This window comes from Aptenodytes patagonicus, chromosome 1, assembly GCF_965638725.1.
Source record: "Aptenodytes patagonicus chromosome 1, bAptPat1.pri.cur, whole genome shotgun sequence".
Lineage (NCBI taxonomy): Eukaryota > Metazoa > Chordata > Aves > Sphenisciformes > Spheniscidae > Aptenodytes > Aptenodytes patagonicus.
Genome location: NC_134949.1, coordinates 78,505,461 through 78,649,639, shown reverse-complemented (window position 1 = coordinate 78,649,639; position 144,179 = coordinate 78,505,461). Strand labels below are relative to the sequence as shown.

The window sequence follows — 144,179 nt, the reverse complement described above, 5'->3', positions numbered from 1 at the left end:
TAGTAGGAACTAGGACAAACCAGGCCAGTAACAAAAAATTAAGAAAAACATTGGGTCCCTACAAATTTCACCAGAGATTCTGGCAGAGGCCCAAGTGGAAATGCTTTTACAGCCAGGGAATAATCTGACTGTGTGACAAAAATTCCTACTACATGACGTTGAGTGAGGACCTAGAGACTGTTAAAAAGGTAAAATCTGATCTCTAGCTGTGGAGAGAACATCAATTAGAGCAACAAGATGGACTCTAATACACAACTTAGTCTGGAAAAAAATACATATTCTAAATGGATTTATGAAAGAAGACATGTCAAAACTAAATCTGGTAATGCTTAAGAGGCAAACGTTAATTTGGACACAGCAGAGCCTGTGTGGGACTTGACTTGGTACCCTGGGCTAGAGGTCAGAAAACACGTTCTGATCCCAGCTTGATCTCTGACCCTTGAGGGATCACACATGTCAAACCTCTGCTCTTTGTCTTGTTTCATTTATTCCCCAGCAAACTCTTTGGGATCAGTGCTGTTCCTCACACACCACAGACAGCACACCGCCATTATGGATCCAGAACAGAACTCACTCAGTTGTGTCACATAAAAGCAATGAAATCCAAAGACAATAAGGCATAAAATAAAGCAGTAGATGACTTAGTGACTAGAGGAAAATCCTAGAAACACTTTTTATTGAAGAGCAAGAACAGGAATAAGCGCTGCAGAAGGAGAACCATGGGAGAAAGTAACAAAGGCTGTAGATGTTATCACAGCACATACTGTCTTGACAGTGAGCTGTAGTAAATGACTGGGACAGTGTAGAAGACAGAAGAGAGAAATCAAATGCAGAAGAGCATAGGAAGACTAGCAACACCGGCAGATACAGGCTGTGTAATGTGCAGCTTGATGCACATGAATATTCACAGGTCCCTGTTGGGGGAAATGCCAGACATGTTTTAGGCTATCTATTTGCTTTCAGAAGAAATTCTCTGAATCTTTCTTGATCTGGGTAAGCATTTCATGCAAACTTTCCACACTGTTGTACCAGTGGGTGCAAAGTTCTTATACAGTGTGTTTTCTTTTCTGGCCAGATAAACATAGCCCTTAACCAGGTTTCCTCTGTCGACAGGTATTCCCCAATCTTTTCTTTTAATTATGCACTTTCAATTATTTTCCTTCTAGTAATCTTCTTAGAAAAGAACATGAATATAGCTTAGGCAAACAAAGCAGAACAAATGCACTTTAAAACACGTGAGTATTAGCAAACTAATTTTCAATTAGGTAGGGGGAAAAAAGACAGGTAGATGACATATTTTATGTATTTATGCTGTAAGCTGCAGCACTGTGTAGAGTGACGCAAGCTCACTTTAAAGGAGCTACCTTGGGTCTTGCAAGCTCTCCGCAAGCCTAGTGTGCAGCGTGGAGTAATTCCCCTGCCGGCAGCAGAAGTGGAACCAGTCTGCTTTGAGATTCCCGTTACTTCAGTCAGGTTGTGAGCCTATAAACTGTTTTAGCTGCCAGTGGTCTCAGTTGACACCGGGTTAAACTCAGTGGTCACAGGATTTTTTTTTTTCTTTTTGTGTGAACAATGATAGGTGAGCAGTTGAGCGAGTGATGAGATAATCCACTGAGTCGGTGGAAGCAAGAGGTTGGTAATCCCCACTGGTGTTGAGGAGGAGTTTCCTTGCTGCTTACAAGCAGTGGGAAAAGTTTTCTCCCAGCCCAGCATCAGCTGGAGCCCTCCTGACCCTGCTCTCAATGAAAGCTTGTCATCTCTGGGTTACATCGCACAGGACACGACAGACATGCCCCAACTCTCCATTGTGCAAAACCTTATGTACTTCCAAAAGCAAGAGGTAGCTTGCAATATTTCTTGAGCATTAATGTTAGTTAAAATAGAGCCTTTAACCTAAACCTGTGTTTTTCCTTTCAGGTCAGTGCTAAGGCCTCATGGGAGTGGCGATCTCGTGCTCCCTTTCGTCTCCGGTGGGCTGGGTGCTCACCAGGGTTCACCCTTTCATGGCCCCGGTGACACAGACCGAAGCAGGCACTCAGCCCACGCAGGAGGGAGAGTTCACACATCAGACCGCGCTTCCTCTATCAAACCCGCACAAAATCTCTGTTTCGGGCTGAACTACTGAAGTGTTCTTGTTTCTTACAGAAAATTTGTGAAATTGTTTTCCCAGTAGCTTTAAAAGCTCTGTGTTCCTTAGGAGGGCTCAAAGCATATTCAGACATCCCTGGCATACTTTAACCAGTATATCCACATTAGAATAGCATCCTATTTAAAATAAAAAATGTCCATAACCTGCAGATACAGCTCAGAAAAAATAAGAATAGTGCTGAAACCATCGTTACAGGATAGCATGTTGGCTAATGTTATAAAATGGTGTTGTGACTTTTGAAGTGTTTGATCATCCCTGGCTGTCCTGTTAAGGATGAGAAATTAAGAAGTTGGAGAAAAATCTAGTGAAAGCTGCTGATTTAGAAAGCTTAGCTGTACAGAAAGTCCTAACAGCTCTAGCCCCCATATCATCTCCTCATGAGGGAGCAAAAAGTTGACCTTGTAGTGACATGCAGTGTTCTGAAAAGAGTAAAAAAGGTCCTTACAGACAAGAATTTATGTCACGGACCAGAGACAAAATACGGAAAGGGTCAGGTTGTCAAGGAAGTTCAGTAAAATATCCTTTTGCGGAGACCAGCTAATCTCCTGTGCTAGTAAATTTGGAAGGGCTGATAGATAATTTTGGTAAGCAAGGATGAAGTGGGTACACTATTGCCAAGCTGAAGACCAGAGGCCTTACCTAGTGTTCAGAAGTTTTCTACCTTTTCTAGTTATTATGATTTTAGATCTCATGTCTCTAGCTCACAGAAGCCAAGGGATGTCTCTCTTCTTTTTTTTTTTTCTTCCTTTTAAAAAAAATGTATTTCTACCTAGCTGCAACCAGTTTTAATACCATGATCAGATGTTAAGTCCTTCAGGGGGAGGTTTCTATATTAAACAAGCTAGTCTAATGCTCAAATGAATGAGCACAGAGAATCAATCTGAGGAGTCAATATTTAAGAGGCTTGATGGACTGCACTTTTGGTTATTAACTCTGCCTGACTGTGGAACAAGATGTTTTTGTTTAAGAAATTAACACACAGCCTTCAGCATCTCACACATTTCAGTACCTTTTCTTTTTTCCCAAAAAGGTTTCCTTTCTATACTGACCATGTGGAAATTCCCCCTCATACCTCCCATACATCTCTGCAATTATGACAATATTGTAGTACAATGGCATGTAGAAATCACAGCTTCAGCCAGGGCCTCATTGTAACAATGCCAGCGTATTCACAAAGTAAAAAATATTCCCTGTTATAGTGTAAGTATCGGAAAGAAGGAAAAAGGAGAAATAAATCATCTAATTTTGTAGCCAAGGAACCAAAGCTCCAGGACATTCAGAAACAGCCTCCTGGAGCTGGTTAACAGTTTTAACAGTCTTCAAACAAGACTCAGTCTTATGTGACAGAATATCCAAAAACTGCAGTTTAATTTTTACACATTTCTGCCCCACCTAAACCAAAACCACTCACAGAGTCCCTGAGCTGAGCACCACATTATACACCTTTTCCCTCCCTCAACCCTATCTAGTATATTAACTTCAAAGTGTTTTCCCCAATATTTGGCATAGCTGATATCATTGGGATCATGCAAAGAAGAATAGATCTCATGTCCTACAATGGCCTCCAGTGTGCCATGAGAAACTAGTAGAAGACATAATAAAATTTAAAAAAAAAATCTCTACCTTAAAAATTTTTCCCTTCTGGTTTTCCCTTCTCATTTTCAACAGGTCTGTTAACATGCCCAGGTCCATCTATCAGTCCTTCAATCTTCAAATCAGCAAAAAGTCCAAGTTTGTATCTATCCCTATTCAACCAGGCAGAGAGGTATACATTTCACATTAATGTTTTGCTTGAATCCTGTAGGTCTCAATATCTTCAGAATGTGTTAGACAAGCAATAGGAGCTTAACTTTTTTCCTTATTAATGACAGATAGTTCATAAAAGATGGTGACTAGTAAATAAATACATGACAAAAATTCCTCCTCTTTTTATCAATAGTAGAGGCGATGATGCCTGACTCTCCTTATTAAAACGCTTTCCCTGACACACAAATTCATTGAATGTAAGGCACTGGAGAGTAAGCTTCTGGACTGCTTTTTGAATGCAACGAGAATAATGATGTTCTTTAGCATAAGTCTGGGGTGGGGGGGAAACATTGCTTTGCCATTTAAAGTTTTGAAAAACTGTTTTACTGAGAAATCACTGAGATTCCATGACATCACGCATAGTTTGAAGGGTGATATTATGAATTTTCAGAGGTTATTCCAGTATTTGGCCACACCTTTGCCACTCTGGCAAAACATTATATTAACTTGGCTAATAACACATCTCTGAATACAATAACTTAGACATGTTGTATAGAGAGAGTTTGGCAGTTACATTCCCTAAGTATATTCTTTACTCTTGGCTTACTCTGTTATAGACTTGCAAAGGAAAATCCAGCTTTCCTACCTGCATTTCTTCTCCAAAGCTCAAAGTGTTGCACAGGGAGCTGAGACGGGGTGACTAGGAACGCAGGCATGTAAGGATGCTGGAGGGGTCTCCAGCATCATCAAGGCTGTTGCTGCCAGGCAACGGTATAAATAATTTTGTAGCTGACCAACCTCTATCTCAAGAATAGTTTTTCCTCCACTACCCTTCCAGGAAGGTTACTTCAAAATCTTATTTTTCTGGTAGCTAGATAGCTTCTAATTTTCAGCCTAAGTACATGTATAGCTAACAAACACCTATTACTTTTTGCATTACTCCTCTATTAGCGCAAACAGCTCTTTTCCATCCTGCTGCCTGCTACTCCTCCATCCCCAGACAGATAAATGCTCCCAACTTTGTGCCAGCAGCAAATTCCATTAATGCATTCTTACTTTTTCTGCCTATATCACTAAATAAAATGTTAAATAAAAAATATTACACAAGCAACAAATGAAGTCCAACTAGCACATTTTCTTCCAAAACACCGTTACCTCCCCACTCCTGTTCTCTCCAGGACAACACAAGAACATACCCAGATTGCCTTCCCCCTTGTGCACCAATCTTTAAGGCCCATTTGCATCCTGGGGCTTCCTCCCCAAGAGTGAAATTACACAACATTGCTCAGTGTTATACAAGTATTTTGAGCAACCGCTGACTCCATTGCACAATTTTGCTGATAAACTGTAATGGCTTTGGAAAGGAATGTACCTTTGGGATCACAAGACATCTTTTCTCAAGTCCAAACCATTCCTTAGAGATAAACAGTTGTGTGTGCCTGCATACATTCCTTCCACAGGCCAGGAAATCAGAGTCTTTTCCAAGTGTCACTGATTACGTACACATCCATCAGTCAGAGATTTATTCATCATATTATACCTATAGTTTCAGGAATGTCATCAACTAGCTACCCAGCAACCATGAAAATCACAGGGTCAGATAATTTGTGCTGATCAGACACCCAATCAGTTGATTAGCTCCAATTAATTTGGAGTTTGATTTCTTAATTTTTTAGCCACCTGTTCTCAAGGCGATTTCAACACTGCTCATGTTCCTCAACAAGAAATAGCTCAGCTAATACCACTGAATTTTGCATAAATCTCTTCCTTTCAGGAATTAAGATCTGTACTGCTTGTTACATATACAGGAGGAAGAAAAAATAAGAAAATCCATGTGCAAGAGTCCCTGGACACAGGAAACCCTCTTGGAGAAACTGCAATATAGTGAATGCTGCAGCAGCACATGAAGTTCCTGTGCACGCTGAGTAGAAAATATTCAACGGTATATTTTTTTAATCAGTGATTTTTCATCCTCTGCACTTGACCAGCTAGAAAAAACAAAGCACTGTATTTATGAATTTGCCCAAATGCTGTTTTGCCATGCTTTGCATTCAGAAACAAACTCTGTTTTAGTTTTGTTGGAACTTTCCTTATCCTCGCCAGTCTTTCTAGTGGAAACAATACATGATTTCTGCAGGCAAAGTTTCAAAGCTACAGCAGAGAAGTAAAAATGTGCAAAGAAGCCAGAGAAGCATTAGAAGGTTGACATTCTTTGTCCTCTTCTTCAAACACTTCAAAATAAGCGTGATCAATTCGAACTCTGCATGGTTAATGCGACCAGCTTGCTGTCTTTGTAACAGCAACCCTCTGCTAACACCTAAGCTTTCCACATCACACCATCCACTGCCTTCCAGTTTGTCACCCCGCATGGAAGCACTGAGACCCTTCAACTTTCCACTTGCTGTCAGAGAAGTCAAAAGGTGGCTGCAGATCCCACAAGAAGAAAAACAAAAAGAGGAATAGGAAAAATTAGACATATTACTGTCAACATTGCCCCTGCCTTGTGAGGAGACAGCACGCAAAATGCCTGCTACTTGCAATCAACAAAAGTTGTTTTTAAAAGTTATATGGGAAAATGGACGGACATTTATTTCATTCTCAGAGTGGCAGAAGAGATACATGATGCCCTGTAAAAGGTATGGGTATTAAGGGAATCTAAAGGTATGAAGACCATACTCACATAGAAGATAAATGTTTAGGTACCTATATAAAAATCATTCATTTATATGATTTTGCTTCAGGTCATGGTAAATTCAGAGTTTGGCAGAGGCTGGGGTCTGGCAGCTACCATCTCTCACAGCTGTGAGATGCCACCAGTTTCCTTCCTGGCTGCATCTTGCTTCATGTCTCTTGCTACGTTCCCAAAAAACAGCCCTCAATCTTTTTCTTTTTTACCTGAAACAATTAGGAGTATTCCGATGTTCACAGCATACCTCCATGGAGCATCCTGTTTTCAGCTGCGCATACATACAGATGCAGATAAAAATAATTCAGGAGGCAGAGTAAGGAATTGTTTCCTTAAAGAGATTCCACTAGAACTTTGTTTTTGTTAAAATGACTCAGCATACAAGTTTACCACACAATGTAGGCGCCTTAGTCATAAATACATGCATACGCCAAAACACTACCTACACATGAAGACCACCAGCTGCATGCTGTTAACAGACCCTTGACAATATATACATCTGAAAACAGAGGACTTGTTCCTGCTAGCTCAGGGACAAAAAAAGGCTTTCATCATCAGTGAGAGCCCTGGCTGTGCCTACTGCTCAGGCAAGTGCATGCCAGAGCACCTTTGTGGAGCTGACCCCCTGTTATTCCCATCATATTGACTCTTCCCCGCCTGTTCCTGATCAGAGATGTGATGATGTCCCTACCATATAACGTGTTCAGTTATGCCATGTGTAATAAGGGTTATGCACTAACTGTCCTCTGCAATAAATACTGTCCTAATTAATGTGTAAACCCTATAATAATTTTAAATAATGTTCTTGATTTTTAAAATTCATGAATGCATTATGCAAAATACATTATCTCTAAGCACTGACTTCTCCCAATAAATAATGAGCACACATGAAAAAAGTCCATATTTATGACACCTTTAGGACCAAAGTACCCTGGACCTTGAAATAGCTGTGATATTTGCATGGAAAAGAAAAAAAAAAGCATATACAGTTTTAAAAGGGTCTGTCATTTGACCCAGAAAGAAATTATGCACTCTGAGAAAAACACACGATAAGAGCTCCCAACTCTAAGGGCTTCTGTATGAAAAAATAATGAGACCCCAATTCTTTCTTCAAATACCCCATCAAGCTGTACAGCCGCACAGTGACAGGAGCTGCTTTCGTGCCATAGTCACGGGCAGTGTGTGTGCAGTGGCTTGTGCAAACAGAAGGCCGAGTCGGGACTTTAGAGAAACCACTCACACTTAAAACCCCCATTCACGGTGCTAGCTGGAAGGAAGAAGCATCCCTCTCCCCTCTAACACCACATATACCCTCCAGACACAAACCAAAGCTCGTGGGCAGAGTCCCTCTTGGGAGTCCCCTCACCTTCAGCCCTCCAAAGTCCCGGAGCAATGCCGTGAAAGAAGCAGACAGTTCCCAAGGTTACGACAGCATAAAATTGAACATAACCGTTCGTGAAGTGCTTTTAGGTGTCTGAGGGCATCATCCCCCCGATGTTGCATTATCTCTAAGATGGAGGTACCACCACTACCCCAGGCAACCTCCTGCCTATTTGCACTTCCATTAGAAAGGAATTTAGGAAAGGGATATAGAAATAGAAATATTTTCGGACTTGCTGCCGGTTAAACGCATGAGGATGTTTCAAATAAATTTTTGGAAAAGAATTCCTGCAATATTGTGGGAGTACTTGAAGGAAGATGACTGCTAGCCTTTATTTCGTTTCAGGAAAAACATATGCTAAATTGGTGGAATTAATTTTCCCAGCTAATATTTTGACATTTCTACAATATGGTCAAATGAAAATGATAATAACTGTGTTTGGCTTGTTTATCCTGCATGATGTCTGAATGTATACTGGCGGAGGGAGTGTGTGTATGTTAATTAGTGCTAATTTGCATGAGATGAAAGCATCGGTTGTGTAGAAGCCATGAGATGATACAATTTAGAATCTTCTTACCAGCCTGATTTTTAATTCATCCAGATTATCTAATAGTTGTGTGTGTCACTAAGACACTGACTGAAAGTATAATAACTCCATCCGCGTCCAGAGTTACATGAACTCCCTTTGGTGTTGATGCATACAAACACGCATCTGATGCGGAAACACGGACCCCCACCCTGACAGCATCTAGAGCTCAATAAAGGGAGCTAACCCTTAAAGGGAGGCTCTGCTCCGAAGACGTGGCCATTTCACCCCCTTGTGCAGCAAGATCCACATCACTTCACCAAAGGAAGCGTATTTTCTTCTAATTACCAGCCCTGCGCATGCAGACGTGGGTATGAAAATCAAACAGATTTAGAGGCTATTTTATGCCTGTGCACAACCACCAGTCTAAATCTCCAGCTTTGACCCAAGTGGAACTGTGCAACGGCTCCAGGCCCGGGTTCAGGCTGGTGCTAACGCTGGTCTTCCTACAGGATTGTTTCAAATTATTGCTCCTGCTGTTTTCCCCTCCTTGATTTATTGATTTAGCAGGTGTTGTCTCTGCTAAGATTATACTCTGTCATCTCTACTCAGGCAAATAACATGTGATTCCAGTGGTTTAATTAAAAATAAGATCACAGATTAGAAAAGAAAAATCCTAACAGGACAAAACAACTGCCAAAAATACTGTCATAAGCACTGATCCTGTTGCTTCTGAAGCCTACAGAAATGCTGACACGTATACTCACAGCTAATTCAGACGTTCCAGAACAACAGTATTTCAGTCATGTACCCTAATTTGAGAGAAGCTGCTCGGCTTCTCTAGAGGACTGCTGAAGTGGCATGACTGAAGTGGCATGCTTTTGACTTTACATTCTACAAATCTGACTGGCATGTTGTCTCCCACACAGAAATCTGTACAATGTCTTGAAGTGATTATCACCCTTTCTTAGGAAACTTTCAGGCCTGGCTGCCCAGGTTCACTTTGGATTTTTCTTTATTGGACACATTTATAAAGTTATTTTAAAAAAGCCCATACATAACTGAGGCCCATCCCAACATTTTCCAAAATAGCAACCCTACCCCTGACCATGACAGTCTATTTTCTATCTAGTCTTACCCGATAGCCAAAATTTTGTGTATTAGCACTGCTGGATAAAGGTTATAACCTGATGCCCACTCAGTTTGCTTTTAAAGATTAAACCACTTATAAAACTAATTCTACCCTATATCCACAAATAATTAGGTCGAGATTGAAACTCATACATATATCATATAACTCACTTTCTTCAATTGGTCTGGTCCCACAAGGCCCAAAGAAATTAGCAGCAGTAACAAAAATGAGTTTCCATCATTGACACTAGAAGACATGCCTCCGACAACACAAAATCCGTTGACAAAGGGAATGTCATATTCTACCATGCCGTCTGTAGACCTTTTAAATAGTATGCAGTTGCCAGACCAAAAGAAGCAGCAGAAATTAAATTCTGCAAGTATTGAATTACGTCTCCTGACAGCCAGCCAGCTGCTGCTTATTTTCAGATTAATAGGCAGTATGGCAATGCTCAGGCATCCAGCTGTGTGCAAAAACCAAAGGAAACAAAGTTTTTCCAGCAAGTGACTGAAGGAAAGATGCATGTTTTGAGTTCTAATTCATTTTTTTGCAAGTGACTTAAAGATATTATACTCTTCGCTCATGAATTTAGGCAATGCATACATTTTCAGCCATCATCCCACACCCTTTCAAACCATACAAACAGCTGCAGCATGTTATAACCACTCTTTAAGTTAAACATACACTGAGAAACAAAGGATAGTTCAGATCATCGCAGCACACTGCAAATATTCTAAACTGGCAACTGGCAATTAACAATTCATATAATACATGTTAATATACAATCTGGTCGACCTAAATGATCCACAAGGACCTGGAAGTGTACTAATTGCAATGTTTCATCTCATGTGATTTAAAATATGCCCTATTTTTTCTAATTGAGGCCCAACCCTTTTCTAAAAATTACCAAAATACCACATGAGGGCATGAACATTGATGGGTGCATGTCCAGGTTTACTCTTTCTAAAACTTCTGGCAAGAGTATTTCTTGTGAATGGCAAACATTTCATTCTTTCGCGGATCATTTAGCAACATTCTAGCACAGAACTAACTATACCCAAGACAGTAAATTATCATATTTTGCATCCCATAAAGTTAAATGCAAGTATTAAATCTAGGTCACTCCTTTAAAAAATGTTCTTTAAGTTCACTATCACCTCTGATTCGATGTCTCAGGTAGCTTCTGCCTGATTGCACACAGCCTAAGTTCATTTTCATTAAAAAATTGCTTTAAATATTTTCCATATTTCCTCGAGCTAACACTTTCCTACCTTAACGATAGTCTTATGTCTAGTGCATAAAAGAATTATCAGGAGATACGCTCCTTATCCTTAGCTGTGTCTGGGCAGTGTGACTTTTAAGTGACTCCAACCCATTTTAAAAGCTGCGCCACTTACAGACAGCTGGGGTGAAGGAGGCTTTTAAACGTGGTCAGAGCCTTCTAAAAGTCATTATCTCAAATCGGTGAAGAGCTGGCTGAGGCACGTTTTAGGTCAGCATCTTAACGCTTTGACTCCTGCCAGAATTCATTAAAAACTTACTTAAACTCTGATATTTTAAATCGCACCAAACCAGTGCCCTGTCCCAGCCCCAGGGCGGGCTGATGGGCAGAGAGCCCGCTTTGCTCCCTGGCACTGTGCTGTCTGGGGCTCCCATTTATCAGGGGGGTGCAGTCCCATCCCTGAGCTCACCAGCTCCTGGCACCAAAGGAACGGCCAGGCAGGGACCAAGGAGTAGCTGGCACGAAGCCAGCCAGGGTCTGAGCGGCCAGGCACAGGATTTATGTGAGAGGTGTTAGCGTTAGGATCAGAAAGAGCAGAGGCAAAAGAAACGAAAGACCCATCACGCAACTCTCCGAGAGGTAATGAAACAAACTGATTCCTCTGGGAAAGCGGCTGAGCGTTTGTGCCAGCACGTAATCCTCTAAAGCTGCCAGACCCAAAGGCTCCCGAGATGGGGGAGAGATGCTGTGCAGCAGGCTCACAGCATCCGAAGGAAGGCAGTGCTAATAGGGGATCATCCACCGTCCCAGGTAAGCCTGGCCACAGATAGCAGAACAGGTAGAAAAATGTTCAAAGGAAAATATCAGAGCTGAGGAAAATGTGCTAACATCTAAAGCATATTTTTTTTCTTATGAGATGCGGTATGAGCAGCAGCTAACTAATATTATTTGTTTTAAAACTGGTAGCATAAGGAAGCAGATTCTGCTACCCTCAACTTGGTTGAGTAGTCCTTATGCCTATGTAGTCCCAGTGAAATTAATTATTCTTTTCAGAGAGCAAGATATTTCTTTACATAGGAAAGCCAGAATCAAAACCTCGGTAATTTTCAAACACTGTATGTCGACACACACTATCTACTCTGGCATTAAAAGAAAAAAAAAATGGATTAACAGTGAGATTAATGAGAAAATGTGTGTGTTTACCATGGACAACACAATCAGAGGAGAGGGAAGAAGGCAACTGCTGACGCTTCTTAGCTGCATTACAAGGTAAAAAATGCCTGGCAGCAAAATACTGCATTGTGACAGTCAAAGCAGTAATTCTCTATCTATCCCCCAGAAAAAAATCCATTTGCCGTAAGGAATGCAGCAAACAGAAAATGATGATATGATAATGATAAGGGGAGAATTACTGAAAAGGCAGACCAACCTGCAGGAAAAGTTAATACTTTGTCTCTAATTGAAAAGCTAAAGAATACTAGATAGTCACGAAGCTCTGCAATTTAAATAAAGCTGCACGTTGTGAATGTTATCTGATACCAATTGTTGACAAAGGGGCAGCAGAGGTTCATAGAAGCAAAAACTTTCTTTGCATTAGATGCATTTCAGCATGGAAAATTAGATGAGTCAATATCTAATTTGGTATTTAATATACCATTTGAACATTATAAATGTAAGCGAACGCTAGCATTCAGGGATGATAGTGGCAAATGAAAGCAAAAATTACTTGTAGCAGAATGCTGCTAATTTGCACATCATTAATCTTCATGCCCCATAATTCAAATGCATAATAACAGTATTCTCTCCCCATGTCTCAGCAGCAGCTGAATAATGGTGCTGTACTGTAATCTCACATTATGCATTCAATTCTCTTGGAGGCAGGGCGGATAATACCAACTATTATTGAAATTGCTTAGTATTGCCTGCATAGAGCCATGCTTGCAGTTGCTTATAGAACTGTGCCTCGTCTTAGCCATCTAGATGGAGGTTGGGTGTCTTCCTTAAGGAGTTTGTTAGGGGGTTTTTTTCAGATTAAAAGCTTGAGAAAAGGTAATTTACTTGCTTCTGAAAACGTGGGCTTGTGAATGGGAGATGTGTTTTTCTCCGATGATCTTTTTGGAAAACTGCTACTTTCTGCTTTAGGGTGGCAGCTTGAACAGGGCAGTAGGTGCTTCTTCATGACCCCATATTGTTCTTGCCATCAGTAGAACAGCTACAATGTGAGAGGTAAAAAATTGCCAAAGGCTCTGCCTCATCGTGTCTCACGGAGTTTCCAGGGCTGAGCAGCCAAAACATGCACCGTCTGCTTGGTGCCACCAAGCACGTTCCCACCTCGGGAAGGCTTTACGCCTGTTGGCGGAGGACAGCTGGGCCCAAATGTGAAGTTTGAGATCTGGAGCCTAGGGTGGGCTAGGTAGGAATGAGATCATCAGCGGGAAGGCAGAGATGGACCAAAACAGGGACGAGTGAGAGGCAACAGCAGAGAGGAGTCAACCACTGGTGAAGGCCAAAGCGTGGGTGCATGTTAGACCGTGATTCCCTCCAGCATGAGGGGTGGAAGCGTAAGTCTCAAGCTTGCTGTTTTCCAGTGAGCATATCTCACCCCTTACTGGTTTTGCTTCACATAAAGCGTAACCACCCACCACTGCCACTGTTTGTTACCACTGCATTGTTAGCCCTAAAGCTGTCTGTGGTGGACCCGCAGCCCTGCTGGTGGTCTGCATCAGCATCACACTGTGGCTGCATGAAGGAAACAGCTTCATTTTCTTTTCCACAACTTCAGATAATACATATTGTCCTAGTTCAGCTGGGATAGAGTTAATTTTCTTCCTAGTAGCTGGTACAGTGCTGTGTTTTGGATTTAGGATGAGAATAATGTTGATAACACACCGATGTTTTAGTTGTTGCTAAGTAGCAACACTAGCCAAGGACTTCTCAGCTTCTTACGTCCTGCCAGTGAGAAGCTGGGAGGGGGCACAGCCAGGACAGCTGACCCAAACTGGCCACAGGGACATTCCATACCATGTGATGTCATGCTCACATATATAAACTGGGGAAAGCTGGCTGGGGGGGCTGCTGCTCGGGGACTGGCTGGGCATTGGTCGGTGGGTGGTGAGCAATTGCATTGTGCATCGCTTCTTTTGTATATTCTTTTATCATTATCATTATTATTTTCCCTTCCTTTTCTGCCCTATTAAACTGTCTTTAGCTCAACCCACAAATTTTACCTTTTTTTTTTTCCCCCCCAATTCTCTCCCCCATCCCACTGTGGGGGGGGCAGGGGGAGTGCGCGAACGGCTGTGTGGTGTTGAGCCGCCTGCCGGGTTAAACCACAACACACACTAACTTACTAAAAAGAATGTTATAAAAGTCGAAGGAGAAGGCAGCCAGCAGTTGGGATGTATAAAATTGAAGGCATAGAGGGGGATCTGAATTCAAGTCCCTTACACGTATACATGAAGACGCAGTCTTTAAATATCTGATCACACGCAGGTGTTCCACAGGGCGCCTCTGAAGGCCTCTGCATGCAGGAGACCCCGCACGGGCAGCCCTCCTGCTTCCCCTGCCACTGCCCCCAGCTCTATTTACTACCCGCTGCTCACAGTTTCTTCTGAAACCAGAGCAATTAGCTTTCATATGGGGTCTCTGTGACATTATTGCCAACGGTACTGTATCTATTTTTAAATAAACAGCCTCTACCCGGTGAACAAATACAAAATTTAATATACGCACAGAGTAGCCTGACTCCAGCTGTGCTCAGCATATCCGCAAATCCAGATACCAGGATCTCAAATGAGGGCACAATTAGTGATCACCCCTGAAAAGCCAGCTTTACATGACCAAGTATCAGATAGGAACAGACCTGGGCAAGGACCAGATGTTTATTTATTATTATTATCATTGTTACTACTACTACCACTATTATTATTATACCTTAGTGGCCAGAGCTAGGTTTTCTATATATAAATCAACATTATTTGGTTTATCTGAAAAAGATATACAATTTTTTTCAACAAGAAAACCTGAATTTCCAGTCAACCTGCACTATTTCTTTCCTATAGAAACAACCTATTTAATTTTCTATCAGTATAATTATTTTACAGACCTTTTTAATGTCTTTTAGTATATGTCAATTTTTAAATGAAAATACCATTTCATACTAAGAAGTCAGTAAGTTTCGTTTCAAAAATCATGGAAACCAAGCTCTTACAGAGTTTTGCCATGGAAAAGGCCAGAATCCATATCTCCAGGGCAGAAATACACTGTCCTGATTAGGCAATCATCTGTTCATTCACTACCCAACAAATGCACCAGGGACACATGCACAGTAACTTCTGTTGCTGAAGTTCTACAGCAGGGGGAAAAAATGCTTATGTGATGGTGATAGCCTTTCTGTAGTTTGTATGCAAAGGCCAGCATGTTAATTGAGCAAGCTTTCTAAACAGCAGCACTCCCTGACTTTGAAGCTTTAAGAGCTTTTGTTCTTAAACCCAGTTTGGTGCATATGTTGCTCTCCCCATAAGTTGCAGCTTTCTGATGAACTCTGCTCTTTCTCATGAAGAGCCTTGACTAGTTCTATTTTGAAGCAATTTTTGATTTTATGGATAACATTTAAATATTAAACTCTCAGAACAGAAGAAAAAAAAATATTATCACAGTTCCCAACAAAGCCACAACACAAGAAGGCAGCATATCTTGATGTCTCCATCAAAGGATGCTCCACAACCTTCAGCACAGGTTTCTGATATTCAGACTCTCTTCTGTGCCTCAGCTGACCACAGACTCAATGTGAAGACAGCCAGGGAAAAGAACAATTAGATGCAACTATAAAAACTGAAGTGAAAAGACTGTTACATTCCTACTGAGCTGAACATCACTGCCTCTTTTTGAACCTCTGTAACCTAACACACGTGTTCCAAAATTTCACTACTTTCACAGATTTTTTTTTCAGTAAAAATCACATTGATTTTGTATATAAAACATCAATTCTATGTATTTATACACAAGTATGTATAAAATAGATATGTATAAAATACAAGCATGCATGCATGCATAAATAAATACAAATCCATATTTGGTCACACACAAATGGCATAAATGGTATGCCATGGATTAGGTGTCACATTCACCCCTAACCTCTAGATTAGGAACGTGGTCATCTGAATGACTGTCAGGATTCACCGAACAGACTGTCATGCTGACCACGAGTGCCTGAGATTTCTACTGATCATTACAGTGGTGAGGAGACCCTGACAATTCAGGGGGGAGAAAAGACCCCAGAGCCATCTTCTGATGCCTGGGGCTCCCAGTTTAGAGTTTGTGAGATTATAATGACATTTGTCAGCATTCAAAAACTTCATTCCTCCTTCCAAGCCATTTCTACACAAAATTGAGTCAGAATAGAGAGCTAAACCAAGATATTATTTCTGCGGCACATTTATAAATACTCAATTCCATAAGACAGGAGATTCATAAAGCACTCCAAAGGATTGTCCTCATTAAGACATAAGACATCATCGTGGAAATATGCCTTTTGCTGTTGAAGTGATTTCCCTGGATTACAACTGAGCGTACGCCAATGAGTTGGAAGAGTTCCCATAACATGGGAGTGAAGTGTTTGAGGCATGCAAAGTTATGCTTTAGCACATGTTCCTGCTTAAATATACTCAAAAGGGAGTCCTTCTGGAGATGGAGAGCAAGCATTATTGATAGTGCTACAGTGATAGTAAGTAATCATCATTTGTTGAATAACAGCAATACCTTTCACTCTTACCCAAGTTACATGAAAATTAGAAACCTACAGACAAAAAGTGAGTTGAATGTAAATAGTTTCTGATGTTACCTGAAAAATCTCAAAAAAAAGGTCAGAGGTAGCAACTCAAACTGCTAACACCGTCCTGAAGGTCTATCAGTTCATCTGTTTTACAAGATAAGCAAACTGAAGTATCTGGGGTTTTTTCCCACTAATTTAATGCAAATTAGCAAAGGAACTGGACAGAATTCACTCCCTAAGTCCTTAAGAGTGAACAGGTGTGGAGAAAATCCTTTTATTATATCTTTCTCACTATAGAGACTGAGCACCAGAGAAAACAGGACCAGACAGGCAGAATTCCCAGGTAATCAGCTTTGATTACATTTGGATCCTTTTTACTTTCGCCTGTGCTAATGCTGTAGTCAATAAGCGTAGAAGTCTGTTTTAAACAGATATTGGGGAAAATATCTATTTGCATGAGAAATTTGATGGGGTATCATGATTAGCTCAGCTGTAATAAGTGATTGCGATTCCAGGCACATTTCAGCCTCACTGCCAGGGTGATTTCTCTCTATAGAACAGATTTATTCTTCTGTTGCACTAACAAAAAAACCCAGAATAGAAATGAGTAAAGGATTAAGCCACTGTAAGGCCTTAAGGTGTCTTATAGCAATCCACTTCAAAATCCCATTTCCAACTTAATTAGCTGTAATTTCATAATTAAATAGTCAATCACAGAATTTCATTAAAAAGAAATATTCCCCTAAAACCTTATTTTTTTCTTTCTTTTTAACACTCCCAGTCATTTCTTTTTCATTTATGGGTTCTTCTCCATCAGTTGGAAGGTGACAGTAACACATGCAGAATTCAAATTTCTTTCCCGCTGTCCAAAGTCTTTAGCACCACGTCCATGTGCAAATTCGACGCACCGAACCAGCTTGTGTACCACAAGGCGCTGTTTGTCTTCCATTAGACAACCCAAACCCCTCTCACGGGTATCAGTGGGTGCAACACATGAATATTCAACATGGTGCTTGCAGCTACCTCGGATCTGTATTGCAACATAAAATCATAGAATCATAGAATCATTGAGGTTGGAAAAGAACTCTAAGATCATCGAGTCCAACCATCAACCCAACACCACCATGCCCACTAAACCGTGTCCCTAAGCGCCTCATCTACACGTCTTTTAAATACCTCCAGGGATGGGGACTCCACCACTTCCCTGGGCAGCCTGTTCCAATGTTTAACTACTCTTTCAGTACAGAAATTTTTCCTCATGTCCAATCTAAACCTCCCCTGGCACAACTTGAGGCCATTTCCTCTTGTGCTATCGCTTGTTACTTGGGAGAAGAGACCGACACCCACCTCACTACAACCTCCTTTCAGGTAGTTGTAGAGAGCGATGAGGTCTCCCCTCAGCCTCCTTTTCTGCAGGCTAAACAACCCCAGTTCCCTCAGCCGCTCCTCAGAAGACTTGTGCTCCAGAACCCTCACCAGCCTTGTTGCCCTTCTCTGGACACGTTCCAGCACCTCAACGTCCTTCTTGTAGTGAGGGGCCCAAAACTGATCACAGTATTTGAGGTGCGGCCTCACCAGTGCCGAGTAGAGGGACACGATCACTTCCCTACTCCTGCTGGCCACACTTTTTCTGATACAGGCCAGGATGCCATTGGCCTTCTTGGCCACCTGGGCACACTGCCGGCTCATGTTCAGCCGGCTGTCAACCAGCACCCCCAGGTCCTTTTCCTCTGGGCAGCTTTCCAGCCACTCTTCCCCAAGCCTGTAGCGCTGCATGGGGTTGTTGTGGCCGAAGTGCAGGACCCGGCACTTGGCCTTGTTGAATCTCATACAGTTGGCCTCAGCCCATCGATCCAGCCTGTCCAGGTCCCTCTGCAGAGCCTTCCTACCCTCGAGCAGATCAACGCTCCCGCCCAACTTGGTGTCATCTGCAAACTTACTGAGGGTGCACTCGATCCCCTCATCCAGATCATCGATAAAGATATTGAACAAGACCGGCCTCAAAACTGAGCCCTGGGGAACACCACTCGTGACCGGCCACCAACTGGATGTAACTCCATTCACCACAACTCTCTGGGCCCGGCCATCCAGCCAGTTTTTTACCCAGCGCAGAGTCCACCTGTCTAAGCCGTGAGCCGCCAGCTTCTCTAGGAGAATGCTGTGGGAGACGGTGTCAAAGGCCTTACTGAAGTCCAGGTAGACCACATCCACATCCAACATGCCACCGATAACCTTTCTATCAGGTGTTCAGAGCAATTCTTGTCCCACGATGTAATTTAGTATTTCCAGTTACCCTTCACTATTCTGAGAATACACGTTTTATAGCTCCTCTTAGACGTCTCACTTGAAGTATGAAGTCTCCTGTGAAGTATCAGTGAAATCACAGCAATGAAGTTTTGGAGAAAGGGGCAATAGCAAGTTAAAGTCCTGATGGGACTGGTTTCTTAAGAAAAATTAAGGTAGCTAAATGTGTTGGTCTTGGCCCAAGAAAAATGAAAAAGCATGTAAAGTAACATTAAAGATAAACAGTGGAGAACTGCAAAGAGGAATATCGCTAGACGAAGCGTAATGGAAAAGAAAATTTTGATAAAATACCAAATTAAAACCAGAACAATGGTGCAAGTTTCCCCACGGAACGGCTCTGCCCCCTTGCCTCAAACATCTAGCACAGAGCAGCTCAACATACACTGTCGGGGAACAATTCTGTCCTGGTAGGGTATAATATATATACATATGCGTACATACATATTGGGGGAGGGGTGTGTATAAATTTAATCTATGATGAAGTCCTCTAAGCAGGCCACAGTCAGAGGTGAAAAGCTCTGAAATAAGCTCAGTGAGTAGAAGGTAGGTGTTCTAAGCATCTCTACTTAAAAAAAGTTGGGTAGGGTACAAAAGCAGTGTAACTTGAATAAAAGGTAGAGGGAAAAGTAGGTACAATAATACTCTGTCTTCAACAGGTTGCTAATAAATACCATGGACATAATATTCATGACCTACCTTACAGAAAAACTGTGCAGATCAGTTAACCGGCATTTCTGAAGCACTTTAGGGGCCTCAGAAAAATGGGATTTATTATGTAAAATGCTTGTGTTTGGGAATTACTAAACAAATATAAATGATAACAGGGAGCTTGGCAGCAGTTAGCCACTCCAGGGAGTCCTCCATCCTTGCCATTTGGATACTGAAAACAAGGACTGTAAATGGGAGCAAATGAACACACTTGTAATAGAAGAGGAAAATGCATACGGTAATGAGCCAGCAAAGCCTCAGCAAAGCCAAGGGGAGCAGTGGTGTGCGGCTCCGTGACTGCCACAGCACGGCAGAGACTCATTGGAAAAACTGGCCTTGTACTATGCCAGGAGGAACCAACTCTCCAGAGCTGCCATGGGCCCTAGAAAAAGAGGAGTACTGCTGAGTAATTAACAGAGGTAGCTCTCATTCCACATGGAGGGTTTGGGCTGGTGGAGGAAGCTCTTTGAATCCCCAGCAGTCTTCTGGCAGTAAAATGTGCCAAAAGAAGAGCTTCTGCAATCTCTTGCTGGAGGTAACTCGTTCTCTGGGATTTTTTCTCTGTCCAGCAAGGTAGTAGGCCATATTCCATGTCCTTTGTCCACGTGGGCTTGGGAACTTGATTCTGAAATAGGTATGCAGAGTGAAATTGCCTTTTCTGTTGCTTTTTAACAAGGTAAGCCAAGCAAACATAAGAAAGGCTAACACAAACAAACAGAGCAACCAGACTGCACCTCCCTTGCACTTCATTATCACCGTGTTCACTTGATGCGGCCATTCCTCAGCATCATCTGTCCCTCAGCCCCACAGACAAACTGTGGCCCACCGCTTTATTGTGACTTGCCTGGGCAGGCTGTCCTCGCTGACCACCCTCGCTCTGGTGGGGATGCTCCAGCAGCCGTGGAAGCATCACCTTTCCCAGGACACGTTGCAGACCGTTCTGATGATTCACTTGTTGATAAAAAACACATTTGCTCAGAAAAGTCCCTAAAGTACAGCTTTAGCAAGCTGTGAGTAAAAACAACAGTTTGCAGCATACAGTCATTTGTCTTCCAGCCCAGGAGATCTGGGCTGCCAGCACACCACTCACCAGATAGCAGAAGGTCATCTCCCATGTTTCTGCCCGCTTGTTTCCACTCTGTGCTACACAGGTATATCAGCAGTTGGCTTAACCATGGTGACGGAGAGTGACACTGGTGCAGATGAGGTGGCCCTAATTCGCTGCGTGGTGCCGTTAGCTTTTATGCCTCAGTCCTATATAAGAATAAGGAAATAAAGAGGAACACTGATAGGCACTAGCTATAATCCCTTGTCCAAACTATAGTCTTTCAGGAGCATTAATCCATCTAGAAAGCAGTTCACCTTCCAGGCTGCGGGGGAGGCTTAGAACAAGTGCCCCAGCTTCAACACCAAACGGTCAATCTGGGGACTGTGGAAACATGTGAGGGAAAATCAGAACTTCGTGTACTACCTGGCTTTTCTGTACTCCCTGTGTTACCGCAGGGCCTGCCCTTCACAAGCATGCAGTGTGAAGGAAGTTGGCCTCTCCACCACACAGCTGTTTTTCACTAGAAGCTTCTGGTTTTTTAATGAAGAACAGTCACACCGAGCCATGTTCTTCCTGCCTGTCCTTCTCCTAACACCCTTCTCTTCTGGAGTACTAGGTTTTTATATTCCCAAGCTGCAAAAGCCTGAAAGTCTAGTAGAAACAAGAAGAACCACACACACCTAAACTTCTGCCTCCTTTCCCTGCTTTGAAGCCTCATTCTGCAATGCCACGCTCCACCATTCTGGACCGCTCAGTTCAGATATGTGCATCCCGACAAGACCCTTGCTCTTGTCTCCTCAGAGCTACAGCCCTCTTTCCCTCTCCTATTTTTTTGCTTCATCAGTAAAGAACAACTATGTGTTTACTGGCTGTCTGCATCATTTTTTCCAGGAGCAGCAGCCTCCCAGCCCCTTCCTCAGGCACCACCAGCCATCACTGATGTTTCTACTCCACCTCAATACTTCTCAGCTGCCAAGTCCCTTCAGAGATGCTGAGAAAGCAAATGTGCCCCCTCCACATGGCCCTTTTGCTACTGGAATTGGCCCAGAAATTTTATTTTCCCCAGAAAAATCCCCTTTAGAAAAATTTTTGACCAAGAGTTTAAGAGCACCTTAAAAAGAAATATTTTACTTTCTTTAGACCTCCTTCTTTCATGGAGGAGAGGGGGTTGCAAATGAAAAACTTCAGTTCCCTTTATTGAACACCTGGCTCATGAAGGGAACGGGCAGTGAGAGAAGGGGTTTTTATTTGTCTTCAGGGAAAGAAAGTGGAGGTGCAGGAGGATGGAGACAAGTAAGCAAAGGTAAAAATAAAGCTATTTTGCAGGATTTTACATTAATTTTCTTCTAATAGGCAAACACAGCATTTCAAAGTAAGTTTTCCTTCAGAAGCCTTTCATTAAGAACAGTCACATTTCTGTGACACTACCTGTAAACAGTTTTTTTTCTTTTCCAATGATTTATAGCAAGTTTGTTTATTTGTGATATAGCAGTTTAGTTTGCTATGCTCAATTAAACCAGCTTATGACTTCATTCTTTTGGTTTTTATAGCTCTAGCATCAACTGACCTAGAAAGCAATTTGCAACGGGAGGGCAAAAGAAGCAAGTTACAGCCTAAAAAGAAGCCACATAAACCATTTAATATCCACCCATAAATACAAGAATATCCTTCCTTTCCACATCCTGCTATAAAATGGAAATATTCTTTACTACCAGCTATTGACCATAAAAGCTGCACTTTGGGTTCAGGTTTCTTACTTTTCCTAAGTATCCACATGACAGCATCCTTTTGCTTTACCACATCCACTTGTGTACCAGACCTCTGGCAGAGCACTCATTTTTCTGATTCAGAAACAATTTTCCAGTGTAATGACAAGATGTTCTCCATTAGAAAGATATATGTATATGACCAGTTCCAGATATACTGGCTTTTCTTTTTATGTGTAAACAAGCATGGCTATACAAATTCCAGTGACAAGTCGCCTTGTGGCTAGCCATCCTCTGAAGCTGGCTGCACAAAGCATTACTCACCACTACTCTCTAAAGAGACACAGGCAGATGTTTTAGACTTGAAGAAAACCGAAGGCACATGGGAAGAGGGCCGCTAGATCAATGCGTGCTAGGCTGCTTCTGTTGCGGTTGAAATTTGTATATCTACTTCTTTGCAGAGAAACTCTGGCACTTTCCTGTCATGAAACGCTAATCCCATGTTGATCTACCTCTTGTAGAGTTTTTATTCTGCGGGGCAATGCTGCAATCCACATGCCTCCCAGAAAGAAATCAGTAGCAATAAGCAAGGCCTCTGGTGCGGTCTGTGAAATGTCGGGCACTGCCCTCGTGTCTGTGTGTGGTCAGGACTGGGGCAAAGGAAATAACCTTAATATGCATTTCCTTCTTGAAAAGACTGCTTCATCATAAGATGTCTTTGCCTATTTTGATTTATTACAGTTTTGCTGAAGAAAGGGATATCAACACTGATGTCATTTTGACCTCATGGCAAAGAGGTCAGGAAGTAGAATCAGACATCCCATGTATTTAATGCAGTAGAAATATTCCTGTAGGATGTGAACCGCACCAGAAAAAAACATTGTGCTTTGGCAACACCTGGCTAACATGGTTAAATTATTTTTTTACTAAATAGTTGGTTACTGGAAAGAAAACAGTGTCCAGCTCCAGGCAGTGAGTACCTTTAGAAGTCTTTAAATAAGGCAATAACTCCATTAAATTACAAGTGCTTCTATCCTTCGTGGGTAACCTCTTCTAGCTGAATCTTCTCTCTCCTCTAGATCTTGGGAAGAAAAGTTGCAGAACATCTTCCAGCAGTCTGAAGAAGAAAAATATTTGTGGAAAAATAATAATTAGACACATCCCTGCCCTAAAACTAGGGATAAGTCTAAAAAAGGCCAATTCTAGTCAAACCACCTGTTGCTGACCTGAGGCACAAATTGACAGGTAGCAAAATCTTGGGCCTTTTATGAGGTTGGTACCGGCACACAACCAGCCAGTACAGAACAGCCATGTAATGTACTTGTGATGAGACACTCAGCTGAAGCTGTAGGCTGTCCTGTTCCTCACGCTGTGTAAGCAGTGCCAGAGGCCAGGGTGAGTTCATTTGGAGGATGTACACCAGACAGGTACAACTTTGGTCGCTGTGCTCTTGCAAAGACCGGTCTACACACCGTTCCAGGGCTAAACTCAAGCACCTGGGACTGGATCCTGTGCCCAATATGGATACCAATACAACTACATCCTTCCACCAAGTTGTTTTATGTATCACTACCAGAGGATTGTTGCTTAAAAAAATAAAGGCAGAAATTCTCAGGAAGTCCTTTCACATCTTCTCATCATGTTCGAGCACTTGGAGCACCTATAGCGGTTTCCAATACCGGGATGTTTGAATTATCATACTGAGACTAAACCTAGCATCCGTAACTTGCACAGAGCGTATCAAGCTGGGTTGTTGGACTACAAAAAACTAACTAAGCCCTCACTGATGCTCTTCTTGATTCATGGAATATTTCTATGTTACTTCACAGTGTGAAGTACCCCAGTGTGAGTGCTAAAACACGGTGTTTTGTTTCAGTGTTTTAAATCTTGGCTGCTCAGTACCAACAAGACAAAAAACCTTCAGCCTTTCATCTGTAAAGACTGCAAGCTACAAAGCTACCATTGTCCATCTTAACCATTCTTTTGCATGATTTTTTGATGATTAACTATCTTCAGATTATTTATAAAGCCGTTTCATTTACCAGGTCTGCTTCACCCAAGCAAAGAAATATTAAGAGAGAGCCAGGATGAAAGCAGAGGAACAGGAACCCTTTTTCTAGTGGCTCGACAGCACCTGGGGTTGAAACAGCTCTGAGGGAGGGACAATTCTCCCTCTAAAATACTGACAGAGGCACGAAGGAGGCAAGGTGCCTCTCTTCGGCCCCACAAAAGTTCTGTGAGAAGTTCAGGATGACAACGGCAATGGCATCCCCACTACTCTTTCTTTCCCTGCCCCCAGCCCCCCCATAGCACCAGAGAGGGAAGGACAAGGCAAAGCCAGGCAAAATTAAAAAATCTGTAGCCAAAATCTGCATCTTAGTGTATTTATTGACGTGATCTAGGATTAGGTACAAAGCTTAAAGGGCGGGGGGGGGGGAGGGGGGGGGGAACACAAAAAAGGGGAAAAAACCACACACAAATACCTTTATAATGGCAATAGACACTGAGTGGGAAAGAAAGGTTAGCAGCTTTTGTCCCCTCCACACTTTTTTTAAATAGCAAGCCAGTGGAGTATCCTTTGAAAGCAGATAAGCCTGGATATTTCTATTGGGAATTACTGGGAGCAAGTTGCTAATGTTATTATTTTTTTAGACCCATTATCTGAGACTTACTCTCACTTGCCCCCCCACCTACTTGAGGTAATCGTTGAATAATTTTATTGAAAGAAATAAAATTCAATCACCACTTCAAAGGCTTTTTCTTGGCTTTTTTTTTTTTTTAAGAGACTACAAAGGTTCCACTATCACAATGGCTCTCCCCATGGTAATTATCAGGAATATACCTCAGACACCGGAATCTGGAAAACACAAGAAAGGCTGTAATTGTGACCACTGTGCCATAAAAAAAAATAATCTTCATATAGTAACTGTCTCAGTCGGCTTGCTTAGACTTCACAGTATTTCCAGCCTTATGAATTTCCCAGGCTTGAAAACATTTATCTCAGCAGGTTGCAGAGCTTTCTGCTTCCGTCTTTATTACGTGTAGTTGGACTGTCTTCATTTCTTGTTTGCAGGGGGTTGTTTTCATAGGCAACCACTGTTTATTTTGAAAGATTCATGATCTTTCATGTGCCAGTGCACAAGCCATTGCATCACTGAAAGGCAGGAGGAGATTTTACCCAAATATAGCTGTCCTCCAAGTGTCTAATACAGAATCACTTTAAAGCAACTCTGTTAAACATATTGTTTTACATCAGTACTTTTTTCTTTTTCTTTGCAAATAAAAAGGGTATCTCTGCCTTGACTTGTAATCATGGAGAGATGTGGATTTGCAACTAAATATAATCTTTATGGTAATCTTGCTATCTCTCCTCCACCCTCAAGAAATAGTCTTTAATTTAGTATGCATTTGTTCAGAGTCTTACTTCACATATCAGAAAATGATTACTGAAATTTCTTACTTGCTGGATTATTCATAATTTAGTCATTATTTTCATTTAGGCTCTTTGAAATGGAATTTTGTACAGAATTTAGCATGCAGAAAGCCAGATGAGTGTGCGCACACACACCCTCCATACACAGCATCAGACACTCAGATACCCAATGAAAGAGCATTTAAAATGAAAAATAGCAGAGCCTAAAAAATTCTGAAAAGGAAGTTATTTGACCTGTTTCTGTGTGTACCCATGAAAACTCCCAAGCTGGTGGATGTCCCCCACCCCGTGTACCAGGAAAACTCATGTCCCACCTGGATAAACCCCCCAGGCCGGCTCGCCAGGAGCATGCTCTACATGCAGACCCATGACGGCTCTGTCTAGGAGAGCTAGTTATGTTTTGAAACCGCTTCACATTCAGTGCGCTCCGGTGGCTTTATAATAGATGCCTTCACCCTGGCTGAGCCTCGGGAAACATCCCTGCCTCAGCGGCAACTCACTGCAGAGCAAAACAAAGTACACTGGCTTGTGTGCCGAAGGTAGAGACTTTTGGAAAAGCCAGAATTACCAAAAAAACCAAAACCAAACACCATGGAGAAAACAAGAAGCAATAACTTTAGGAACGGTTTCAGCAGAGCTGGAGGGGGAGGGAGTTGCAGGGGTTTTATTCCAGGTCTCTGAAGCAGCGGAGCTGCTTCCCCGGTGTAGGCGGGTGTCGTGGAGTGGTGGGCTGAGCCTGGCATCTTCCCTACGAGCAGACCCAACAACGTTAATCACACGCCTCCGTGAACATGCGCTCCCAGTTAGAAATGAGCCTGCTTACACGACAAAGATGTCGAAGGCCACTCGGGGAGGTGGCTGGTCGTGGCAGGGGGGTGGGAGGGCTGCTCCCCAGGGCTGCCTCCACCCATCCCCCACGAACACCACCATTAATCGGTTCCTGAGCCAGGAAGACACACCGGGTTGTCCTGGCCAAAACTGAGTAAGGATTTGGGCAGCACAATGCCCAAGGGACACGCTAACCATGCTCACACCTCTCCAGCTGCTCTCGCCCCAGCGCCCCTCCTCTTCCCCCGTCCCCTTGCACAGCCAGGCCCACAGGGACCCTCATAGCGGCAGCATCTCCCCGGAGTCACCTTCCTCCCCGCAGGAGCAGTGCCTGGCCCCCACTGTAGGGCTGTGAGGGCATGCTTTCCTGCAGAGACCACCGCTGGCCATACACGCTTGCAGCACGTGGCAGCTCCTTGCCACCTCCGCTTGGCAGGGCATGAGGATCACCTCGTCCAGAAACAGCGGGTTTCCTTGCTATGAAATCAATCTAGTTTGCAAAGCACCTTCTTTTTTTAAAAAAAAAAAAAATCTTCATTAGAGGGCAGCAAGCCAAAGCAACTGTTAAAACACATCCTCATAGAAAGATAAATATGAAATTAAACTTGCAGCAATTGGTTTACTAGAGCTGTCAAATCACAGAAAGAATAATTTCAGAGAGGAGCATACTTCCAGCTATTAGATAATTTTCCAGTACACTAAGTCAGGCTCTTTGCTGATGGATTTTGCCATGTTTAATTATCAATCAGTTAAAAACCATTCCCATTCCTTGGGAAGTACTGGTTGTCCACAGTCATTTCTCCAAAGTTAATGCGAGCAGGATTTCCATAAATGTTTGCTTCAGCTTCCTGATAGACAATTAATTCTTAAGCCACTAATACTGGATTTGCTTCTGCGCTCGGATGAGAGGAAATCCGAGATATCGGAAAGTAATAAGGAGATATCCTTGTTCGTGCCCAAATACCCTTTGCTACATGCAAATATGACTAAGGATGTGAAGAGGCTGCCGCTGAAAAGTCAGCACAAATGTCTGCAGTTAATCAAAAATAGCTTATGAGCAAAATTGAAGTGAACATTTCATGCTGCTACTAGGATTGCAAATGAGGGTTTCTTGATTTGACTGGCTCCAGGCCAGCAACAAATGGATTTTCTAGAGCCACCAAGTTTATAATAGATTTTGTTCCAGGGGAAAGTTGTGAGCGGGAGGTGGGATCACCTCCAACACGCATGTCCGTAGCTCTCCCCGTAGCAGGTCAGCACCCAGGTGCCCACAATCATCCCACACTTGCTTCCATTTGCATCTCATGGGTGGAGTCTGTCACCCTCACAAGCGCTCAGCGACGATCCCGCCAGGCCTGGGAGCTGCTCTGGAAGGCGTCCAGGCAACATCCCTGTGAACGGCAGACTGCGTATTTTGAAAAGGATTTTCCGAAATGCTCTGAAATTTGGCTTAACTCCCACTGTATTCACAGTTAAGTCAATGGTGGGCATCTTGAAAAAAACCATCCACGGGACCCAGAAAGTACAAATTTTGGACAGTGTCAATGCTTCCTCTGGGCAGAGGGGGGAGGAGGGAAGGCATTGTCTACTCCAGCACCCGCTCCACCTCTCCTCGCACACGGTCGCCTCTGAGAGACCTTCTTCTCTTCTGCCCTCAATACTGTATGGTCACATTCCTGCTCAAAGCTGCCCGTGTAGTACCACCGTTATGTGCTGGCAGCACTTCATACCCATTTTCTGTCGGAATAAACTCACAAGGAGGAAGGCAGTGAGAAGTCAGAGAATAGATAATTTTCCAGTACGCTCAGTAAGGTTATTTGCTGATGGATTTTGACATGCTTGATTACCAATCCGTTAAAAAATTTCTTTGGAAGTACTGGTTGCCCGCCATCATTTCCCCAAATGACATTGTCGTCAGGACATTATGTAAGTGCCAGCTTACATACAGTAGGACCCCGGCAAAGTCTCAGGTCTGAGATCACCTTTCTTGGGCTCTGCAGCAGCAGAAGCAGTACAAGATTAGGACCTTAGTAGCTGGCATAAATTGCCAGTAGCCTGCTGGTCACTAAACCAGCTTTAAGGGACCCAAACTTGAAGGTTCCCAAGCACCCAGCTTCCTTCTGCTGTGTCAAGGTTTGGGCGGGTTTCTTGCCTGTACTAGTGTCCTCCTGCAATCACCATCTCCTTTGAAGGTACGACATGGAGAACTGTGACACTGCTGAGAAAATACGAATCTTGCCTGTGCACCTTCCACCTTCCCCCTTCAGTCCCAGCCGAGTGTCTTCCTCCTCCAGGCTACCCGTGCCCCCTTACTCCCCTCCTCCAGGTAACACGTTCCCCTGCGATGTCTTGCAGCCCTTAAGTCCACTTCCCCCATTGCCCTGCCACGACTCACGTCTGTCACAGGGTCTTTGCTGCTCCTCACAGGTCGTGTCCTCACAGAGATGCTGATCACCTCTCCTCATCCACAGAGTTGTAGACTCCGGGCAGGTTTCACTCTCCCTGGAAACCCTAAGAGATGGCAATGACCGTGGCAAAGAGGTACAGAAAATGGCAGCCCCCTTGCCCCACTGGGGGCACCGGCAGCTCCACTGGTGATAACGAGAAACAGCACTCAGGCTGAGCTAGAGAAAACTGGCAAATCATGATTAATAACAAAATCATAATAAAACCATGCCAGCTGGCAACATAATCGTCTGTCGGTGGGCTGGATCTGCAGGGAGGGAACCTGCTGTCGTCTTGAAAAAATCAGAGGCCTGTAGGAATTGTGCATAGTGAGAACACCAGCGCACCTCCTCCTTTCCCCACCCTTGTCCTTGCCAACACAAGTCTTACCTTTCACCTACAGGCAAGCCACAGCATCTGACAGGGTGCTGGTCACCACTTTGGCCAAGGTAGTAACTGGACTAGTGGTCTGCAGAAGACAAAATAGGAGTTCCTAGGGCTCAAACTGAAGAACTCAGTAATATTACTGGCTCTCATCTTCTGAGAGTTTGGCACAGATGGGTACACAGAAGACACACCTTGGCAAATGGATTTCACATGCAAGATGTGCAACAAGGGAATGAAATGTGGAACATGCATAGTGATTCACAGCTACAGATACAATATTTTTTAAAGAAAAAGTCCATTTTAAAGACATTACCACCACCTGGAGTCAACCACAATCTGCAGGACTTTAAGCTCCTCAGATATCATCTGTAAACACTATACTGTGACTTGTCTTTGGGATACTCAATATATTAGCTCAGCTTAATAGCAAGCAGGTAACTTGACAGTAGTTTCAGATTGTCACCCATCTGACAAAACTAGAAGAGCGTTGCAAAAGTAAGTCACTTTGAAGTAAAGCCTCGAACGGCTTGCTTGAGCATACCAGACCAGTCCAGGTGACAGCCAGCTCAACTAAGTACTTTTGCCTGGATTACACTATGGTGTTTTCGATAAACTGTTTCAGAGAAGAGAAAAACATGCAATGACACACAGAGAGAGACCTGAAGAAGACAGTCCTTCCTAGGATCCCTTTGCAATATGATCATGCTCAATATGATCAAGCTGTACACAGATTTCCTTATTACTATGGACGTTCAACGTCCATGTTTGTGTTTGCTTAGTTCTTATTGTTACGGTTAAACAATGCTTTGGTTTTTTGAATCTGTCTGATCATAGCTGGTACTGAATCTAATAGACTATTCTCTGTAGGTGTTAAAAGTTTGTAGAAACTGTATTTTTTGCAATAACTTCTGAGATTTTTGTGTTTCTCCCATTCCAAAATAAAGGGAGGAATTATTTCAGAAAGTATATAAAAAGAGAATGAAAATATAATGTTGTACCAACTAGAGGAAGATTGTGGCTTTGGAACATGAATCAATTCCATGGATTTCAGATTGCTTTTTCTACTCACACACTCAAGACTTCTTTCCCCACCTCCGCACAAGAGAACAAGTAGGGACGCAACTTCTAACATTTTTTTTATTATTTAAGAAACTTCTGGTATAGCAGATGACATAAAATGCGTTAGCTGCCTACTTCTGCAGAGATGCGCAGTGAACTTCAGTAACGTACTATGAGCTGAATTAAATTGTCTGCCAAAAGCAAGCAAACTTTTCTAGACAATCTGTTATTTGACACACCGCAACCAGTAAAGCCTGTTGTACCATCTGCTCTGCATAAAGTGCATGGTACGTGTTTTACATGGTTTCTAAACTTAGCAGTGAGCCAGAGCCAACATTTCTGCAGCGGGGATCCCCTATAAGAAATTCTATCAACAGCTCTTGCCCTTTTGGCCTCATGTCCAAGATCCTAGAAAATCTCTTTCCTTATAGATTTCATTGCTCTTCCAGACAGACTTTACACCATCAGGAGAACGAAAAGTCTTTTCAAAGCGTATCTTGCTGGTTATCTCATGAGTAACTTTAAGGACAAAGAAAGCACTAGGATCAAACCTGTGGCTCTTCCAGTTCTGTAACACTACTAGGATGCAAGCTTTACAGGTATTTGCGCATAGAAATTACATGCTTAAATTTCTCTTACCTAAGATACACTAATTTGGAAGAGTCTTGGTGTGAGGGCTGTATTCGTCTTGTGCTGTAATTGTCCCAAAAAACAACCTCCGAGCTTCACCTTAGGAGATGTCTAGCCTTCTGTCACTGTTTGCTGTTGATGAAGACCATCATCATGACAAGACTTCTTATACACAAGTATGCACACAAAATCTGCAGAATGCACAGACAGCAAACCTGAGGTGTCACAACTATGAGGTATGTCCTACACCTACCTAATTCTGCTTGCGCACTGCAAACCTCGCACTTCTAGGAGAAGTTACACTGCTACACATGACAACACAGCAGAGGGTACGTTCCAACCAGTGCCAACTGGGAGACCGGTATCCAGAAATCCCACGCACGACCACAAAAAATCCTGGCGTACAACAACTGCGTTAGAGGATTCTGATCTGCTGGAGTTCTCAAACATCCAGAAATGTTCAAAACCTCCCTATTCAACATTTTCCTGCCAAAAAGGGAACACATCCAGGAAAACTACACACACACACACATATATCCCAGCTGCGTTGCATCAAAAGGTAAAATGGGGATGGAAAATTAGCTCATTAGCGTGATTTGGAGGTACTTCTGCATCCCTAACATACTGGGTCAGTCAAAATGCTATCTTCTATCTTTGATATTTTTTTTAAATTGGAGGAAGGACAAAGGAATTCTTCTCGCATACCACTGAGAAACATTTTAAATTCTTATACACAGCAGCCAGCTGGTGTTTCCAGATTTTTTTCACAGCTTTTTTGCATTGCATATATGACTTCTCTAGAAGATACCTTCCCAGCGACACGCCGGCAGCTCTGAGCACGAAGAGGGGAAGGAGCAGGCGCTGCGGAAAGGCCCACCACCTGGGCCAGCAGCATGAGAGGGGCACAAGAGCAAGGAAAACTGGGGGGGCAAGGAGTCAGAATGCCAAAGTACTGAAATATGCAGGGGGAAGAACACATAGAAAAGTTGGATGCTAGAAGGAGGCTGTAAATTGAGGTTGATTCATTTTTTGCATAATTTTAGTTGGTGTGTCTGTAGAATAACTTGACAAAGTACATAGATCTGATTCCACTAAGACTTCTTTATATTACTATGACAATATCATAACTTAATGTGGTCCAAACTATCTAAACTCTTTTCTATTTCATAACAGAATTGCATTCTTTAGCTGCATTTAGGGTCATATCATATGTTTGCAATAGTATTTCTAGTAAAAACATCCACAACAAGAACTACTTTGAAACTTGTGGCTTTTTTACTCTATACATTTTATTTTTCCTGTCTTTTGGTCCCTAAAAGCCTGACTAGCGCTGTGCTTACAGACTTTAAAATATTTATTATGTTCTCTGGCCTGGGGCTGGCAACTGGATTATGTGACAGGTGGTCCTGAAAGACATCCAAGCCGAGGGACAAACCGGCCCCCATCACCCCTCTGGACATTTCACTGAAAGTATGCTCTGCAGTTGAGGATCCTGAGACACAGACTGCCCTGATATGAAAGTGATGATGGATTGTGACGGTTGACATATTTCATTAAAATAAAATGCTTCCCCAATGGGAAAACTGGGCTTTAGATGGAAAAAAGGGGGGGGGGGGGGGGAGCTAAGTGGAGAAAAGATGAAAAAAGATGGAAAAAGAACATATTTGCATTATCATCGAATCATAGAATAGTTTGGGTTGGAAGGGACCTCTAAAGATCATCGTTACACCACAGGCATTTCAGTCTGTACCTGTCAACTTTGCATTTACCATCATGGACACAACTCTGCAGTCGGGCTCCGTTTCCCAAAAGAAACTAAACCACCCAACTGCCGTGGAGCACGTGCTCCCTACAGCGTAAGGAAGAGCCCAGCGCAGACTGCAGCTCTCTACAGGAGATAAAGCCTGATGGTCACCTGGAATAGAGGTGAAGGGGACAGCATGAGGTACCTGAACTGCAATTCCCCAGCATTTCATGACAGCAAGATTTTAGGACCTAAATTTAGACAGTTCTTATCCAAGTGGCAAGGCAGTGTTCTACAGATAAAATTAATCAGTTTTTGACCAAGCTCCTCCCTTCTTCTCTAACATTTATTTGTTATTTCATATTATTTTATTGACTTTGTGCCAAGGAGCGTGAAATTCGCTAAGTACAGCCTGAGAAAGGACATCAGTGGATAAAGTCCTTAAAAACTTTAATTCTAGCCAGTGGCTGGAGCAGAATGGCTTAGGGGACTCCAGTTGTAATGGATCGACATGGGGGGGAAAGGCTTAGAAATCTGGAGGCGCTAAGGGGAAAAGTCAATGGCAAAGGTACCCTGACGCACTTTGTTCAAATCAAAATGCCAAAGAAATAGAGGTGGTTTGTTGTGGGTTTTTTCATTGTAATATTCCAGAAAGTACACCTGCCTGATGGAGAGGACAGGGGGGACAGGGACGTTCCAGTCTACAGTACTGCTTTCTTGATTTCATTATCTCTAGACTCAAAACTCACCTCTCCATATATTGCTCTTTGTGTCCTGCTCACCTTGTCACCATCCTAGAAAATTTCAAGTAGCGCAGGAAACCCATCCATCCCCACAGCAAGTAGAAGGGCTCATATACACTATTTTGTTTCCTCCAAAGTAACACTTTCATCTATTCTTTATTACATTAATTGACTAGAAAAAAAAAAATCACTTGTGTAAAAACTGACAATGGTTTTTATTCTTTGGGGAAATTTTAGAAGCCTGAAAGAGAAAGAACAGTGAGATCCCTTCACACAGACACAAACACACACATGCCCTTCGCGCTCATGGAGAGAAAGAATTTGAATTAGCTGTTTTCATGATTTGAAAGCCTAATTGCCAAAGAGACTTTTGGAAGCAACTGTGGGGATGTCTCCCTGCAAGAAGCAACACAACAGAAACCATAGGAAAAGAAGAAGAGAAGGGAAAAAAGAAGAAAGAAAGAAAAGGATAGGCACTAAGAATAAGCTCTACCTCAGAGGAGTATGGGTGCTGCTCCCACCCGTCAAGCGCATTTGGGGGCTGCCAATGTTTTCCCTCTGGAGTTTAACTGGCCAGTTCCCAGAGAGGCACACCAGCAAGGTCCCGGTTAGAGGGCTGTAGCCAAATGAGGGCATGAAAAAATGGCAACGTAATCCTCCTCCCAAGGAGAAGGGGTTTTGACAGCAGGGACAGATCCCCAGTTTGCTTTCCCAGGCTTTACAGCCAGTACCTGTCTCGGTCCCTTGAGCCCATTAACAAAAACTTTTGTGCATCTGCTGCTTCCCTTAAAGTCATCGTGGGAACTCTGCCCCTTCCACCTGCGCTTCTCTCCACAGGCCCTTGCCACTCTGCCTCTGGAAAGACATCTTTATAGTTATGAGGCTGTGTATTTTGGAAAGACAGGACAACAGAAAGACGACAGCAAGCAGGAGTTAGAAACACTCCAGATCTGTTCCACGTCCCAGTTGTTGCCTTGCCGCGAAGCCACCGCGCCACTTATCTTTGAGACAAGGATAACAACAGAAGCTCCTGTAGGGCTCTTCTCTGGCTTAGAAATTCTTGGGCCATTTACCGGTTATTTAAAAGATAAACAGACTGCATGTTCTTCCTTGGAAACAGAGTAAGACACAGTCAGTCAATGACTCGGTTGGAAAACTGAACAGTCATCGCAGTTAAACTTGCATCCCTAGCTACACAGCATGATAAAAAAACCTAACCACACTTAATAGTCCACCATGCTTTTCCATCACAAACAGCTTACTATCTAGGATTTAAACATGAAAATTGTAAACTTAATTACGTGTCAATGAACAGGCTCGCATAGAGAGAGCTTAGTTTATTCAAAATATCATAGTTAATTTGCCAGCTTAAACAGTAAGTGGCTTTGTTTTTCATTAACTTATATTTATAAGAGAAAAGGGAAACAGGTTATCTTGATGGAAGGCAAAAGTAACAGCTGAGAACAATAATATATATTTCTTTTTTCCCCACTTTCATACTGTCGGAATATTCTTTTTAGCTCTGTCACTTTACATTTACTATTAAAACTATGCCAAGTCTGTGACTACATCTCAAATGTAAATAGTGTACTTGTATATTCTACACCAATTTATGGAGTGGGTGCCTGTATGATGGATTAGTAAAATTCTGTAGTGTGTTTTAGGAATCAAACACAGACTCTTTATCAAAGGGTTCAGAGACATCAAGCATGTTATAAATTGGCTCGCAGCATAAAAAACAAATTAAAACATTCATTTTTGGTCTCGCTATATTTTTGATTCAAGCACATTAGCTGTCATTTTTTCCCCTGTATGTTTTCAAAAGAATGACTTGTTCATAACAGGTTTAGGCAAGCTGGTGTTGGGAAGGGAATATGATCCTTTCGTTTATTAAAATACCAAGAACTAGACTTCCCCTGCCAGGAGTCTGCAGAAGTACAAGCACCGGATTTACTTATGCCGGAGGAGTGGACCACAAAACTCAGAACACGCAGAGAAAAATCTGTTTCCTTGAGCAGCAATAACCATCTGACCAGGGGAGCACCAGCTAATCCCACCACAACTAACTTTTTCATAGCCTCTGGGTTATGCCTAAAGTCATGCACTGGAAATTACTTCTGGTCACCAGCACCAGGGAAGAGATCCAGGTTGGCTTCCTTGGTGGAAAAGGCCACGCTGCCACCATATTACCACCAAATGCCCTCCTGCCCCCTTGCCCTTGCTCTCCACAAGCCACATCCCAGTTTTATCTGCTCAATAATGATTTATTCTACAATCCGCTTGCCATGTTACAGCAACGGCAGCAGGGATCTGTGAAGGAAGAACAAACTTCTGAGGTCTCCCAGTCGATTGTTTGAAGCCCATTAAAGAATAAAGCAAGATACCTATGGAGACTTGCACATGAAAAAACAAGTATTTTTTACTTAAATTGTTCAAAACAGCATACACAACTAATTTGCTAGGGAAGCAAGTTGATCTTCTTGTAGCTCATTGGCACCACACATTGGATTTTTCTCTGTAAAAACATAACAAGGTAATTATTGGTGCAAAAAGGATTAGGCTCAGGGCAGTTTGCAGAACTCTTTCCTCCAGCAGCTGTGCAGTATTACCATTTTCAAAGGCAGGACTCGAAGACTTATCAGCATTGCTATCTAAGGATATTTCTTAGGCTGTGTGATCCAGAACTAGACACAACAAATTCTCATCTGTAAATGTCAGCACTCGCACTAGGCGAGCTTTGGTTTCCCATTAACACACAGATGGAGGATCAGATCAGAGATCAAATGTCAGTCATTGACGACAGCAAATTAAATCAGTTTAGAAGGAAGCCAAAATAATACCAAAACATCTTTTTTTTTTTTTTTTTAATTAGATCTCCAGCTTTATGCAACATAAACATGTCATAATTTTAAGGTCAAGGGAGTAAGATGGAGGTTTTGAAGGAATTCTGATTTAAGACCCCCGAGAAGGATTGAGGGTGACAGCTAACATAAATTGCAGCTAGCCTTGCTGCATCCAGAGGGGGTTGCTGGGATGCTTGGGGACGGTCGCTGGACAAACTCAGCTAAGAGAGTCTCAGAGTGGTTTGAGAGTCCTTGCAGCACGAGTATGCTGTCAGAAGTGGCAGAAGGTGAGAGTTTCGCTACTCCCGTCCATCATAGCCTCTACTTCTGCGGGCTGCAGAGGAAGCCAACATCTATCAACCTCCTACTGGAGAGAAAGCGCGGTCGTGTTGGTCGCTCCTATAACCTGCTAGACACAGGAATCGGCATTCCCACTAGCCAGATATAACGTTAGGGCTGCAACAGGCTGGAGCTGGACACAGTTTGGCATTAGCTTAGCAAGGAAATAAGGGCAACTTTCCACAGCTGTGCAGTAGACCCCTCTGTTACTGCACAGTCTCACGCCAGCATGTTATTCTGGGTCCCTTTTCCATATTCAAACAGACAAAATGGTGAAAGTTTTATCAAACACTTGGTGAGTTCAGATTTCATTTCAGCTACCTATTCATTTGGTGCCCAATCCACATCCTCTTGTGTAACAACAGCTGGCCACCTGTGTAAAGAAGGTTTTGAACTTGAGCTTCAAGCATGTCTGCAGTCTTCCCAGAGATGCCATGGTGGGTCTTTCACCTCCCTAGTTTCCAGAGTGAATCAGAAGCGGGGAAGTGGGGAGGTTGCAATAACAGCTTCCAAATTCATCTCCAGAAGCAAAGAATGCACAGTCCAGAATAAACACACATTGCACTTCTTTGCAGCATTAGGCGGGCTCAGAAAGAACAAGAGACAGGGCTGGAGCAAGAGCTACAGCCACAGGATTACACACTACACTGGCCCTGGACACACACATACTTACAGCTATTCAGGCGGTATAGGTGAAACCTTGCACGAATACATACTTGCATATACAATGTTAATACGTTAAGTGTCAAACACAAGTGCATGCACATAAACAGTGGCAAACAGAGATGGGAATCCAAAAATCAGACCATGACATGCCAGGGAAAAAAAAAAAGAAGACAAAAAAAAGAGCCCAAGCTCTTGGCCTTGCTCTTCATGTTTCTTTGGCCTTGTATTTGGAATACAAGCAATACAGAATCCGCATTATAGTCTTCATATCTCCGTTCACAATATCTGTGGATACACAAGAAACAACAAAACCAGATGGGAAGTATTAGCAATCCCTGGAATAGAAAGAGACTGCAACTGCCAAAGACAATCTTCTACCTTTCCCCAATTATAACGTGAACTTGGGCACTCTAATTGCAACAAGAAGCAACACAGGAACTGCAGAGCTGGCAAATTATTTATTTATTAAATGCGCTTAAGGAAAAGGGACCTTCACTGCACTCTCTTCCTGGAAGACAGGATAAATAATGCATAGTAAGAAATAATTCTTCACTAGCAGAGAACAGAGTAGATAATTTAATAGGACTTTACAGCTTTAGTTTTTTATGATTCTTCTATAGCAGGAATCATGTTGGGAATTACCTGACACTTTATTTTTTGGTTGTAATGTTTCCATCATGTTTTGCTGCTGTTGGCTGTTTTCTTTTTTCCATTTAGTTTTCAGCTTCAGTGTTCTGGGCTAAACAAACTGCACTTGTATTTAATAATTGCAATGGAAGAGGCTAACTGATTTAGAGGGTTTACTGTTCTTCTTACGGCGCTGTAAATCACCAGGAGAAAGACTAACAATGAAACACTAGTAAATGAGATTCTTGAACAGTCTAAATAGTGCAGCTGTAGTAAGTACCCCTAAATCATATTAAATTCAATCACTAGCTGAGGATTTTCCCAGTGAAGCTAAAGGACCTGCAGATGTTGGCACCAATATTTCTTATACTGATCAACTCTGTATTTGAGGCAGTGCAGAACAGCCAGAGGGAAGGAAAGAAAGCATGGGTTTAACTCCTTTCATACAAAAGGTGGATCTCAGCATGGAGACCGGAGCTCACACAGATTACTCTTTTCAAAGTTAACATAAATAGCTTTCCAAACTCCTCGCTCTATGCAATACGGCAAAAAGCCCACAATTCATGCATGCCTGTCATGCAAACTGCCAACATCACCAAAGCATTCGTGGAAAAAGAAAACAAAAGAAAAACCAGAGAAAGTCCTAAATTCTATCCTTCCCTCTCCATGATGCCATGGGTTACATACTAAACCCATGCGCCCGCTTGCTTATGAATAACTAATAGGGGAAGTGATAATGCTTTCTATTTTTAATAAAGATTTGATTTCCTTATTCAACAACAAGCTCTTGCGCTTGATGGAAGAATGATGGGGTGAGGTTACATGCCCTGCAAGAGGTCAGGCTAAGCAGTCACAGCACCAGCCATTAATGTAGCCACATCCCTCATCCCACCAGGAGCTGGTCAAAAATTTTTCTGTGGAGCATTTTTTTAATTGGAAAATTTGACTCATCCAAAGGAAACTTTTTCTTTGTGGTGGGAACATGCATGTACATTGACTCGGCAATGAAAGCACCCACTTGGATGTAGGAGATCAAGATTCAGCTCCCGGGTCTGAACTAGGCAGAATAGCAACTTAAAACCTATGAATGTCACTTTCAGGAGACTGAACCAACAGCTCTTCTGGGTTTGAACAGAGCGGTCAGTGTTTCTGATTTTCAGGACATATTCCACAAAGTGTCCTCCCATATGAAACAAGCTTGTTTTTAACGCACCAAAACTTTTTACGAGATAAGAAAATAGCTTTGCCTCTAGCTCAGCTGCTGTAATTTCCCTAGGAGCTGCCACTGGTTTAAATCTTTAACAAATACTGACTTATTAAACAGTTTAACCTTAGTGTAAAGTTACTAAACTTATAAAAATCCAACATTTTTAGTACAGAAGTACAGATTGTTCAAAACGATCCTCAGCATTATTATTATTCATTCTGCATGAGGAGTTATGAGGCAGCCATATAACGGAATGTGTCAGTGTCAGACTGCAGAACCTACTTTCTTCAATTACCCTAACTTTTGCTAAGCCAGAATATTAGCAATTCTATTCCAGACGAGTTTGCGTGCCATGACTCACCTTCAGAGTTCACAGAAAAATTCAGAAGACCTCCATCTGTCAGCAAGTCCAATGCAAGGTTAACATTGTGGAGCTGTTGAAGAGAGAGAGAGAGATCAATGTAACAGAAAATATTTTCCACGCAATGGTGCAGCGGCCAGGAGGTTTTAAAAAGTGTTTCTCTAGTAGCTGAAGTAAGATACTGATTCACAAATATGCACTCATATTCATCTCCTTAGTTATGATGGAGTGCTCTTCAGAATTATCATATAAAATCGGATGTAAAATCCATCTCCGACAAAATGTATCCCATGAGGTGGGCAGAAGAATCCATTTATTTAAAAATAGACCCTACATGTGAAAGTCTTGTGTTAATGGATGGTTCCACGGGGAAAACAGGCTAGATTCATGACTGGATCTAATAGATGCATGGAATTTACTTCTATTTTTTTAACAATGCCCATACGCTTACCACATTTGGAACAAACAACAAATACATAAGGAAAAAGTTCTCTATATTTCACTCAGAATTACGAAGATTGGAAATCTTCTGTTCCACTATATTTGTGAGCTAGAAGTTTATGCTTTAACATATAAAGATGCCTATACACAATAACATTAGTGATTATATCCTTAATATTACTCATGAGAAATTAAGCACTATGAATGAAGGCTAGGAGGTTTTTTCTGATTTTTCCTCACTTGTTTTTCTCTCCCTTCCCCACATAATAGCAGCGTCACATGCATATGCAGTAGTCATGAATGATTTTTAAAATAATATAACATCCCATTACTAGCTTCTTACAGCTTAAGGGCAGTTGTTTATTTGGCTGGTAACTAGCAAGCTTCCTTCCTGACCTGAACGAACTTCAGATTGTCTCTTCATACACTCCTTAGGCTACTGAGCAATTTATCCTTCAGGACGCACATCACAGATGCTGCCACGCTGACAATAAGCACAGGGGTCCCCCATGCATAAGCCAAGAAAAAACTGTGTGCTCTGAAGTGCAGCAATAGATTTATGTTTTACCTGGTTCTCTGATTTACAAGTAACTGAGACTGACAGTTTGGATTCGGGCTTGTTTTCTTCCTCTGATAGTCAGCAGCCAGGAGAGCTTAAGCCTACACAGATCTACACAATTTTCTGGTCAGAATGAATAAATCAAATGTTTTCTTAATGAACCAGCATAGGTAATTCCCCCTCTGTAATGCGTATGAGATTTGCAAGGAACGATAACATGCAGATTTCAAAATAAATCTTCAGATGGAAATACTGATAATTACCAAAGAAAGGCAACATAGAAAAATAAGTCGTTTCATCCAGCTATGCTTCCAGACTCAAAAGAGCTGGACATTTCTCTAGGATTTACAACTGGACAGAGGTCAGGACATGTGAGGTATTTCATCTCTGGGCCTGTTTTGGCAAAAGTACCGAGTTCACACAGTTTTTATAAGCACCGGGGCCCTCCATCTGCTTCTTCTTCATCTCCTGCTTGCACAAAGTTCACCCCTAATTTCAGCCTATTTTGTGATTATATTCTTTGTCTCAGAATACACACCTTTCTATTCACAAGAGTGCCCAGAGCTGGACTTTCTTTACAGTTACCTGTAAACCTCATTTTTTGGTAATAAACACCCAAAACCCCTGCAACAAACCTACCCACGTGCAGTGCGGTCTTCTTGCACCGGCAGGCAGGTCACCTCCCAAACTTCTGCTCCCACTTTCCTCACCCCTCCCGACCCTCTAACATGGGCTCCTGCCCTCCCTGCCTCTTATATTTTGTTTCTATTTCCTCCTCACTATCACTGCTTCCATCCCAATTTCCTCTCCTTGTGATTCACGAGGTGTACATACCAGCTTCAAACCTCAAGCTTTCAGCTTGAATGAAAGTCAATGCACCGCATCGTTCATAACAGTGCATGTGGTTGTCACCACTTTTATAACACAAATGACATGTTTTAAATCTCAGCAAAGGTTACATTTTCATACTTTACTGTACCAATTAACGTCTAAAATGACAGTGAGTTAGAAAGCACGGGGGAATTGAAAGACGTATTTTATGTACAAATGACAGTTGAACTATGGTCGCTCAATATTTTTAGCTATATTGTCATCCTGCTTTTCATCTTGTAATGAACATCAGAGGAGAAACAAATAGTAAATACCACTTTGGCAAACTGTTCAACAATAAGTCCAGTACTTGGAAGTAACTTTGTTAAAATGAAGTTACTAGGATGTAGAGAATTGTACTGAAGCAGGACCAAACCCCATTATATTCTTCTCTGAGGCCAGTGACCAGCATGTGCAGGGTAAGAACTAGGAAGTCTGAGCTCTGATTTGTACCTAAAATGCAGGGGCATCTCACTTCTTGAAAGAGATCTGTGAGGCTTGAATAGGGCTGATCCAAAAAGAAAAAGGTTACCTATGAAATTTTAAATAAAAAAAATATTCATTGACTTCCTCTGAATAAAGTTACTGGAAATGTTAAAAATTTATTTCCAAGCCAATGGACTGGAGCAAACAATTCTGAAAACTGAGTGGAGGAGGAGAAAGGGAAGAAAAACAACTGCGAGGAAATGCTTTGGTTTTGTTTGATTCAACCCTTCAAAATATATTTTCCAGTTGTCGTGGTTTAATCTCAGTCGGCAACTAAGCACCACGCAGCCGCTCGCTCACTCTCCCCACCTGGTGGGATGGGGGAGAGAATTGGAAGAGCACAAGTGAGAAAAAAATTGTGGGTTGAGATAAAAACAGTTTAATAATTCAAATAAAATGATAATAATAATATGATGATAATAATAATAATACACAAAGCAAGTGATGCACAGCACAATTGCTCACCACCCACCGACCGATGCCCAGCCAGTCCCCGAGCAGCGGCCCCCCCGGCCAGCTTTCCCCAGTTTATGTACTGAGCATGACGTCACATGGTATGGAATGTCCCTTGGGCCCGTTTGGCTGTGCCCCCTCCCAGCTTCTTGTGCCCCTCCAGCCTTCTCAGTCGGTAGAGCATGGAAAACTAAAAAGTCCTTGGCTAGTGCAAGCACTACCAAGCAACAACTAAAACATCGGTGCGTTATCAACTTTGTTCTCATCCTAAATCCAAAACACTGTACCAGCTATTAGAAAGGAAATTAACTCTATCCCTGCCAAAACCAGGACACCCGTTCAAAATCATCTTAGGTAAAAAAATCTGAATTTTCCTAATACTTTTAACAGTTGTCAATTGATAGCAATGGATTTTTGACAAAATTTGAACCTAGGTCTCTGATAATGTGCTTTTAAATGTTTTGATGAAAAGCTCCACAGGAGTATTTATTAATTAATACGGGACCTCTGAGATCTTCATTACAAATAAATACTGCCCAGGGAGGTTAACCGTGGTGAGGTCAGGAATCGGACGAAAGCCTCGTCTGTGCGGGGAAGCTGGAATGCAAACCACACCAGAGGAGAGAGTCCCTTCTCAGGCAGCTTTCAAGCAAAAAGGATCTGCCACATCTCACCTTCAGAGATCTAACTGAATATAACCCAGGAAAAATAGCTACACTTTCAAGATTTTCAGAGCTATTCAGTGACCCAAATGAAAAATCTCTACCCACACCACAGACAATCTGAAAATATCTCAAATTACCTTAAAATATTTCAACATCCTAGCTCTGTGGAGGAGGCATTTACACCGGCAGCCCAGCACGTGCTACCTTTTGGCTGACGCCACCTTTTTCTTTTAAAACACTGATGAAATCTGCCTGGTAGAGGTTGAGAAAGGAGTCAGGCAAGTCTGGCTGGGTAGGTTACAGCTCCCTGCCTTGGGGGAGGAAAAAATGTAAATTCTCAAGAGCTTCCTAAGCACAGAGGGGGCCTTCAAAATGTTCTGGTCATGTCTTGATTAAGGTATATTTTTAGGACAGCGTAAGGAAACCTATAGGGATCCAGTTCTGCTATGCAAGAGGTGTCATCCACTTAAAAATGTTGTTTGCAGGACAGATTTGCAGGAGATAGATAGATAGCATATCAATGCCCCGCCACACAGAGCCTCTGTATTTCACTGGAAGGCTTCAGAAGTATGTATATGCCTAACAAATGCAAGTAACATAGTGTGCCTCCCATGAGATGATAATTAATTTTGAAGAAGACACCAACCTGTTCCAAGGTATTTTTACAGCACCAAGCGCGTGCATTTGTACTGTCCCAAACCACCATCCTGCAAACACTGTGCATGCACGTGACTTCACACGCAGCAGCAGCAGCAGTTAAAGCAAGAGGCAGAGCTCTTCACTGACATATGGAAGCATTAAATACACAAGATGTTTGAAGCCTCAAGCTCTAAGTAATTAAATAACAACCTACCATCTCCATGGTGCTGGCTGGAGTCAGGAAGAAATCCCTTAAATTCAGAAAGTAACCCTCCAGTTGTCCAATTAACAGAAGTAAGATAACTCCATCTGCAAACTGGATGAAGAATGATCTGAATATTATTTATTACGTTGGCGTTTAGTAAATTACTCCGATAAATGCCATTCTAGCGATAAAGGAATTTAAATGATACTCTGGCAAGCAGACAGCCTAATGACTCAGCTCCCTCAACCCCTTCTACAGTGAACTTCGTATTTCGTTACATAAGGCTCGCAAGTTCATATTAGTAAAAATACGACCTTGTAAAAGGACAGCTATTAAAACAAACTGTTCCAGATGTGAAGAGACTTCAGACGACCACAAGTGACAAATGCGTAAGTATAAATAAAAGAAAACTGTGCCTAGTGCCTGACATTTACGACAAAACACTTGCAAAACTTCCTTTCTCACAGTTGCCCACCAGGAAAACCCAAAAGAGCACTGGAGCACGGCTCCGCTTTTCATCCGTGCAGCATAAATTGCAGGAACCGCCACTGCGCTGAGGTTTTGAATGCCTGGAGCAAAGCAAGAGCTGTGGGCTGATTTCTCCCACAGTTATTGCGTGCGCATCTGCAGAAGCAGGGAAAGAGAAAGCCATGAGGGACGTCCCCGAGCTCATTTGCCATCACTCGCTCGCTCCCCGGAGAGGCGCGGGGGGGATGCTGCACCTCCCTGGCTCTGCATGAGCCGCCGTCCACCCTCCCCAGAGGCAGCGGCAGCAGAGGAGGACAGCGGAGGTGCGGTTGTGCCTCTCTTCACCGGCGCCCACGGAGGTGATCCCAAGGTGCCTAATGAGCACTTCTCTTCCAATTTCATGGACTCTAAAGAAGCTTGACGTTCAAAGGATGGGACTTTGAAATCTAATGAAAATCAGGCCTTCTTACCATGAAGCAAATCCAGCATTAAAAATCACTAAGCACCAGCAATCAACCTGGCTTTCAGTTTAATTGTCAGAGCACCTTTATTTCCATCCCGACAGAAAGAGCATCTATAGGAGTTGGGCAGACTCCCTGTAGCATTACAAGGGCAGCATTCGATACAAAGCTGTATTTTTTCATGACTTATTAGCTTCAGAAACTTCAGAGACTGAAGCCTGATATCTTAACCTGAAGCTAGAAATATTTGTTATGTTGCCAAGTTTCAAATTACTACAACAAAAAGGAGGAATCCTAATGGTGAAACACCCAAATGGCTGACAAAACACAGTTAACATGCAGCGTAGAGCAGGCTACCTGAGATTCGATGTCTTTCACATTTAATCCTAATTTTCCAACATGCTGGTTGACAAATTGCAAAAATACCTAAATAAAACAGAAGGGGAGGAGAGGGTGGAAGAAAAGATAACTTTCTTCAGTGAAGTCATGAATTATGTTTTAACTTACAAATTTTGATGTCTATTAAAAAAGTAAATTACCTTTTTTACAGCATCCAGTTTTTCTGGAGCACGGCTAAATAATTCATCAAAGGCATCATCTTCTGTATCAAAACAACATTAATTGGTATTATTTGGAATAACTGTCAGATCAGAGGTTTAAAGTGGCTCCAGAAGGAGAAAGGTGTTCACACCTTATAAGCCAAGGAGGAAAAGAGTCGAAGGGAGATGGGGAAAAATCCTGCTTTTGTATTTGTCAAAGGACAGGGCAATAGGCTTCCCTTCAGCCTGACTACATCAGAGAAAACAATTTACTTCATTCAGCTCTGCAATTTTTGCCTGCAGAGGTTCTCAAGATTTGTGCTGCCACCAGTCTGAGCAATGGCTAAGTTTTGCATCTCTACAGTTTATCTCTTTTCAGTTATGTTTTTTTAACCCTGAACCTCTGGGATAAAATACTGTAAGCAGAGAAGAAGAGCTATACATTTTACTGCTCTCCCCAACAGAAACATCAGTTACATCAAATTTGCAGAAAAACAGCCCCCTTCCTTCAAAAAACCACAAACTAGATATTGGGTTTGGAGACACTGCCCTTCCTCTGAAAATTCACGGACCTCAAAAATGACCGGCGCTGCCATCCAGTTTAAAGGCAGGCACTGAGACGGTGCCAGCAGTGCTGCGCCAGAGAACTAGCACAAGTTTAAAGATTTTCAAGGAAATGAGATTCATCGAAGTCCCCATGAACGCCCACCCTCACCTCCATTTTCTGCCCAGCTTTAGCGAGAGCAGGATACATCTTCTCATGGTAACCTGGCCACAAGACTGCTCTGCTTCAAGCATGAACAAAGCCTTTGAAACACCCTTAAAAATCAAGGGCACTCTGGCAGCATAACTAAATGAGGAACCAGTTTCTACGGTGCAGGAAAGCAAAGGCAGCTTTGATTAAGGAGGATTCCTCCCAAAAGCCAGCGGCAGAGAAGCCTCTGCTGCAAAAGGGTTTCCTCGGGTTTCTCCGTTCTGGTAGGGGGTTGCTGCACGAGCAATGTCAGTGAATCCATCAAACAAATCATTGAGCAACAGTCTAAAACCTGCAACAGTCTTGCAAACTAGAGAGCCCTCTTCTGGAGCCACGCTTTGGGATATCTCTCTTTGTTAAGCAAGCTGTGCTAAAAATAGACAGAGGCAGCATTTTGAAGAGTGAATTGCCAATTTCTCTTTCCAACAGAATCAGCCCACTGGAAGAAATACCTAATTACAGGTTTTTTTCACAATTTCAGCCCACACTAGAGGCCACTCAGTGGAATAAGTCATAAATATGTATTAAATGATATAGTTTGCACCTCTGCAGAGGATGAAAATGCTAACATAAAGGGCACAGCAGAGAATTAAAACGGTTGCCTCGATTCACTGGGGGTGCAACGCGCTCCTTTGCAGCAAGGAAGAGCAGCTCACGCTGAAACCTGAGCAGTACCCAGGCCTTCTGCAGGCTCTGTGCCCATGGACATTTTTCACCTCAAGTGTTTCACAGCCCTCAAAAGCCCTAAGGGTAAAGTCTCGGGGGACACTGGTTTTACTGAGCTGCCGTCCATAATCGAGAACCAGTAGATTTCAAAATCTCATTTGTAAACTGCAGAAAGGAAACTACATTGAAACTGGTAGCAACAAGAAGCGCAATTCTCAAGTCTTTATGCTTATAAATAGTTCCAACAGTGAATGAGGTCAAGGCATAAATCCAAGACATACTTCGTCCCCCAGCCAGATCTCCTCTGTTGGGTTATCAACCCACTGTATCATTTCTTGTCTTATCTCCCATCTGTTGCCTGTAGTCCATGGGCAAAGTGACCACCCAATTTCCAAACTATATTGTGTTGATATGAACACACATTAACAGAAGACAGGGGAAATTCATGAATCTCCATTAACTCTAGTGGGAGCATACTGATTTTATCATGAGGTAAAAATGGATCAGAACGTGGTGTATAACAGCACATAATAGCGAAACACTGAACTTGGCAATGCCAGTACTTACTTGACTGCGCTTCTAAATTCTCTCTAAAAGTGCAATAAAAAAAAAGAATTAGAAAAAGCATTCAGCAGAACTAATCTTATTCATAAGCAAAGCTTATCTGGGCCATCAGCTGTCTTGTAAAGCAGGAGATACAGTACAAAGTGCCATTAACTTTATGTCAGAGTAACTTTCCAACAGACATTTTTAAGTACACTGTATATCTGTATAGGCTTTTGGAAGTATATGAGTATATTTTAACTGGCCCACAGACCAATGAACATTTATTTTACAAGCACAATCCATAATACCCTCTTCCAATAAGCTGCTCGTGATATTAGAATTTGAAGATGTTCTAGCCTATAAAAGATGATAGTAGGAAAATCTGTTTCTAGTGCTTGGGATGATGTCTATATTTTCTCAGTTTATAAATGGTATCCTACTGCTTAACTCCTTTAATAATGACAGCACCTCACAAATTCAGCTAGCTCAAACTGAAGAACTGCCTCCTTTCTCTTTATTTAATGACACAAGAGCAATAAATTAACAGTAAATTTAAACCACTATGGCTTTACAAAATTTCCAGTTTAGTCTGGGACAGGTAAATTTACAGTACTGGATTTTTATTATTATATTTGTTATTATATTTCATGGCAATGAGAAACACTAAGCCTCAGAAATAGTCATACACATTATTTTAGAGAAGTTTATATAAAGAATAAAGCAGAAGGGTATTATACCATAATATCCAATCTGGAGAAGGGGGAAAAAAAGGAAAAAAAAAAGGAAAGAAGTCAGAGACACAGTTCACATGCATATGCATGCCTGGGTTTACGCTTTTTATCATCATCATGATCCCAGCTATTTTTTCTAAGGGGGAAAACACCCACAATATTTTCTTTCTGACTGACAGTGTAAAAACCAGATATATCCCCTCTTACTTGTTTTCTGTGATATATTCCACCCCACTTGCTGTCTTTAATCCTCTGGAGGTGTTCTGTTAAAAAGACAATAAGTATTTTTGGTTTTGTTACACAAAAAAAAATAACCTGAAAGCATTAATGAGGCTTTCATGAACTGTTTGCTGCCTTAAATGATTACCAGAGGGCATTTATTCAAGAAGTCCAGTACAATTAGTACAGGCACTTTGAGAGCTTGCTGCTCCCTTCTGCTCTCTTCACTCTTCAACCAGAAATTACCTACTTCCCCATCAGAGGAAGCCAAAGGAGAAGCACATGGTCCCTCAGCTGGTGAAGTTCAGAGGCTGGCATGTTTGCCTGCAGACTTGATGAATGCATCAAGCTGCTTTGGGCAGGCAGCGATTTCCTTGCGCACCTCACTTGCATTAAGGACTCTTCAGTTTTACAGCACTGGAGGTGGTTACCTCTGCCTCATAATAACCTCACGGCATGCCCTGCCACCCATCGATGAATCCTCCCTGCAGAGGACTTAGGTTTGGTAGGTTGCTTAGATTTAGTCTCCACATAGCATCAGAAAAACACTGCTTCAACTCAACTGACAGTCTAAGAGACAGGAGAGGATGGGCATGCCTGCTGCTTTATTCAGGCACCTGGCAAACATCTCTTATCCCAGAGAAGTCTTTGATGTTTGCTGCTCTCCCCTTTTATGCAGTGAAAACACCCTCGGTTTACATACAGAGTCAACTCCTTCGGGCCGACTCATGGCTGAAGAGGAGCACACCCAGCCCCACCGGGCAAAGGCAGGTCCTTCCTGCAGGCGTGCGTTGCAGAAAGGCCAGGCCTTCTCTGCTCTCCTTTGGGCTTCTTCAACATTTCCCCCTTCCTGCTCTCGGCCCCTCTTCTGAGCCTGTGCCTTCACGGGCTTTCCTCACTTTTGGCCTTACGACTGCCGTTCCCATTGGGGCATTAATTTCTCCTACGGGGAATCAGCTCGCTACCACAACCCCATTATCTCCATTGCCGCTCCTCTCTCTCAGGGTTAACAGCCCTTTCCGACGCTGCGGTTTCACAGATAATCCCTGCAATTTCTGCGCAGCTGAGGCACTCGCAGCCCCATAAGGCACTAGACGGAGGGCTGCTTTACTCGGAGTCTGGGTTGTCACTGGTGAGACCCACACGACAGAAGCATCTGGCTGTGGGCAGCAATGCGCAATTTGGACTCCCATTAGATACCAGAGGGACCACTCCTCTGCTGAAGCGCTCGGCTGGGACGGGGCCACAACGGCTACCTTTGCGGGACCAAGCCCCAGAAGAAGCTGTCCCTCCAGGACAGTTTTAAACCTCCTAAAGTGACATACATAGCTCAAGGGCATGCTTCGTTTCAGTTCCAGTTATGATCCTTCAAAGAGGGAAGAGCGCTAGGTCATGTCACACAGACTGTGTGCTGGGCTCCCAACACCGCTGAATTGCAACCCCTCTGTTAAAACTGTAACACAGTGGTGCTAATTTTTGCAGTTGTATCCCAAATTGTTGGATATTTGATGTTCTCCTGAAGTCCCAGAGTTGACTTTAAGAAACAAAATAGAGGAAGAAAGCATGCGGACCTCAGCTTGTAGAGAAAAATACCAAGATGTGACCTCAATGGAGGGGGAGCAAAAACTCCCTTTCCCTAAAGAAATAAATCCTCAGCATTAAACCAGTGTCACGATTTATGAGTGCAGGCTTCTATTTAAAAACATTTAGAGATAGTAACAGCAGAATTTCTTCTTTTTCTTCTTTACAGAGATCAACAGCTGTTTTCAGTTTGGACTACTCCTTTTTTTTTGATCAAGGAGAAAAAACAGCATAGTGTTTCTACCCTTTTAAAGATACAGCATCTGAACTGAGTCCAGCAAACTCAGAAATTAAAAGGCATGGTTCACACAAAATACAAGTATCTCATTCACAGCTGCACACACATTTCTCCCTAATTCTAACCAAACTAAGTCTTGTGAAAGGTCTCTAGGATCTACTGTAAGAAATATTAAAACTATAATTACCTCAATGGTGATTGTTTCCACTTGAACATTTGGAGGCATGGCCAGGTTGGGTTGGAAGTGCTTTGCTATTGCAACCAGAAGATGGAGTGTGCTCAGTAAGTCCTTTGTCAAGATAGCTATTTTGTGTAAAGAAAGAAAACAATGTTTAGTGTGCAAAACAAGTAAATCTCACTCTAATATCCTAAATTCTGCCTGTGCAGAGGATCCCGAAGGCATGGAGGACCACAACACAGGTGGGACATCAGATTGGGGTTTATATAATATGACAATCCAGCAATACCACACCTTAGAAGTCCTTTTTGTGAGACATACACACAAATGCTGAGGGCTGCTAAGTGGTCCATAAGCCACACACTTAGAGGATGCAGCTTGCATGGCCCAGTCAGGGTCAGATATTCTTGTCTCACTTGTGATTCAACTAGTAATTGAAAAAAGGTTGTTTAATTACTGCTCTGGCACCCCTTTGCCTCATAGCAGCCTTACAGCAGAGGAAGCCCTGTGATGGATAATTTTCTCCAGTTTCACTTCTGCACCTACATTCCACACTCCATTTCAGCTGACTTTCTTCCAGTTGCAAACGCTTAGCCACAGCTTCCAGAATCACAGAGAGTTTCTGACGCTGTTTTTTTTCTGTTAATGCAATCTTGTCAACATCCAGCTTGAGAGATCCTAGGTTTTCTTTGACAGAGAGTCCATATGAAGGAGAAGGATGTATTTTAACACCACCGCAGGAAAAAAATAAAAATAAATCAGAAACATAAAATGACAGCAAAGCACACAAAGTCTTGTTTTAAATGCTTGATACCACTTAACAGCTTCCACAGACCCACATCTCACAGCTGTATGCCTTGTTAAACTCCTGCACTCTCTGAAAGCCTCAGTAAAATCAGTGAAGCTCTGCAAAAGGGAGAGGACTCAAGTCATTCCTTGCAGCATCATCCCCCAACCCTAGCACTCCATGTTCCTCCTTTTCCACTGGAAGCTACAGGAATCCAACGAGTGAATCTTTCCTGTAGACAGTGCACAAAGGTGATATCAACTCACATATATAGAAGAAATCCCAGCTCATTACTCAGGCAAGTAAACTATGAAAATAAGCCAATCCTATTCACGCTGCTGTCCTCAGCCTTGGTAAAAAGGAGATACGATTTGAAAGACATCCCCCAAAGAGAGTGAAAGGGGAAAGAAAAATGAAGTAGGGACAGGAGAGATGGAGAAATAGAAATGGACCAACAGGCTGTTCCAAGAGGTCACATCTTTATACAAGCAACTTGTAGTGTAGAAAGCCTCTCAGATTTTCATCAGTTCCAGTTCCAGCCCAATGTTTTAGGTCTAGAACTTTTTCGTTTGTTTTTTTTTTGTTGTTGGGTTTTTTTTTAAAGCAGGAAAACATATAAATTATAGTGCTGATTCCCTCCAATGTTTCTGGTAGCATCACAAGTCACCTTTGTGCTCCTGGCTTATGAAGCCCTCCCTCCCTTCAGAGGCACTGTAATTTCACACTTCAAAGTTAACCTTTTCATTATGTTAACTAGCAGCTAAAAAGGCTTTCTTAGAAGAAAAATAATTATATAAAAACAATAGCGGATCATCAGGCATTTGTTCAGAATTGCAGTTATCACAGATGGTTCACAGTGCCCTGCTTTCTGCATTAGTGAGAAGCAAGACTCCAGCAGATCACTGCTATTGTGATTTGTGAGGTTTATTCTTTGACCTGGAAGTTCCTCCATGACGTGTTTGGGAGCTAAACTCAAAGCAGCAGCTTACCCAAAAGATGATGAAGTACCAGCCCATCATACAGATCTTCTTCCAGACTTTTAACTACTATGTGTTCCTCTTTCAGAGTTGTGTTAATCCAGTCAATCAATAACTGCGGAGGAAAACAAAGCAGCTGGCAATTATATTCTTGTTGTTTAGACAGTATAGCACTCAGTGCTATATTATGTTTCACCTTTCTCTTTAGTCCCTTATCTCACATCTTGGTTTGCTTTCAACCTCCACTTCCTTTGTGCTTTTTGGTTGTTTTTTTAAAGGGAAGTTAGTTCTGTATCAGTTAGTTCTGTATCAGTTAGTTCAGTATCAGTTAGTATCAGTTAGTTCTCTCTAATAATACAGGGCTCATTGGCCAATTTGGGGTAAATCTGCAAGTGAGACAGACGTCTCACAAGTCATATTCCTATGAATTTTGTAGAAACAGTTATACAGGTGGAGAGACAGACCCTATTCCCACTTCCATCAGGGAAAAGTCTGCAGAGTACACTTCCCAAGCCCTGCCTTTATTAGACATCGGAGAATTCACACACACATTCAACCATCGGACAAGCATTTATAAGAAAAGAGACTTCACTCATTCTGTTGGCTGTTTCTTGCAGTCATCCATGTTACTAGAACTCCTCCCTTTCCTCTCCTATTTTTGTTTTCTTTTTCTTTCTGCAACTTTATACTAATCTGTCTCCAAATACCATTTTTGGGGCGGAAAAAAGCATTTTGTTTATTTTGCTTTCCTATGTGGCAGTCCTTTCATCGCCCTTTCCAATATCCTTCCTGCCTTTGCAAGGGGACGCTGACCAGGAAGCCAAGGGCTGGCTACAACTGGAAAGGAACCACATTCCCAGTTGCATCCCTTGGGCCCTGCAGCCCCTTCCTTGAGCACTGAGCTCCTACAGGGGAGACCAAAGGAGTTCTGCAGCGTTTCCCCAAGCATGTGTTTTATCCACATATGTTAATAAAAAGGGAAGACAACCTGCTGAAGCAGAACTGAAGAGCAGTAGCCCCAGCTGCCTGCTCATGAGAACCTCTCGAAAGAGGGATGGGTATTGCTCGTATTGCTATAATTGCTACAAGTGAGTGTCTGGAGGTTGCTGTGTGGATAATATCCTTCTCACTCACTGTAAACAGAGGAGAAAATTCATAGCAGATCCCTGTATGTTAGCCAACATTAACAAAAATGTGAAAAGCAGTTTGAAAAAAAAATAATAATCTCTGAGATGCTTGAAACCGCACACAAAACAAAAATGCCTGGCTCCGGCACTTGCCTGAATTGAGAGGCTGTCAAAGTGTTTGTAATATACTTACTTCCTCAGCTAAGAATTAACAATAATTTTCTAGAGCAGAAAGCTGTGCTCCTCAGCTAATGCTTGCCCGTTAAGACCTGGCAATGCTTTAGATGTGCAAGAGAGAAAGTGGTACCTCAAACGTAAAGGTACAACCAGATGGAGGTCAGAAAAGCATAAAGTACTGCTGAGTACAGATATGTGAGATCCCTCATTTGCTGTCTCGGCTCTGAACAGCCACCTCCACAGCCTGCACCTCACACAACTCTGCTTTCAGTCCAGTTGTGGGGGCCCCACTCAGCTGCAGAGCAGAGTGTTGTGTCTAAAAATGAATAAATAGGGAAAGGAGAAAAGGAATACTTAAAGAAGTCTGCTCCTGGCTTCCAAATGTAACCATCTTCTATTTTACATGCAGTTCGATATTTATAGTAACTACAGTGAGCTGTTTCACATTCCCTAGTTCCCCAAAGCCACCTCAAAATGAAAACGCAGTGGAACAGAGTCTTTCTCCCAAGCAAGTTTCTTTGCCTCCCTTATTCTTCCCTTGAAGATACCTCCCTGTCCCCCTCCCCACCCCAATCTCTTCTCTAGAGGAGCCATGAACTCTTTTGATCAAGAAGGCAATCAGTGGCACCGACAGGCACCCAGAGAATTGCCTCCCTTGGGACCCAATTTCCAGCTCCTCGTCATCCAAAGAAAAGAAATTAGGCAGTGAAGAACATTGTTCCAGGAGTCTCTGACGGGAAATGGATTAAGCACTGAAGCTCACAGAAATCTTCATAAACTGAGGAAAGCTCTTCATTTTTGGCAGTCTGGAAAGAACAAATTCAGTGTCTCTGTAGACAGCATAATTGCATTTTGCAGCACCACCTTTCAGATTTTCTCTTTTGTATAAAAACATTATTAAAGCCTGACACAAAAATTAAATCTTTTTGATCAAATGTGCACAAAGGTTTAAGAAAACGTAATATAGAAACACACATATTTATGGATCTATGAATGCCATATAATACGCACATCAACACATAGCTTAAGCTGGTTTTCATAATATTTATAACAATTTTAGTATCTCTGGAACGCAAGAAGTGCTGGTCTCAAAAGAGACACGCCACTTTTCTTCCAGGAAATTCCAGTATGCTAGCCTTCCCCTGGGCTGCGCCATTAGAGAAACACGGTGATTGAATGCACAGGGGAGATTTTCAAAATTACTTGGAAATAAAGTGCTTTCCCATGAAATAGGATTCATCCTTCACAGTTACCTCAAGCAGACAATGTACCATGCAACAACTTGAAAGTTTTTCTCCTGACTTCCAGTGGTGACTTGCATACCCTTCATCCCTTCTCCCTCTGCTCTATGCTGTACTCGGCAGGCTGCATCGCAGCAGAGCCAGCTGCCACTGATGACGGGCAGACAGGACGTAGAAGACAAGACAGAAGACTTGCAAATCAGCACAGCAATACTAGAACTTGTTATCATGGGATCAGGAAGCAAACCTGCATGTATCCCAACATCTCTTTTTAGCCACAGCAAATGCTGATGTGGGTTTGCTTTCAGTCATGGTCCGCTGTTCCAGGTGGGATTCTCTTTGCTATTACAAATGAAGTAGCGACTGGGTACTTCTGATGTGACTCATCCACACGTCCCAAGTTAGGAGAGGTATCATACAAGAAGAAACTCAGTTTTTAAATTGACGCTCCACTTTACAGGCAGCAGTGACCACTCTTAGGTGGGGCAGGCATTTGAAGCTTGGTCTTGTACAGCCCCAGCCACTCTGGCACTGTGCTTAAGCAAAAGCTTTCGTTTACTTGTGTGGAGCCCAAGTGCCAAAAGCAGAGCTCACCCCCATCTGTAGAGAGTGGGGGACTGGGACCAAAGAGCTGGGTAATTTACAGGGCTGAGCATTAACACAACAGGTTGAAACAACTTGAGGTGAGGGTTAAACAATATAGTAAAAGAAATGGTACCAGTTTTAATTCTTCCAATTTGGGATTGTTGCTTGAGGTCGGTTTTATGAGTTTCTTCTTCTCACCTATGAAAGGAAGCAAACAAGATCCATTACAATTACCAGATATGACTAATGCAAGTTTGCTGTAAAATCTGCTATTAGTTTAATGTTACCCAATATCACTAATAGTCTGTCCTGGTTTCGGCAGGGATAGAGTTAATTTCCTTCCTAGTAGCTGGTACAGTGCTGTGTTTTGGATTTAGGATGAGAACAAAGTTGATAACGCACCGATGTTTTAGTTGTTGCTAGGTAATGCTTACACTAGCCAAGGACTTTTCAGCTTCCCATGCTCTACCGACTGAGAAGGCTGGAGGTGCACAAGAAGCTGGGAGGGGGCACAGCCAAACTGGCCCAAGGGACATTCCATACCATGTGACGTCATGCTCAGTACATAAACTGGGGAAAGCTGGCCAGGGGGGCCGCTGCTCGGGGACTGGCTGGGCATTGGTCGGCAGGTGGTGAGGAATTGCACTGTGCATCACTTGCTTTGTGTATTATTATTATTACATTATTATTATTATTATTATTAGTATTGTTATTGTTATTGTTATTGTTATTTTATTTCAATTATTAAACTGTTTTTATCTCAACCCACGAGTTTTTCTCACTTGTGCTCTTCCAATTCTCTCCCCCATCCCACCGGGGGGGGGCGGGGGGGGGGGGAGGTGGTGAGCGAGCGGCTGTGTGGTGCTCAGTTGCCAACTGAGGTTAAACCACGACATAGTCATATGTAGAAACACTGTCATTTTTTATTTTAACTGATTCCTTATGAGCGAGAAAATGGTATATCAGAGTATTAAGACTGCTGTTGGAAATTATGTTTCAGTGCAATTCAAATCAGCAAGATCTAGATGGACAATTCTGGAAAGAGGAAAACAAACTTGGTCAGATCCTTATGTGTGAAATTTAAATTTCCATTAAAGAATCAGCTAGAATGTGTGTTGCTTCTTCATGATCTGCCTCTAGAGAGTCAGCAGCCATATTACACACACACACAGCTTGCTTACTGCTGATAAAACCATGGGACCACTGCTGAAAAATATACAATTCGTCTGTACTGCACATTTTCTGCTTAGTTCTTCAGATCATTCCTTGGACATTTTTCTGTCCTGGTTCATAAAGTACCTACCTTGAGCGATGACGTTCTCAGCTAGGAATTGATTAAGTGCAGCAGGCTGGGTAAACACATTTAAAAAGTCTGGATCCATTTTCTTTTCTCACTCCTGGTAAACTGGTAAAAAATATGGGGGGGAGGAACATGAGTAAAGGCATGTAAAGATCAAAATTAGTGCTAAGAAGAAAACAAACAAACTGAAGGGTTTTTTTCAGTTGCTATTTCATGACTGGTGGATTGCTTTTTAAAAAAAATCTGAAAATATTTAAATGTGTGTAAAGAAAAAAGAAGTTAAAAAGAACTTTCCTTTTTTCGGTTAATTATCAAAATGCAGGAAAAAAGACCTGAAGTACTAGAACTTAACTCCATCTAATTCTGTTTCATCTGAATTAGATTAGTAAAATCCTGTCAACTGAAATGAAAAAACTTTCAGTTCCCAGGTATCAATGGATATCTGCTATAAAAACGACCAATACTTAAGAAGTATTAAATCAAGAATACAGTAGTTAAATTACTGCGACAAGCTAATAAATATAAGCGGTTTTCTTTATTAGACCGGCTGGTATAGCTGTGGGGAAACAATGACATGTTTCTGGATAGACAATCCCATCTTCATGTTAGATTAAGTTGCATGGCTTCTCAAAGATTTTTTTATTTTAAGCACAGATTGGAGAACGACTTTCCTTCCCAACCCATATGTCCTCAAATGAAAGCAGAATGACAATACACAATACAGAGGGGAAAATACCTTGTCAACAAACACAAAACTATGGGCGAGGTTTTCCAAAACAGCTAGGAGTCGTGTTGGAGGACAGCAGAAGTCAGAGAAAGGAATGGGGTTGTTGGAGCTGGGTGGAGAGGCTGCATAGCCATCCATACGCACTGTCCTACCGAACACCCAGCTGAAGTTCATCTCTATTACCAGCAACTACCTATGAGTAAGAGGCTGGCGATGTATCTCCCACTCTTCTAGAAGCCGTGTCTCAAACCATAGTGCAAGCAGAGATGAGTCTGATTTTTTAACCATGGGTATGTAAGGGTGTGCCATGTTGCCTACACAGACAACACAAAAGATAGAGCTAGGCTTTATAGGCAGCTTACATGGTAGGAAATGTTCAGTTTTAAGTGCTTGCTTTTGCAATCTTAATGGTTGCGTAAAGGTTTTCCAGTCAAGTCCACAAGACTAAGAGAACGAGAATGCTTTAGCTTGGCAAAGATGAAAAGTCAATAAAAAAATCACAGATAGTAGAATCCGAATAGTCTTTTTCACAAACTGTATTATGATGCAAGAAATAGGATGGCTCTTCGTTAAACCAACTGTATGTTGATTTAAGTGCAAGAAATCAGAGTTATATACTGTAACTGTACAAATAAATGGTTGTCTGCAGAGGTGAAGGGAACTACAGAAGGCTCACGGCTCTGAGCCCTGGACAATCATGGCAGCATATGGTGTGTGTCACAGCAGCATCTGTACTAGCACGAGTAACATCATCTCTCCCGACAGTCCTAAAATCTATGAAATGCAGGGCAGAGAAGACAACAATATGATGACCAGGAAGACTTTTTACACTCCTCTGAATCATCAAATCCCAGCTGCTGCTGGACGCAGGGTATCCGGCGGGATGGACTGCTGCTCTGCTCTCTAATTGGGAGTGCTACCTGCTTGTTTGTGGATGGGAAATGCTCTCCCTTCTCTCTGAAGTTCAGCGCTGCAGGGCCACTGTAGGAGAGGAGAGGCTGACTCTTTTTGTTCTTTTTTAACAGAAAGCGAGATCATAGAATCATAGAATCATTAAGGTTGGAAAAGACCTCTAAGATCATCGAGTCCAACCATCGACCCAACACCACCATGCCCACTAAACCATGTCCCTAAGCGCCTCATCTACACGTCTTTTAAATACCTCCAGGGATGGGGACTCAACCACTTCCCTGGGCAGCCTGTTCCAAAGTTTAACCACTCTTTCAGTAAAGACATTTTTCTTTATGCCCCATGTTAGAGGTTCACACAGGACAGGACTCCTGCTGTCTACCTGAGATGTCTGTATTAGGAACCCTGTCTCTCAAGGCTACCTCTGTAATCAGCGGACATGGACAGGCACCTTTAAAGAGCAATCCGAAGCATTTAAATGAGGGTCTTGCCCTGGCTTGCATTTTTCAGTTACCTCCCTCATTCTGTTACCAAAAAGACAGGCTCAGCTGCTACCGCAGGTGCCTGAAGTGAGGTGCTATGATGACCCAGCCCTACAAGCACAGTAGAGCAAAAGAGTTGCTGCAAGTGCTGCTGCACGCTGCCTGTAGAAGACCTCCAAAGTGACATTTCTCTCTTCGATAGCTTTATACGCCAAACACCATGGTGCCGCTCTGTAGGCTCTCTCTCACATATTTATTAAAGGCTCCAGCCAAAGTGCATTATGAACATGTATTTTAACACAGATTTTGCCAAGCCAAGAATATTGGTAGAAAATAGCGACTGGATGCTTTTGCACATCAGGCTGGTAAAACAAATTAGGTACAAAATTCCCGGCAAACCACTAGGGGAAAGGGTCACGCGAGAATTAGTTTCATTATGGTGGCTGCAAAACTGAATGCCGTCTCTAAAAAGGTGCTTGGTAAATGAGACGATAGAAAGAAATTGAGTCATTTAGTGCCTGAGGAACAACTGAACTATCTGAGATAAGACTGCCCAGATGAAATTAAATGAGAGAGAAAAGTTAATTAATACAGAGCAACCTAAGGACAACTTACTTTTAAATTAGGTTTCTGACAGCTGTTATGCCTTGGGAAGTCCTGCTCATAAGTATTCCGTAATCGTCTGTGTAAACCACAACTTACACTAACTCAGCTTTGCTGCAATACTCAACTTGTGTATCTCTTACTTTCTTTGAGTATTTACACATCAAAGTGATGTGTACTGCCTGCCGCATCCTTGGTCTCTGTTTGGCCAAGGAACCCAAACATCAGAAGCCACTCTTTAAAATTTGGAAGCCTGTAAGAAAAGGCCTGAAATTAAGAATTTGCAAAGCGTAAGTTAATACCCTCTAAGGCCTCAGTCCTGTGTGTCCTACTCAGTCAGTGTGTTAAAATTGCTATAATGGGCAAGAGTAGCTTGCCTAGTATCCAGTCCCTTACAGTGCCCGAAAGCAGAAGCTTAGGGGGAAAAAACCACATAAACAGAGGAGGCATATACAGATATTTCCCTAAAACACTTCAACAGCCTGCAGCTCAGCCTTCCTAAATCAAAACTGGGGTCCTGCTAATTAGAAGCTGTCAACACATTTACTTCCCATGAAATTCCCATTCACCCCTTGAATACGTGCATTTCCCACCATTCAGCAGCGAGGAGCCGCTTTGCCTTACATGAAGCACCACCTCCTGTTGCTTGCTCTGACCTGCCACCTGCCAGCTTCCCCTGAAGCTCCCCACCATGCACAGTGCAAAGGAGACCAACTGATTCACATTCTTCACATCACTGTGTTATTACTCCGTGTTACTGCTGTATTACTATCCTACACCCTCCACAGCCATCTCTTTCAGAAACTGAGGAAGCACAGCCTACATCTTAGTTGTCCTTCACAGGGAAACCACTCCCTAGTACCTTTGATCATCCTGGTCGCCCTTTTCTGAACTCTCTCCAGTGCTACCACATCCCTTTTCAAGTGCTGGGAACCAGACCTGCACAGATTTAGGGAGGTGCACCACAGCATTCGCTGCGTTGATCTGCGTTCCTCTTCTAATTCCTAACACTGTTTGCTTTTTTGATCACCACTGAGCGGCGAGCTGACACCTTAATGGAACCATCTATTATATCCCCAAGATCTTATTCCTAAATACCAACGCTCTGCTCGGAGCCCGACACTTATCTGGAGAGCCAGTATTGTTTTTTCCTCCATGTGTTTCACCTCACGTTTATCGATGTCGATTTCCCACAGCCATTTCAGAGCCTGAGAACTGCAGTTCCTTAGCTTTTAATAGACTCATTGCTTACCACTAATAATTAGCATTCGCAAGCAGTCCTTCATGTGGCAAGCTGCATTTCTGTGAGGCTTGGTCCTAGACAGCAGCCTTTCAAAGAATAACATACTGCAGAAACAACATAAAATAGAAGACGTCTGGGTTTGGACACCTTCTTGGGGTTAGCTGTTTAATGAGAAATAGGAAGGGATGGAAGACTTGGTTCTCACACGCAAGCTTCCATGTTTGCTGCAACCAGCCTCTGCAGGCCATCATTCAAATTTGCTGCTCAGAGCTGTGACTGACATGCTGTTTTTTCCAGCCTCCATCCTCCTGTATGCGTTACTTATCAGTACTTGGAGAAGAGATCATTGTAGGAGACAACTGCTTGAATATTGATTGTAGAGGCATTTCATGATGACATTTTTAAATAAAATTGAGGTTTAATTGTTGACTATTCAAATGAAATGGCATAATTTGTTCCTTCATTCTCTGAGAACATCACAGATGTACAGGTTTGTCTGTTTTAAAGTCAAGAGTTGTTTTATTTCTCCTGTGTCACCTTCTGAGGCAGTCAACGAGTGAATTTTTCTTAGGCCAAGAGCTAGACTATTGCACAAAGTTGCACAACTACCCATAAAACAACTAATTCTCTAGTCGGGTCAGATCAGTTCACTTTTCCTCCATGAGTCTTCACACAGTCTGGCTCCCAGATATACGCTATAAAGCATTAATGAGCTACCAGTGGTCCCTGGCATACAAACTAGCTGTAGAATATACACAAGGCACTTACTGATATTACCAAATTGTTTCAACTGTTTTATTTCCTGTTTGAAAAGACAAAAGCCCTACTCCGCATTAGCTCAAACACATTTCCTAGGAACAGTTGTCTAAATAGATCACACAAAGGAGGGAACAAAAACCAAATGGGAATATTAATGTTAACAGTAATATTTCTGCCTTCGGAAAACCAGAATTAAAAAATAAGTAAGAAAAAAAAGAGAATATGCATTGTGTGCCTAGTTTAAAACTTACTTGTACCTCCTTGTTTAGCACCAGACCCTTCAAGAGCCATTTTTGTTCATTAGCATCAGAAGAGATGTCGTCTTAGCAAGAACAATCCACATGGACACAGAAAGTCTTACAGTTTAAAAAAAAAAAATTTTTAAAAAAGCACCCAAAAGTCCCTTTTCCCAAACTTACTATTCTCTCCTTTAGTAATTCTCCAGAAGCTCTTCCAAGATCTTCTCACAGCAAGCACGATGAAATTTATGGGGAAAGGGGACTGACCCCCAGGCTCGGAGCGTCCTGCACCAAAGCTGCAGCCTCCCATGCAGGGCAGCGCGAGGCACGCAGAGTACGCAAGAGGGAAGTTGCGCCGCGCGGTACTGACTACTCTTAAAAACGAAACCACCGTCGTATCCGGAACTTAATTGTCTATGTGCTTGGTCCCTGCTGGGGACTAAAATAAACAGAAATACAAATGCAGGAAACATGCAACTCTGCAACTCCTGAAATACCAGAAAGTATTAGAAATAGGCGATCATTCCTCCATGGTACTGCACGGCATGGCTGTTTGCTAGTCTGTGTCTTTGGGGCGACTCACAGTGCACTTTTTCTTTGAATATAATAATAAAACAGCCAACAACAGACAAAATCATCATGCTGCATCACACCTTTTACTCAAGGTCCTTTGAGCATTTTACAATGCAGATCAGGACTACTCTACCTACCTGGTAAAAGGAGAAACCTAGGCAGACGGAGATTAACTCGTTTGTCCTTAAAGAGCTAGTTAGCCACACCAGGGCCCAAAACGCTCATCTGAGACAAGAGTGATCTCCACCGGGCAGTGCTGCTGCTCTTCCTTCCCTTTTCCATCATTGATTAAAGAAGGAAAGCTCCCTACAGCAACGGCTTTCCCTGGACATTTCCTTCAGGTACCAGTTACATTCATCAACTCTTCCAGAAAGCAAAAGCAACTCTGCAGTCCTCCATGAAATCCCCGAATGAGACAGTAGACACCCACACTAATTAGGCTGGTCTGGTTTAATGCTGTTAAGGGACTGACTCCTGGGTTTAGCTCCATGCCATAGACAAGAACGGATAGTTCGGCATGAGCCAAATGGGGTAAAGGAAAGTGGGTTGAAAACAGATTTCAAGCTGCCATGAATTCTTAGTAACCGAGAACTTAACCCAAAATCCTTAATCGAAGGGCAAAGTTAACTGTATTTTCTAAGCAGATAACTAGCACAACAATACATCAAATTAACAAAGACCCAGAGTACCTTCTTACCTATGCAGAAGAGCATGCCACAGCCTAGAAATGTAGTAAGTAAAAAACAAAAGGAAGGTATAGTTGGAGATGTTATTGGGAACTTTGGACAAATCCAGTTTTGTGTCAGCAGGCAGAGGGAGCAGGAAGAATTAAACGTTGGGAAACCCATCTGTAATTACTAGGTCTCTCCCTACTCCAACTGGCAACTCCAAGGACTTTTTTCTTGAAAGCCTCATTCACAATACAGTGTGTCAGTGCTAAAAGAACAAGTCTGAAACACACGTGATGGACAAGCATCTTTTTTCCTCCAAAAACTGATGTTGCCACCAGTGCATGAAGTATCCAGTCTTCTGTAGAACAGCACTAGTAAATTCTGTATCAGAGCTGCATTTGATTTCATGCCCATGTCCCCCCCCAGAGTCTTTCTGTACATTCCCAAAGCACACCTCATGCGCACACACACCCCCACACACCTGGCCCTCACATAAAAATAGCCACTGAAGAACAATTCAAGGAATCAACAGCACTCCCACCAATAACAAGTTCTGATAATGCATTTTCCTGCTTCTCCACACAGCCTTGCTTTATTGGAGAGCCACCCTATGCTCTCTCTATACCAGAGCAAAGGGAAGTACACAGGCATTTTCAATGTCACTCCAGACTTACTTGGGCTTCTGGCTTCCTAAGTGCTCTGTAGACACGTATGGCACTGGCTTCAGCATGCCAGGCTTCCCTCCTGTGCTGCTGCAGAAGAACTGGGCCCTAAGTCTTCTAACGGTGTCAGAGAGCGTAATTCAGTTACTTTTCTCTTGTGGAAGGAAAAAGGTAAACAAGTTGATCAGGTCCAGTAGCTTAATAATATTAAAAAAATAAAAAAGCAGCTGATGAAACCTACAGAAGAGCTTATTTGTGTCTGCCCATACAATCTCATCACCTGTACCAGGGCCAGAAACCTGAGGTCACTGCCTTGCTAGGTCTGCGTAGATCAGCATATATCGAGGATCCTTGATGAAGAAGACAGCTGAAGCCCACCTTTCAAAAGTTCTTCCCAGACTTGTCCATTTAGCCAAAAAAAGATGCAGAAAACCAAGTGTTCATCATTTATTTATTTGAATAAATAGTACAACTGTCACAAACCATGCACAACACTCCTGCTGTTTTTTTTAGCAAACATAGCATTGCATTGTAACTTGCTTACAGTACACAACTCTGTCACAAAGCTGGATGTCTCCAGCATATGACAAGTCCAGAATTTTATCTGCAAGGCTGGTTTTTAGTAGTTAGAAATCCAGAGTAAACACTGTTAAAAAGAGTAGAAAAGAGCCTTAAAAAATACATTAATACTGAAAGCAATGAGGTGTGGGGAAGAGGGGTAAGAAGCCCTATAAGGTTTAAACTGATTAAAAAAGATCTCGCACTGTTGAGTTTTCATCTTGAGAAACAGGATGCAGCTTAGGAGTATCTGGGCTTCTTCTGTGGTAATATAGCTCATTGGAACTGAGTACGTCAAGCAGATGCACCTAAAAGGCAAGTTGTATGGACTGGAAAAGACAGACATTCATTAAGTACTTACAAATGTGGAAGCTTTAATGCTGCAAAGCATTCAGCATTCCAGATGAACTCAACAGGATTCAGATCTACCCCACTGGCACCCAGGGAACATATCTAAAACTCCAGTAACACAAAGAGTTCATGAATAACATTTTTAACATTGACTTATCTTTTTGAGAGGAAAAGAAGTAAGTATCATGCATATGTAAGAGAAAGGCTTGACAAAAACAGGTGTTTAGAGCTTTACCTACATTGCTCTTCCTGTAAACTGGATTGCTTGAAGCTCCAGTTCAGTTAAATCCACCCTGCTCCCAATCTGGTTAACAATAATTACAGCATCTGCAGGAAGAGTGACCTCGCTAGGCGGCAAGGAGCTGAGGGACAAAAAATGTATTTTCCCTGTGCAACATTTACCAGCAGACTTAAAAACATAACAAAACAGGGTATGACACCTGCCCCCGATCCGTCCAGGGCACCAAGCCTGCAGTCTTGACTGACAGGGGTATTAAAGGAATGCTAAAAGGGACCCATGCCTCAGGTTGTAGAGGAGGGACTCAGGTTTCTGCAGAGTGACTAGAAACACCTAATCGAACAAAACAGAGACTGTCTTAAAACTTGGTGTTATGTTCACATCTGCTCACATGCAGTGAGGATGCCAGCTGTAAATCCCCATCTCAGAAACAGCCATCCCCCCTCCCAAAGCCAAACTGCTCTTATCAATCTCCCCTTGTTACTTTCTTTTGCTTTTGATATTAATATTGCTTGCAATTTCAAAAACTAGATTTCTCTGGAGGTCTTTCCCAGCGTCTCAGAGAATATAAACAGCATTGGCACTTCCACATCAGCTGAAGGGAGGTGGATGGAATGACAGCTCTTTAACAGACTTGTTTCCCACAAAGAACACTGCATTAAATTAAAAGTTTGAGAGACCTTTCAGTTCAATCACCTTCCAGCCTCATGATACCCCTATTTCACAGCACAGAAGTTAGACCAATTTCATTAACTTGCCAGGAGAGCTGACCCACCAGGCCTTAGTGCCTCTGCAAGTCTCCTCTGTAATAATTGCTAGCGTCATGGTAAAGTCTAGTGGCCCCATCTGAAATTCAAGTCCAATTGTACTAGGCTCTGTATAAACAGCGAGAGGTCAGCTCCCTCCTAAAGTACAGACAAGCAATGATTCCCCACAGAACCTTTTAGGGTAGATGAGATCTGAATTTTTAATGGAAAGAAAGGGCAATTTCCTCCCATCTTTGTTTTGAAGGTATGAGAGGAGGTGACCCAAATAAATCAAATACTAGAACTCAGAACCCAAAAATATGAAACAAAGAAGCAGAAGACCATTTCTCTCCCCCTGAGATTAAAATAAACGTTTAAGAAGGGAAGGAGAGAATCCTAATTGTAAAATTAGGATTATACAATTCAAATAGCAAGTTTCCTCTTGAACTCAGAAAGGTAAATAAAGTTTGGCATAAGAAATCCACTGTTAGGGAAAAAAGATGCCTACTTACAACAGGACTCAGGTGAGCCCATGGCGCAGAGCAATGCCACCCGCTTCCTCTTTGGGGCACTAAGCCTAATGTTTCGCACAAAATCATGGCTGCCCATAAAAGAAAAGTTGCTGCTGTGATACATAAAAGCAGTAGTCAAATCTCTCCCCTGTGCACTCCGAGGAAAGGAGTGCTATTATATGCATATTCCACAAATAATTTACTCTGGAAATTACATCCCCATTTCCTTTGCACAGCTCACCTCAAAAATCTATGGCTCATGTTCCAGCACAATCTCCTTGTACACACCGCTATACCTGCACATCACCAGCCAGGAACAGCTCCACAGATGAAACCTGTTAAGTACTGAGGTAACTAGACTCTACCAGATAAATCTAGCAATCTTTTTTTAAAACAGATTCCCACTAAAATCCATAACAGCTTAAAAAACTAGGCCAGAGCCTAGCAAAGTATTTCTTGGGATGGCACAGGACAACTCGATGAAATTAGTTTAAAGCATAACTGATCACTGAAGAGCTTCGCATTCGAGTGCTAACCATTGGCTTGCACTACGTATACCACGCCTTGCATAGCCCAGCGCAATCCACAAGTAAAGGCAAGTTCTTATTTATACAGAAATTCAGTTTTACTCTTCAGGAAAGAAAATACATAAAACTCTGTTTATAAAAGCCTGACCCCAGAACTGTACAGCTGGAATAATTCCAACAGGAATGAATCTGACCCTTTAACTCAACTACGTGAAATGAAGAGTCAGCCTTTAAACTGCCAAGCTCATTATTGCCCATGTACATTTCAGAAAGGTCTGGGGGCAAAATGCATTAATCCATCCTGCACCTATTTGACCAGCTCCTGACTGACCTGATTGAAGCTGCATGCTTAATGGATGACAGTGGCTCTAGCAACCAAATTTATCCTAGAAAGGAGATGAAATAAAAAATAGACATCAAAAGATTAGCCGTTCATCCCATTGCAAGACTTATTCTGTGTAAACACTGAATGGAAATAACACTGAGTAGTATGAGGTTAACACAAAACCTGAAGCTTTTGCCATTAGCTTCACATAGTGCCTGTAATTCCCCTCAGTCCCACCCACCCATCAGAACATAAAAAACCTTATTTAACAGAAAAGGCTCAGCTTCTAAGTAAACTCCAATGCTGATTTCCTACTGCTAACACTTAAGCCTGGTAAATCATCAAATGCCAGTGGCAACCAAGGAGTATGCAAAAGAAAGTCTATTATAGAATCAAGGAGTCTCCAGCCATGAGGAAGGTCTCATGTTTTCCCTCCTTATTAGTCAGTGGTATATTTCCTTTATCAAAAGAACATTTGTTGATGATAACAAACAACAGACTCAACAGTATCTTCTGGTAAAAGTGTGAAATATCTACACATTTTCAAGAGACTAGAGAATACACATGCATTATTTTCAGTGGGATTGTCATACAAACAGCTACAGAGAGACCACATCAACTGTAGAAAGAGTGCATGAAGTATAGCATAAGGCACAAAGGGAGCGTGCAGAGGGTGTATTTATTGTAATTTCTGCCTAAGGAGGTTGGAAGGATGAAGACCTCAGCAGCTTCCAGGATCATTCAACGTTCTTGTACTTTGTGAACAGGTTGTACAGAACCCTGAGGGTAGACTTCAGATCCAAGTTGACAACATCTGTGGAAGAAAAGGAGAAATCCTTAATTTGCTTTTCGTTCTCCCTCGTTTGTCCTCAAAGGAACAAAAGTCCCCACATCTCTGACCCGGTGGGATCAGCAACAAAACACCCCACAGAGTTTTGATCTCCCCAAGTCAAACTTTTTAAACATCCCATATGATGCACTTCAAAACCCCTTCACGATAATACAGTCACAGGTAACTTCTCTGGGAAATGGAAGAAAGACAATTCCCTTCCTCACCTAAAACTGGTTACAGAGAAAGTCTACTTCTGTCTGAGACCTGGGATAAAGGCTTTGGGAAATACTACCGATGACTTCACTGGCCACAGAAGCAGCAAACAATTAGCCACACACATCATATGAGATACTGAACCTCACACATCCACAACTCTGCAATGATACAGTCCATGAATAAACAAAGCCTGAATTCTCTTAACAGACTCAAAGCTTTCTGTTATCTAATATCCTTTCTTACCATGCTAGGCCAGGGAACAGGTCTGCAACAGTTCTCAACAAAAAGCTTTTCTGCTAGCACCTCCCAACCGATTACTGTAATAAAATGCCAGGAAATACCACAGACATGTAATCCAGGGACTACGGGGGGAGGCATAGCACAGAGAAGGCTGAAAAGGTGGAAAGAAAGGTTGGATATAATATGTAAGAAAGGAGGAGGAGGAAGCAAAAACTACACAGTAAACAATATATATGGAAGCAGAAGTAAGGAAGAACAGATAATTAAAAAATCATTCAAAGAACTAGGAAGACAGCAAACAGTTAACAGGCTAAGTACAATTAATGTGAGGTCCAGGGGAAACACCTACTGCCTGTTTTGAAGAATCATTGCCAGGACCTCTCCACCCTTCCCTCCCACCCCATACTGGATGACACTCTAACCCCCACACTTCATCTGGTGTTTTCAGTAACCTCTCAAACATTTCTTTCTACCTCCTTCCTGTATTATTTTACATATCTCCATTATGGTTTTGTATTTTGCATTTGCAAAAGAACCTTCTGCTGCCCCAAAGAAAGGAAAGGTCCCAACTGCTGTGAAGTAATACACCCTGAAAAAAAGAGATGTCTTACCTGGATAACTGAAATATGAAATATTTCTAAGTTTTCCAGGCACCATAGAAAGTTGCTTACTACCATAGCATTCTCAGTAAGGTAACAGCCAGAATCAGCATTGGTTCCTCTGCACCAAGACCCAGTTCCCTCAGAGATGAATTTAAAATGTAAATTTAGCCACGGGAAACAACACTTTGCAACAGCCTAAAGCTGGGAAATTAAGGCAAATAACTGGAGAAGAGACAACTACCAGCAGATTTGACCCACTGATGCTGGCAGCCACTTTTGCTTGCTAAACAATTGAACAAATAGTGCTGGCACTAAGAAAATGCCAAAAAAACTGGCCCAGTCAGCTCTGTAGTGGTCTGAGATTTTTAGTGTATTTGCCCCATTCCTCCCAAACGGTTTTCTTCTCCCCATGCCACCCATCTTCAGCCTTCCACTGAAAGCAGGATGGGTCTTTTACCTGAGCCACCGTAACCTCCATCTCAGCTGCCATGGCATGAAGCAGTGTGATCAAGTCTTGCAGGGTTCAGTTCCTGCCTCTGGCTGACATCAGTTCAGAGGCAGGAACTGCCTATGCTATAAACCAAGATCAAGGTGCCAGTGGAGAGAAAGAGAAACCTAGAGGGTAGAGCAGAAACATCGCTGGAAGCTAGAAGGACAGTTAGGAAGCCAGGGCACGTCCCAAGGAGAGAGCAGCTGGGAGTAAGAGGCAGCGACGTGCCAGAGCAAGAGCTAAGGGCACCAGAAAGAGCACAAGCAGGAGCTGGAAGGGGGCCCAGATCTGCAGCACTGGGCTGGGCAGGCACCATCCATCTGCCCTCACGAAGGCATTTAAGGCTGACTCCTACTAATCTCCAATAGCAATTTGAGCTAGGTACCTGCTGCTGATCACCCCTGGTGAGGAATGAGAGGTATGGGAGGCCCCACCACTAAAAGAAGGAATGGATCCAGATCTTTTATTTGGCAGTGCAATGGCATGTAAATTTAGGGTCAGAAGAAACTATTGTGGTCATATAGTCATGTACAACACAGTCCTTAGAGAACTTTACCTTGGAAATCCTGTATTGAGCTTAGTAACCAAGCTGTGGTTGAATTAAAAAAAATAAGGTTAACATTGCCTGGCTTTTTGTTTTCTTTTTTCTTTTTAAATCTTCCAGTGGTGGAAATGCCACCTCCGTCCCTTGACAATTCAGACTGATTATTAATTACCTTCACCGTTGCAAAAGTTATACTGTAATTCTAGTTTGACATTTTCCTAACTTTCAGACCTTGTTATGCCTTTGTTTCCTGCATTAAAGAGTACAGTAGTGTGAGATGCATCCTCCCTGTGTGGGCGATTACCGCGTTCCTTATTGATCAGTGTCTAACAGGCATTCCCAGGAATAAGCATATTCTCAGCCTCCCGTTTCTTATTTTAAGATGAAGCATGCACAGTCATTACATTACCAACAACAACTAATAAAATGTTAACTGAAAGTGGCCATAAATCATCAAAATAGTTTAAAATATTCCATTAATTTAAAACTTTCACACTCCGTAACAACCCCATTAGAGGCTAACAAATTTATCCACTACAACATACTTTTGCTGCAATAACTCAGCATCAAGTTCTGCTGCTGGCTCAATCGACTGAACTGGGCTTCAAGAACAGAGAAGAGGAGCTGTCCTATATGCTCCTATTTTTGTTTATCACCTGTACAAAGACACACTAAAATATCAAACAAGACCTCTTTCTTGCAAGCGCTGCAGAAAGCATGGGCTATAGAAATAAAAATTGTGATGATCTGCCCTAGGCAACGTTTTACATGAAAATCCTACAACTAATTCAAGAGGCATTAACTATCCAATTCACACTAAAGGACATGGATTCACCGAACAGGTTTTCCAGCTTATTTAGGAATGAACAATAGATCAGTATGGCATTAACAGAGTATACTATACACAAAACTTTTTGCAGAGCATCAGAGTCTATGACAAAATGAATTCTTGTTCTAAGAAACACATATTACACGACTGTACTGACTGTCAAGATCCTACAGCGGATTCGATGAAACTACGGTGACAAGCAAAGCCCAAGATGTTACTGTCCTCTGCACAGGAGCAGCTTTTCAACAGCAACAGTCAGTTTTACAGGCAATTCCACATAGACACTCACACAAGCTGTGAACTACTGCTGCCGGGAATGGGTACACACACAGAAGAGGGAGGAATACACACAAGAGACCGTACATCCTGCAGCGGCAAAATGCGAAAAGGAATGTTCTATGAGCTAATCTGGCTCTCTAACTTCTATTAATAATTAAATTTTCAATCAGTAAACACTTAAACATATTCTGCTGTTTATTGAATCTACACGCCTTGTCCAGAGCAAACAAAAGATCTGCTATAGTGTTCTACCACTCATGATAGTGTAAGGATATAAGATAGCTTTATGGGAAGGTAATCTCCTCTGTTAGATCAACTGATGAAAACAAAACAAAACAAAACAAAAGGACAAGCTTTCAACTAGAGAAGTCTTCTCCTAGGTTTTTAACATTTTCTCTCTCTCAAAACAAACTTATCTAGCTTACCTGGTCTCCTACTCTCTTTAACCCTTCCATTCAGAAAGCTGCCATTCCTGATTGTGCATTTGTATTTCTCCAGTTTCCTTGTCCTCCTCATATACCCACTGACTCAGCTCCAATACTCAGAACACTCCTTTACTTTCCCAAGTCAGTGTCTTGTTTCACCGAATTCTTCAGGACCACTTTTCATCCCCAAATTTAAAAGAACAGCACTGACAGGATACATATGCATTTAATATTGTCTTTTGCCTTTTTTCCCCCACTATAGACAGCTCCACTACTTGTTAATCTATTTACTATCACCACTTTGTCTCATTTTAAGTCAGACTGAACATTTCTTCGGGGCTCCTCATTTTTCTTTGTTCTGTGGAAGCCTCTAACACATATGTAGTTTGTAACACCAGGAATAAAAATTGCTCACTTAGCAGTCATAAAGTTTTAATTCCTCTTTTTATCCCTAGTGCAAGCAACAATGCAGACCTCATCATTAATTAATTTCAAGGTTCAGAGACTTTAAAGGAAAAACTCAGTTTTTACACTTTTCAGTTCTGACTCCCAAGTCCACATAAATCAAGAAGAGAGTTTGCTACCGGTTCTCCAAAAGAAAGCAAAAGCCTTTCAGTTATCTGTCACTGAAATCTGATCACAGCGCTACCTGTAAGAATTATGAGAATTAGACCATGAAAAGCTTCCTGCTTGGATAGTTATTGAGAATACCAGCCGAATTTATAATATAACACTGAACAGCTCTTGCATCATTCACTAAAGCCAGACTTGTACACCTCAGTGAATCTATTCCAGACACGAAACACAGGTAAGGATATACCCCAGACACAGACAATGAATCCTTTGGAAAACCGTCAAGGGGCGTATTTACAGCTCCACTTTGTGGCACTACTGCTACTGTCTTCAAATGGAGTTGCACTTGAAATGCACCTGCTATTATGTCTTTATATACCGTTTAAAGCCACACGGCACGTCCATACCTTCAGGGCGAGCTTTTGGTTTCTTCAGTCCTCCATCTTGCATCAGCTCAAAAGCAAAGGAAACATTATGGACCTGAAAGAGGTAAAGCGTTTAGAATCTCACAAGTTATATAGGCATTAAAAACCTTTAATCAAATTTTTAAAATGCTTTGTTCTCTCTATACGTGACATACAGAATAACAATTCTATTTAAATCAATATTAAACATTTACATGTTTAAGCATGGTAGAAAGTACATATGAGAGACTAAGAAATGAAAGCTCGTATCATTATAGTGCAAATACTCACTTTTTGATACAAAGGAAGTAATTCAAGATTTCCAAATTTCAAGTGTAAAAATGTGACTGGGCACCACATAAACCAGGAAACCCCATTAAGTCCCAATCTCAGTCTCTATGGCAGAGGCCAGAGAGCTCCCAGTAACAACAACAGGGCTGCATTTTGTTGAGTTCTTCCTGCCTGTACCCAAGATCAACATTTCCAACTATAAGGCAAGAGATCACTCGCCATCCAGGCAACAAGGAATGTAACAGAAATGACATAACTGAACAGAGATGAGAAAATACATAAGGGCGTGTAAGAAAGAAGAAATAAGGACACTAAATGGAATTATTTTCAAACAACATTAGTCTTTTCTGCATTTTTATCAGCTGCATATCAAGCAACATCAACATTACATCATCAAGGAGCCAGGCTGCTTGTTGCATGACCTTGTACTAATCCCTTAGTCTCTTGGTGCTTTGGCTTCCTCTACTTGAAAACAGACAAAAGTCAAATTAAGTTTCTCTAATGAAGCAAATGCTTCAAAAAATGCTTGGCGGTGGCAGTTCCTAGACAGACTGTGCAGTGAATTTGCAAAACAAGCTAGGCACAACTGTATAGAAGGAGCTTCCTGAACAAGCCACCAAGGATCACACATGAACATAAAGTCAGAGGAAAGAAAATGGATAAAAAGGAAAAATGCAAGAAAGTGGGTGTCTTCTTTTAATCTCTCCTTTGAGGAGCAAACATTATGGTTTAAAGAGATCTGCATAGCAGCTTTCTTGTCCACGCTTATTGAAATTTAAGCAAGGTAATTTCAATTATGAATTCTGTGCATTTTTGTTACTGCAAATGACAGTTCTGGAGATACATAGCAAGGGGGAGAGATTTAATTAAAGCTACTCATCTTGAAAATCAGGGAGTTACACATACAAAGCTCCCCTACAACAAGGAAGAAAGGCCCCCTTTCACTGGCACTTATTGCTCAGGACGTCATTAATCTCTTTTTACCTGCTACAGTTCCTCCTCATCCATTGTGACAAAACCAATCACTTTCAAGATGAAAATACTTTTTCCTTTCCCAAAAACACAGAGTCTACCTCTCCTTCTTTGATTTACAAATCCCCTTTCCTCAAGGCAGAGTCTCCACACAAAACCACAACATTACTTCAGGAATACTGGATAATCTTTATGAATTTAAACTGTTAACAACAAAATCATAACTGAACAGCTGCTGGCTACAACTCAGCATCCTGCATTTCTACCAGGGCGAAAATTCAAGATACTAGGATAAAAAAGCAAGAGAAAGCTGTAAAGAAGAGCTTGTATAAGACATAATAGATAACTATTTTCCCAATGCTCTATCAAGTTCCTGTGCAGTATACAACATTCAAAATGAACTAATCCCCATCCTATCCACAAACTGAACACCTAAAGAAGCCCCTCTTACCGGAGCCTGATTTCCTGCCTTCAGGGAGCCTCTTTAAGCTCCAAATAGCAACTAGTCACCTCCTGAGGAAGTCAACAAACCCTATATAACCTACAGAACCAGCAGGCTCAGCACATTAGCCTGGGTCTGTAATGGCGCTCATTTGGTGCAGCTCAATTTCCTCTTGCAATGCTGATATGATCCACCCAGGCAAAGCTGGGTTCTTCTACTGGTGATGAAGTCCCATCCCTCAGACAGCATGTACCTTTGCTGAGGTATGCTTGACAGCAACAATCTGCACTGAAGTCATTATGAAAAACCCACCATTTTAAACAGCCCTCGCCTTACAAAGCATTCGATCTTTTAATTTTTGCCAATGTTTCCAGCCCTGACCTAGCCATCTCCTGCTCCAGCTCAGCCAACACAATACTTGCATCCTCTCCACTGCAGAACATGGCAGAATAGAAAGCAGGGGGCAGATGCATTACTCCAGCACAACCAGGCACCAAATATACACAGATGTGCGTGCACATCCAGGAACAACTGCAGAAAGAGGCAAACTTTTGGTTATGACAATAAAATATGTGTTAAGCACTCTTCTCATCGTTAACACTAGGAAGGACACAGGACAATGGAGCAAGTGTGGGGCTAAGAGCAAGACACTTATTTCGTCTCCTTCCATCTCTAATACCCTGATTATGAGTAAGACCATCTAAGACTGCAAAGACTTTACTCTTCTTCCTCAAAGCTCATTTTGTCCGAGACACTGTTAGGCAGCAAGTCATTCACTCCTTACCAAATAGAAAGAAATATCCAAAAAAGACAAGCTAGCACATTCTCTCAAAAGTTAAAGTCAGCAACATTGGCAATGATCCTGCCAGGAACTGGACACAGAACCAGATGTCTGTGCTCACAAATTGACTTCAGACAGGCAATTTTTTGCACACTCCCTCCTTGACAAGATCTGGGCATCCATCTTGGCTTTAGATCAGCTCCAAAACATGTTACCTGTGAGCACTCAACATATAGTTTCTAACCCCAGATCAACCAAAGATCATGGCCCAGGTACCACCTCTTCTACTACAATACCTCATTTACATATCAAGTACTGATATTTATTCACTTGGTTTGTAGGAACATTAAATAAACTACAGAAAAAGAACTAATGGTTATTAGGCAACTGATACTAATGAGATGAGGGGGCAGTTTTTAGGGATGACATTCCGTGACCTTGGGAAGAAGCTCTATCTCCATGTCAATCCCAGTGTACAGGATGCAGCTAAAGCAGAGCTTCCCATCTCTCACCTTTTGTCTTTCTTGCCTATTTACATAGTACATAGTAGGCAAGGCCAGGCATCAGCTCTGCTGCCTAGCACAACAAGGCATCCCTGCGCACAAAAACTTCAGGCAGTACTACAATTTAATAAATCACTTCGGTTATGCAAAGTACTATACTGTACAAAGCACTTATTACAGATTTATTCATTCTGGATATTAATGAGCTTTATGTGTCGTTTGATGCTAGTAACAGAATACCTTTCTTCCTTAACTATGGGTAATTTACCCATTCATTTCACAAGCAACATTTAGTGGTATTAACTATCAAGTGTCACAGCCAGAGCATCTTTGCTACAGCCCCTGAAAAGAAGAATATACCAGGTTCTGATTTACTGGGCACAAAAAGAAAGGACACAATGATTGGAAAATGTCATGTGGTAACAAAGCAAAAAGAATATAACCTGGAGTTTCTACCCACCTTTTGATCAAAACTTTCAGGTGTTAAGTAGAAGTTGTGAAGTGGAACGAAATAGTCTTCAAGGAGACCCATGAGCAAAACCAAGTAAACACCATCTGCAAACTAAATAGAAATACTGATGACATTCCTAGGTGAAAGCATCTGTTTTCAAATAAGCATTCATAAACAAGCAGAACAAAGAATGCTTGGCCTAAATTATGTACTTTGATTTCTACCACTGTTGTTTGCTAGCACAGAAGTGTAAGATGCTTCAGGAGTCACAGACTGCTCCTTTCAGGCATAGCAAGGAATTGACAGCAAGCGTAACAAGCATTTAGGGCTTTGTTTCACCTGCTCCCTGGATTCACCTATACCTTTGCAATCACCAGTGCAGCTAAGCAAGCTAAATAAGTCTTTTCTTAAGAGCCTCTTGATATAGCTGCTTTCTTGTCAGTTCTCTAAACAAAAGAAAAAAACACAGGATACAAGGCTTTCTCCCTACATCTGGTAGCATTATTTCTTCTACTCTCATTTCCTGAGCAAAACAAGGAAGCCCATCAGCTATTGCTATAGCATTAACCCATGCAAGATCATGTGCCAATGACTATTTAAATTACTTACATACAGTAAATAGCTCTAAGCAGAAGAAATTAAAAGCAATTCACCTGGGAGTTATCCACAATTTGTATTCCTTAGCTGTGCAGAGTATTTGGTCTGAATAGGCAGGGACTGAAACCAAGATCATCTTTATCTCCAGTTAGTTACCTATTTACTAGGCTACTGAATACTTTGGGGTGAGGTTAGAGTATGTAAGTCTGTTCTTGCTTTTCCTCACATTCATTTTATTCACTTGAGGAATCTTGCCAACTTCACTACAGTATTTAACAAAGCTTTTTCAATTTTTAAAAAAAAAAGACTTCCTGGGAAACATGTTTGCACATGATATACTCCCAGTCCTACTACTACAGTACCTGGTCATTTCAACCACAATCCCTCTTAAGTTGTGTGTGTTGGACATTCAAATCTCTGCCCTCAATCAGAACTTGAAATTGTCCCCCCTGTCACAGGTAGGAAGTTTAACTTCACAAAATAATTTTTTTTTTCCAAGTCAAAATAAATTGTTTACAGTTTCAGTAAATACTAAATAATATACTAAATAGTTTCAGCAATACTATTCAGTATTCCTACCACATAGGACAACTACTTACTGGCTAAGGGGAGTAATGTGATATCTATCTATCTATTTGTCTATCTATCAGACTTCTCACTTGTAATCCTCATATGGCGTTATGTGACATCCTCTAACCTTTTCAAAAATAAATTGTTGGGTACTTCCAAGGCATTAAGCAACAATGTCTTGTGACAGATCAGATCCAGTCACCCATTTATTTCAGCAAAGCTACAAAATAGCAGTGAATGATTGGTATTAAACTAAGCCAGGCTCAAACCAATTACCCATATTCCTGGTATAATTCTCTAGATTCCGTATTTATTTTTTTGCTGTGACAATAAGATAACCATCTCTCAGAGTGGTTCTCACTTCTCAGAGTTCAGTGAACTCTGGAAAGAATATCTGCTTCTGCTTAGCCAAGCCCATGCCTGAAAATTGCTTAATTTTATCTGTAAAGTGAGAACTACCCCACTGACGCTGAAATTCACACTTATTTAAGGTGTCCAAGCATACTCGGTACCCAGTTCTGCGCTAAAGACAGAGGACTCCTCAGAGCAGAGGGTGGTGGTTGACGGACGACTCTGCAAGCTTGAAACAAACTAACCTGGATACAACTGGCAGTCAAGCCACTGCAGTACAGGAGCTCCGAGTCGTTAATCCACACTGCTGAGAAGCAAGCACAGTGCATGTGCTCACAAGATAGCAGGGTAAAGAGGAGGATATGAAGGCCTTTGCTGCAACAGCAAAATTGTTTCCAGTCCCACTTTGATGTGATCAAAGCTAGCACTGGTATCTCTATGATGAACTGCACGCTGCAGTCCACGCTCCTCCTGGGAGCCCCAGGCAGCCAGCTATTAAGAGCTTATGCCAGTTCATCATGAACCCTCACAGCTAGAAAAGACACAACCCACCACCCACCCACAACTATAGCAACTGCTTTGCAGCACTCCACTTTGATCCGAGAGACAAGCTGCCCTGAAATCCAGCCATATTCTACAGTCATTAATATGACCCTATTAAATATCCAAGAATTTCACCTTATAATACAAATCAACAGCAATATGAAGTACATGTAAACATGAGTAAAGGAAGCAAGCATCAGTGAATGTCATTGCTACTTAACAGAGCCCTGATCCCATAAATTAACATGCCCAAAGATAAACAGTTCTATAATAAGGTTTTATGGAGCGAGAGCCTAGATTTGCAATTTACACAGTTAGTTACATACAAAAAGACAAAGTCTCCTACCTGGGTTTCTAACTCCGTTACTTCCAAATTCAGTTTATTCAAGTGTTTGTTCACAAAGGTGATCAGAGACTATAAAAGAAAACACCAGAACCAGTGATGTTATACACTACAGTCAGTGCCTATGTGAAAGGGTTAACATAATCTTTTAAGACTTTTTTTTAAGCTTAATAAATATCCGTGTGCTATTTGCTTTTGCATAAATAAGTACATAAAACCAAAAACAACTCAGTCGTATAGTCATTTTTGTTGCACCATATGCCAGAAGTCACCAGATGGTGCTATTACATACAGCTTACTAGTTATTTTTTCTAGCACATAAAGCGTACTTTAGTGTCCTGGGAAAAAGCAGTGATGACATTGGTTCTTTTGTAGGTTCTTTGTGAAGATGAAGCAAGCAGTAGGTGCATTTATTGTCCACACTAATCTCTTCAGGTTCTTGGAGAAGATCCACTGCCTGGGAGCAAGGCATCAGCAGCACTGAGCTAAGACTCCCAAGAGAAGATGCCAACAGTACGCTGTTCTGCACACACCTCTGTTCCTGGAGTGATGTGTGCATATCAATTAGCAAATTAGTCAGGATGTAACCCAAGTCTGGCATTTCTATTCCCGCAGGAAGCAGACATGCTACTATGAGCCAGATAGTGCTAATGTATTGGAGCACAGACATCTGCCAGCCTCCTTAAAACACTTCCAAAAGGGACACAGAGTTGGGTGTTAACACTTTTATTGCATGGATAGAGTTAACTTAATTCTCTATCAACTTTAAAAACACTCTTCTAGAAGACGTTTCAGACGGGAAAGATATAATCTTCCAGAGACTTCAAAGCATTATTTTAAATGCATACATCCTCTTGTTTCATACGAAGCAAAGGGACAAACTACGACACTGATCTTTGCATACTACTGTTTGTGCTGGTTTTGGCTGGGATAGTCAATTTCCTTCCTAGTAGCTGGTATAGTACTGTGTTTTGGATTTAGGATGAGAATAATGTTGATAACACACCAATGTTTTATTTGTTAGAATGTGCTGGTTTTGGCTGGGGTAGAGTTAATTTTCTTCCTAGTAGCTAGGATGGGGCTATGTTTTGGATTTGTGCTGGGAGCAGTGTTGATAACACAGGGATGTTTTCGTTACTGCTGAGCAGTGCTGACACAGAGTCCAGGCCTTTTCTGCTTCTCACACCACCCCACCAGCGAGCAGGCTGGGGGTGCACAAGAAGCTGGAGGGGACACAGCCGGGACAGCTGACCCCAACTGACCAAAGGCATATTCCACACCATATGACGTCATGCTCAGCATATAAAGCTGGGGGAAGAAGAAGGAAGGGGGGGGACGTTCGGAGTGATGGCGTTTGTCTTCCCAAGTCACCGTTACGCGTGATGGAGCCCTGTTTTCCTGGGGGTGGCTGAACACCTGCCTGCCGATGGGAAGCAGTGAATGAATTCCTTGTTTTGCTTTGCTTGCATGCGCAGCTTTTGCTTTCCCTATTAAACTGTCTTTATCTCAACCCATGAGTTTTCCCACTTCTACCCTTCCGATTCTCTCCCCCATCCCACTGGGCGGGGGGAGTGAGCGAGCGGATGTGTGGTGCTTAGTTGCTGGCTGGGGTTAAACCACGACACTGTCCTAATAAATAGCTTAACAGTCATGTTGGAACTAGCTGATTGAACAACATGGTGTCTCTTCCTTATGTGTTCTCTAAAACTAACAAGAGCTGGCAGAGATCAACAGCTACTTTACCCCTCTGCTGTGCCTAGCACAAAGAGCCATGTCAAGAATATGTCTAGATAGGTGTGCTTTGCGATGATGCTCAGCCTTGGAGGAAAGACCAAAGGACCATATGAATTAGTGTTAAGTAGAAGAGCCCTGGGACAAGCAACCCTTCTGTAAAAGCTTTGTATTTAGCAAACTTATTTATGGGTGAATCACATTTCAGGGTACTGTGGAAAACATCTTCCAGTTGTGGAAGATCATCTTTAGTACAAGAATGAGCTGAAACCCAAACAGCGAGTGCTTCCTGGGGAGACTGAGGTTGAAGACACACGCATGACTCCGGCTGCTACTGAGCCTAGTGAAGGGGTCACCACCGCCAGCCGCTCATTAGCCTACAGCCCAGCCCCTCCTCGCTGGAGGACAGCACCTGGGATATAAAAGCATGTACAATTGTCCAGTCAGAATGATCTGTACCACTGCGAATACTTTGCAGAGTAGCTTTTCCTAATCTGCATCATTTTGATTGAATCTAGCACTGCTACCTAGAAAAGCCTTGGCCAATAAACCAGAGTAATGAGACAAGCCTGACCGAAGCCAATGAATCCAGGTATCACCTGGCTTTGAAACAGTGATCTTTGGGGGATAAACATCCTTTTCGCTATTTCAGAATCCTCTTCTGCTATTTTCCAGATCTTTCTGGATATCTTTCCAAAAGCATAAGAAAAAAGCAATGTAGAAAATAAAACTTGAATTTTATTTTTTACCTTTTTGACTACGCTGAGTTTGTCTGGTGCATGATCAAAAAGTGTGTCAAAGGCATCACGCTCTGGTTTTAGGGGGGGGAAAAAAAAAAATCAATACACCTCCAACAGACAAGTATGGGAAGCAGGTTATGTGTCCCAAGCTTAAAGGTCTTTCTCAGAAAGCCATGTAACAGAGACTCAAGCTAAAAATTATCACCCTATTTTGGTGTCGAACTAAATGCCAGAGCGAACTTCCCTGGGAATTTTAGAGAGAACTCAAAATAAACACATCATTCACTGATTTCCCTTTTCTGCCATTCATAATTGGTACACAAAATATGTAGGTGGAAGAAAAATTAAAATGAAACAGAAATTTTGGCTATGCCCCAATCCTGGCTTAAACAATGAGCCACTGAACCATCACGTTGTTTTGGTGCACCACAGCTGCAGTGATAGCTATGGTTGCATCCTCTGCTCAGCGTGAAAATCAGATATTCAGTTGGTTAATTTAAAATTACTGGTAGTACCTCTGACTTCAGTAAAGCTTAAAACTGAACACGAGTGAAATCTGATTCAGCAGTGTATGAAAAGCAAAGCTTACGTACAGTATGAAGATTTAAATTACGTTTAGACCTTCAAAGCTTTGTATAACAATATCTAATCCAATCTAAAATCTACTAAATTGACTATATTAGTGCAACATTTCACATTGTGGCAGCTTTGGGCTGACTGAAATTTTCCAAACACTGAGTTTTTTGGATGACAGCTGTCATCATCAGGTAAAACAAGAAAAAATTAGAAATCTAACCAATTGCAGTTGCATTTAAAAAAAAAAAGGCACAAGAAATGCTGGAAAAGTATGCAGGTTTTAAGCTGTCAAAATTGTCAACATAGTTTTTAACAGTTTTTCCAAGTTCAAATTCTTTTTATTTACAGAACACATTTTAATAGTTTTCTATTGTTAAATAAATAAACATATTCATTATCCAAATTCTTTTGGTATCTGAAGATATGTTATTTAGCCCCTATAGCCCCCTGATATTACTTATTTTCCGAGAACGTTATTAATTATTAATGTAGATACTCTGCAAGAGGAGAAACAGTAGTGTTCACATACTATAACTGGGGAATAGAGAAACTAAATGACTTGTTCTTCATCACACGCAGTCCTTTACAGGAGCCCACATCTCTTCGGTGAGAAGTGACTTAATGCCACTAACAAAACTAAATGCAAAAAGAGAAGTCTCTCAGCAGCAACACCAAAAAAATTGGCTTTTGTTTAGAAGACCAGATCTACGGTTGGTAAGGTCTAAACTCTAAAATCTAGTGAACATGGAGGAGATAAGATACTCCATGCAAAGGAATTAGAGAGGGCTGACTGGTCGCTGAAAGTGCATAGATAAACAGAGCTTTCTTAGACCTCGTACCATACACCTTTGCTTCAGTCATTTTCATGTATTCATTTATATATAAATTAAGTGGTCACATTATGAAGAAGGTGTAACTCTTATTGCTGGGGGCTGCAAAGATTTTTACTTGAAAGCCACTTAACAACAGTACTAGGAAATACTGCTCTGTGCAGCATTTTCACTATTCATTCCTTACAAATGAAAACAAATCAACAGAGACCAGTCTAAAGAGCACAAGCAGTATACTGGATGATCTGGTTCTACCCATTATGGTCCATCTGTGTGGAGTAACAAAACCTGCCCCTGCAATACATTCCAACCGCGCGGAATTGCTCAATCCATTGTCTTGATCTGCTGAAGGAAAACAGACAAGATTTCTGTGCCTGACATAAATAAAAAAAAATCTTCAGAGTCAACTTTGTTACTTACCAAATCTTCCCATCATCATCCTGCAAGTCAGAGCATTCAAAAATATTGGGTTAGTTCATGAATAATCACTTTGAAAAGACAAGACGATGGGCTTAATGGCCCTCTTCCTGCAAGAGGCAGAGGGCTAACCACTCCTACCAAGTCAGGAGGCTGAGCATGTCGCAGACCAGAGCCAACGTGCTGTAGGAATGTCCCCAGCAGACCATCAGTGATGTCAGGGAGATACATTTGAAATGAATGGAAACGTCTAATTCTGTTTTACACATAATTATGATTTCTTATGCATAACTATTTTTATGATGAAGAGTGAATGAACAAATGTACTTCTGTGTACAGTTTCCACAAATAATAGTCATCAGATGCTTCACCACACAGCTCAGAAGGAGCAAGGCTATCTATCTCACTTTAATCTGTTTTCTCTGAAGAAAGAAAACATACATCATATCTGGATAATATGTAAATAAAACTGCCACATATGAATTATATACACAGCCAGTGACATCACCAGACATATGCAGATGTTTATCAGCTGAGAATCAGGCCCTGATTTGCACAGAGGAATTTGAAAGTATTCAATGAATGTTGGATTCTGCTGATCACTGCATTTTCCATAGTTACGCTTATATCTGGGTATGCAACACATTAAACAGTAAACCTCTTAATATTGTGTAATATTAAATAACTTAATAAAATACATGTATAAACACACATGCAAATCTGTAAACATCTTTCTTGCTAACAAATGTCTAAACCCCACTCCGCAGATTACATCTTACAAACCACATCTGAAGGAGAGGACAAGCTAACTACATTGTTCAAGAGCATAGGAGCGAGGGGAGGAATTTTGGCCCGCAAACTTGAGGCAGAGCTCTGATCCTACAAAAAACACTATGAGATCTTTAATGTCCACACAGAGGTGTTATGATCTCATTTTTGAGCGTTTCCGTCTGAAAGATCTTCCCCACTGAGCTAGCCACATGGTACTTCATTTATCTTCAAAGTCATGGAAAGCTGAGCCAACTCTACAGGGAGCCAATACACTGATAAACTGAAGGAGGGCTCATGTAAGCCCCTCTTAGAAGAGTTGCCTTCAGGCCACGTGAAGGAAAATCTCAGCTTTTATTTGCAGCCAAGTGCATGTCTAGCCTTCTTCTTATAAAAAGGACTGTAAAAACATAAAGCAAAGTAATTTGTTGCAAAAACTGGAGAGGAAAGAGGTTTATTTATTTAATTTATTTTTGCTGAGCTCTAGTCCTGAGGCACTATTGAAAACAGAGATCATCTCTCCTTACAATTTTAACAGGGTATCACTTGAGTTTTGAGAGGTATTTCAAAGAATTGCCTTTTGTCAAACTAATTCTTCCCCAAAATAGCTACATTGGCCTTTTACTTGAGAGAGGCAACAGCACTGGGCAGAAATTAGTTATATATGGCTACCTCCAGAAGGCAGGGGAAAAAAAAAGGCCCAGAAAGGTCACTTTCAATGAACTATTCGGTTAAAAGCTTCTGTAACACAAGAATGTCAAGACGACACTTTTCTCCTTTGTAACATATTTCCAGAGACCAAGTTATTTCTATATCGTTAAAAAAGCACCACATTAAGCGATTTTGTTAATTTAGCAGGGGCAGGGGGAAGATTAAGTCTCTTTTTCATCTTTGTAAATGGTCTCACATCATGCACCACAGACACACTCCAAAGCTAAAATGGTTTGTGCTTACTCTGTTGTAGTCGTCAGCTCCTCTGTAACATGAGTGGTCTGAAGGAGGCCTTCGCGTTTCTGGAAAGGAAGACGGAGTTAGAAACTGAGATGGCATTAATACAGGAGAAGTTCATTAGGGGCTCTGCAGCATTCAGCATCTTTCAGAATCCCAGAGGAGAAAACTGGATAAAGCGTGCTCACTAAGTTTTGTACAGGTAGAGGTGAAACAGCTGACACAGGAGGGCTCACTCCCAGAACGGTGGCATTTATGAGGCTGACAGCCAAATGATGTTTGGGAAATGTGTGTGTGTGTGTATATATATATTTTGTTTGTTTGTTTGTTTGTTGTTCCCCCCCCCCCCCCCCCAGCCAACAAACTCGCTAACAATTCTCCTCCTGAGAGTCAAGATCGTGCCTGGAACACAAAGTAGAGAGACTTTGTCAGCCCCGTCTTAAATTCCCCAAGTGCACTCATTCATGTCACGGTGTCAACCAACAATTTGACACAATTGGCAGTCTGGCTCTCTGGAGAGGTCTGGGGCTGAAGTAACATGGACAGCTGCCCCCAGGCCAGGGCTCCGGTGTGCCGGCAAAGCCCTCTGGGCATGAGGGCAGCTCTCCTAGAGCAGGCATGTTACTGAGGCCACCAGCCACACGCCTGTCAGGAACACATCCACCAAGGAAAGGTAGGGAGCATAAAAAGCCCAACAAGTGATTTCACGACGAATAGTATTTCCCTGTTAGCAGGTTTTCTCTCCTTGGGATAATTTTCTGCATGAATAAGGAGTCTCCTACCCAACAGAGAGTTAGCATGCAGTGAGACTCAGTTTCAAAACAGCTGTATAACAGCTTCCCCGGCTGTTAAGACACAGCCCCCTCATACAGGTGGGGTCAAATGTTTCTGAGCCTCTCCAGAGTTTTGGAGACATAGCATGTGCCTCTCAGAGGCTGGAAGTGCTTTTACCTGACTCAAAAACTTTCTTAACATCTCTATCGGTCCCTTCCAAAACTATGGGATATAGCCTTATGCCTGAATGGAGGAATTTCTTTCCTCCCTTCTCTACACTTAAAAAGCTGACACAAAGAACTCAAATCTCAGCAGCCATCTAGGAACCATGTCTGTCAGAATGACTTATGGCAGGGTTAATAAAGCTGCTAGCTCAGGTAAGCAGGGAAACCACCCCGCCAGGCACAAGCTCTGTACACATATGCCATCTCGATCATTTTCACCAGCTGAACCCCAAACAAGAACTTATTAGGGAGAACAGCTTTGAAGAGAAACACATCCTTCCCCAGAAGCAATCTAAGAAATAAAAATTGAAATCTAAAAACCAGTAAGAAGAACTCCTGCCCTTCCACTCCCTCCTTGACGAATGAAGGCAGCGCTGCTTTCTCAAGCCACCACCCAGGGAGCCTGGCTGAATGCACGGTGGGAGCCATGGTCTCCCATCGCTGTGCTGTTACAGCTCCGTGCCTGAGCTGGGCCCTGTGTTAGATGCTGCCAGCTGGCCACGTCTTCACAGCCCCTCACTTCTCTGTCATGCATACATCTCATCCTGCTCCCCCGAGGGAGCCACGGGAACAGCGCCAGAAGGTTTGGTGAAACAAGCCAGGATGACAGCATTGACGGAAAAATGAGGAAGAGTCTGATAGGGCAATGTTTTCTTGCATACAAAACAATGTTGTCTTTATTCCATCCCACTACATCTCTGCTTTATTAACACAGGTTTCTGGACCTTCCAGGCACCACGTACACCAGGGAGAAGATGCTATAAACTGTGAACAGAAACTCAGTAAGTGGTGACTAGTGAATAATGCCTCCAAATGCCTGATAAGAAAGAGGAATGGATGCCAACACTGATTCCCCAATAGGTAGAAATGGCAGCATTTCTGCGCAGTCTCCTCCGAGGCAGCTGAGCATGCTGCTGGCACAGCAAGCCTAGGTCCCTTGGCCTTGCAATCCAAAAGCAAATGTCATTCTTTGATAAAACTTTGATTCCTCGCACCACTGCCACCAGACACATTTATTCTTCATCCTGCCTTGCCTCTGACCTTTCAGTCTGCAACTCAAGACTACAAGGGAATTACTGTAAAAATACCTCAGATCTCCCAGCAGCACCAAGGTGGGACATGCTGCAATTTTAAAAATGAGGATGAAGAAAGCTAAGTGCAAAAGATGGCAGTTCCTGAGCCTTGCAAAAATAACCAACGCAGTGAGCCTTAAGAACAATTTTTACACTTATTTCTGAGAACGTTTTTGTTTTCCTGAATTAGGGTATTTCTTCATCATGCAAGTTTACGTTTCAAATATCAGGCAGTAGAGTCAGCTGGAAGAAAAATCTCAGGATTTTCAGTTCACACTGGAAGCACACACTGAAACCACGAAGTTTCTCTCCTCCCTGCCCTCACTGAGGTGGGCTGGAACAACAGGCACATGCTGAATGACACCAGTATTAAAACATGTATCATCTTAGACTCTTAACTCAGCACTTGGAGTAGCTATCAACAGGATCTTAACTAGAAGACCCACCTAAACCCTTGCTCTGCTAGGACATGTATAACCTGGACATATATTGCCACGATTACAAAATTTTCTATTATTTCACACAAAAAACACCAAGAAAACTAATTCTGGAGGTTGATTTCAAAAAGGTTTGAAAGTAACTAGGTTTCAGGGACTCTACTCTTGAGAGGGGCTACCTCATGGTGCCCCTTATAAAATAATATAAACAAAAGTGTTTTTCTGCTGAGGTAGTCTTGTCATTGTTCTAGGTAATATTGACAGACAGATAGATAGGTAAAGGTTCTTCCTGCCAAGGAAGGTAAAGCAGAAAGTCCTCTCCAAAACGCTTGTGGGTTTCTGAGCAAACTATACAGTGCAGGACCAAAAAAGGATAGTGTTTTGTTTGACAGATACAGATCTTTCTCAGACTCCAAATTAACTATTTTTAATTTAAAAAAATACAGCACCTTAGAAAAGTCTCAGTCTGTCACCTCAAGATGCTAAAGGAGGTGAAGAATTTAAGGGAAGGGCAGCATCACCACCAGTCTGTGGAGATCTTGATAAGTACTTTCCATGTAGCACAGTGCTGTCACAATATTATCTCATTTTATGGAGCAGGACACTAAAAATTAGAGAAGAAAAAGCCAAAAACACTTACACAAGCTAATAAGGTATTCTGCATTGCTCTGGGATGGGCTATGGAAATGCACACAACTTGGCTAAGCAGTAACTTGCTAAACCAGTATGACTCTCTTATTTTCATAGTGTAAGCACAGTCCCTCTGGGCAAGAAGCAACTCATGCATCTGCACAGTGTGAGGACGGCTCAGCAAAGTTGACAATGATAATCCTAAGCGCCAAAGTCACCCATGAAAGTAAGACTTAACTAGTTTTGAAAATTTCAAGTGTGGGTGTGTTCTTGCACAATACTCCCACAACATCTTGCAAGGTTTTCTTGCTACGGGGTCAATTCTGCAAAGCTTACAAAGAAGTCACTTAAAAACCTGTTGATTAATCCCCTTAAATGCCTATTCAAGCAAGAAGAGGCATTTAAACTAAAACCTCTCAGAGCAGACATCTTATGTTAATTGTGATCTAGTTTGACAGAACCCTAATCTTTACTGGGATCTGTAATAAGAAATCATTTAACAATAAATTGATAATTATAATAATAACAACCTTCTTAATAATAGTTTCTTACTTGGATTAGGAACAATATTAACCTCATTACTATTCCGTTTGTCATTAGTATAACAAAGGCTAAACAAAATCCATTTAAAGAGGTCTGTGTTACTGAACCAGCATGTATTTTTAAACTAGATTATGGATGCTGAACTACAAAAATTCAATTTACCAAACTATAAGGCAAAAGTTACTTCTTCCAGAAGAAACATGCTTCAGTTTATACTGTGCCTTGCTTTCCATTTAAATAAACAAAGCTGAAGAGTTGCAAGCTTTTCCTAGCAGTGGGATAGGGGGGCTGAAACAAGCCTTCTCTTGCACGGGGCCAGCTGAGGTAGGCTCACAGCCAGCAGTTGCCATAACCATCTCCAGGACTCCAGGCTCCAGGCCCAAGAGCAAGAGCTTACAGCCTCTCGAGCTTAAATTAACTCTCATTGCTCTGACACCTTCAGGCACTCCCTTGCGGACACAGGAGTTGCTCTTTCTCTCTGTCTTTCTTTCCCTAGTTTCTGTCGGCCTTTATCCCATCATGTCTTCACCTCAGCCTTGTCTTAGTCTCAAGATGCAGGGACTCTGGTGAACCAGATGCTCTCAGTAGGTGTCTTCTCTATATCCCTCCAACAGGAAAAGATGTGAAAACACCTTCTCCACAGCCTTCCCTCAGCTACAGAGGTGGAGGGTCCTGAAGCTTGAACTAAGGACAAGGAAAGGGAGGCTTTACCTCTTTACCTAAGTTTTTTTTCTGACTTAGCAGTTACAGAAGACACTTCACTGTACTGGGCAGAAGGAGACTTCTAGCAGACTTTTGACCACCTTATATTTACATTTTCTTCCTTACCTTTCCAAGACAGTCAAAAGAAATTTAAAAAGAAATTAGTCTCCTATTTACGTTCATGTTACTTTATACCAAACTCACTGTTCTTAAAATGAATGAACTACAGCAGCCTGAAAGCAGTTCAAAATCACCTCTTAAAGATAATACATACATTTATTGTGAGCCAGGAAGTATCCACCAATTACTCATTTACATCACACCCTGTACCTCTAGAGCATTCAGGCAGGCAGCCTGGAAAATGCCATTATTTAAATGTAAAGCAAAATGAGGTTTGCCTAATCAACCACCATGCAATCGCATCTTGTAAGGGGATCCACATTTGCAAAACAGAGTCCGAGATCGCTTTGTCTTCTTTATTCTTGAAAGGAAACCTACTACAGCCTGACAGCTCTAACAGTAAATGACACGTACGGAAAGCACTTCCACAGCCTGCTGCCAGCAGCTGAGCCTGCCTTGCAACAGCAGCGCTGAGCACCACAGCAAACAAGTCACGGCATGATCAGAGTGCCAGCTGGAACAGCTCTGCCTGGTGTTTCAACAGCTGTTGAGAAAAGCTGGGTTCGCATGCTATGGGCTGTACTGCCACAGGAGCTTCGGTTGGGATAGAAGGCAAGATAAAAAGCAAGAGTAGATATGCTCCTATAGTAGAGTCTTTGTAGAGTAAAAAGAAATGGTCAACAGCAAGCCGAGAAAGGAATGACTAGAGCAATATCTAGGGCAGGAGGGAAGAAGTCACAGTTCCTCAGGTCAGATCTCTTCTCCATATCTAAGGAAAGCTGACAAACACAAGGCTGTAAAAGAAATTATGAAAGTCTATTAGCATGCCAAGGAAAACAACATGTCTAAGTCTGCATAACAAGCCATTGAGGAAAAACAACATCAGTAACAGGCTTCCCAGACTAAGGAGATTCTATGTGCTGAAACTCCTTTCTGTGCTGTTTGTGTTTCAATGGCTGCTCTACAGAAAATGCATTGCAAAAACCATTTACCAAAGTGTCAGAAATTACAGACACAATTCTCTCTCATACAAAATCCCAGCACATGTTTTTAGCTTGATGTAGCAAATGGTGGTCCCAAACATATTAAAGATCTGATGTTCTCAGGATCACAGTTAAGCACACCAAAAATGTGTTCCCAGGACTGGGACTCACTAAACAACTGGGACAAGAATTTTCTAAATGACAAGAAATTGTGGGGCAATGGATGGGAGCAGCCAAGTACTGCAAAAGCAGAGTGATAAACAATGATTGTTCTGATCAATTTCTCTTATGAGTTCATACTCACCCGTACAACTACCACTTGTACAGACACATGTTCAGGCAGTCGAATGGGAGCCCGGAAATGCATTGCCAAAGCTACCAGAAGGTGAAGAATGGAAATCAGATTCTTGCCATGGATTGCTGCAGAGAACAAGGAAAATGAAGCAAATAAAAGAATACTGAGGCTTTATTTTAAACAAACAGCTCTGGGAAAAAGGCAGGAAAAAGGCAGTGAAAAATGCCTTTGGTGAACACAGTCTTTTTTCTTTTTATCCTTCTTCCTCTTTTTCCTAAATTAACAAGGCCTACAATATAATTTTACAGGTAGCAAAGCCTAGATTCAACCCTCCCTTTAAGTTACATGCCTAACTTAGGAGTCCAAACACTTCACCTCCCTCTCTAGTCAATGAAGACAGGCAGATTCAATCACTTGCCTTCCACTGTACTGGAGAATACTGGAGAAATCTGCTTTTAGCAGACTTCCAAAGTGTTAACACAAGCTTTCCTGGCTGTAAGAGATGAACCCCACTCACTACCTAGGCGAAGGGACTTCTCAAATTCCATTCTCACTTTCGGATTGTAACAGGCCATGCTTGAACAGAGAGCACTTTCTGCTTAGCCCGTCAGAAGGTGCATCCTCCAGAAGGATGCAGGATCCTTTTACTCTCACTGTGGTGGCCTGAAGGATTAGACCACCCTCTAGTACTTGAATGGCTAACACATTCCTCCTATCTGTAGGGATTCAAATTCAGGAAGCAAACAAAAAACTTTCTAGTGAAAGCATATCCTTAAAGGAACAAATTACTTCAATTATCCCGTAGCCATGTACATCTGTCCTTAAACAAAGACCACGGAAGAAGGTACCAGTTACAATCCATACATGGATGTGGTAACAGCCTCTGTGCAAATAAGTAAATAATTTTAAAAAACACACTGCATCACAGAGAATATGATCAAGCCATTGATTATCATACCCCCCTTGCCTGTGAAGCTGAGACAGAAAGCCTAACAGAGTCCTTACAGTCAACGTTCCACTTGATTGTCCAGCCATGGGGTCGGAGTAAATCATGGACAGCTTCCAGGACCGTCTGCAACTTTTGTTTCTGACCAATTTCAGACTGCGTCACTTCTGCCACATTCAGTTTACGGTCAGCCAATTTTTCTGTATTTGAAAAAAAAAACAACAAAAAGAACAGGCAAAATCAGATTAAACAAGGGCCTGAGTGGGAATAACGAGCACAGAGCACTGGGCAGAGCTGGACTCTGCTAGAAATTTTCCAAGAGAATGATTTTCCTCAGAAAGCAAAATAGCTGAAAGCAAACCTTTCATCAAAGTGTGTCAATTCCAATAAAACCTGTGATAGGAAACTGGTACGGGCTGGCAGAACATGCTCATCAATCAGGTGTCAAAATATATAACAACTTTCAGATGGGCACCAAGTTAGTAATAATATTTATTGTACCTCCCATCTTCTTTCACTGCTGAAAAGCATTTGGCACAACACAGCCTTCACTACACAAGGAATCTGCACAGGTTTAATGGACTTTTTGAATAACAAGTTAATTTATGACAAAAAAGGGGAAATATTGTGTGAACATTTACTTCAGCTTGATAAGCTTTATTTCAGATTAGCTGAAGGTATGAATTTAAGCTAAAGCAAACTTTGCCTTCTCAAACCATCAAAAGTCATAGACTCGTATGACCCACAGATTTGTACCGGCTTAGTGAAACTAATTTAAAGAAGTAAGTTGGTACAATCTTGTCATGTTGTTATGACATTGTCACATCATGGTTGATTACTTCCAAAAATGAACTAATGTAGGAAATTTTGTAAAATGCCATTACTAAACTTTTAATTCTGTTCCTGTAATATAATTATTTGTTGCCAAAGTCTTAGACAAGTCATTCTTCTCTTCCACTGCATTGTGGCCCTTGCCAAAGAAACAAGAGCTGAATTTCTCTAAAAAAGAAGAAAGAGAGCTGAGGAAGATGGGGTAGAGTCCTCCAGCCACCAGAGCAATGAGAGCAGCTGATCTCTTTTCTCCCTCCACCCTGGGGAAAAAAACGGTCAAACTCACTGTGCTGCTGGGATTAGGAGGTCAGGACTGGTTGAACATATTCCAATTATGTATTATTATTCCAGTCTTTAAAACAAAAAAAACATACTTCACCAAAACTGTTTTCACAAAATGGGACGGGCTTCAACTCTAAAGATTCTTTCAGAAACATCTCAGAGTTGTCAAAAGCTATTATTCCAATAATGGAAATATTTCTGCTCTCAAGTTCAAGAGTATGTTTCTTCTGGACATTTTACCTAGCTGAAGATATACCTATCTATTTTTTAAAAAGTGACAGAAATACAAAAGTACTTTAATAACCCAAACAGAACAGACTTGCAGGTTATCAACTCACAAATACTTTGAACATTTTGACTGTTTCTATCAATCTACAGTGGGAAATCTTTATCAATATCTGAATAATATTAATGGGAAAAATGTTCTTTAGCCAAGATGTCTCTGAATCTTTTTTAAGCTGACTACCAAAACATGTAAATATTATTTTAAATTATTTTAGATGTTTTTTAAAAAATTATACTACAAGATTCATTTTTTGGTCACGTGTTATGGCTCCTATCTATTCTCAGCCCAGGTTAGCCGCCAGTCAGCAAGCAGAAACTTATTTCCTTTCACCCTGACACCATGTGTACCAAGCCACTCCAGCCTCTCTGAGTGGCACTACTTGTACCTTGATAAAATCAACTAAACAAGGAGCTCCACCTCAATCAGTCAGACAGCCATTTACTAATCTCTTACTCCAAAGTGCTTCAAAATAAGCCCACTGACAAGCTGTTGTCTTTCATCTTTTTTTTGTGTCTGCCTATCAAGACAGATGTTCTTGAAACATCTCTAACACACACAAGGAATGATTAACTACTGCTTGAAGTTTAATGACCCTACTTTGTTAGCCTTTCCTGCAGGCACCAGAAAAGAAGACTTACACAACAGAGGGCTGACTTAATTCTGAGGCCTTGAGCATCAGGAGCACCACCACAAGCATGACATGCTTTGCCTCTTGCATCAATGAGACAGCATGAAGATGGATAGATTCAGTAATATAAGTCTTGCTGAAGAAACCAAGACACCACTGAAGAACACAAGATTGGGGCTGAGTTGTGATAGCTTCAGGTCAGGGGAGAGGCATTTGCTCTCCAGTCAGAGGCTCAACAGGAAGAAAACAGGAAAAACCAGTCCAGTTGAAGTCTCAGGCTGCAAAATGTACATGCCCACCTTTCCTGCTGTAAGATATGCTAAGTCCAACTGAGCTACAGATGTACGTATGTATGTACAACTAAGCACTTTCTAAATGTCTGCAGGCCTGAGGGTGGAACCATGGCCTCCACAGGGAGCGTAAGAAAGCAGTGATACCTATGACAGATGGCTACAATGAAATGCACTACCACCTGCTGAAACAGCAGTGTCTATATGTTAAGAAGTATAACTGTATTCACACAAATACTCCCCAGCTAAAATTAACTCTACACCCCTGCTCCTCACTATGTCTGGAGGGTCCCAGCTGCAGTCTAACCAAGCAGTGTTAAAAGTACTCTTGTTTTATTCCTCAAGTTATTTTTGAAGAGTTTTAATTGCACACCAAGTTAATTGTTGTTAACCAATTTTAAAAGATTGTGAATGTTCATGCTGCAGACCTGTTATTTAAGGGGCATATGCAGAAAATTCAGTAAGCAGCATCCATTAGCACCACTAGGTCCTCTTGCCCCACTCTGACACATACATCCCACATCCCAGCCCACTCTTGAAAACATGTCATAAGTAAACTGAGAGCAGTCTGACTATCTGTCTCCAAGAAATAGCGTGGATTTACAATGGCACTTGAAGCTTCAAGTCGCTTTGTTTGCTAAAAGCACCCCCATAAATCACTGCATCATCATCAGGTTTTCTCCATTGTGCTTCTTGCGTGAACACACACATTGCAAAGATGTAAGGGGGTTGCAAAATCACAATTGCTTAACTGACTATATCCTTTCAGGAATCATTCGCACATAAGTGCACGTTATGAGTATGTGCCTGTGGCCACGCATTCTCTTTTTCTCATTTTTTTTCCCTAGAAGTAATTCTATCAGGATCTCAAAAAAGCTCTTAGCCCAAAAGCTTTCAGAAGCAAAGTATAGACAAAAGTTTGGACCACATGGCTTCTGCTTGGTCCCCCAGTGTAAACATGAATCTCTTCACCTTTTTTCTGCCACATATTTCAGCTGTCTGGACTATACTTAGTCCATGAAACAGATACCTAGGAATCATCTGGATTTTCTGCCCTTTCAGCGGACAGCCTGAGAAGAACAGATGGAGAAGCTGACACTGTAGCTTTCAGTAAAACAAACTGTATCCCTGGTGAGATGGTGAGTTACTGTACAGAGCTGCTGCTGTCTGCAGCTTTGGAAGAGATTAACTTTGGGCCCCTTCCAGTCTTTGGGGCCGCCTTCTCTTGTGTGAACTCACCTAGCAGCTTTTGCAGCACCTGCCCATCATAAAGGTCCTCTTCAAGCTGTTTGACAATGATTCTCTCCTCCACCAGCACATCATTAATCCAGTCAATTAGAACCTGAAAGTACAGAAAAAAGAGGCAAATGTCTAAAAACCACTGAAATATGTTCCTTCCATTCAAGGCAGTAATCAGGAATATAAAACAGAGCAAGAGTAACCGTATTTATGTATTTCCAAGTTACAGAGAAATAACAAAGAGATGCTTTTGCTCTATTGCTTTTAATTCAGGTCTTGCAGCATGGCAATTTTAGTGCCCTCTACTTTTCCTCTTTAAAATGTCTCCTCATTGCACCAATTCTAAAGCAAGTAGCAACTAGTAGCTCTGCAACAATAACCTTTGCTAGTATCTATGTTCTCCAGGTCCCAAAACTCATGTCTTACGTGTTTTACGTGAACAGCAGACCTGCCAATAGATGACAATAGTCCCACACTCCCACCATGATCTCTACCCTGAATAGATGTGAGTGGTGTACCAGAAAGAGCTTCAGAGGGGAAAGAGTGAACGCTCCTACGAACAGGAGCTAAACAGACCCACTAGCTAGATCCCCGCCATTAGCAACAGGACAAGGCATTTTATCTTAAGCTATTGCAGAATACAGAAGTCCGGAATTAAAATTTTGGTCAAATGGGCCTGATAACCATTCTACAACATATATAATAGTCCCCATATGCTGACTACCATAACTATAAAAATCATTCAATCACCTGCAAAACAGGAATGAACATAAAGAACCTTTAAAAAGAAAAGGAACGGAGTTAAGTTTTCCAGGTGCCAAAGATAATAATTTCCAAACAGTTACAGGAAAAACAGCCTTGACTGTTTGAAGTTGGCAGTAGTGCTTTCCTCTAGTTTATTATTTGGAAAATTAAATTACTTTCACAAAAACAATATAGTTCTGTGGGAAGAGATGCAACGTTAAATCCTGTTAAATCCTTGATTCTATAAGAGGAGAAGAGTATTGCCAATCATAGACATGCAAAATCCATTAACTAGAGCCACCTAAAGCAATGAGCCTCATTTAAAAATTCTGGAGTTTTTAATTTGCTTCATATAAAGTTGTGGATTCTTTAAATTCACTTTCTGATTAGATCCCATACTTCTGCCTCTTCTCGGCATTCATGATGGCTAAGAAAGTTTCAGGGTTTTAATATACAAGAGATTGTGAAACAAAAGCAAATAAACAAAATATAGACAGGCTTGCACTGGAAAACACCCACCTTGGCAATCCTAGGAAACACGAGCATTTGAATATGTTGGTCACAAGGACATATAAGTACTTCAGCCTGGCTACTGAGGTTCATTGGATCTACCAACCTCAGGTAAGTTTTGCTAAGCTGTGTCCACAGAGAAGCTTACAATCCAAACGAGAAATACTAATGCTTCATGTACCGCTAATCTTTATCTTTAGTACTTCCAAAGCAAGCTGAAAATATGCAGGGCTGAAACTCAGCTCTAAAAATAGTGTAAGTGGCAAATTTTAGCCGGGTGATATGTCAACCAGTCAATTCATGGAAAGCAAGGATCAGCATCAGTACTCATGTACGTAAATCACTTTTGCCCTCTAAGCTGCCCAGAGGGATGAAAAATCTCAGTAATCAAAATGACTCCTCTAAAGAGCTTTCTTTCAAAATAAAGCTTTTCTGATAAGTTATTCACTAGTCAGTATGAGCAACTTGTATCAAAAGTGGTCTTCTCTAGAGCAGGTAAAGGAAAAGTGGAGGTGACATTTGAAGACAGATGTGGATATACAAAGATGTGCTCTGCACCAGTATTATTGCCCCACTGCTCCCCTGTGACCTTGCAGGAACCTCATCTATCACTTGGGCCATTCCCTCCATCAGATGGCCTCCGCTGTGCGGTTACAGCTACCACCACTGTTCCAACACATGCCGCCAAGTTGTTCCACACTCCCGCATCCACCTAATGCCATTTGTTGGGCAGGAGGATCATACAGTTTCTCCCTGTCCTTCCTCTGCCTCATGCTCCCCTCTTGCAACACCTTTATGGCTTGCACTGCCAATGAATTGACAACCGCACTTCTGCTTGAGCAGCCCAGCCTGCTGGCACACCGGCTACCCCTGGCACCCGGGGTCCTGCCTTGAAAGGGGTATGGCAGCACTGTGCCCTGGCAGGTACAGTCATCCTCTCACTTTGGTCATGGTCACAAGGAACAATGCTGGGAAACCTGTCTCCTGACACATGCTCCAACATGCCCTGGAAACCATCTTGCTTCTGTGTCACACAGCCTGATATATATATATACCACATATAGGCAGAGAAAAATGTCAAGACAATTGCTCTTCCTGCGTTTCACCCTCTAGCAGTTCTCAGGATGCCTCTTCAGCAGCCTCTGGATCAGGTAAACTCTCCCTCCCCAGTCCTTCTCCTCTAGATTTAAAGCTAGGGTTTTCAAAAAATCATAACATGTCAGCTATCATCTGGCACAGGGCATCAAGCCTTTGGATTTCCTTTGAAAACCCCAACCAAAATTAGCTCATCAGAGATTATAGCCAGCAAAAGTTAAATGCAAGAAGATGCAGCCTAAATAGTTAGCAGAGCTCTGCTCCACAGGTGGGGAACCATGACCACATTTGGAGAGAAAACTCCAATCAGCTATTCTTGTCTCTTTCAATCTTTTTCAGGGGATAGAAGGACATTTATGGTAGAGAGCTGGAGAGAAACATTAGACAAGTTAGCAAAGGTTTATCACAGCTGGAAGACAATGAGAAGAGGGATACCATCTTTCATCTCGAAAACCATTCACCAGTGATACAGAAAAGCGAGTCCTAAATAACAAGATACTTTCTTGTCCCAGATCATCCAGAAAGAGATTTTCAAAGCTTGTCAATAAGGTGACTGCCCAGTTCCAAAACAATACAAGTTTGACACACATAGACATCAATAGAAAAACAACTGAAGAAATCAAAGTCATAGAAGATTTAGGTCTTCCATGAGATTTAGAGAGCAGACTTTCAAAAATTATCTGAAGTTCAGCTGAAATTATCATTTGATAATCAGATCCCATTACAGTCCCTATAGGAAGAGGCCAGATTTCCAAAAGTCCTCAGAAGCTTTCTTAAAGGAAGACTCAGGATGCTAAACTATTTGAAACCATTAATAAACATTTTATTTTGTCTGTCCTGCGCTGAATGGTATTGAAGTCAGAATCTAGAAAATGCCAAGGAATTAAAAATAAAAGTCTGGAAGTACCTTCTAACGTAGGAGCCAACATCCCATTACCAAGAGTGTAGGTACATAGGAATCACAAAGTGGCTTTGCGTACAGGGTGTTAAAAAAGGGAAATACTTTCACTATGTGCTACTTAAATGTTTCAGAGAAATTTAGCACTGAAAAACTTTTGGCAAAAAAGTACATAAGAGACATACAAATTAAACAAGGTCTAGCCATAGTTATTTTATTATTTTAATAGTTCAGCACCTGAATGAAAGAAAAATACCCCAAAGAACATTCTAATTTCTTTAGTATTCAGACTAGAACTCCAGCTCTGCTAGAAAAAATGAATTTGCAATTTATATTTAAGAAAAAAAAACCCAAGTGTTTTTTTTAACAGCCCTTGAAGACTGGCAAGTGCTGTAATTAAAAACCAAACAAACCAACCCCAAAAATCTGCTGTCCCACCTCTTGATTTCCTGATTGTGTCTTAATTAGGAACCTGGAAAAATCTTTCTGCACAGAATTTTATTTTAGCTTTTACAAGGGAAATAAAGCACCGTATTGCTTATTGAAATGACGAACATGCAGAAATACTTTCTGTCTCTCTGCTCACAGAAAGTCAGCTCTCCAGTTCTTTGCTTCATGCAAAGACAGAAGCAGAAAATATTCAATAACCTGAATGTCTAAAAATTTAAACAGCTTGATACAGGCAGAGAGTACTTGATGGGAAGCAGACAGATGAAAATATGCTTAACTTTGATCTGTCTGGTCTCACACTCTACCCATTCCTTCATTTCTGTACCTGCACTTCATACATCTGCAGTTCAATATTGCCTTTTAAGCTCAGCCTACATTTGCTGCATTAAATAACAGACATAAGGGAAACACTGCAGGACTGAAGAAGTGCTTTATTGCAAAGCCTGTTCTCCCAGTATCAGCCCTAACACCATGCCTCCTCTTACATGCAACGGCTGGTGAAGCCACCACAAGATCCCACATGTAGCTAATGATCCTCAATGCACCTGAGACTCATCTTCTTGTTCAGCACTTGGGGACTCACAAAACAGCATGCTGGTACATGGAAATGTTTGTTAGGTCACTTAACTTGTCATACCTTCATAAAAAGCTGCTTTTCTATAGTCTTCTATAGTATTTGGGATTAGCAGCGTGATTTTAAAACTTTAATACAATATCCTCATGTCCTCAAAGCCATACCTGCCCTTTCATGTATATCCATACTCATAAAACATCTCCGAACTGCATCAAATGCTCAGACATGTGCGTTTGTAGTTGTAAAATTTCCAGCAGTGCTTTAAATTCTGACACATCTGTTTATCGCATCATTTTTAGGACAAATGCATATGTCTGGTTAAATGAGCCATGTTGCATTACTAAACACTGGGCTGAAAACGAAATTCACCATGAGGCAGACAGCTGAAACAAAAGAGTGCTAGAAATCTAGAAGGAAAAATGAGTCTGCCTGGCTGATTTGGTTTTTTAGTTCATGCAAGATGGGTTTTTACATCAAACTTCACCAGCTTGGTGAAGTATTTTTGTTCTGCAGGCTGGCAGCTCCCATGGCAGTGAGGTACATTCAGATTTAATCTGCAGAGTTCAAGGGCATAAGGACCCCACAGTCGCTGCTATACAGTAATGAACAAAATGAAAAACAAGACAAAATACATGAACACATCTGGCACAATGGGAAAACAGGAAGCCCAGTCACCAAAAACAGCAAAGAAAGAAAACCCTGATTTCAATGACCCTTTTTTCCCCGACTTCTGGACGAATTAGGAAGCAGAGATCGAAGATATGAAAGCTTAACTGGCTTCAGGGTTGAGCATGGAAATTAATATTAAAAATTCATATTCAGGCCTGGAAACTATTGACTAAGCACAAAGCGCTGGCAGCCTGTAAACAAAGAGAAGGCTTCTTGTTTTCAAAAGCAGACCACGGAGCATTTAGGAAGCATGGTTTCATCTGGTCAGACGTGAAACCGTACCAAAAGGACAGTGGCTTCATTTTGGTTTTCTCTTCACCACAGTGAATTTTAAAAAGCCATAAAATTAGACATGGAAAAAGGTGATAATTTCTAGGACAGTGAATGATTTACTACAAATGAGAATGTTTACTCATTTCAGGCAGTATCTAGAGCAGCAGTGTTTGGATCTGTATTAAGTTTAGATGAGGCTTTAAAAGCCAAAAGTTGTTGCGGTATCAGCTGATCTTACAGAAGTCTTTGCAGGGAGGGAAAGTATCTTGCAACTGTGACTTGCTGTCTTTTGTCAAGGCAAGGCACTTTCAGATGGGACCCAATTCTTGCAAGCTGCTGTTCTAAAATTTTGGATTCAATTAGTAGAAGCTCTTCTTCATGCTTTTCCTACTGAAATACATGAGAAAACCCTAGGAAATCTGCCACTTATGTGAAATGTTAAAATATCTTTTGAAAGTCTCTGACTCAATTTCTACAGCCTATTAACTCTAATTTTGTTTAGGATGACAACCAGCAATGAAGCTTTTGAAACTTTTACCCTTCAGCCATATCCAAAACAGAAGGGGGAAAAAAAGATTCCTTCCACCTTTACACCCAATACACAAAGAAACACACATGAACAACAAGGAAAGCACACATAGATCAGCCTCCTTTTTTTGCTTTTAAGTATTCAAAAGAGAGCTAGAAGAACTCCCAAACACACTTCACAATTAGTGACATGGACCAACTAAGGGAACTTTATATATTAATGGAACCTGAATTTTAAACAGATTCACAATAATATAGACTAGAAACCTGACTGACGTATACAAGAAGAAAAATATATCACAGGACACCTCTGTATCCGATCACAAAACAGCCCAAACTTGTAATTCAAACGCTTACTTTAAGTTAGTCGTGCACTTGTCACTTGGCAAATATTGGGCAATGAGTAAAAGAAGCTCACACATTTCAGACACCAGAAATAGAGTATTTTATGAATAATTTTTTTTTTTTAATATATATAAATAAAACATAACTCATCTCTCTTTCCCTGATCTGAATTTTCAGCTTTAGGTCTGTTCAGCCATGTACTAAACTGTGTTTGATTACACACAGAGCAAATGAAGCGAGGAAAAAAAGGCTGCTGGCCACAGAGGGAACTTAGTTGAATGCTTCATATTGACAAATTGCGGCCAACTATTTTTAGAATACCGTCAATGATGGTAACAAACAACACTTTGTGGCATAATTCTAGTTCCGGATGATTTTCATATGTGCAAGAGGACTTAACACAGGTATTTTAGCATCCTCAATTAAGCAGCCTTCAACAAGGGGATTCACTGTATATTTGCTTTAATAAGAGTAATGAAGCTTTTTGTTGGGTTTTTTTTCTGTTGGTCTCTCCATGTTACCACAATGCTATACAATCTGTCTCTCCAGAGTTACAACGGCTCAGTCAAAATCACTTCCAAATGCTCACACAAGCTTGCACTGATCAATCCACTATGCATATAATTCCTATGGCATGAGGCTAGCAGAAATTAAAACAACATTTTGTGGAGACAAAGAGATATTAAAGCAGTGTCAGCAACAGATATCTCTGCTGCTTCTTTGCACTGAGATCCATTTACTCAACTGCATGTGACTGACAGAACAGAAACACTCAACTCAATGATGGCAAACCATTGGCATGTCTAACTCTGGCGTTGAAAGAAATTTGGGCTGGCACCAATGAAACTAAGTCATACTGCCAAATTTCAAAAAGCACGAGGCTCTACTGCTGCTATTGAAACATTCCTCTCTGAGGGGAAAAGAGAGAGGACCACTTTGAACCTCCATCTATTCAACTCCTCACTCCTTGCTAGTCCATGGAGATATTTCAAGCTCTGTGGGGCAGGCAGTCTTTTCTGCTGGCTGCTGCTGTATAGCACTCAGCACGGCTAATTCTCATCCAGCACTGGGGCTCTTGGAAAATGTCATTAACCACTGAAGAACAGAAAACAAGGAATAAATTGCTCATTTTTTTGCATTATCCAAACTCTGTGGCATAAAATAGGTTTTGCCAACATAATTCAAACCTCTCCGTGCCTTACAGATTCACACCAACATAGCGTTAAATATTTCTCTAGCTGAATCTCTGTAAAAACTCTCAACTGCTGAGAGGTATGCAAATGATTAGCAATTACCTAAATTACATAATTTTCAAGTAGGCACTCTACAGGACACATCTCTCCTTTGAGGATGACCCCAAGGAAACAATCTCCAGTTACATGCTGTTCCCTGCACGAGCTGCTCCAGTTCAATTGTTAATACCTTACTCTCTCTTCATGCAAGTGTAAACTGGCGTAGTGAACCAGAGCCTGATTCTGCAATGCGCTGTAAGCACTCAGACACGTTCTCGAGTGCTGCTCTAGCCCTGATTTTCATTCCTCCTGAAGGTTTTCAGGTTTTTAAACTGGAAAATATAACCTTGCTAGACTATGACATCCAGGGACGGCTCACCAATTCATATTAAATTCAACAGCAAAATTCCCAATTTAAAAGCAATTCTGATCTCAATATCAAGTCTCCTGCATCACAGAGTGCATCTGGTTCCTTCACTGCAACGACTCTAGTTCAGCTGAATTATTCATGATAATATCGCTGCTTCACTAGCAAAGAAACCACAGTACATTTTGAAAGAGTGGTGCAAGACCACTGTACCTTTTGAGAGAATTAATGGATTTAGGTACTAACAAAGAAAGAATGTGCAAATTCACTTAATTTAAAACCACAATGTATTCCAGGTGAATTAGAATAACAAAGAAATTTGAGCACAGCTCCTTGCTAAACTCTGTTTGATGTGGTTTTGTAATCCTAAATATGTTGTTGCAGTGTTAATAACAGATCACTGGGTTTGTTTTAAAGATGTACCAGGTAAGCAGTTTGCTGAGGCATTCTGTGAAGCATATGTGTGCGGCCAGGGTGCACAAGGTTTCCTGAAAGGAATGGGCCACAGCTCAAACCCCTATCTGGAGACAGTATACACTATCCAAAGTTTTCAGACCCACCCAGCTACAGCTGCATTGTTGCTTCTAACAAAAATAATTTTTTAAAATAATTTTAAAATAATAAAGAGGAAGTGTGGCGGGAAGTATAACACAAGCACAAATGCTTTTTGGAAAGAGATCACATTTGTTCAGAATTGCCATCCCTTCGCTTCCTGCTCAAGCTTTCACTATGTTAACCACCTCAACGACTTACTGCATAGAAAAGGTTCTCCTAAACACTAGTCCCTCAAGATCAAATCCTCCATCATACCTGGCAGAAACTATGAGCGCTGCTGAGGCAGGAATCCAAACTTCACATCAGCACAGCTGGGAACACCATTATCAACACCTTGGGCAGGTGTCTCTAGTGACAGTACAGATTCAGGACAATCTGGCCCTGCCCCAGGACACAGGTAAACTGAGGACTTTCCTTTAAAAAAAACAACAGAATATAGGGCAAGAAGAATCTCAGTTACAACTTTCCTGTACCACCAGAGGTCTCCTCATTGTCCCCTACCATGCCCTTGCTCATTTCAGTCCTACTCTTTCTTCTCCTGAAATCTCACTAATGCTTTCCGAAGCTCCTTCCCTGTTTTCATAAACAGGAGGAACCTAGGTTGATGTGCAGCGACTGCAGGTAGATTCAAGCTAAGCACTGATCCTCACTGTGATAATCACAAGGATATAAATGGAGCTTTACTCCGTAACTACCATGAGCACTCTGACATTCAGCCTTTTCTTGTTTCTCTCACTGTTGATTTTAGCCTTACCTCATTGATGACCTCAGTTTTCACAGATATACTTCAGTAACAAGTTGTTATTCCTCAACTGTGTTCTTGGTAACCAGCTTGTAAATTACTCCGGCTCACTAGTTAAAGATTTGAAGAAGGACAAAATATTGATTTCCTACCTTGATCAGTTCTTTGAACTTGGGGTCTTCTTTTGAGTTAGGATCAATCATAGTGCGTTCCTCATTCTCCTCTGTCCAAGTAAAATGGGAAACTTTAGTGAGATCCACTTCAAATGTACGCTGGTGAAATACTGCAAACAATTCCTAATCATGAAGTGGCCTGTCAGCTGATCAAGAAATGACAGTGCCTAGTCATCATCTTAGCAAGGGAATATCCGATGATCAAAGCGTTAGGCATTTTTAGAGACACACAATCAAACAACCTTTGGCAGAATTATCTTTACAACAGCACATACAGACATGTGTATCACGTGCATGTTTATATGCTACTGTAGATATGGATACCAGTATTTAGGAAGCAGCTGAAGCAATTCTCTTATTTTAAATTCTGGTGCTTGCTTTCAAGTAGCAGACCTCTCCCTGCACCCTTCATTTTAGCTCCTTTAGTAGCCAAGTGGTAGCTGTGATCTAGGGTGGATCTGTTCCTTTCAGTGGAGAGCAAGCCCTGGCTACTACACAACAGGAACACAAGGATGGGCGACAGTGTCACAGCTACGTGAGGAGATCCATGTCTCTTCAGCTAAAATAATTATTTATAAACCCCACGGATTTATCTTTAGCTGAGTCTAGACAGGCCATATGGAATCCTATTTTCCTATTGATTTCTCAATTCCTTCCAGCATGACAACAAAGGAGGGGTTTCGGAATGACCATTGGTCAGGCCATTGCCACACTGCACAGAGGAACCCTTTAAAACCTGACAATGACCAACCTACAGTGACTTCCTATTGCAGTGCTAGACTTCACTGCTGTCAGATGGGAAACATGACACTCGCACATCCTAGACACAAGACAGACTATACCATCTAACTGGTTACCTTAGACTTCACCCAGACATTTGGGTTCAGCATTTTCCAGGGCCTCTTATCTTTATTAAAAAAATAAGACCCTGCTATCTGAACATACTTGACAAATTTCCACAAACCTACGAAAAAAGCATGAATTCTTTTGCTGCTTTTTTTCCCCTGTTCCTTTACTTCCTCATTACTGACTAGGATGAGTCAGGCAGTCTAGTCATAAGGAAGCGACACCCACTACACACCCAAAATACTGCTAACTGAAACCCTGAACAAGATTTGACCCATAACGGTATACGATTCACCACAGAACTTTGCTTAAGGTTCACCAGTGGTCATGTCTTTGCATGACAGGCCTTCAGGAGTGGTCCTGCATCTTCTGAAGTCATACACACCTTCAGTGGTACCCAGAAGAAATCATTGGAGACGCTCCTGATCCATACATATACACAGAGCAATCAACACTTTGCCCACGTTTCAGAAGAACAGTACTTTGCATTTCCCACTACTCTTCTAATCAGAAAATCTAAATGACTAACACTTTTTTGTTGTCAATTTACTGTTTTATTATTTGTCTCCATGACAGCTTGCTTCAGCTAATTCCGTAGATTAAGAGACATATGGCTAGGAAAGAACTAAGTGTTTTATTCCAACAAGTTTTAAACACTTTTTGCTATTAAATTATGCTGTTGCTCTTGTAGGGACTCGGGGAGGGGGGGAACGGAGAGAACAGGAATTGGAATATTTACCTTCTTTCTACAAAGCATTGCTTGTTTTACATACTTCTATCCTAATCACATTTAATTACTATTTTCAGCAGCCTAAAAGCTCATCTTTTCATTCAGTATCAGGTCCCATTTTGCTGTAGTGTCACTTGCAAAGTGGCAGCAGTAACCCAAGGAGGAACACGGCATCCACTAGTTAACAACAGTGTAGTATGTACATTGAGACAAGGCAGTCTAAGGGTTCCACAGGAACCACAACACACACTTCTGCTACAGGCTTTCTGTGGGTTGGTCCTTTTGCACTTCAGTTCCCCGTCTATATATAGAGAGAAGATACCACTTCTTTACCAAAGAAGGATGTCTGAGAGGCACTTTGCCAATGGGCTAATGGAACTGAAGTAAATCTTAAGCAGACAAATTCAGAAGTTTTTTCCATCTAATTCTTTGCAAACCTCAACTTTCTATCTACTTTCAGGGTGATCACAGAAGAACTCAAGTTCTCTGCCAATTCATTGAACAAGTCAATTTTCCCACAAACTACCTAGTTTAAGTGTATCTGCATAGCTGGCGCTGCTTTTTAAATTTCATTTTAGCCCTTCTGATTTCTAGTCTACATGTGACATGCAACAGCTCTCAATTCTCGTGCCCAATTCTCTCAGTTTCAACTGAACAAATTACATTCAACAGTAAAGCAATGGATATGGGGGTCACAGTGGCCACCTTCATTAATAATCGTCTAGTCGAGGTCTGTAGCACGAATACTTTACCTAATAGTGTGTCTTCTGGATGGATGTCCACGGTGCTTGGGTTCATTGGTGCATTGATAGCATTTTTACCTTCTTCTTGGAGGTCACTCACTGGATAGAGGGAAAAAACAGAAAGAAAGACTGTAATAAATGCAAACTTCGCAGATATGTAAGGGTTGAAGAGGGTATTCATAATAAGAGAAAACATCTGGTAGATCCATTTCAAAATGGGCCCACAGTTTATGGAATTAAGAACTGCAGCCGCAGTGGAAAATAAAATCAAAGAAACATCCTTTTATAGCTTCTTATTAAACCAAGCCATGACACAACTGGCTGAAAATATTTTGCAAGAAACCCAATTCTGTGGTAAGAGCAACCTCAGAGTGCTTGTTTCTCCAGAAGGAAGGGGTGTGAGCTTTGTCTGCAGGACAGCCCAGATCTAGAGCAGACAGCAAACTGTAAAAACAAACTCCTTTTCTGATAGCACGACCACCACTCATGACCACCTTTTCCAGCTGCTGAACACCAGGAACTGCAAGTTGCTACTGGCCTTATTAAAAGCCTCAGAGAATCCCAGGGAGGCCTACCAAATAAAGATGCAAATGTATTTAATTCTAGCAATGCCGCTAGCTAAAAAGAGATGTAGCATGATCTGGTGAACACAAATCTGGAATTTGTGATTTCGAGCTCGTGTCCTAAACCTACAACTGTCGTTTGGGAAAGTCAGTGAAGTACCCTTCATCAATAACATAGATATTAAAATACTCCCCTACATCCTGCCACATGGGAGGAACTGAACTTGAGGACAAGTACGGAATAGTTCTTTAGTATCTTCACAGAGCTTGACAGTAAGAAAAGCACTAGCAATGCTATAACACTTTTACACTCTCCAAGGCACATCTCCCCCTAAACTCAGATAACGATTATTTATTATAAGATAAGCTATTGAAATACATGCATTTGAAATAGGAGACACAAGGACACCCAGTAACAGGCCCATCTATTCTGTGTTAGCATGGGCTAAGATCATTTGTGGCAGCATTTGTGGTATTGCAGTCTCCTTTGGGAGAGGTCCAAGTCCCATACTCTTTTCAGGAAAAAGCAAGGACTTCCAAATAAACAAGGTCTGCTAGACAAACTTTTCGGGCAAAGAAAAGGAGGAACAGCTAACATAGTCACAGTATCCCAACAAGCACTTCCTTCAAGAACAGCCACTATTCCCCTTTCCCACTGGAAAATCAAACCACAGGCTAATCATTTCCATGCTGTCTGCAAAGCTTACAAAATCCTGCATCAGTACTTGCTTTTTTCCTGCTTGATAGAAGGGGAAAACACAGAGATCCTATTGCCCCAGAGGAGGACAGGGAAGAACACACTACAATCCCCATTCCTCTCACGGATACTTGAAACAGGTGCTTAAAACAAGTTACCACATTTCTTAATTGCAGTTCCAAGACGTTAGTTAACTCTGGTTCACAGCATGATATTGAACATGACTAAAATCCTCAATTATGAAATGCTGTTCTTATGTTCTGCAAGTAACAAACATTAGTCTCATATTTTGAGACCTCATGCCTTATGAACCATGTTAGAGCAGCCGGTTAGAGCTAACACAGCACAAAGTCTGGGGGAAGGGGGGCTGCCAGGGGCTTTCTTTCTGTATTGTGTACATTCTGCAAAGGGAAGGGAAGAGAACAGCAGTCTCGACTGCAAACAGAATACAATGTCTGCAGGCTGAGATTTAACCTCCTGAATAAATGCCATTACTAAAGAAACTCTTAATTACCCCTTTTCTGCACTCCTTCTCATTTTCTTGGAAAACTCTCCAAACAAAAGTCAGGGAGCTAACAGGCCTCATGCAACAGACCAAAACAGCTCTAACAGCATGCCTTACCCAGCCTTGTTTGCATTGCGCCCAACTAGAGCTTTCTCACCCGAGCAGCTCCAACTGTTGTGATGCCAACAGGAATACAGCCACCAGGAGGCACAAAATCGCGCAGAAACTGGACATTACAAGTAAGATTTTTAAAACACTGCTAGGACTATAAATGCCCAAATTCCACTTAAATCAGACTCCTTTTGGAAGTACCAGCCTTGTTTCTAGATGTAACTCTCTTTTCATTATTATAGCATTGCTGTCATTCTGGGAATGCCAAATGTTCAATAAGGTCAGGGCATCACTGTTCCTAATGCTCTGCAAATGCAGAAGCAAGCTGCTAGGTTCCTCTGGGCAGTGAATAGATGGCACTGTCTTCAGTGTATGCTATATAAACAAAATGCTGCATACGTTTCAAGCCAGAATACTTTTAAATGCAGCTAAACTAGTTTTATTCCCAAAAGTTCAATTAAGATGATACACTTCCTCTTTTTTTTTAATGTAAACATGATCTCCACTCTTCCTAACAAAAATAGCTTGTTTCTGAGCAATTTACTAAACTGAAAGAAAACATTAATATGAATTTGTGTATTAAGCCCCCACCCCTCATGACATGAAGAGCCAGATAAAACACTTACGCTTGCCTTCAGATCCAGTGTGGCTGGGCCAGATCCCCAGGACCAAAACATCCTCTACTACCGCTACCGGCAAAGCATGGCTAGGTCAGCAGAAAGCCTCCCAAAGCCTGCTGCCCAGGGAGAGCCCTGCTTACAGAAAGCCCGTACGCCAGGTCCTAGGCAGACAGCTTAGGAAGAGATTCTTGCTACAAATGTAATGTTTCCTACCTCCTTTTTTGCGCCTCTTACACAGGAGCCCTGCCATCCCGACCCTAGCAGCACAAACAGGTCGCAGATGAACCACATGAGCCGTCTGAATGCCGAAGGAGCAGCAGCAACTGGATAAGGGGCTGCCACCTCGGGACTGCCCAACCTACGTTAATTCGGGTATGGTGACACAGAAGGCACTAAGATAGCCTCCCAGCTGCTAGGTGGTGGGGGGAGCCAGGAGGGAGGACGCAGCACTTGGCCATGAACTCCCAGCCAGGAATCTCTCCCTATCCTTGCCGCTTCTGCAGATAGCCAAGTGCCTCCCTTGGCCTGCTGCTGGCTGCCTAAGAGCAGGCACCTCAAAGATGGCATTTTCTCTGCAAGGAGCTTCCTGAGAAAGTCATCTCCACCCTCTGGCCAAAGCAGAGTCAGGTTCCCCACCACGACACTTGCCCCAGGAACACGTAGGTTCACAGAGTAACAGCCAGCATGCAGAGCAGCAATTGCGCTCAGGAACATAAATTTGCCAGGGTATTCCCAACACTTGCTGCACTCCAGAACCCTTTCACGCTGCGCTTGAACAAATGCTGAGGACTTTTTCCCTGCTCGCTGCCCCCAGTATTCACTTATCACTGCTGAGCAAAGAAACAGAAGCAGGAAAAGGAAACCAAGGCACAACGCTGGAAAAAAAACAGAGAACCCACAAATGAGCAAGTGGACACAGTTAGAACAATAGTCAGGATGGAGCAACAGGTACATTTCTGAGAAGAACCTGATAGGTGTTTTAATGCAAATTTACAACAAAGAACAGCTGTCAGCCCATGCTTTCACAAACCCAAAGGTACTGTAAAAGATTATGGATATTAATCGATTGGCAAACGCCAACCTCCTTGACTTTGTACCAGCAATAGTGGCTTTGCTGTAAGATTTATACCAGATCTTTACATCAAACGAGCCATCCATGCACGAGGGCATTTTACTGGTAGAGCAGAGCTCTGCTTGCACAACAGGTTATAGTCATGGTAGGTCCCACATGAGGTATTACTGGTCCTTGCCTGCTCTCCACCTGCCCATTCCCAGGTCCCCTTCTTTTCCCCTTCCCTTCCCCACAGGAAACATCTTCCCCTGTTGTGTTGGCATAGTTCTTTGCTCTCTAAATGAGATCTGTGTAAAACATCTTTCTCTAAAGCCTGATCATTTCATTTCATTTCATAGATCAGTCAGAGGAAACCTGCAGTAGGGAAAGACAGGAAGGGGTAGGAAATTGAGTACAGGCTGGAGTAGCGTCACTTAGTCCAGGCTGGTCCCCAGCAGAATCTTTCCTGTATCTGTTGCCCTGGGCCAGTCTGTTTGCTCCTGCTGGCATGCCACACCATGCCAGGGCAGAGGTTTCCCTCAGACGTGCCAGCAGAACTTGTACGAGCAGCCCCCAGCATCCAGGGAACACTCTCCTGCCCACAAAAATAGTTTGCTCCCACCTTAACCCACAACACAGACTCTGCTAAATGGTTACAGCCTTAACATAGAACTTATGATCGTTTAAATGACTCAGCTGTGAACTTACAGAGGACAAGTCAGGTGTAACTACAGGCACAGAAAGATGATGCCTTGGAAAGGTATCTGGCAGAATTAGCCACAATTTCTCCCAGATGTCTGCTATAGCCTCCCTCCCTTCTGGCTGGAGATCTCCTCTCTGAGCAGATCCTCAATTAACAGGCAGCACTAGTCCTCCGAACTGCTTCAGCCAGCACTATACCAAACGTAACAAGGGACAGGCAGGTGACCAAGGCATTCAGCAAAAACCCGAAGTATTTCCCTAAACCAGAAATTTAAATTCATGAGTAAAAGGTCACTTCTCTATCGGTCCCCAGGAAAGGAGCAAGGGTTCCTGGCAGCCCTCCAATGTTTTAACAATCTCCCGGCAGTGTCAGCAGTCAACATGATTTAGTCACATTGGAAGCTGTGCTGGCCTTTCAAACAAATTAATATAATGAGCAGATCGCATACACACATGCTATACAGCACTACATCTGTAAACCAGGCAGGCTGTCTCGGTGCATGGGATTCCACACAAACTGCACAGAACAGGAGCAATTAGCTGCAGAAAGTTGGAAGCGCCACCAGAGCTATCACAGATTTCTCACAAGTCAGAAAATGGCCTTTAAAGTCAGCAGGAGCGCTATAAAAAGAAGAAAAGTCCCCGCTTTCTCCTTTTTATAAGAAAGAGTAAGCTGATGTCAACAATTTTATCCTTTCTACCTTCACTCTTAATAATTTTAGTGTAATTTTAAAAGATATCAACAACAGCACAGTTCATCTCTTAAGTCTACCATCCATTGCCTTGTTATTAAAAAATTGTCTGCAAGCCTCTGCCTCTTACAAAAACAGATGGTAAATGCTACTTAATTTTAGCTCTAGATATTTCTGACTGCAAAGCTGAATCCCACCCTGCAGAAAGCAGCAGCTGTCGTGACGCTAATCACGGGTTTCAGGATACGGTGCTTTCCTTCGCATTCAATCAGTGCCGAGCTGGCTCTGCAGCACTGCCTGACCGCAACTTTTATACTACGTACTTTCATCTCGTGATTAGGCCCTAACTTTGGAAGCTATTAGCCTGGTTTGTTACCCTTGGCTCCATTACAGATGATTTGTTCAAGTAGCTTTGTCATCTTCTTTGGTCGGAGCAGCACACAGAAGGGAAACATGCAATGACCATGTAACGCGAACTGCACGGGAAGCTCTTTTCCTGCCCCCAACGTCTTACTGCTTCCCAAGTTTCCTTGCTCTTCCCAGAGACAAAACCGCAACCAGCTGCACTTTTTCAGACAGTGACTCACCTGCCTGCAACTCATATTCTAAGAGTTCAGATAATCACGTGCAAAATAGAAAGTCCATAGCCAAGACCATTTCTACCCCATTCAGACCAATGACACGACCCTCATTCACTCACACCTCAGTGAGACATGGCCATGGGACAAATCCCCCTGATGAAGCAGCCAACCCTTGCATAAGGAGGCAAAAGATCAAGCATCTGCTGGAGCTCCCATTTCCCACGTGAGGTGTCAGACCAGAAGGCAACAGGTCCCTGGTGGGTAAAGACCCTGCAGCGTCTATCTCTCAACCTGCTCTTCTGTTTGCCCATCACAGACCAACACACACAGAATTTCCACCTGACACCTAAAACTCCTTCATGAAAAGTCATCTTCAAAACTAAGCCTTCTAGGAACATTTAAAAAAAAAAAGTTTTACAAAAACTGGTATTTTCAAAGAAGAACTGTTGTACTGGAAGATTTCAAACCAGCCCCAAACATAGTGCATGCTGATACAGTATGTCTCTTTTCTAGAGACAAACCACACACACAGCTCATCAGTCTGCTACTGCATTAGTAATCGCTTAACATTTACAAAAAGCTCTGAGATCTTTTGATAGAGACTGCAGGAGAAAGACAAAGCCTCCATTAATTATAATAGAGAATTAATAATCACAGGCAGATGAAAGGCAAAGACTTGATCAAATCCACATAAAGGCACTGTATCAAGGGACTGCATTCAAAGCAGAACTGTGGTAATAAAGAAAATTATTAATATGCCTCAGTAGGCAGACAAGGCACTCGCAGCGGCCAGGCTCTGTCACTTAAAGAAATGGAAAGACCTAAAAAAAGGGAAGAGTAAAGCCAAAGGTAACTTTTAGGAAAGGGCTGTAACAATCCTTTTGTTTAGTTGCAAAGAGCTGGCCATGCTTGCTTAGAATCATAGAATCATTTAGGTTGGAAAAGACCTCTAAGATCATCGAGTCCAACCGTCGACCCAACACCACCATGCCCACTAAACCATGTCCCTAAGCGCCTCATCTACACGTCTTTTAAATACCTCCAGGGATGGGGACCCAACCACTTCCCTGGGCAGCCTGTTCCAATATTTAACTACTCTTTCACTAAGGAAATTTTTCCTCACGTCCAATCTAAACCTCCCCTGGCGCAACTTGAGGCCGTTTCCTCTCGTCCTGTCGCTTGTTACTTGGGAGAAGAGACCGACACCCACCTCGCTACAACCTCCTTTCAGGTAGTTGTAGAGAGCGATGAGGTCTCCCATCAGCCTCCTTTTCTCCAGGCTAAACAACCCCAGTTCCCTCAGCCGCTCCTCATAAGACCTGTTCTCCAGACCCCTCACCAGCCTCGTTGCCCTTCTCTGGACACGCTCTAATACCTCAACGTCCTTCTTGTAGTGAGGGGCCCAAAACTGAACACAGTATTCGAGGTGCGGCCTCACCAGTGCTGAGTACAGGGGCATGATCACTTCCCTACTCCTGCTGGCCACGCTATTTCTGATACAGGCCAGGATGCCATTGGCCTTCTTGGCCGCCTGGGCACACTGCCGGCTCATACTCAGCCGGCTGTCGACCAACACCCCCAGGTCCTTTTCCGACAGGCAGCTTTCCAGCCACTCTTCCCCAAGCCTGTAGCGCTGCACGGGGTTGTTGTGGCCGAAATGCAGGACCCAGCACTTGGCCTTGTTGAACCTCATACAGTTGGCCTCGGCCCATCGATCCAGCCTGTCCAGGTCCCTCTGCAGAGCCTTCCTACCCTCGAGCAGATCAACGCTCCCGCCCAACTTGGTGTCGTCTGCAAACTGACTGAGGGAGCACTCGATCCCCTCATCCAGATCATCGATAAAGATATTGAACAAGACCGGCCCCAGTACTGAGCCCTGGGGAACACCGCTCGTGACCGGCCGCCAACTGGATGTAACTCCATTCACCACAACTCTCTGGGCCCGGCCGTCCAGCCAGTTTTTGACCCAGCGCAGAGTACACCTGTCTAAGCCGTGAGCCGCCAGCTTCTCTAGGAGAATGCTGTGGGAGACGGTGTCAAAGGCCTTACTGAAGTCCAGGTAGACCACATCCACAGCCTTTCCCTCATCCACTAGGCGGGTCCCCTGGTCATAGAAGGAGATCAGGTTGGTCAAGCAGGACCTGCCTCTCATGAATCCGTGCTGGCTGGGCCTGATCCCCTGGTTGTCCCGCTCATGCCTTGCGAGCGCCCTCAAGATGAATCGCTCCATAATCTTCCCCGGCACCGAGGTCAGGCTGACAGGCCTGTAGTTCCCCGGATCCTCCTTCCGGCCCTTCTTGTAGATGGGCATCACATTGGCAAGCCTCCAGTCGTCCAGGACCTCCCCCGTTAACCAGGACTGCTGATAAATGATGGAGAGTGGCTTGGCGAGCTCCTCTGCCAGCTCCCTCAGCACTCTCGGGTGGATCCCATCCGGCCCCATAGACTTGTGAGCGTCCAGGTGGCGTAGCAGGTCATTGACTGCTTCCTCTTGGATTATGGGGGGTTCATCCTCCTCGCCGTCCCTGTCCTCCAGCTCAGGGGGCTGAATACCCTGAGGATAACTGGTCTGCCTGTTAAAGACTGAGGCAAAGAAGGCATTAAGTACTTCAGCCTTTTCCTCATCCTCAGTGACAATGTTCCCCCCCATATCCAATAAAGGATGGAGATTCTTCTTGGCTCTCTTCTTGTCATTAATATATTTGTAAAAACATTTTTTGTTGTCTTTAACGACAGCGGCCAGATTGCGTTCTAGCTGGGCTTTTGCCTTTCTCATTTCCTCTCTGCACGACCTAACGAGATCCCTGTACTCTTCTTGAGTCGCCTGCCCCTTCTTCCACAAGTGGTAAACTCTCCTTTTTTTCCTGAGTCCCAGCAAAAGCTCCCCGTTCAGCCAGGCCGGTCGTCTTCCCCGCCCGTTCTTCTTACGGCACATGGGGACAGCCTGCTCCTGCGCCTTTAAGACTTCCTTCTTGAAGAACGTCCAGCCTTCCTGGACCCCTTTGCCCTTCAGGACTGTCTCCCAAGGGACTCTCTCAACCAGCATCCTGAACAGGCCAAAGTCCGCCCTCCGGAAGTCCATGGTTGCAGTTTTGCTGGCCCCTCTCCTTACTTCACCAAGAATTGAGAATTCTACCATTTCATGGTCACTAAGCCCAAGACGACCTCCAACCACCACATCTCCCACCAGTCCTTCTCTGTTAGTAAACAGCAGGTCGAGCGAGGCACCTCCCCTGGTAGGCTCACTTACCAGCTGCGTCAGGAAGTTGTCTTCCACACACTCCAGGAACCTCCTAGACTGCTTCCTCTCTGCTGTGTTGTATTTCCAGCAGACGTCTGGGAAGTTGAAGTCCCCCATGAGAACAAGGGCTAGCAATTGAGAGACTTCTGCCAGCCGCTTGTAGAATGCTTCATCCGCCCCTTCATCCTGGTTGGGTGGTCTATAACAGACTCCCAGCAGGATATCTGCCTCGTTGGCCTTCCCCCTCATCCTTACCCATAAACACTCAACCGTATCATCATCACAATCGTTGACCTCTAGACAATCGAAACACTCCCTAACGTACAGGGCCACCCCACCACCTCTCCTTCCTCGCCTGTCCCTTCTGAAGAGTTTATAGCCATCCATTGCAGCACTCCAATCGTGGGAGTCACCCCACCATGTTTCTGTGATGGCAACTAAGTCATATCTATCCCGCTGCACAATGGCTTCCAGCTCCTCCTGTTTGCCGCCCATGCTGCATGCATTGGTGTAGATGCACTTGAGCTGGGCTATCGATTTCACCCCCAGCATTGGCATGCAACCCCATGGCTCATCTCTAGTGAGCCTGGTTTTATCCCCTTCCCCCTTCGAACCTAGTTTAAAGCCCTCTTGATGATCCCCGCCAATTCATGAGCAATGATCCTTTTCCCCCTGTGAGACAGCTGGACTCCATCTGTCGCCAGCAGGCCCGGTGCCGTGTAAACCTCCTCATGATCAAAAAAGCCAAAATTCCTCTGATGGCACCAGCCCCTGAGCCACGTGTTGATCAGGTGTGTTTTCCTGTTCCTTTCAGCATTCTTCCCTGCCACTGTAGGGATTGAGGAAAACACTACCTGCGCTCCTGATCCCATCATTGCTTATATGATGGACGTGTTAAACTTACACAGATGAGTGGTCTATTCCATGACTGCCAGAACAAAGATCTCCCCTTTACTTTTGCCAAGGGTAAAATGTGTATCTAGCATGGTAGCAGCATATCCAATACTTGAGCCAGTGAGAAATGTTTATGAGAAGCTGGGGTTTGGTTTTGTTTTGTTTTGTTTTGTTTATGAGGGTGAAATATTGCTTTCAGTTTTCCTCCCATGAAAATTCTTATCTTTCTATCAAGTTGTTTGGGTTTTTTTTAAATTTTGGTGAAAAAAGAGTTTGCATTTTTTGGTGGATGACACCCGTGTTGAGATAGCCAATATTAACACTGCTACAGTTATCCTGGCCAAGCCCTGCACATGTACCAGCCCTCCCAAAAAGAGGAAGGGTGTGTTGGGGCAGAACAGGAACAGGCAGAGAAGCAGCAGCCTGGGAGACAAGAGCACTAAACAGACCGCAGCGGCCACAGGTGGCTTTCAACATGACCAGCACTGGCAACTGAACACCAAATCAAACAAAATGAGACTCTGTAATTACTAAGCAGACAGATCTTTAGCCAGTTACGTGGCCCACTTCAGCAAGAAAGCTGAATCCTACAAAATTAAGTTGCTGTGCTGAACCAGTTTTCTGCTCCAGCTCCCTGCAGGGCCCTGCGAATGCAGTGCTGGTGCTGCCGAGGAGGAAGGAGGATCCTGCCCTCACCCAGCCGCTGCCTGTGCTGGACAGCCATGGACAACACAACAGCCAGCAAAGCAGGACTGGCTACACGTGCTGTTACACTACTGACATAACTAAACAGAGAGAACCATAGAATCATTTAGGTTGGAAAAGACCTTTAAGATCATCAAGTCCAACCGTTAACCTAGCACTGCCAAGTCCACCACTAAACCATGTCCCTGAGCACCATGTCTACATGTCTTTTAAATACCTCCAGGGATGGTGACTCAACCACTTCCCTGGGCAGCCTGTTCCAGTGCTTGACAACCCTTTCAGTGAAGAAATTTTTCCCGATATCCCATCTAAACCTCCTCTGGCGCAACTTGAGGCCGTTTTCTCTTGTCTTATCACTTGTTACTTGGGAGAAGAGACCGACACCCACCTCGCTACAACCTCCTTTCAGGTAGTTGTAGAGTGCGATAAGGTCTCCCCTCAGCCTCCTTTTCTCCAGGCTAAACAACCCCAGTTCCCTCAGCTGCTCCTCATCAGACTTGTGCTCTAGACCCTTCACCAGCTTCGTTGCCCTTCTCTGGACATGCTCCAGCACCTCAAGATCCCCCCCTCCAGAATTAATCTGGCTCTGATAACAACTGACAAAGCCGGAGCTGACCCACAGCTGCCTGGGCATAAATAGGCAGTGATAAAAGCCAAGATGAGCCCACAGTACCAACACAGAGCCATTGTATTTAACATTCGGCTCTTCTTTCCAGCAGTTGTACTGTCCCATTCAAACCTCACAGCTACCAAAGCACCAAGCCAGAATTCATCTCAGCATTTGCCCCCCTGGCTGTTTTAGTCCCTTTCTGCTCAGCTCATGCAACAGGTCTAACACCCACTTAGTAAACACTTAAATAGGAATCCTTCAAAATATGTTCTGCAAGGCAGAAGAGCAAGATGCAGACTTTGACAGAAGCTGACAGAGAGCTACAGAGCTAAAACTGAAAAGTCAAACTTAGGATTCATCATTTTGCTGTAAGTCCCTGTTTCTTGTTTCTTTAATTATTATCTTAAGCTTAAGTTATGTAGCTGTCTTTATCAGGCAGGCATCCATGCTGTCAGCAAAGGGGCACTCCAGGCTTCGCCTCCATCCCTAGCTGCCAATCACCACTTCCCTTTTGCTGGCACTAGTGGTTGCAGAAGCCACATTATGGCATGGAGCAGGGGGACAGCGTGCCTGAAAACTAACCAGATAAGAAAGGAAAAAAAAAAAGTTAATTTTCACTGTGTAGACACACAAACACTAATGCTGGCCAAAAAAACCCCAGCAAACCAGCAGAAGTAAGAGTGTGGGCAAGAATGGTGTTTTAAAGTATTTACAAAATTACACCTACAAAAGCAAGGTTTTCAAGTATGGAAAAAGCCACCCAGTAGGATACTGAGCTGACACACTGACTTTGTCAGCTCTGCTTCAGTCTCCCTACATTGACCTTACAGCAGCAATCCCACAGCTTTGAAAATGGCATATTTTTTTAATCACATTTCCTCATGCCTGGGAGGCGTAAGTATATTTTTAAGCAGCTCCCAGCAAACAGTTCTGACATTTTGTCCTCCCTGCCCAAAACAGAACAACACTCCCCTTCATGCAGATGAGCAAGGAGAGGTCAACAAGCTGCATTCGTTACTCAAAATGTGCTGCAGCATTCTCAGGATGCACGCTGGCTGTTACAGCTCAGTGTTGCTTAGACCCTGTGTGCACTCTGAGGTCTGGAACCAGCACCTGCCTGGGAGCAGGACCCCGCAACTTAACTTTGTGCATCCATTCATTTCACGGACGTGGGATTTTTCCCCACCACTTCCTGCCCCTTGCACTAGCTTTTGCATAGACTTGTTAATAAATGGGAAAATGTTCCAGGTAAAGAGGGTCCCAGGCCCTCATGTGTGTATTTTATTTCTAAGGCAAAACCAAAACAACCTCTAAAACATCTGCCCTTTACCCAGCTCTCCTAAGCACTAACATAATACACACCAAAACTATACAGCTTCTACACTCCAGGACATGAAGTGGGCATACCTTTGGGACTTGTGTTGTCCTGAACTTGTAAACGGATGGCTTCAATCCCAGAGTTTTTTTGACAGGGAAAAGCCAGGCTGCTGCCTCAAACATCACAGGCAATAACTGCAGCTTGAAAGGACCCTAAAAGCAACTAGGGACATCTACACTCCTCCCTCTGCACACAAATTCTACTTGAAAACAGGGAAAACGTACTTCATCAGCCTCCCCCAGTTACAATTCCATCACAACATACAAAAGGTAATTTCTTCCCATGAAGCAATGGTGGAGGATTATGTTCTCCCAAGCATACCGCATGAGTACCAGGACAACTTCCACCTGAAAGAAGGATGTGGAGTCAAATCCGCCTGATGAGAACAGAGGGAAAGAAAAAGACTGATAAGAAAAGGAAAGGACTGAAGGACACTTCTGGCCTGTATCCACTCCCAGCAGAAAACCCACAAGGCATTTTAAATTTCCTGCCACCAATTCTCCATGAAATACTGTATTCTACTATATAGTGCTTATACTCTTCAAGGCTTCTGTGTACTCCTACAACCAAAGATGATGGGCACAAGCAGGTAGGGAACAGCACATTCACAGTCTAGGAACTCAGCCTGAGAACCCAACGAAGCAGGCTTATTTCCGCAAGATGCCAAGCACTGACAAGACTCCTTTAACCAAAAGCAACTCCAGAAACCAGAATCAGCTCACTACTTAAGGTATCCATGTTTGATGGGTCTGGCCAAAGCAAATCACCAAGGGAGAGACAGCAGAAGCTGTCAGAAGCAGAGCTAATAGCATTACTCCGGAATAGAGATGCCTAGTCCATTCATTCAATTCTTGCCTTCTCCATCATGAAGGAATCAGGGAGAAAACAGCACTTCAGCTTACTGCCTCCTATAAGCTCTATCTCTGATCCCACATACAAATCTAACTGTGCAAACTTTATCAAGCAGAACACTCGGCATCAAAAAAGTCACTACTGCGGCAGCATGGTAACATGTTTTACAACTGAGCTGGTTTCCATCCCTCCACCAACTTCTTTCCACTTCCTTCTCATGGTTTGACACTTCATTTGTAGGTACCCGAATGAAACTCCCTCAGTTAATTAACAGCCCAAGCAGTTTTACCTGCTTCAGCTTACTGCTTTCCCCATATCCTTCACTCCCCCTTTCCAAAGGCATGAAAAGGTTAACAACCACCACCAAAAGCAGTCTACTGTGCAAATATGAAAACATTTGATGTTGCTTCTTCTTCTGAACATGTCAAGAGAAGTACAGAGTAACAGACTCACTTTTGAAGGCAGCGATGCAGGTGAGTACAAGAAGTAACAGAAAGGCACCGTCTTCTCCAGCTGACAGTACAGAGCTCAACCAACCAACTTCATGCAAATGGAAAGGAGGCTACAGCTATGACTTGCAATTCAAAAAAAGCAACTTCTTTGCTTGTGCAACATTATTCTACAGGAAGAATAAACTGAGATAAACAACCCTGCAAACCACAAAAACTGCACATGCCTAATCGCTGGAGTTGCCCAAATGTCACCCAGAAAGACAAGGAAAACCCTGAAAAACACTCATACATAGCAACTATATTCGCAACACACATGTTGAGGGTTTTCTAGTAAATACTAGTTTTCAGTTCAGCAGAGCACAGGACCAATGGAGGGATAGGCAGTGCTCCAGACTAGAAGCTTTAACCTAAACACTCAACACACAGTTTTCAGAGTACCATATACTGAGGTTGCTCATGCCCAGCTCTACCTTTCCTGTGTCCTACCTGCATCCAGGGCAGTAAAGCAGTGTATTGAAAATGAACTGAAATATCTCACTAGACAAGCAGACGTTGCAACATACAAAGAAGTTTTCTAAATGGTTTCCAGACAAGTCATATGTGGAAAATTATTTTACTTGTTGCTTTGAGCACCAGAGGAGCCTGCAAAGACAAGCACTTCAGTGATAAGCACTACAGACCTCACAGTAAAATAAAGTCTGGAACTCGGAGCCCGCGGTCAGATAAAACCCCGTCCACAAGGGGAAGGTACAGTGAAGATAGCGGCTGCCATAAAAGCATTCAGATGTTTAACTCTGCCAAGTTTAAGTAAGAAATAGACACCACCATGTCCTAACAGAGCTGCTGAAAACCATGTAGAAAGAGTAGAGCCCAGGCCTCTGACTGCCATTCCAGTCCAGTGTCCCAAACGTAGCCCTCAAGGGATAACAAAATGCAATCATGAAACAACAGCCAGCCCAAGAATCAAACCAAAACAAGTCCAAAGCACAAGAAAATGTCACATTTCACCAAGTATCAAAAAGACCTGCAGCTGTTATTATTTGTTTACTTAGTCAGCACACCAAAGTTTTACACCATTTGCAGTTCTAGCTTTCTGTGGTCTCTTTTAAAGCCTTTGCACTGACAATACCAAGTCTGATGAGCTAGACAAGGTGGTGTTTCAGTGGGGCTAGACATCTTAAAGACTTTCAAGCTCAGCTACTGGTCAGTCCCAAAATAGCTTTCTAACTACACAGCCTCTCCAACTAACCCTCTCTAAAGAAGCAGCCAGAGCAGCAGCCCAGTGGAATCAGTGCCTTCCTCCTTACTAAAAGGTTAGACAGGCAAAAAAGACCGAAGAAATACGGTACTCTTACTAGTACCTCAGTGCAGAACCAGTAAAAGGACCCTGATGACAAGCACAGTTCCACTGCACACCCTTGTATCCACATGCTCATAAATCACTAACCCACAGGCTTCACACTGTTTAAGAAATGTCCTTACTCCAGCCTTTGAAGGGTCTAAGCTGCCAGGGAGCTGCATAAGATCATTGGATAATTCAGGGTGGAAAGGGCCTCAGCAGGTCTCTAGCTGAACCTCCTCCTCAAAGCAGGGTCAGCCCTGAGATCAGACCAGGTTGCTCAGGGCTTTTTTTTCATGTCACATCTTAAAACCTTCAAGAATGGAGGCTGCACAAACTCTCTAGGTGTCCTGTCCCACTGCTTCATAGTCCCCAGCACGAAAAAGTTTCTCCCTTTGTCCAGACTGAACCTCATTCGTTTCAGTTTATACCTGTTGTCTCTCTCCTCTGCTATGCACAACGGTGAAGAACCTGGCTCCATCTTCTCAATAATCTCCTCAGAGGTATCAGCAGACTGCTTATTAAAGATCTCCCTGAAGCAGTCTCTTCCATAGGCTGAACAAGCCCAGCTGCCTCAGCTCTCCTCACAGGGTAAGTGCTCCAGCTGCCATCCTGGTGGCCCACTGCTGAAAGTGCTCCAGTTTAGCCATGTCTTTCCTGTATTGAGGAGCCCAAAACTGGACACAGTGTATCAGCTGGGATCTAAGGAGTGCTGAGCAGAGGGGAATCATCACTTCGCTCAATCTACTGGCTGTGCTTCTGGTAATACAGCCCAGGATATTGTTGGTCTTCACAGCAATGGCACACTGCTGGCCTGTGGTCAGCTTGCTGCCCACTAGGGCCCCCAGGGCCTTTCCAGCAGAGCTGCCCCCCAGGCAGGCGGTCTCCAGCCCCTATCACTGCAGGGGGCTCTTCTTTCCCTAGCGGAGGACTTTTCACTTGTTCTTGTTGGATTTCAGAAGGTTCCTGTCAGCCCACTTCTCCTGCCTGCCTATGTCTCCCTGAAAGGCAGCCCTACCCTCAAGTGTATCAGCTGGTCACCCAATTTGCTGTCATCTGCAAACTGTACGAGCGTGCACTCCATCACCTCCTCCAGGTCATTGATGAAGATGTTAAACAGGACGCATCCCAGGACAGACCACGAGACAAACAGATCACACGACACAGGGGCAGTGCCGCAGGTGGCCATGAGGATCTTTTTCCCCCTTTTCTTGCACGGGGATTAGTTACTCTTTTTTTACACTTCCAATGTAATAGATATGGAATCCTTCACACACCCAATACGGCTCCACAGAACCATCTGGCCAGCTATGCTGCGACACACCAAATTACTCAGCCTCCCTGGCACAACAGTGCCCATCTCCTGTGCATTCAATACAAAAGCGGAATTCCCCAGCTCAGACAGTTTCAAAGTAATTGTGTTTGCATTCTTGGAGGAACCTCTTACCAACCACTGGATCAACAGCATATTTGTTTAGCAAATGAAGGAACCCAGTGAGGATGCCTTCTACCAAGATTCTGGGTAGTAGGGCATCTGCACGTAATGCCATTCATGGGAAGAAAAGTCACTCACTAAAAATTACAATTTGTTTTACCAGTTAAAAAACATAACAAACACCTTAAATGTCAGTCATAGCTTGGCCAAGCATAGCTCCCTAGCCTTCTTATTGCTCTTACTACTGATGTCAGCAGAGCAACAGCCACCACAGTTTAGCTTTTTAAACTAAATGATATGAAGCCAAATGATACTGAGGAGCCAAGGTGATGATTTAAACTGTGGCCCCTCACTGTGTTAATGCAGCTACAGCTGCAGTGCTGCAGTAAAAGTGGGCATTTTCAAGACAGCAGTCTAATTAAACACATCATAAGCAGTCAAGAGGGACACTATTAGTCTGAATCTGTGTGAGCAGTCAGAGGAAAAACTCACAAGCACCCAGTTCTCCCGGACACATCATGCAAACACATATATACCTTTCTCCTTCAACCATACAGCTGAAAGCTGATATTAAGGCCAGACCCTCTTCCCTTCCCATTACCATCTGTCTCTCTCCCTGATGAGGGACCCTCAAAAAACCCAGCTCCACAGAATCAGAGGAATGTTGCTTGGAAGAACCTGCCAAGGTCCAGCTTGAAGCTGGACTATTGCCACATTAGATGAGCTCAGTCATGACTGCTTCTCCCCTTCCACATGCAAAAAAACCCCTATCAGTTCGTGTGGCAGACAGCATCAGATTTGCTATACAGGCACAGCACGACCATTTGGAGCATGACATCCTGCACCCAATTAAAATCCAGTTTCCCAATGATAGGGCTCCATTATACACACTTATTTAGTTACCTAATTAGAGAGTCAAGATCCTCATCAGACCAAATTCAGTACAGATCCAAGATATATCTATAGTGTTAGCATTCTTGCAGCCTGCCTAATTTTCCAATGAAACCAATTCACTGTAACAATACTGGGAGCCATACACAGGGAAGAAGGCAAACAGTAATCCCAAGGGACAATTTTATTACCCTATTCCTGAGGAGGAATATTAAGCAGAAAATGCAAGCCTGGACGCCCTGGTATTTTCTCCTATTCTACCATTTCTGAAGAAAATCCTGACAGTTTTGCAAAGCTTCTAAATCCATCTGCTGGACTAGGCAAGCCAGAGAGCAAACAACACTGTTCTATTTTAAAATGACAGAAGTGTCTGCATTTGTTTAATGACACATGTGCATACATCTGCCGAACAGACCTAGTGGAAAGACACTTTCTGAGGATTACACATTTTTCTATTTAAAGACAGTAAAAAGGACACCATGCCTCTATACAGACATCAGAATAGCTCTCCTCCTCATCCAGCTCTCACAGTCTCCTTCCTTTCTCCAAATAAATTGTGTATGCAACCGTCTCAGCTAATTAAAAACCACAAAATGAAAGAAGTACTAAAGAAGGAACTGGAATTCCAGGAGCCAGAACAGCTTGCTTGTTTTATAACCAAAATGCAGCATACATTGAAAAGAGATTTTATAAGACTTTATATCTGATCGCCAGACAGGTGTCGGGGATTATAAAGAAGCCTTTTTTAACTTGGAGAAACAATTACTGAGAGGCGAAACTGAATTCCCAAAGATCCTGGTGCTCACCACTAGCAAAGCCAAAACCAGAATTCCTGTCCCATGGCCTCCCTTCTCAGCCTAAGGGCTCTGGAGAGGGCTGTGCAGCGGGTGCATGGAAACAAATCGTGTGTACAGGTTTTAAAATTAGAAGTTTCATTGTGCGGATATATGTTCCTCCACCAGGAAGTGACAGTGATTTAAGGGCCCAAAGAGTACGGAGCCACTGCTCTCAGCCAGTACACGCTGCCAGGTGTGCGTGTTCTCCCCACATCTGTTTTTCAGAGCAAGACTTAACCGGATTCAAATTACAAAACCCCGAAACCACATATGTTAGCCATAATACTTTTCCAGCTAAACTAGACATACACAACAGAAGTCACGAATTTTGGGTTGCAGCTTTCTACTTGGCCAACGGAAGAGTACAAATTAGGAAATTTATACCTGAGCAGAATATGCTTCACCCTGGAGAGATCACTTGGCCACTGACCTATTAGTTGTGCAACACAGAAGTTCCTGTTCCCATTTCCCCTCCATGCTCAGCCCACCCCCAAAGATAAACGGGGGTCACTGTCACCCACGCAAGAACTGCTGGTTTAGATCCCCCACACAACCCTCCTGTGATGGTGGGGACGGCATGCACCGACACCGAGCAGCCTGTCCTGCAGCAGAGGTCCCAGGATCCAGCGCTCCTCCTGAGGGCAGCCTGGAAGAGCCCCCCGAGAAGCAGGGCTCTCCCACTGCTCACCCTGCCCCTCCTTCCCTTCCATTTCCCTCCTCCTTGCCACAACACATGCCACACTTCCCTCCACCGCCCACCCCTCAGCCCAGGGCGAGAAGTGCGGATGCAGCTTATGACAACCAGAGGCAGGTACCGCACATAAAGCAGTATGTATGCCATATACACCCCAGGGAACACCTGCCGCAGATGCACATACTTTGCAAGTTAGAGTAAACAACTCTGACAGCTGCATCAGTTGATTTTGCTGTGCCCTGAGGAAAAAACTAAGTTTCATCAGTGACAATGCGCATATATAACACATTTCACAGAGCAGGCAGAGGACGTATCAGGGAGGGGATAAGCAACTACCAAAGTTCTTCTACCATGTAGAAGAGCTCAATTAGAGGGCTGTGCAGAGTAAGGCACGTGGACATGATGACAGCTGACCAGAACAGAGCCCATGCTATCAGTCACATCCAGACACTGGCACAGGTCAGATCTTTCTCTGGAGGCACATGGTTGACTTTCAGGTAGCTGGCTTCTGCAACAAAATACCCAGATCCCGTTAGTTCAAAGAACCTGGAGGTTTGCTGAAGTCATGATTGCTATAATGAGCAGAGGTCAGCACAAGGAGAAGCCTTTGGGAAAAAAGGCTTCACTTCCTTCTTTCTTGCTGGCCTCCAGGTCTCCTGAAATGACTGTGAGGAGTTTGAGGGCTGGCCCTTAGCCTGCTGCTGCAGTGAAGACCTTGCCCCACTGGAGTAAGAACATGGACAGGCTTAAAATGCTGAAAAAGGGACAAGACTCCAGGGTTAAGAAGGCAGGCACAGAGCCTCCTGCATTACCAGCAGCAGCAAGGGTGACAAGGATCACGAGCAGATGATGTTATAGGTGAGGCAGAAAATTCCTCCTCCTTACGATAGATGCCAGTGTCTCTGTACAGTCCTAAGTCCCCGTCAAGACACCATGTCCCAGGAACCCTGACACAGACAACCTCTCAGGTGCGTATTTGCAGGCCAGGATTTCTAGTGGTGCCCAAGAGATTTGTACACTTGACTCCCTTTGAAAACTAACAGCAGTTTGGCATCCAAATCCCTCATGAGCAGCTTTGAAGTACACTGGCACTTCCACAGCTACAAACTTGAATCTCCTCAGCTGTGTCCATGACACTTGTATGCATAAGGTACACACACTAAATCTCCTTCCCAGTTGAACAGCAAAGCCGTAACTGCTGAAACACCAATTCCTGCAACTAGCAGACTCTGCCTCGCGCTGGTCTTGCCACAGACCACATAACCCTGGATTCCTTAGCAATAAGTTGATCTGACATGCTTTCACAATAGAAAGAGCTTGCCAGCTAATCTCCCAAATCTCCTAACATCAAAGTATGATCCAAAGCTCAAAGCAGTGCATTGGAAAACTCCACCAGTTTCATCTGTTTTTGGATCAGCTGGCCTGTAACAGTTCTTGAAGTACATAAAAAGACATTTAGCGCTCTTATGCATAACTATACTAAATCTTCTGGACTCCTATATTGCCGATGTGCAAATCAGTAGGATGCATTTATATTAATAAAGAGATCTAAATATCACCACTCTTAAAAACACAAGCACTTAAGTCAGTACGATTAATGCATTTATGATAATGCATTGCACAACACAGCCTGATCTCCCTGCACAGATCCACCAGTGGGACCAAGAATTCCCCCTTCACACCGTCCCGCAGAGAGCATCTGCAGAGACTTCGCATGAAGTCGTGACTTTGCAGCTCCCCCCATTCCTATCAGGTCCACGTGCAGCCCTCCATACATCAAAGTCTCACAGGGCTCACCCTGTGAGAAACAGAAGACAGCCAGATGCCAGCTTCTAGAAGTCCCTTCCAAGATGTTAGCTCATAAATCCTTTAGAAGAAATGAAAACCGGTATCGTTGAACAATTGCTTTTAAGTAAGGGTAGACTTTAAGGAGAAAAGGAGTCTCTTTCCAAATCCTTGCATTAGTATTTTTAAGAAATTTGAAATCTGGTTTTGGAAAATTGGAAGTGTTGATAACCACCTTGCTAAGGTTTTATGATGAAACATAACATGTAAGTGTTCTTACAATTAATCTTATTTTAAGGATTGCAACTGAAAATAAAACAACTTTAAAATCTCTGTTTTTCTTAAGTAAAAGCAAGACACTTACTTCAATCCACTACTGAAGAGCTACAGAGCTATTTCGCATATCTTGCTGCATCCTGCCTGGAAGAAAACTTTCAGCTGTAATTCAAAACTCGATTGTCTCACCAAGACACTGTGCCTAAAGCTGCTTTGGGCGAACCATCCTAGCCTAGCTGCAGTTAAGGGAAAAAAACATGGGGTTTATGACACTGTTAAAAGGATGATTCCTGTGCATGTAAAGTTCATATTGGTTGAGACATTAACACAAACTATATCCACAGTACAGCTTTTGCCAGAATAGAACACGGAGTCAGAACCCAAACTGGCACTGCTCTAGCAAGACTGAAACCAGACCTGGTGAGAGGTACGCCTGAGCCCTACAGGAGAAACTCAGCAACTAGGCTACACAGGTTCCAACTGAAATTTAGGTCTCTGTCTGTTTAAATTAGTAGTAGAAAGGATAATAAATCGAACCTGAATTTGCATATGTCTGCACAGTCTTTCTATGGATATATACACGTATCTGGAACAGTATGTAGCTTCCATATAATTATATGCAAATTCCTCTCTTAAAAAGCAAGTAATTCTGCTTAACCAGCACCCATCTCTTCTTCTGTTTGGATATTTCAGCAGCAGTAGCCCATTAAATGCACAGACACGCTTCCTCAGCCAAGTATCCTCTCAGACTGCAGCAAATGTACTTGTGTGAACCAGGACCACAGAATTAGACCCTACATACTTTGTATTTGTCTCTCCATCTGACTAAGAATTCACTGCCACATACTATGAGCACGGAAAGTAAGTTAAGATGGGGGTGAGCTCCAACACCAGTCTATTGAAAGGAAGAGCCTTAAAAATACATTGCGTATCAGGTCAGGAGACAGTAAGAAGCAACCAGTTGAAGCTTATCTCAGATTGCACCTCAAGGATCTGCAAGAGGCAGATTTGCTCATGAAGTTTCCTGTTGGGTGAGAAATACCACAAGACTAGCCAGCACTCTTCAAGTTAACTGGCACTTCACCACTAGTCTGAAATGCAGACTAGTGCCTGAGGACAAAAGCTAGAACGCAGGCATCACATCAGTAGCACACCTCCATCCTGACCTTTCTAGGCACCAGGTAAATGCCCAAGTCCCATTTCTTCCACATCAGAGAGCTTAGAGCAATTACTCCACCAGTACCAGTTCATAAAGTAGGATACATGGGCACAGCCAGCATGAAACACAATCTGTAATGGCCAGGAATGGTTGTAACCGGGACAAATCCCTGGCAGGAATAATACCACCAACATGACTGCCACCTGCAAGGTGAATGAAGACTGAGTTAAGCATGCCTTAGAGCTTTACATCTTTTTAGGATCTATTGAACATGCATCTTTCAGCAACATTTAAAGCTAAATACATTTGTTAGAAGTCTCAAGCAGCCACTAGGCAGTGGCTAAAGCAAAGGTGCAGCACACCGAGATGGAGAAGTTAAATTTTCTGCAGTCTGTTTACACAGATACACCTCTGGAGACCACATAACAGACAGCATTAAAAAGAGATTTTAACTACTTTCAGTACACCATATTCAAGTGAAAGATGAGATCCATTTTCTAAGCAAGTCCAATTCTCCTATCCTGTTGTGTCCAAGAGGATGCCTTACAAACTTGAGATGTGCTCATCAATACAAAGGCAATGAAGTAGATCTGCTTTTGAACCTCTTTTCCCTCCAGAGAGCAATTACCCGCACAAGCAGCCCCATCAGTTTCAAAGGAATTATAAAGAAACTGTTTCCTCCAATTTAATTCTGCTCTTGAGCTTATTTCCTCATGTTCTTCCCTCCAGAAAGCCAAAGTGGATCGGGCAGTACGAGCAGTCCCACCCGAACAATTTGGAGACGGGTTTTAGCATATGTAGAGCTGTGGGAAATGGGCAGATTATGCAGCGCCTTTGCCTAAGGATCACGGCACCAGAGGGGACTCAGGAAATACAGTTTCTTTCCCTGGCTTTGTCACTGGCTTGCCAGATGACCTTGAACAAATCACTTCACTTCCTCACCCTCCAGCTTTTCTCCCTGCAAAATAGAGGCAACAACTGCCACCTTTCTCTGGGAGAAAAACCTTGCCATCTAGTGAAATACATGTCTACCGAGCTATTTACCAAACTGGTGTGCCTGCAAGCAAATGCAACAGCAAACTTTTCACAGCCACGCCATCTCACTGTTACGCTGAGCCACAGACCCCAAGAACAATACTTTAACCTCCCTTGATATGTGTAAAACCTTCGTATTATTCAGCTGCTGTTGCAATAATTCTGCCCTCTGTAGCACTGTCATCTCTTGCCTTCTTTCCCCCCGTCCTATTGATTTCATCAGGCACAATAAATTGCTCTTTTCTGGAGCAGTTTCCTCACCCCTATGTCCACCCTCAATTGTGTCACTGGGAAACAACACTAAGCAATTAAGTCTGTTGTATTTCTCTCATTGACTCCCTCCATATAGGCTATATATATACACACACATACACAGATACAATAATAGAAGGTTTATTTAACCAAACACCTGCTGCCCAGATCTTTCATACAGTGAAAGGATATGAGGAAAAGAAAACAAAGCTTTGCAAGTAGGCAAGGAGCAAAGCTTGCAGCAAACCCCCTCCTTTATTTCAGTACAAAGACATCACTCTGACCGACAGGAAAGGGGAGATTTTTTTTTAAAGTTTGTTTTACAAATGGAGATGAAACACAGCACTATCTGAAACAGTATCTTTTACAGGGTCTGAAAAGAAGCTGAAGGATCATCCAGCTTACAAACTGTACCCTGCTATGGGCCCTGCCAGCACCCCAATAGTTTCCTAAGGTATTTAAAGCAGATTTTGGAGCTCCTGAACGGATGTGCTAAAATTTAGTAACCACATTACAGATGTGGCACATCTTGAAAGCCCAAGATACACCAAGACAAAATCATGTTGCAGAAACATCAGGCAAACTTTTTTGCAGATTTCCACATAGCCTAATGCGGGGGTGGGGGGCAGTTATAAACCAAGGGATTGCCTGAGCACTGGAACAAACACATCCTGCTTTTCCAAGGATCTGTGTCATGACTGATTGTAACATTTAAGAATGCGGTGCTCTTCCCATAGACGTGTCCTTTCTCCAGCTGTTTCCCTCCCACCTGGGCTCTCCACTAGCATGCAAGGGTTGAGCTCATTTGCAGGTTTTCCTGCGGTGGGACTCCACTGAGGTCTTTCTGTACTCACTGGTCACCCATTTTGACACAATCTGCAGTCATTTAATAATCCTTAAGACCAGTAGTTTTCTCTCAGGGGAGAGAACCCATAGCCAAACTATGGGTTAAAAATATTCCTGGGAAGGAAGAGGAAGGGAGGAGCCAAACAGACAGTGAGATCACCCACCCCATACTTCCATAGGAAACCAGGGTAAAAACGGCACCCCCGTGAACAACGGTGGCTGCTGTTTCTTTTAAGTCAGGGCTGCCTAATAAGTCAGTTCAGCAATAAAAATTCAGAAACGTAAATATAAGGTGTAATAGTGTAAAGCAGAGGTTTGAGGTAGAAATTCAAAGGCTTCCTCAAACAGTTAAGCAACCTGTAGAATTTGACTTAAAACGTTGAAGAATTTGACCTGAAATCTTAACCCTACTTCACCTACCAGCACCCACTTAGAAAGCACTATGTCACGCCATACTGCTAAAGCAAGAGCAGCAGCAAAGCTGTTTACATGCTATGGTAAATACTTCGAATACTGCCACAGTGACTATCACCAGCATACCTAGGAACCTTATTTATCCTCCCGTCATAAAGCAATGGTATGAGCTTACACTGGCCGCCTTGATAAGACTAATGAACACTCCCAATATAACCTCTCTAAAAATAGACTGCAGCATGTTATAAAGCAGTTAGCCAAAAAAATATTTAAATTTAGTTGCTTATGGGTGGGTAGCCCCACATTATGGTTATTTATGACATGGCTGCCACCCATGATTAAAAAAAGAAAACCGCGTAAGTAACCAACAAAAACTTTTTCAGTGTCATTGTAAGGATCTCTGAGCTGCGTGGATCAGTTGTTGCGCACAAAGAGGAAAAGGATTAATATAACTGGATTACAACTCTTGCACAGACCAGGTTAAAGGTCATTATATGAATATAGCAGAGATGGTGATAGCAGGCCCGTATTTACGCTACGATACAAAAGACAGGCAGCGAAAGTAAGAAGTACGTATAGAGAGCTCTCTGGCTTGCTTAATTTTCCTGCTGTTAGAGGGAGACGAGGTAAGAATGATTTTTGGTTGTGGCAAATCAGCAGCCAACATTTCGATTTGCTATTGTGGAGAGTAGTTAGTGGAGAGGGCAATATTTACTCGGGGAAGATCACTCTGACCTCTGCTGGTCCCCTCAGAGAAAACCAGCAGAAACCGCCTGAAAGGAGGGAGGGAGGGAGGGAGGGAGGAAAACCCCCAGCGCAGGGCGGTTCCCAAGCACACAGAAAAAGTTGAACCACATGGCTCCTATACGGTCTACCAGCTCATTCAAGGAATGCCACTCAGATGAGCTTCCAATTTACTTCTGCTTCACACTCACATACAAAGATTTAGCTTCTCACCCTGAAATTTGCTCCTGCGGCTGCCCAGGTCCTACCACAAGCCATGGACCGGCCCCTCTCCCCCCTGGTGCGGACCCTGCCCCACCACCTCGTCACTGCTTGGCCCTTGGCCCTCTCCAGTTTCACAGCCCTGGTCTGGACAGCCTGCATTTGAGAGCTACCCCACAAAGAAAGTGCAAAACGTTAAAGGGTAATAAGCCATTTCCCCTCACAACTAAGAGCCTCAGCTGCCTGCAGCACCGCAGTGTGTCGCACCCACGGGCTTGCAGACGGTCTTTCCTCCCTTCACATTTTCAGACTGGAAGGAACCCTCAAACTAAAAGCTGCGTCACATGTTTCAGTTTCCTCCCCATGGCACTGACAGAAGCGTGACCGCCATGCTTTACATTACCAAAGCAGCGGTTCCCCAATAAGTACTAAGGGCCGTAACCAAAACGGGCCCTTCCACCGCCAAGAGGAGCTGCGACCACAAGAGTAGGCAAAATAATGGACAAACTCAGCAAAACGAGCGGGTAGCCCCTGCCAAAAGCGGTCGCCTCAAAAACACCACGTAGCGATGCCGAAATTTCTCGTTTAAGAAGGGACGCTGCCAACCTGTTTAAGCTTAGAAGTCACCTTTGAATGAAATACGCTCGTTCGGAGCGTGTGGTCAGCATGCCCCGCTGGAGATGAGTTTTCTCCACCATTTTCCTTCAGAAGCAAATGAGATCATCAAGGAAGGCATGACCGCTTCTGCTGCTCCTCAGCAGAACCACGTTGGAGAAACTTGATTAAAAATAGATAATAAAGGAAATACCAGTAAGCCACACCAAAACAGCCAGGAGAGGGAAAAGGAAGCAATTTCCTTGAGCCAAGTTTTGAGGCCAAATATTTTATTTTTAAATATTAAAAAGCTGCCTTCTAAATTTTGCTAGCAATTAATAGACTCAATATGGGTAAAACATGTGCTCGCTCAACAGCCAGCTGAAAGGAGGCTGAAACTCGAATTACGTCCCTACCCTACACCCATCAGACGCTAGAACAAAACCAAGGCCAGTTTTAACCAGCCAGAAAGTCAAAATTGCATTAAACCATAAGGCAAGGACACCCAGATTTCCTGCTAGCAGATGGCAGCAGTCTGAGGATAACACGGAGGAAGAGCTTCTCCACAGAAGCCAGTATTTTGTCAGTCGGGGAAGAGGGGAGGACAGAGTACACCATCCTCAGAGGAAACCGCTCAGGAGAAAGGTACGCTTTGTGTATACAGGGCTGGACCACCTTTATCAAGTCTAGCGGCAAGACGCCACCTCCCTATCTACAACAACAACAAAAGTCGTGCTGCTTGAGAGTAAACAGTGTTATCTCTGCACAGCCTCTGGTGTAAGCAGACCGCTGTGAGAACACCTTGCATGCGTGCCCATGCGAGAAGGCCGTGCCAGGGGTGCAGTGCCAAGGCGGGTCCGGGCAGAGGCGTCTGCCCCGCGCAGCAGCAGGGGTGGGTACACAACGGGGGTTGAGCCACCCCGACGCGGGTGCCGGTCCACTGGGCTCGGGCTGAGGGAGCTTTGCCAGGCTCCCCACACCGAAGGGAGAGGCTAACGCCTCCCTGCCCGGCTGGCGCTGGCGGTGACAACCCAAATGAACACACTCGGTATACCCCGGTGTAAGTGTACCCATGCGAAATCCTGGTGCTCGAGGGCTAGGTGTTTTTGCCAAGTATATTTGGTTATGAAAAACACTGTGGGCAAATATCTATGCCAACATAAAGCCTATGGATGAAGCCGGCCTGGAACGAAACACAGGTGGATTTAATCGTTCCCTTGTTGCTTCCTCAACTCTCAGACTAGAAAAAACGACACCCACAGTCTCCTTGGTCACCTGAAGTTTATTTTACAGCAGAAAGCGGGTTCTGGGGGTCCCTTCCCAGCTGCGGGCGGACGTATGAAAAGGGGAGCCGGGAAGCGGAGGTGCGAGCGGCCAAGCCCGCAGCCAGCCCTGAGGCGCGCCCGATGAATGGCCACCCCACGCCGGCGTGCGGCAGGAAGCGCCGGGAGCTCCCAGGCGCAGGGACCTCCCGGCAGCCCCCCCGCTGCCAACCGCCCCCAACGCCCGCCCGCGGCGCTTGGGGCCCCGCAGGGCGCACGAAGCGCCCTCCCGCCGCGCCGCCGCCCCCCAGCCGGGCTGTGGCGGGCGAGGCCCCGTTCCCCGCCGGGGCTGCAGCCGCCCCGGGGGCAGAGAGCAGGCACACCGCCCCCTCTGCGGCCCCCTCCCCTGGCGGCGCTGCCCCCTCCGCGGGGGCTGGCGAACAAAGCGGGTTTCTGCCCCGCAGCCTGCCGCCCGCCCCCACCGCGGGCTTCCCGCGGAGGGACGGGACGGGACGGGACGGGACGGGACAGGGAAGCTGCTGCAAGTCACGCCGATCGGGTACACTTTCCTTCCTCCCCTCCGCGCGGGCGAACTCACCCTCCTTGGCTTTCTTCTTCCTCGCCAGCGTCCCGCCTAGCTTGCCCAGGAACGACTCGTCTTTCTTCATCCTGTGGGGCCGCAGCGTCGGGGATCGGACGGGCGCGGCGGACATCGGCTTTGCCAGGGGGTCGCCGGGGGAGACTGCCCGAGTCCTGCCCGATCCCTGCCCTGCCCGGGGACTGAAGCGGCCCGCGGAGCCGAACAAAGCCCGGGAGCGGGCGAATCACCCGGCCAGCAGCGACCGAGAGGGGAGAGCCGGCAGCGGGAGGCGGGGGGTGTGCGAGCCGGAGCCGCACGGAGGGCAGGGGGCGGGCTGGGAGCCGCTGCCGGCGGCCACAGCGCCCTGCCACGGCCTGGAAGTCCGCGGGAGGCGGGGGCGGGCCGCCACGCCGACCCGGCCACGCCGCCTCGGACGCCCCCCGCGGCCGCGGGGCCGTGACCGCCCTGGGGAGTTGCCCGAGGCTAACCCCGAGCCCACGGGCACCCAGCCGGCCTCAAGCAAACGCTGAAGTGTCACCTGCAGAGAGCCGTGCGATTCCCTCTCCGGCTGTGCTGCGACGGCCGAGAAAGGGGGACGGGGGGGCGGGGGGGCCGCAGCTGCGTGCGTGCGGTGACAGCCTGGCAGGGGGCTGCGGCACCCCGCGCCCCGCGCCGAGGCACCGGCAGACGCGCAGGGACCGGGTGGGCCAGACCCACGAGGGCGGGGAAAAAGTGGGTAAAAAACATTGCAGAAAAGGAAAGCCCCGGGTCCCGTCACAGCCAGACCAGAGGACAAAATTGAGGGCAGACTCTTGGCGTGTGCCATTTGTCGGGGCTCTGCTTAGCAGTTTCTTGCTGGCTACATTCAGATTTGCCTCCTAATTTTGCAGCCAAGCACCTCTTCTGTCAGACTGGCCTAACTTCTCCTCCTGGCACGTTGCCTGTTAGGTTTGGCATCTCCCTGGCGGTAAGGTTGAGGAGAAGGGGGCCGTAGGCTCCATGTTTGCCAAGCTCACATGTACTGAGGCCCACAGGCACCTCCAAGAGGGAAGCCGCCACCTCCCAGGTCTCCGAGTGCTGCCGCCACCGTAAGCATAGTGTATGCACACAAAAATGGCCAAAACCGGAAAGTTGGTTTTGATCCCACAGAGAGAATTTCTTATTCTTTATCATTTTGCAGCCCCCAGGAGGGTCATAAGGGCTTTGTGGAATACATGTTAAAAACAGATCCTGAAGAGTTTATAGCATTAGGCTCCGATCCTGCAAAGTCTTACACACAGGCTTAACTTTAAGCCCCTGAAGTGGTCCCCTTGACTTTAATGAGACTACTGGGTACCTAAAGTCAGGCACATGCCTTTGGCTGTGCTCCTGCAAGCGGTTCCCCATCAGCAGCCCTTGCCCCAAAGAAAAACCACATTCAAATCAACATGACTTGGCACAGGATCCACACACCCAGCTTACAGGACAGATTTTCATGCTTGACCTGACACAGAAGTAACACTACACGACACATCCAGAGCATAAGATAGCAGAGATAGTTTTCTGAGTGTGTAGTTTCCCAAGAGGTTTAACCTGAGCTAATCCCCTCTGTCATGAAGACCTGCTCTTGTCCCTCACCTCCAGCTGCTTGTTGCTTTTCTACAGGCACTTAGGCAACTAATAAAAAAAAAAAAACAAAAAACAACAAACCAAAACCAAAATCACCCTGCCCAGCTTTCCGGTGTGACTGAGTGTCAAGTCACACAAGGGCAAGTGCCAGCAGAAGGGAAGTGGAGGGAACACATGACTGGGGCTGGGAAGACCCTTTTGAATGGCAGCACAGACTTCTATGAACTGGAGGTTATCATGAATTTGCAGCCTGATATATAATGGAATGATGACTTATTTTGAGTAAACATTAATTCTTTGGGCATCCAACTCTAAATACATTCAAGAGTGAACACTAACTTTTTTTTTTTATTTTTTTAAGATGAAGCTTTCAGAGGAAGATGCCAGACTGGACTGACACATTTTAATCCCGCTTTGCAATTACAAAGACATTACCAAAGAACAGGAGGGGTATTGGTGCCGTCAGTGGCAGAACAGTGGATACAGGAAGTTCAGATGCTTTTTAAGAACTGTGCATTTCAGGAGTGGGCAGTGCACTTCACCAGCTGAGGCACGGCAGGGAACTTTAATCAAGAGCCTGTAACTCACCCAGTGGTCACAGGCCGAAGGGACCCGCTGCATCCAGCAACTATCCCACCGTGTCTGTTGAGAATATGATACCAGTCAAAACAGGGCAGGGCTGCCCTAAACTTCAAGAAAAGAAAAGCTGCACAACACTCGGCATTTCATAAAAATGCCTTTTCATTAAATGAGACGGCAGCTGTGGAGGATCCTTCAGATACAAACCCAGAACAGGAGGGTGTTTGAGCGGGAATGTGGCTTTTTGTCCAAAGAGGAATACAGTGCAGGATGCAGTTTGATTTTGCCTGAAAGCGTTTGTAAGAGACTGAGCGTCTTGCATTTATGTCATAACTGCTGTTAGCAGAACATGGAGCAGTTTCTAACTATAAAGATACTGTTAATTTACCCATGTTGCATTTTAAAATTGTATATTTTTGTATAAAATCTGTTAATTTTTGTATAAAAATATTTTGCTTTTCCCTGTTGAAAGTAATATTTAACACAATAGCTAATGAAAGATTCAAGAAATGCTTGCTCACCTGTTTCTCTAATTGGTTTTCTTTCTGCATTCGAATCATAGGTTTGCCTTACAGGCTCTATTTCTGTTGTGTTTTCCAAATCAACGGGAGAGTGGCAAATAGACAAATACTGTTTCAGAGCAGAGAACTGAGGGGTAGTGACAGGTTTGGAGTAGGACCTGCAGCTACTTTTAGTATTTGCCTTTAATGGATTAGATTTTGAGTTTGTAACGTTGCTCTGCTCAAGCCACCTACTGCTCCAGTGCAGCGAGGTCCGAAGCGGCCCGCAGCACCGCTGTGCATCACTGACAAAAGCAGCCAAGAACCAGGAGTGCTGTTTCTATGTCTCAGAAGTCCTGGACTGCAGGGAGCTTGGACCAGGGGTTCCTCATCAGATTAGTGAGCAGTATTTCCACATCCGTAATCTCCCCCAGCCCCATACTACCATTATGTTATGTGTTACCGCGTCATGTAAGTATCTCACAAAATAATATATACTGTAGATTTTAACATGATGGTCACTCTCACTGGCTGGGCAAGCAGCATTAGCTGTTCCTGCAAGCCATGTTTCTTGTGGTCTGCTCTGCCAGCCAGGCTGCTGAGTGGTGATCCTGCCCTGCTGAGCTTCTCCATTCAGGAGCCCTGGGAACGCTGAGCTTAAAAATGGAGTGGTGACAAACAAAATCTCAGGAAATCCTGGGCAAAGCCTCTCTGAAGAAGATGACTTCTCTAAAAACAAGCAAAGCAAAAACAAAATTGTAACTGCACTATGCTTAGAACTCCAGGGAACACAGCAAGCCCCAGTGTAAATTAGGGCAGTCCCTCAGGCCCAAACCTGAGTACAACATAGGGATTCACTCTAATTGATCATAGAATCCATCATGGAAACAAATATAAAATGTCACTATTTTGTTTGCGTAAAAAGCAGTGAGAATTATTATAAAGAACATACAAACGAGACATACCCTGGCACCGCTGCATCAACAGTGCATTCTGCACATTTTCCAGCTTCCAGTAGGTCTAGCCCCCAGACCAGACCAGACCAGTGGTGCCCACCTTTTCTTGCCGCGGTACTGTAGACTACAACAAAGGCTCCAGGTACCTGAGGAAGTGACCTTTGCTGACCAAACCACTCATTCAGTCCCCGTACTGTCTTGGAGGGCTTCCCCAGGGCTCAGTATTGGGGCCAGTTCTGTTCAATATCTTTATCAATGATCTGGACAAGGGATTGAGTGCACCCTCAGTCAGTTTGCAGATGACACCAAGTTGGGCGGGAGTGTTGATCTGCTCAAGGGTAGGAAGGCTCTGCAGAGGGACCTGGACAGGCTGGATGGATGGGCCCAGACCAATTGTATGAGATTCAACAAGGCCAAGTGCCGGGTCCTGCACTTCGGCCACAACAACCCCATGCAGCGCTACAGGCTTGGGGAAGAGTGGCTGGAAAGCTGCCTGTCGGAAAAGGACCTGGGGGTGTTGGTCGACAGCCGGCTGAACATGAGCCGGCAGTGTGCCCAGGCGGCCAAGAAGGCCAATGGCATCCTGGCCTGTATCAGAAATAGTGTGGCCAGCAGGAGCAGGGAAGTGATCGTGCCCCTGTACTCGGCCCTGGTGAGGCCGCACCTCGACTACTGTGTTCAGTTTTGGGCCCTTCACTACAAGAAGGACGTTGAGGTATTAGAGCGTGTCCAGAGAAGGGCAACGAGGCTGGTGAAGGGTCTGGAGCACAAGTCTTCTGAGGAGCAGCTGAGGGAACTGGGGTTGTTTAGCCTGGAGAAAAGGAGGCTGAGGGGAGACCTCATCGCTCTCTACAACTACCTGAAAGGAGGTTGTAGCGAGGTGGGTGTCGGTCTCTTCTCCCAAGTAACAAGCGATAGGACAAGAGGAAACGGCCTCAAGTTGTGCCAGGGGAGGTTTAGATTGGACGTGAGGAAAAATTTCTTCACCGAAAGGGTTGTCAAGCATTGGAACAGGCTGCCCAGGGAAGTGGTTGAGTCACCATCCCTGGAGGTAGTTAAAAGATGTGTAGACGTGGTGCTTAGGGACATGGTTTAGTGGTGGACTTGGCAGTGCTAGGTTAACGGTTGGACTTCATGATCTTAAAGGTCTTTTCCAACCTAAACGATTCTATAAAACAGTTTAATAATTATGATGAGCCATATGCAGCCCTAGTATGTAAGTGGCACTGCCTGGAACGAAAATAACCACTTTGTCAAGTTTAGGAGCTATACAAGCAGATGATGCCAGAGATCTATAAGGGATCATGTGATAAATTGGTGCCCAGATAAATATGCCCTATATTTGCAGCCTAATTTTTTTTTAGGCATAATTTCTTGCTTTAAGCACTCATCAATAGGGTATCCTGAAACTTACACAAAATCTATTTTCTCATTCCTTCCCAAAGTTTCTTTCTCCTGATTTCAGAAGTCAATTTCAGTAAGTGGAAATCCTGCTTAAGACATTGGTTATAACCTCAACTTCTCTTCCTGTTTCCTTGGCAAGTCCCAAACCTGCCAATGGCTTTCAATTCTGATCTGGTTTTATTGCAGGATACAAAGAAGCATCCTGTGATCAATGTTGCATGGAGCACACAGAAGGGATTTTATAAGGGTCTGTCTGCAGTAAATATTTTAACGCATAGCTGATGCAAGTTGCAGTGACCACGCAGTCTCGCTCCACATCATCCCAGCTCCATGTTCCTGTGTACCGAGCACTATGATATTCTTCTCACGTGCTCACCTCTTCCCTAAACAGCTCAGATTTTCTTTAGAGGTTACTGCTGCACCAGGACACTCGTGTCTTGCTTTGTTACAGAAATGTTTGCCTTACCTCATAGATAACACCGCCTTCAAAAAGCTGTGAACTTTATGCTATGCTGATTTTGGAATGCGTAGAAAACCTAAAACTTAAAATGGATCAGTTTGTTCTTAATTAGACAGCCCACTGCCCCAGCTTTAGTCAAATAACCTCCTCCCTGCAAATACTTGACCTTTATACCTCATAGCGAGGTAAGCCTATCTTGTGTTTGCCCATAAAGGCAATGGTGGTGATTATTTTCTATTGGTAACTGCTTCTTTGGAAGAACAAATAAATGCTATTTCCTGAAACAACAGTGTGCTGCCCATAGCAAAGGCTTTTAGACTGTGAGAACTTACCAAGGCTGGGATCAATACCAGTCACAAATCCGCCTTTCACTTAAATGATTTTGAGGTTTCGGGCTATGCCTAATGAATCTTGTGTGTCGATCTCCTGTGCAGGAGGGAGTTCTTCCCTGTGCTCTTGCTAGTGGAAAAAGTGGATTAGCATACCAAAAACTTTAGGTATCCTACTTTGTTCAAATACCTACAGTTCAACTATTACACAATTTTCTAGTGAATATTTCAACCCTTGGAGTTGCTAATGAGATGCACACACAGTTTGCCATCCAGATTCACGTACGGTATGAATACATGCATCTTCCACACAGTTCTGTGTCTACATATCCAAAAACACAGCTGCCACGCTCCTTCAGTACCAGGTTTGCCAGTCATGTGTGTTGTTGCAGCATTTAACAGCAGTAGTGCCAATACTGCGAGGGTTGAAAAGTTGCATCATTTCTTAAATAATTTAATTCAAATACAGCTCCTCCAGCTTTTTGGAGGAATGCTCTCAAAAATCTTCATGGAGCGGAACTTACGACCTATGAAACTTGCATGTACAATACAAACACTGATGGTAAAATTAACTCCCATGCAGCAAATGCACCCAAAGAGCAGGCACGCATCGCATCCACAGAGAACAACAGTCCCTGCAGTTCTTTCTACGTTGGAAGTTAACATTACAATCAATACATCAGGAAAATAGAGAAAAAAAAAAAAGGAGATTAAAAAAAAGGAGTAGCCTTAATTATGCTGAAGTGGTACATAGAAAGACATTCATTGGTTAAATTGCCCACTTCATTTAAGGTTATTATACATCTTTGCAAAATAAAATAATTAGCAAGGACGTCAACTACATTCTGCTGGCAGAAGCCAAATGAGACACTTTACAAATGCAAGCTCCATTTTCAATGCATCAAAAATAACCTGAATCCATATGAAAAACACTAGTAACGCTAAAGCACACATAAATGTTGACCTGCAACGGGACTAGCAGAGTGGATGTTTTCATTTCATAAAATTCATACTGAAGTCTTAGATTACATTTAGCTTTAAGGCAGTGTGGAAAAAGCATTTTATCCAACCTCTGGGGGAAAAAAATAAAAATCAATCAGTTCTCATACCTGAATTTTTTTATGAAATTGTAATCAGAAAATCTGTGAGTACAAACTTCAAGCAAGAAAGCACACAAATTGGTTCACAAGCTATACACACGGTCCAAACGGCATCTAAAACTTAACTGACTCAAGAACAGCACTCAAGATGTAACGACTTATAAGCAAGAGTGAAATAAAACCACACAGATAGATAGATCCATTCGCCTCCGACTTTGACGTCCTACGTATTTATAAAGAAATGCTTAAATTTGTAGCGTAAGTAGAAAAAGTATGGTCAGCCTATTGCAAAGTAAAAGGAGGCCGGGTTGTTTGAGCCAAGAGGAGAGAGCCTATGGCAACAGGAAGCAAAATTACTGGCGTCTTTTTGAGTCACATCACGGTGGTTCAAACAAACAATGCTCTTCTAAATAGGAAATTAAGAGCTTGTATCAGTATTTTCATCGTGTGTGTGTTAGTCTTTAATAATTTAACTGGCTAATGGCCATTAAAAGTGACACAGCTGCTGCTGCAGGAGTTGAATGGCCTTCAGCCTGAAGTGCACACTCCGTCTAAAGAGAAGTATGAAGAAGGCCAGCTACGTTATTTGTTTAAACCTTCCATACTGAATGAGATACCAGCACTCTACATCCCAGAAAATTCTCTCCGGTACCCTACCTCTCATCAGGGATGAGATTCTTGTCTTAATATTCATTAAGAAAACTGCCAGAGCATAAACATGTCTTTTCAGAAACAGAGAATTACATTGGAAAGACTAAACCTAGTTCAAAATCTGTTTTTAATTTCAGCCCTGAACTGTTAGCTTTAATATTTAGCTGAACATTTAAAAGTCTGAATTCACATTTGCTCATTTTTACATTGCTCACCTTCTTTTGTATAGAGGTGTTCTGTTTCCTTTAGCCTTTATAGCATTTTATACTGTTTTCAAAATTTTAGACTACCTGAGATTACTGTAATTAGACGTATCACAAAATAATGGTGACACTGAATATATGGTTTCTCATAGTTCTTCACATATTGAAGCAAAGCAAAACCACCTGCTTTTTAAACGAGAAAATCATTACATAGTCTTGTTCTATTATAACAATACCTGTACTGATTTTCTAAGATGATAGATACCTTACAGACACGAGACACTGTTACTGTTAATTTTTCTTCCTGGTCTGCCGGATGAGTGAAAATGTGTTTTGGGGGCAGGTTGTGTTTGGGGTTTGGGTTTGGTTTGTTTGTTTTTAATAACATTATTTATTCAATACTGAGGTAGAAATGTACCACTTAACTGATGCTACTGATTTGCTTCAGAATAATTTCTCTTATGTATTCTATTTAACTGAAAAACTTTTACAAAGACCATTTATTCCATGCAGACATTAGCTCTACCAGCTGCAGACCAGGTTGCATTTTTTGCTTAACAACGGAAGAAAGCTGAATGCCCTGACTTGCACAGAATACACTCAGCATAAAGTCTCGTCCCAATTAAGTTAAAATCATCCAAGAGCACTGCAGTTGCCAACAGCGATTTAGCACTGCTGTCATAAAACCTAGATTCAATTACACTATTTCAAAAACCTTTCCATGGTAGACAAGCTGTGTAAAAATCCTCCTGAAAAGGATTGCTACTGCTGTGGCTGCCAGGCTCCAGCCCTTTTAAAAACAAGACAAGAATGGTAGAACAAACCTACAATCCTACACACTCAAATTCTGTAATTTTAGGATGATTTTCTTATGTTATCCCGTACAAAGTTCAGGATAATCTCCCAGACATCTGACCAACTCCTTAATATTCCCACGAAGGAGTAAGTTCCCCCCCCCCCCCCGTAACATCACAGTAAAAATTTATACTTTTTCATTTGAGTAACTGCTCACGCACCCCAGAGAAGGGAGAGCCAACCTGACCCCCACTCACTTTTCTGTGGGCCTGTATGTTTTATCGCACATGGGAGAAGACGACTCTGAATGCTTCCCTCAAAGGGCACAACACGGACAGCAATTTCTACACAGATGCCCGGCAAAACCAACAGGTATTTTGGAAAGGTAGTAAGTATCAAACATTAGTTGCTACAGCTCTGCAGAGATTTCCGCTGGCAGCAAGTACAGACCAGTATTAAAAAAGGCACAGAGCAACAGCAAACATACTTATATTGAAGCACGCTTCCATATGATTGAGGTCACCATCGTATTTTATTTTTAAAGCTTGTATTTTTAAATCAAATATGGTTATGCTCTTAACAATATGGCAGCAAGCCTGCCCCTTACGTTCTAACCACCTCCCAATTTCCTCTTCCACATTCCCCCAAAGCTCCCTAGCAGCTTACTCATCAGCAGTACCTAATACCACCAGATCTTCCAAATATAAAGAGCATTTTCAACTCCTTTATGTACGTGGAACAGCTCCAAGAAATCACCCACCGTCTTAGAACTGGCGATACCAATATTAGCCCTGCTTCTGACACATTACTGCCGCCTTCTCACTGGCTCAGAGGTGCCCCCAACGTAGCAACAAGACTGTACAGCCCCAAAAGCCCTCCTCTCCTCCCCAGGCCTCTTTTAGCCATAGAGAGGACTGTAAGCAGTAAAGTAACAACACAGCTGAAGAAACTCTGCTTCAGATGGTATTTGCAACCTCAGCACCGTTCACGTAAAATTAAAGAGTCCACAAGCATGTGGGCAGTCGTTTCAGGTGTACCATCTGGAGGCATCTGTCACCATCTTACTGTCCCAAACACTGGGCATGGCTATAAAAGCAAGAGCATCTCAACTACTCAATAGGTAAAGTGATATCCAAAACTACCCATTTAAGCAAATACTATGCTTTTGAATCACAGTTACGACTGCAGGCATTCCCTAGGCCTTTTATCCTTTCACAGACAGACTCTATGGCCAGAAAAGCAGTCAGCCAAGAGGAGAATTGCTTCACATCTGTCCAGAGCCGTTCTACCACCGAGTCTGCTTAGCACTACAGTAGCTTCTAGTGGGATTCTGATTTCTGTCTTATCCATCCTAATCATTAGAGCCGCTGCAACGAATTTCAAATGGGAATGTATTCATCATATCAATATTCTATAGAATAACAGTGTAATCCAGATGTTGCTTCCAGAGGAATACAGGAGTACTTTATGTACCGTGATAGCTTTTGTGCACTTGTTACATGCTGTAAGAAAATGTTATCTTTCAACGTAGTGCAATACAAGTGGGGAAACAGTGACTCAGGTAAAAGCTCATGTAACGTGATTTTTCTTCCTTTATTCTTACTGGACAATTCTATGGTCTGCGGTATAGCGTGGTCTGTCAGCAGATGTGCTCGAAAGGCCTCTTCAGCCTTCAGCAGTTTCCCCCGCACATCCCTTATTTCTTGTATAGATCACAGTTCTCTCAAAACTTAATTGTGGACTAGCTTCTTAGTGTGCAGACTGAGGCTGAGGCTATTTCTGTAGGCCTGCTCAACTCAGGAAGGCTACTTTCTGCTCTAAAAAGGCCAACTGATACTAGC

At 43.0% G+C, this 144,179-nt stretch overlaps 2 protein-coding genes across 4 annotated transcripts; both read right to left on the bottom strand.

Moving 5' to 3' along the window:
* Positions 1-36,025: 36,025 nt before the first annotated feature.
* PARVG (parvin gamma) lies at positions 36,026-61,874 on the bottom strand. Of its 2 annotated transcripts, XM_076344009.1 has the most exons (13): positions 61,729-61,874; positions 56,590-56,691; positions 55,420-55,484; positions 52,169-52,271; positions 50,939-51,079; positions 50,402-50,517; positions 48,384-48,439; positions 47,467-47,489; positions 45,480-45,541; positions 45,298-45,366; positions 44,021-44,122; positions 39,694-39,766; positions 36,026-37,783 (listed from the first exon to the last, which is right to left on the bottom strand). In XM_076344009.1, exons 2-13 carry the CDS (start codon positions 56,666-56,668, stop codon positions 37,704-37,706), a joined length of 969 nt encoding a protein of 322 aa, XP_076200124.1. In that variant the 5' UTR covers positions 56,669-56,691; positions 61,729-61,874; the 3' UTR covers positions 36,026-37,703. The 2 variants fall into 2 exon arrangements, with proteins under 2 accessions (XP_076200124.1, XP_076200134.1); XM_076344019.1 differs by lacking the exon at positions 45,298-45,366.
* Positions 61,875-67,119: 5,245 nt separating this feature from the next.
* On the bottom strand, positions 67,120-134,026 carry PARVB (parvin beta). 2 transcript variants are annotated; one of them, XM_076343986.1, is made up of 13 exons: positions 133,772-134,026; positions 105,766-105,855; positions 103,417-103,487; positions 94,283-94,385; positions 90,786-90,926; positions 89,790-89,905; positions 84,006-84,064; positions 82,287-82,306; positions 80,470-80,531; positions 77,993-78,061; positions 75,595-75,696; positions 72,149-72,221; positions 67,120-67,525 (listed from the first exon to the last, which is right to left on the bottom strand). In XM_076343986.1, the coding sequence occupies exons 1-13, from the start codon at positions 133,884-133,886 to the stop codon at positions 67,449-67,451; spliced, it is 1,098 nt and encodes a 365-aa protein (XP_076200101.1). In that variant the 5' UTR covers positions 133,887-134,026; the 3' UTR covers positions 67,120-67,448. The 2 variants fall into 2 exon arrangements, with proteins under 2 accessions (XP_076200101.1, XP_076200112.1); XM_076343997.1 differs by lacking the exon at positions 133,772-134,026 and adding an exon at positions 108,466-108,597.
* Between the last annotated feature and the right edge of the window lie 10,153 nt (positions 134,027-144,179).

Bases quoted from the DNA above. Each gene is read 5' to 3' on its own strand.
- PARVG (XM_076344009.1), bottom strand. From the start codon at position 56,668: ATGGATCCAGACTTTTTAAATGTGTTTACCCAGCCTGCTGCACTTAAT. The intron at 55,485-56,589 runs GTAGGTACTTTA...TTCCTTTCATAG, and splicing joins TGAGAACGTCATCGCTCAAG to GTGAGAAGAAGAAACTCATA. The intron at 52,272-55,419 runs GTACCATTTCTT...TTTCCTCCGCAG, and splicing joins AATTGGAAGAATTAAAACTG to TTATTGATTGACTGGATTAA.
- PARVB (XM_076343986.1), bottom strand. From the start codon at position 133,886: ATGTCCGCCGCGCCCGTCCGATCCCCGACGCTGCGGCCCCACAGGATG. The intron at 89,906-90,785 runs GTAAGGACTCTG...TGTTCTCTGCAG, and splicing joins AATCAAGTGGAACGTTGACT to CAATCCATGGCAAGAATCTG. The intron at 82,307-84,005 runs GTAAGCACAAAC...TCTGACTTGCAG, and splicing joins GAGCTGACGACTACAACAGA to GATGATGATGGGAAGATTTG.